Below are 144,179 nucleotides of genomic sequence, written 5' to 3' on the forward strand. Positions count from 1 at the left end.
GTAGAACCTCGCACAAATCCCAGACTGATCCTCAGTTTCTTCATACGTAAAATGGGATTCTTATTCTCCCACGGGGTGGTCGGGAAGATCTGATACAAGAATGCACGTGAGAATGTTCTGTGAAGGGTATTCCGTTAGGAAAGTTCTTTGTAGATGTCAGGGGGCTTCTGTTATTACACAAGACTTGGGGCATGGGGACCAGTCCTGGCTTCAGTTCAGATCACCATGGGAACGCCGCTGAAACGTCTCCTGCTGTGACACTGCCCTGGCCTCCTCCCTGGGGTTACAGGTGGGCCCAAGGAGGTGTGAGAAAGCACTTTGTCACTGGGGTTGTTTTATACCTGGAGCAAGGTCATACCTGATGACCTTGGAACGGGGCTTCCCAATTGTCTTCACATGGTGGCCGACATAGGTGACATCTGTCGGCACACTGGACGCCCATCCCCCTAGGTCCCCGCCACTGCAGCCAAGAGTCAACGGCCCTGCACACCTGCTACCCCTGGGGACTTACAGGATGCACAGCTCAGGAAAGCTCCACTTCGAATTATAAACTTCTTTAAAAAAGAGTGAGATTGGTTGGTGGAGGTGTGGGAGGTACAGATTGATAAACTTCACACTGAGAATCCTTATTCATAAGCTGTGTTCCGGTTCCTCCGTCCCCACCCCCATGCTTCCCCAGCAAGTCTGACCGAAGTCTCTGACTTTACTCTGAATGGAACCAGCACAGCCCTGTTCTCTTCACCCAAAGTGAACCCTCTGTGAAATCACTCCCGCAGCCTGGGACACACAGCGTCGTCTTATCTCCCCCGAGCTGTAGTGGTGGAGGCCAGGAGAGGGTTTCCAGTAAGAAGGGTGTTAGCGGAAAAGAGGCGGGGGAAGACGAAGGGAAGGAAAGGGGACTTGAGGCTGCAGCCGCTGGTCATTGTACGTCCTCTGCTGTCAAGCTCTTCTGTGACCTTCCCTTACCCGGGGTCCCCAGCGAAGGCATCTGCAGGGCTTTAGACCCTCTTTGTCCTGCAGCATAAGCTTTGTTCTGGCACCAAAGGAGAGAGAGCAGAGGCATGGATTCTGTGATATTACAGAAGCCCCTGTATTTCATTGGGGAATGTATAATGAGGGTTTTCTTTATATATTTGGGTTTCCTTTTGAGTACATCTATTATAATAGTGACCTATAATATTAAATTATAAAATAACACAGTCCTATGTATGATATTAAATATTAGATTAGAGGCATCTGTAGAATCTGTAAGTAAAAAACTAAATAATAAAGATCAGAGAGGAAATAAAGATTTAAAAAACAATAGAAAAAAATCAACAAAACCAAGAGCTGGTTCTTTGAAAGGATAAACAAGATTGACAAACCTCTGGCCAGGCTCACCAAGAAAAGAGAGAGAACCCAAATAAACAATATAAGAAATGAAAAAGGAGACATAACAACTGATACCACAGATATACAAAAAACCATAAGGGAATACTATGAACAATTATATGTCAATAAATTCGACAACCTAGAAGAAACGGACAAGTTTCTAGAAACATACAGCCCACCAAATTGAATCACGAAGAGATAGATAATTTGAACAGACGGATCACTGGAAGTGAAATAGAATCTGTAATGTAAAAAACTAAATAATACAGATCAGAAAGGAAATAAATAAAATAGAGAAATAAATAAAATAGAGATTAAAGGCGTCTGCCTTGCTTGAGCGGATCCCTCATCCACTGTGGACATTATAAGCAAGGCAGTCGGAGAGAAACAAGGCCACCAGCAGAGAATGTAAACACTTCCAGTCACTGTCTACAGGTGGGCAACTCCCAGGCGACCAGGTCAAGTGTAGCAGGTGATAAAGCAACAATGTGGGAGGGGGTTTGAGGACAAGACAGTGTGCAACCCTCAGAGAAACTCTCAGACTAAGACATCTGTGAGGGACTTCAGAGACTATTTCATTCACCATCCACCATCTCCCCAGTTTACAGATGGGGAAATAGGTCAGAGGGAGGACATGGTCCCTCAGTTTGCATGCACAGATTTCAAAAGAAACAGGTTCTCTTTGACGGGGAAGCTGATACACATGACGGGGGCGGGTAAGGGATCTGCTCGTGTCTTATCTAAAGGAACGAAAGGTAACTAGTGTACACAGGCAGATAGATGCTGTTCTGGTACATCTCATTTCTCTGACCCTGGAATGAATTGTTCCAGGTAGTGATTACATTTTTACACTGATTCAGGCAAACACCGTGGCTGAGTTTTTTGGGGTTTTTTGTTTGTTTGTTTATTTATTTTTACATCTTTATTGGAGTATAATTGCTTTACAATGGTGTGTTAGTTTCTGCTTTATAACAAAGTGAATCAGCTATACGTATACATGTATCCCCATATCCCCTCCTTCTTGCGTCTCCCTCCCTCCCACCCTCCCTATCCCACCCCTCCAGGCGGCTGAGTTTTGTTCTCATTCTTTTGAATATACGTTCTTTTTTAGAGCAGTTATAAGTTAACAAAAAACTTGAGCAACAGCAGGGAGTTCCCATATACCCCCTTTCCCACCCTACACACAGTTTCCTCTGCTACCAGCATCTTGCATTAAGAGGTACATTTGTCACAGTCGATGAAGCAATAGTGATGCATGATGATTAACGAAGGTCCAGAGTTTACGTGAGGGTCCACAGTGTGTCGTGAGTTCTGTGGGTTTTGACAAACGCACCACATTGCATTTCCGTCATCACGGTCTCCTACAGAACAATTTCACTGCCCTAAAATGCCCCTGCACTCCAGCTCTCGGCTCTGGGTGTCTTCCCACTACGCAGTTCCCCTCACTGTGTCAGACGGTGGCCAGGTACCTCCAGCCACAGACAACAGGGTGCAGCGCGTGCACGGTACACTTGCAGGGCTGGTCGTGCCACTAAAGCATTTGCTCCCAAGAGATGCTCTTGTCCTAGGAAGACCTCCATCTCCTGCTTCTCCTCACCTCCAGCCACTCCCCCTTCCACGTTCTCGCGACAGCTTCCTCTCGGTCACCGTCTAGCAGAGCCCCTCCCGCCAAGTTCATTTCTGTTATATTTGAGATTCCACATATAAGTGATATCATACGATATTTGTCTTTCTCCGTCTGACTTACTTCACTTAGTATGAGAATCTCTAGGTCCATCCATGTTGCTGCAAATGGCATTATTTCATTCTTTTCTGTGGCTGAGTAATATTCCATTATATATATGTACCACATCTTCTTTATCCATTCATTCAAATGTAGATGGACATTTGGGTTGCTTCCATGTCCTGGCTATTGTGAATAGTGCTGCTGTGAACATTGGGTTGCATGTATCTTTTTGAATTGTAGTTTTCTCTGGATATATGCCCAGGAGTGGGATTGCAGGATCATATGGTAGCTCTATTTTTAGTTTCTTGAGGAATCTCCATACTGTTCTCCATAGTGGCTGTATCAGTTTACATTCCCACCAACAGTGCAAGAGGGTTTGATTTTCTCCACACCCTCTCCAGCATTTATTATTTGTAGACTTTTTAATGATGGCCATTCTGACCAGTGTGAGGTGATACCTCATTGTAGTTTTGAGTAGTGAAGTTCTTGAAGTGACTTGCTAGCACTCCTCACAGGACTGTCAGAGCATCAGATGGGATGCTGGGTGTGTGTGTGCATCGTAGGTTGGGAAGAGCCAGACAGAAGCAAACGGTCTTCTGCCCAGGGCATCGCCAGCGCCTTGAAGAGCAGGACTGTGCTTTTTCATTCTTAGCCTTCCCTAAAGACTTTCTGCAAAACACTAGCCATAAAATAGGCTTTCCATAAACAGTTATGTGTGGGTTGATTGGAGGCATTAGAGGAAGAGAGAATAGGATTGGATATTAGGAATGGAGTTTTAATCGTCTGGAGAACAGGACACAGGGTGGCATTTTCAGGAAGGCTGTAGCTCTTCCCCTATGACCATTCATCCTGGAGGCTTAGACATCCATCTGCCTGACCCCAGGGATTGGATGGGCAAGATGCCAGGGAAACCACTGCTGAAATGGTGGAGCCAGAATCATGAAGAGGTGGGAATAGGGAGCAGAGACCTCCATCTGCAGACGGAGTCTTTAGACAGAGCCCAACAAAGCAAAGAAAATTGTGGCCCATCCTGAGACCACCGCTCCATTCCCTGGTCTTTCATTTACCAAGATTCCTCAAAATTTTTTTCATCATAGTTTAACAACAGTCAAAACAACATTTTTTTTTTTTGGAAAATTGTTGAAAACCTTCACATGGAGAGAATATGACCTTGGGAGAGAATTCTCTGCACCTTCTCAGAGAAGATTCTGAGAAAAAGTCAGGGGATGAGGGGAAGGAACGAACTTGTGGGAATACAGATGCATCTAGTCCCCAGGCCATATTCAGAGCCTCTATTCTATGACTGTACAGGCAGGGTCTGGACCGGAAGTCCTCCACAGAGCTCCCGGGGCAAATTCTCCCAACGCCAGGGCAGGTGTCCCCACATGCTGCATCCCAGGCAGCCACATGGGATCCACGGACAGGGATATCCAAAAACCACAAGCCACCGGTCTTGTCCTGAGCTTCCTGTCCCCATCTGGTACCAGGGTTTCACACCTAGCTCCCAAGGTCACACGCTCCCAGATCCTCCGACCTGTGTAGTGACAGCTGATGCCCTCCAGGGGCCAAGAAAAGGAGCACACTTACCCTGGGCTCTGTCATCCTCACCCTCGGAAGCTTCTGAGGAGATGCCACAACTACAAGGCTCAGAGCAGTGTACGGACTTAGCATTCAGTGCTAGGACTCCCCAGGAAAGCCCATGTACATCTTAGGCTGGAATCCTGGAAGGGGATGGACAGTGAGATGTGGCTCGGTCCCTGTGTATTGACTCCAGTGCACAGGAGGGGTGCAAAATCTGTTCCTTGATAAGAACTGTAGAGTCAGGCTTAGGGGTTACAATCTCTCAGGGAGCTTTGGAAACAAGTGCAAAGAGTCTCACCTTCATTTAGCAGGGTGAAGGATGGTCCTGGGGGAGTTATGGTTGTTCTCCCGGGCAGCCAGGTTGGGAGCCCCCAGCAGGAGTCTAGCCAGGAGCTGGAAGGTCTGCCATCTGTGCTATTGGGCAAATCCCTACCTCAAGCTCAATGTTTCCTTATCCCAGGTGGGAAGAATTACTCTGAGATGCTCGCACCTTCCTTCACTCTCACCAAGTGGGGGATACTTCCTCTCCCCGAAATCAGCCTACTCCCTTGGGCGGTCCTCTGCCTTCAGATCCACCTGCCAGGCATTCAGGGCTGGTGGGGAGTCTTCGGAAGTGACGTAGGCCGGCACATCAGTTCTCTCTCCTAACAGGACACGTGGAAGTGGCCAGGGAGGTTCCACCTCCAACCAGTCTGGGACCAGAGCGTATGACCACATCCTTCTCTCAAGACACCTGCCCTGTCCCCTGCAGCACCTTGGCAGCTGCTGGGAAACCCCTCTCTGACCCACCCTGCACGTCTCCCTCAAGCCCCTTTGCCCCCAAGTCCTCCTTGACCACGGTGTCCACCACCGAGGTCTGTCCGTCCTCTGGATGCTCTGGCATGTCACACCCGTCCTGGTCCTCCAACGTCTCTCACATGGTGCCTTGTATGGAGCAACGTCTTCTCTGCTCACTCGCATCGTGGGCCCCTTGAGGATAAGTTTGCTCTGCTTTGTATTCTGTGGTGAATACATGTACGAACCATTCTGTGACCGTTACTGAAGAAAGCTGTCTCACACATAGCATTGAAGTGTCCTAAATCTTCTCTCTAGCCTGGAGGGGCCAGCACCCTGTGTCTTAGAGACACATCCTGGGTCCAGGCGAGGAGCCCTGTGCCCCTTTGCTCCTGGACCTATCTCTCCTGCTCTTGTGGCTTCAGCCCCAACACGTGGAGGGCTCAGGACACCCAGATTCAAATTCAACCTCTCCCGGTATGAGCTGCACATCTTTGGGTGCGTTATTGAAACTGTCTACATCAGCCTCCTCATCTATACAGAGGAAGTACCTGTACCTCTCCAAAGGGTTATTAGGAAAAGTAAATGAGTTACTACAAGTAAAGGACATCATAAATTCAATAAGTGCAGGTGTCTCCGAGATCATTATCGGAGGAGCAGCCTAGGGAACCGGCAGACCCTGTCCCGGCTCTCCTGTTTATTTGCTTTGTGACTCTGGACATGTAAACCCCAAGAGTTCCATTTCTTCGTGTATAAACTTAAAATATGGATAACGCCTGGTGAGTCTACCTCACAGAGTGGCAGTGAGGTTCAGATGAGCTAATACACGTGAAAATGCTTTGTGAACTATAAAAACGTGTATGGGCAGGAAAACAAATGCCACTTCTTTGTGCCTGCGTCTGTGTGACCCCCCTTCCCACGGTGCCTTCTGCGATGGTTCCTGACTTTCCCCTGCCTTCTGTGGTAGCTGGGAGCTCCTGGGGCAGGGATCACATCCCTCTCCTCTTCCAGCAGCCCTGATCTCTAGCCTGCCGCCCGCACGTGGTCTGCACTCAGTAGAGGGGATGTGGGAAGAGCAACAGTCCCCTCGCATGTATGTTCTTCCAGAAGGCGTGCAGTGGCTTGCCCCCCAGGGGTGGCCCGTGATAGGACTGTCGCCCCACCTGAGAGGGCACATCGAGTCCCAGGAGCCAGGCCCCCCATAGACACTAAATGTGGGGACGCCTGGCCTGCAGCTCTGTTCCTGGGACCCTCCCGGGCTCCGGTCCCTGGGCTCAGCCAGCAGACTTGCCATCTTCATGAGGTTTCTGAATTCACCTCCACGCTATTGGAGAGACCACAATACCAGTGGAGTTGCCCTTGGCAGTTCAAGTCAGGGAAACCGAGCGATCAAACCTCAGCATTCCGTAAAGGGGCAGGGACTCTGAGGCCTTTCTTCTTTCTTCCCGTCTCGAAACCCTCCCAAGGTTGCATCTTTGCTTTTGTGCCTCTGCCTCGGGTCTCCCATATCTTCATGAAGAGGGGGTCTCAGAGGACGCCACTGCCTGGTACTGACCCAGATTCCTTCTGTATCCCTCAAAACACCCACTTAGGGCTGTGCATAGACAAAGCTCTGGGCGCTTAGCTCCTGATTGGAATTTAAAAGACTGAGAAAAACAAAATGAGTGGACTTGATGGGAGATTAATTGCACAGGCATCTGTTGACTGCATGACTGAAGCTGGATTTTTTCGGAACCACTGGCTGCCTTCGCATTTCCTGGTGGAAGTGGGGCAGGTCAGCAGACAACCCAGTGTCGTAGATAACTTTTGCCCACACATCATTCACTTTTGGGAGCGTTGGCTTGAAATTGAGGGGTGTGTATATGTGTGTGTGTGTGCGTGTGTGTGTCTGGAACCGACGTGCCTTCCGTGAGCCTCAGAGATCCCTGTATTCTCTTCAAATGGGCTGATTACAACACAGAGGATGTGGACGGTGGAGTTTTTCCTGTTTGATGTCACACTGCTACCCTTTAAAAGTCCGAGGGAAAAAAAGGAGGGAATGCAGCCTAGGAGCCTCAGGCCAGAAACCAGCAAGGAAGAGGAGAAACAGTCCAGGGAGGCCAGGCGCAGAGCCAGGGTCGGGTTTCAGACTCCACACCAGCCATTCAGAGAGCCGAGATGCTGGGGGCCTGCCTGGGCCTCTGGGTCTGCACCCTGGGCTGTGCGGTCCACGCCTATCCCAACACCTCCCCGCTGCTGGGCTCCAGCTGGGGCGGCCTGACCCACCTGTACACGGCCACGGCCAGGAACAGCTACCACCTGCAGATCCACAGGGACGGCCACGTGGATGGCTCACCCCAGCAGACCATCTACAGTAAGTTGGGGCTCCGTCTAGGCTGGGAAGATGGGGGACTGATCTGTGCCTCCACCTGAAGGGACTTGGGGAGGCCTTGGCTGGACCAGAGGGCTAATTCAGCCTCCTAGCTTCTCGCCCAGGATCCGTGAGTGTATGTGTGTGTGTGCGCGCGTTTAAACCTTGGGAGAAGATTCTGCCACCTCCCCAATTAGTGTGTATTGGTTTCTCCCAACAAGAATAATTTCCATCTTAACTAAAATCCATCTTCCCACAATAGCAGCCACTTTCTCTGTGCCCTGTCCAAAGAGTCAAAAAACGTACAAAAGACAGGCAAGGAGGCTGGGAGGAAAAGAAGTCAGATCGGTCAGTGGACACTGAGTTTTGGCTCATGAACTTTGGACTGGGTTAACGGTAGAGGTTGTGAAGATTTCTGTACCAGACCAAGGCTTGGAATAGATAAACCCAGAGGCTCTTTCCAACTCAGAGCTTCTAGTGTGCTGGCCTTATAAAAGTTCTCAGGGAAAATGTATTAAAGACTAGACTGTCCAGGAATCCTGTCTTGATGAGTCTGACCCAGTGCATCCATCCATCCATCCATGCACACTGGTCATTCAACAAGCTTACTAGGTGCCTCAGTGGAACCCAGGATTCTATGAGCTGGGGAGCCTTCTCTGTGGAGCTGAAAGGTCCACTTATTAGCAAATTAATCTGGTTGGGAACTCACTGAAAAACATGAGCCAACCAGAATATTTTTAAAGATTAGGTTTGTGGAAAGTTGGACCACAGTCCACGATAGTCAATCAATTAGCTGTGCTTCTGATGTCCCCAGAAGGAATAATGGGGTGGGAGGATGATAGATATTGAAAAAGACAAGGTCTTCTATTGTAGGAGAACCTGTAAAAATTAAGGATCCAGAAAAATGCCAACTGATTCAAAATAGATCCAATCAGAAGAAGGAAGGAGTAAGCACAGTCTCTGTTTAATTAAAGACAATTTCTTATAGGAATAATGACTTGCCTTTTATTGTTGCACTAAATTATTCTGTAATTTTGCTGTGGCCTTGCTATATGCAAGACATTCATTCTGCTAAGAGTCAAAGGACCTTAAACCTGGTAGTGAGAGAGATGCATGTGCAAAGCCAAGAGTTCAGACCTCTCCAGGTGCTCTGTGGATGGTGACAGGGGGTGAGAGAAAGGAGGAAGTTCTCCCCAAATACCAAACAGGTTCCAGAACTCAGGGGAACACAGTAGGATTCGGGAGTCAACATCTTGGAAGCCAAGTTTGAGTCCCATGGCAAAAAATCTGAAATAAATCTGGATATAGTTGATGCATCCAAAGTATCACTCGTTTTAGTCAATGGATATTTAGCAGAACCTACAACGTGTCTGACATCTTGAAAAGCTCTGTGGCTTCAAAAGAAGACCAGCCCTTCACGCACCTCCAGGTTTACAACCTTCGTGTCTCCCAGCTCATGATCAGCTTTGAGGAGACACAGTTTTGCCCTCTCGTGGAAGGCCGCCCTCACTTCAAGATAAGAGGTGATTTAAAACGCAGGACAGTAGATTATGGTAAATTATTTTGATTCCCCTACATGGAAAGGGCTGCAGATAATTAGAGAATGCTTATAAAATTTCTCTATAATCACAGAATCCTTTTGATGAAAGGAAGCCCCCAAAGACACGGCCTGGTGGGGGGAGGGGGAGGGCTGTGAGTGGTGCCCGGAGGGGTTAGGGCTCAGCCCACTGAGTTTGCAGCATGAATCGTAGAATTTTCCCTCTTACATCCACCGACCTCAGGCCCCGAGAAGACACAGAGCGCTAGTTGGAAGGAATTAAAATGACTGAGAGGAAGCAAAGTGAATTGCACTGATTTCAGATTTTTTTTTTTTTTACAGAAATGTGATTTTGTTTTGTCATATAAAGAATCTACTAAGCCTTGTGTCTCTGGCAGTTAAGGAACCTGGGAAGGGACTGAGTCAGGGGCGGGAGAGAGACACTTTTGCTAGTTTATATAACATTTACACTATTCAGATCAGTGATCATGAGCATTATATATAGATAGATAGATAGACAGAGAGATATACACACTAAGATAAAAAGTTACCCAAAAAAGGAAAGAAGAAACACTGATGCCTGTAGCTCCGTAGGACAACTAAGTAACAGGCTGGAGAAGGATTTGTAATGACCTCCCCAAGGAACGCAAAGCTGCGGTTTTACATTGATGGAAAAGTGTGGAGTGTTTTTCCCCTCCTAATTAATTACAGATTTCCAGTGACATGTGGTTCACTTGATTATTGTGCTTTACTAAATTCTTGATTAAGAGTTGAGTACTCAACCCAGCTTTGGTTTGTTGATCGTTGTGAAATCATCTGCCTACACGATTCTATATCCTCGTGACTTGTAGCTGGTGTCAGGGAGTGTGTCTCCAATGTCTGTCTCCTTCCTTCTGTGAACAAGGCTACCCTCCCACTCTCCGTGAGCCCCACTTTGTGGCAACAGCAGCAAAGAGATGCTTATTACTCCTGGTTAATATTATTCCCTGGCTCCTGGTCTTTTTTTTTTTTTAATCTAAATTTTATTTTCAACAAGGGATCTGAGTTTGGTAATTACATTTTTTTTTTTTTTTTTTTTTTTAGTTTCTGCCTTATAACAAAGTGAATCAGTCATACATATACATCTGTTCCCACATCCCTTCCCTCCTGGTCTTTTTACGTGCTCTGGCTTCCCCAATGTCACTTTCTTTACTTGAAGCTGAACTATCCTTGGGCTCTTTAACCCTTCGAAATGTTATCTTTCTTTTGGGGACCTCAAGGTCCTTTCCATCCATCATCTTAGTTATCATTTATTGACCATGAGACTAGAATAGGGCAGATAATTTTCTACTTTCATAGCAGAGATTGAGGCAAAGTGGTAATAGTAATAATCACCAGCATTTAGAAAGCGGGTTTATAGCAGATAAAAATATTATCTCCTTACACCCCAAAGACGACCAAATGAAGTAAATGATTCTACTCCATATGAGAAAACAGAGGTTCAAGGACTCAGATAACTGGCTTGTGGTCACATAGGCGGTAAATGACCTAGGGGAGACCTGGAGCCGGGTCCCCTGCTTCTTCTGTATCACGTGCACAGACACGGCATCACGAAAGGAAATGTCCTTTACACCTGCCGGGCTCCAACAGGTGTGGTCTCAGCGGCCAGCGGTTTGCGTCTTCTTTCTACCAAATGCTGCCCTTGGGTCGGTGCAGACCTGCCTCAGTCACCTGCACAGGGAGGGCAATCGGCTCTTCCATTTGCTGGACTTCTGCACCGGCTCCTGTGGGTTTGATTCAAGCCTGTGCGTCCTCACGGCAGCAGCTCCCGGTCCCCCTGAAGGCTGTCTTCTGTCCTCACTGGCCCTGGGGACAATGCACACCTCTCACAGGGACCCAGGCATCGGCTGGCAGCTGGCAGGGTGTGGGCTTATCGTCAGGGGCAGGCCAGCCATCCTCCACAGGGCCTTCTATCTGCTAAATGTTTTCAAGGCACTTTTTTAGAGCATCATCCCATTTGATCCTAGTTGCAACCCTGGGGAGCAGGCAGGACAGCTGTGATCCTTCTCTCTTCCCAGCTCAGGACACTGAGGCGAGAGCAGTGACTTGCCCAAGGCTACAGAGTTAGTATCGGGCATAACAGGGACCGGAATCTTAGCGCCCCAGTTCCTGGCTCCTGGCTCAGCACCTCTCCCCTGACCCTCTCGGGGGTACCGTGACCTGGCGGCCTCGTGGCCGTGTCCTGGATTTCGGCCCTTGATTTCATCTTCTGAGGCTTGTCGTGATGTCAGCTGGAGACGAGCTCCAGGGTTGTGGGCAGAAGATGTTAGCGTCACTGACCTGAGTTTCCTGAGTTTGAATCTTGCCTTGGTTTCCTCATGATTTAAATTGGGAGGCTGCTACGTCCAATATCAATACTGGTGACATTAACAACATAGCTGGTTTTGTGGGGGGTTTTTTTGGGGGGGGCGGATTCTTTTCTTATTTATTTATTTTTGGCCGCGACCCATGGCATGTGCGATCTTAGTTCCCCGACCAGGGATTGAACCTTCACCCCCTGCAGTGGAAGCGCAGAGTCTTAACCACTGGACCAACAGCGAAGTCCCACAGCAGCTATTTTGAGAGTTTAAAATGTGTCCAATACTCAGAGTGCAACATCTCAAAAACAGTTACGAAGTGTAATTTTTTTTCCCCCAAGTAGACTGAAAATTCATCAGGCTAGAAACAATTCCTTACATGTTCCTTATGTCTCTCTCAGGACTTCTCTCAACATTAACCATAGATCTGAGACTCACAGGCAGACCCCGTTATGGAGCATTTAATATCCTCCGCACCTCCCATTCCCCACCCCACTTCCAGAAGCTTCCCTCAAGCCTAATCCTTAGCCAGACTTGGAGACCAATGACCTCTCCTCTTTGGCCCTCTGCCTGGACTTGCTCCCAGCCTCATGGCCTCTGCCCCACATCATTCTGACTTCTCTGTGCTCAGCTAGTGTCTAGTATTGCCTGCCGCTCTCTTTGCAGGGCTCTGTACTGAGCCTACACGGGGTAGATCTGGGCTATAAGTCACCCCATGAGGCGCCATCACTTACTGGGCACAGATGCCTGGCGTTTCCACCCTCTCCAGGCTACATTTCTAGAAGACTCGACCCCCTGCCTGGGCTACCTCCCTGGGAACTGTGAGGCCAAATGAGATGTGTGGGGAAATTCTGTGGTCAGCAAAGGGAAGAGGCCCCAAGACCTAAAGAGATGATTCTAGTAGGAAATGTCAGGTAATTAAACAGCATCTGGGGAGGAAGTCTTGCTGACTTAGCACTCATATCACACCTTTTATGGTGTCATTGTACCCTTGCTACAAAACAGAAACTTTATTTAACTACTCACTGGTACTTGTTAGAATTGCACATCCCCATGGCAGGGGGGGGTCACACTTAAAACTGTTGTCAGTTCCTCAGGGTGTAGGTAGTGTGAATGGGTTTCAGGCCTTTGTCTAGGGCTAGTTTTTGAGAGGGGCTGCACCTGGGGGGCGCCACCAAGTGAGAAAAGGACCAAGAATAGCAATGAAGAAGCAAGAAGAAATTCCCTGCCTCCCAGGATCTACTCGACATGGAAAGATAAACCATCTGCTTCTAAGTGGCTCACCCTAGAGAGGGACTAGACATGTGAACTTACTAAAGCAGGTGAGGAGATACATGCTCTGAGAGAGGCGAGTCGGAGCGGCTGAGAAGAAAGAACAGGTCATTCTGATTAGGGAGATTAGGAAAGTCTCCATAAAAGAGGGACATCTGAGCCTGGCCTTGAAGCATGAGTGACCTTGATAAGCAGAGGGGGGAGGAGAAGATCCATCCGAATACAGCTCTTGACACATAAAGGGTGCTGACTGCTGTATCACTGACTCCTGCACGGCTCCCTGGGTGGAGGATCAAGCTGGATGCTTGAAAGACATCTGGGCATAGATTTAAAAATCACAAAAGCAGAAGGCTTGGGAGGACGTGACCACCACCACAAACATTAAGAAGTATGAATCAGGCAAAGGGGAAAATAAAGAGAGTCCAAGCAGAGAGAGAAACATGTTGGTACAGGTGGAAGCAAGCTGGGAGTTCAGGGTGCTCCTTACAGGCAGGAGGAGATGCAGGAGGCAAGGCGGGGGAAGGGGTGAGGGGGTGAGGGAGGGGAAGTCAGAGAAGAAAGAGGCTGAACAAGGACAAGAGGAGGCTTCTGTGAAATCATCACCACCCTTTAGATCAATCAAGGGAGGGTCCTTGGAGGTAGGGGCTGGATGTGAAGCCAGGTTTTGACCTGAATGATTTTCTCCATAGGTGCCCTGATGATCAGATCTGAGGATGCGGGCTTCGTGGTGATAACAGGGGTGGTGAGCCGGAGATATCTCTGCATGGACTTCAGAGGCAACATTTTTGGATCTGTGAGTTTCTTTTTGTGCTGGATAATTCTTTGCAAAGAATTATCTCATTGCTCTGGCAAAATGTAGAATTTTATAGCTTAAAGATTCCAGTTGCAGATTACCTTGGTGATGCTTTCACTGAGTACTTTTTTCCATCTAAGTATCAAATGCTCAGGTTTATACCGCTGAGGTCTGAACCTAGGCCATCTGGCTTTGGAGCATCTGGGCTCTCAGTCTCTAGTCCGACCTGCCCTTTGGTCCCCATTTTTTAACTAGCACAGCACCTTGTCTGCAGCCCAGGTCCTCAAGTCACATACGTTCATGTCGGAAAGTCCATTAGAAAGAAAGGGTGAGAAGCCACTGGGGTCTCATGATCTTGTTACTAGACATCCTTGACCTTGGGCAAGTCCCCTATTTCTCTCAACTTCAGTTTCCTCACCTGGAAAAAGTCAAGTGGGATGGACCATGTGCCCTGTGGGGCTCCCCCAAATCAAGATCTGTAGCGAACTCCCTCGGCCCCAGCTGTGATGGCTGGTCTTTCAGATTGGTGAGCAAGGGCTTTCCCAAAGTACAGGGCGCAGCATATTCCAAAGCACGGGGGGCATCGGACAGAAGCTCCTCCCACCAGAAGTCCCAAGAGAGCAATTACTTTCTGCTTTACTTACTGCTGTGTCCCAGCACCCACCATAGTATGTGGCCCAGAGTAGACAAATATCTGTTGAACAAATATAGACAAATACGTACATAAATACCTGTTGACCGCATATAGGCATATACAGAGTCCTCATCTGTAAAATCCTTACTTCGTGGACTTCTGAGGATTAAAGGACATCCTACGTAAAGGCCCTAGCGGGCACTCAGCAAAACGCAGCACCAGTTAGTGGCGGAGTGAGGGCTCACGCAGGTCACCTGGTGATGCAGTTCATGTCCCTAATTCCCAGACTCTGTTCTGCCTCCGAGCGGGAGTCTCCTTACTTATGTGTGGCCCTACAAACCCCAGCCCACCTTTGTCCAGGTGAGGAGACAGACCGAAGCCACCTCTGAGCCAAAAACAAAAGGCAGAGAGAGGGCAGGCCTCCGTCCAGAAAGCAGACACAGAGGCGCCGGCTCCGTCCGTCCAGCCCAGCCCCAGGCAGCCAAGTGCCGGCGGCGGGTCCCCAGGCGGGGCCGCGAGGTCCCCAACGCTGTCCCCACCTGCCCGTCGTAACCGCAGTTTGGAAATGAGTGGAAATCACTTTTGCTCAGCAGGGCACGACGGGGTTAAAGGCAAGGCCCGAGTAGAGTGGGTGGGAGGATTGGGGTCCCGGGGTGGAGCTGGTCCCATCCAGCTCCCCCGAGGGCTTCAGCCTCACCCGGTCGCCCCGCCCCGCTTTCAGCATCAGTTCAGCCCGGAGAGCTGCAGGTTCCGGCAGCGGACGCTGGAGAACGGCTACGACGTGTACCACTCGCCGCAGCACCGCTTCCTCGTCAGCCTGGGTCGAGCCAAGCGGGCCTTCCTGCCAGGCACCAACCCGCCCCCGTACGCGCAGTTCCTGTCGCGCAGGAACGAGATCCCGCTGCTGCACTTCGCCACCGCGCGGCCCCGGCGCCACACGCGCAGCGTGCACGACGGCGGGGACCCGCTGAGCGTGCTCAAGCCGCGCGCCCGCGCCACGCCCGCGCCCGCCTCCTGCTCGCAAGAGCGGCCCAGCGCCGAGGACAGCGGCCCTGCGGCCAGCGACCCGCTGGGGGTGCTCCGCGGCCACCGGCTGGACGCGCGCGCCGGGCCGGGGGGCGCCGAGCGCTGCCGGCCCTTCCCCAGCTTCGCTTAGGGCGGCCCAACTCGGAAAGCCAAACCGTCTGGGGCGCGGGCTGGAGGTGGGGCGAACCGGTTCCCCTTCCTCCCTTAGCGGGAGGTCCCCGGGGATTGCCCTTGGAGGCCGGTGGGGTGGGGCCCCTCGCCTTCCTCCTCCCACCTGGGCGCGCTCCCTTGGGAGAGAAGGGGTTCCCTCACCCCCAGCCCTTCCTCTTCCCTCTCCTCTCCTCTCCATCAGCCTAGCATTAAGAACTGGGGCTTAGCGAGTTGACCAGCCGGGAGGTGAAGCGGGGAGCCCAAGCCAGCGGCTTCTCCACCGCCCCCTGCTTTGTGCCATCTGCCTGGACCCTGTTGGCAGGGTTTGAGTGGGCAACCTTGACCTGGGGGATTAACAGCTCGACTGAGCAAAACCCATGAAAATCCTAACCTCAAGCCTTCGTTCTTCCTTAAGCATCTCTGGAGAAGGGCCGTCAACGAGACTGGGCGTAGGCTGGTCAAAACTTAGCCAGAATGACCGCCCGGAGGACGGAGGCAGGGATCAAGCTAGAGACACGAGCTCCTTACAGGATGGCCCCTTGCCCTGCTCTGTCCTTCTGTGCAGCCAATGCCCGGCCCACAGTGACCCTGCTCTTCCCACGTGGCCCCTGCCTCTTGGCCCCACCTTTGGCTTGAGTGAATTGGGCCTGAGGAGGAGTTTTGGTCTTGGCTCCCGAGAATCTACCCTGCTAGGATTTGTTTTTCAAAATGGAAATAAATTCAAACTCTCCCAAGAGGCCCTTAATTAAGCCTCTGCTTTCAGGTTGAGTGGTGATCCATTCTGGATGAATTAGACAAATGTTGCAAGGAGGGGCCTTGTGACAACGGGACTGCTCTGGGTTGGGTTTTTGTGCCGATTGTGTCTTTTTTTTTTTTTTTTTGGCGGTACGCGGGCCTCTCACTGTTGTGGCCTCTCCCGTTGCGGAGCCCAGGCTCCGGACGCGCAGGCTCACCGACCATGGCTCACGGGCCCAGCCACTCCGCGGCATGGCATGTGGGATCTTCCCGGACCGGGGCACGAACCCGCGTCCCCTGCATCAGCAGGTGGACTCTCAACCACTACGCCACCAGGGAAGCCCCAATTGTGTCCTTTTGTGAAGTGGCATCGGGGATTCCAGGGAAAGAAGTCCAACCACCAGGGATCACAGTGTAGGAGTCAGGAAAAGCCAGCACTGTCAGCTCTTCACCATGACGGCAACCCGCCTTGTAGCCGTGGCTAGAGGCTTAGCTAATAAAACACTCCTAGGCGGTCATGGCTGGGTCTTACTCCACTTGGACGTTCTGGGGGTACCACATGAAGACAGCTTTCAGTCCCAGGAGCCCCAGCACTACCCTGAGGAAAACCAACCCTCACTTACAGAACAGCTGAGCACCAGGCAGGGGGAGACTGATGCCTTAGTCATCCTCAGGGGCCCCGTTTCCTACCTCTACTTAAATGGCCACCTGAAGAGCAGGATACGAACGAGCAGAGTAGATGTGAACAGCAGCTCCCTCCCAGTCACCTTCTCCCCCTACCGCCATCACGCACCCAACCTTAGAAACTGATCCATTCTTTTACTTAGGAGAGAAACATTGGCCAACTGCTCTCACCTATGGTTTTAGGCTGATCTTGAAGGATGAGTTCCTATTTCAAAACACTCAGACTGTGTATAATAACTATATAGCAGTGCATGGCAACTATTTACTTCACAGTTTTCATTTTCCGTTCGAGATATTATAGTGTATAAAAGCTACTGGAAACCTAAATGGAAAGGACTTCGGCAGAAAACTGGTTCACTAGGGTTTTCTCTTTGGCAGAGCTGAGAGAGCCTCACAATGTCTTATGTCACTTAGCACGTGGCAATATTTATTTATTTATTTGGAAGATTTTTGCCTATCGCTCTATATTTATGGATATTTATAAAAATGTAACCCCACCTTTTTCCTTTCTTCTTTTAAAAAAATAAAACTGATCTCAGCTTCTCTTAGCTTTTCCTTTTTGTATTACTATACAAAAGTACATCGAAATATGAGAATAAAAGGAATAATGGGAGGAATTATGGGCGGGGAGCACTGGGAAAATCTAGAGAGAGCAAAGTTGAAAATTTTCAGAATTTTAAAATATTCAAGGTTTTTTCCATACACAAATGAACTCAGCAATTTTGCCTAATTCAGACAGAATTATTGAAAACAAGGCAAAAATTTTAATACTGGATTTCTGATCACTCTAGCTTGTGTTTCCTTTAAAGAGAGAAATTTTTTTTTTATTTGAAAAATACCAACAGACACAGCCACATCAAGATCCCAGTAAACTTCTCAAGAAAGATGACACATTTCAGGCTCTGGAAGAAATAAGGGGAAATGGCCCACAGTCAAGAGAAAATTCAATCACTAGAAACCAACCATTAGATGACCCAGATCTTGGAATTAGCAGCAGGAACTTTAAAGCAGCTATTAGAAATATATTTAAGGGTTTTAAAGGAAGGAATGGTAATAAGGAACAAATAGATCAGGAATCTCAAAAGAGAAAAGAAATAATAAAAAGAACCAAGTAGAAATCAAAAATTGAAAGATACAATATCAGAAATAATAAATTTATTAAATGAGCTTAATAGTAGATTGAGGATGAAAGAACAGTCATTGAAGATAATAAAGTTAACATGTAATCTAATCTGAAGAAAAAAATATGTTAAAAAAATAATGACCAGAGTCTCAGTGATCTGTGTGACAATATCAAACTGTCCAAAATATGTGTATATGGAGTCCCAAGAAAGGAGCAGAAGGAGTTGAGGAATAATATCTGAAGATACAATGGCTGAAATTTTCCCCAAATTGATGAAAAACTAATGTACTGATAAAAGAAGCTCAGCCAACCTCAAGAAGAATAAAAACAAAGAAAATCACAAACTGTGATTTGAGTATATCACAAACTTCTGAAAGCAAGGATAAAATCTTGAAAGCTGCTGAAGAAAAATGAAACTTTAGGTATACGTGAACAGCTGTGCACAGCTGATTTCTTTCTGTTTTTTAAAAATTAATTTATTTTTGCTGTGTTGGGTCTTCGTTTCTGTGTGAGGGCTTTCTCTAGTTGTGGCAAGCGGGGGCCACTCTTCATTGCGGTGCGCGGGCCTCTCACTATGGTGGCCTCTCTTGTTGCGGAGCACAGGCTCCAGGTGCGCAGGCTCAGTAGTTGTGGCTCAGGGCCTAGTTGCTCCGCGCCATGTGGGATCCTCCCAGACCAGGGCTCGAACCCGTGCCCCCTGCATTAGCAGGTGGATTCTCAACCACTGCGCCACCAAGGAAGCCCCCGCACAGCTGATTTCTCATCATAAACAAGGGAAGCCATAAGGCGTTGAAAAGGTTGCAAGAAAATAAAGCTACATACCCAGAATTACATATCCTGCAAGAACGTCCTTCAAAAGTGGGGAGGGGGAAATGAAGGTGAAGTTAAAAACTGAGAGAACTTGTTGCCAGGCTGAAAAGAAATAACACCATATAGAAAACAAAGAAGGGCATCAGAAATAGTAAAAATGTGGGTAAATTCAAACAACTACAAGTATGTGATATACTTTCTTCTCTTGGTTTCTTTAAAATACCACTTAAAGCAAGAATTACAACACTATACTGTGTGGCAGAATTTCCACACAGGATGGGAAGGGTAGATGAAAGGAGACGGTTGCAAGATTGTAACACTGTATGTGAAAGTCATACAACATGAATTCTAAGTAGACTGTGATAAGAATATATGCATATTATAATTCCTAAAGTACCTCCAATAATAAAAACAATCAAAGGGGTGTTGACAAAAGCCACTAAAAGTATTAAAAGAGAATACTAAAAAAATACTCAATTATCCCAAAAGGAGGCAGAAAAGGAAGAACAGTAGAAGAAAAATCAGAGGGGACCAACAGAAAAATGACAAGACTAAATCCAACCATATCAATAATTAGATCATATATAAATAAAACACTACAACTAAAGGCAGCAATGGTCAGACTGCATGAAATAACAACACCCATTTACATGTTGTCTATAAAAGATGGACTTGAAAGAAAAGAAGGGAAGGATATTATATTAGTTCGCTAGGGCTGCCATAACAAAATGCCACAGACTGGGTGGCTTAAACAACAGAAATTTATCTTCACAGAGCTCTGGAGGCCAGAAGTCCAAGGTCAAGGTGCCAGCAGGTTTCATTCCTTCCGAGGCCTCTCACCTTGGCTTAGAGGCACCAACCTTCTCACTGCGTCCTCACCTGGTCTTTCCTCCGTACTCAGGCATCCCTGGTGTCTCTCAGTGTGAACAAATTTACTCTGCTTTTTAGAACCCAAGCCAGACTGGAATAGTAGTTTCCTTATTGGCCCCATTTTAACTTAACTGCCTTTTTAAAGGCCCCCTCCCCAAACACATTCACATTCTGAGTTACTTGGGGCTAGGACTTCAACACATGAATTTGGGGGGACATAATCCAGTCCAGAACAGATATATACAGTGAAAACAGTAAGCGTAAGAAGTATGGGCTTGGGCTTCCCTGGTGGCGCAGTGGTTGAGAGTCCGCCTGCCGATGCAGAGGACACAGGTTCGTGCCCTGGTCCGGGAAGATCCCACATGCCGCGGAGCGGCTGGGCCCGTGAGCCATGGCCACTGAGCCTGCGCGTCCGGAGCCTGTGCTCCGCAACGGGAGAGGCCACAACAGAGAGAGGCCCACGTACCACAAAAAAAAAAAAAAAAAAAAAGAAGTATGGCCTTACTATATAAATAGCAAACAAAATAGGCTTCAAGTTAAGGAATACTGCCATAGGTAAAGAGGAACATTTTTTAATGACAAAAGGGCCAATTCATAAGGAAGACATGAAAATCACAAATGTTTATGTCTCTAAAAACAGAGTAACAAAACACATGGAGCAAAACTGACAAAACTGAAGGGAGGAAGAGACAAGTACTAATCTGAGTTGGAAATGTGAACACTCCTCTCTCAGTAACTGAGTAAGCAAACAGGCAAAAAATCAGAAAGGATTAGTGGTATCTAAGCAACACTATTAATGAACTTCATATAACTTACATTTATAGGGCATCAAACCCGACAACTACAGAAGATAGTCCTTCCGAATAGATGGAATGTCCATCAACATAGATCACATACAGGCCAACAAACAAGTCTCAATTAACTCAAAAGTTCAAAATCTTACAGAGCAAAATAAATGACTGAATAAATAAATAAATAGGGAGAAGAGTACAATCTCTCAGGCAGAATTCCGAGTAATGTATGTGGATACTGTGTCCTTAAGAAGGGAGCATAAACGCCACTGTGCACAGAGACTTCCTTCCAAAAGGTACAGTCAGAAAAGGGGGAAAGAGGAGCCTCTTTGCCGTGGAGAAACCTCACAAATGCTACCTCAGCCAGGTGATCAAGGTCAATACCAAAATCGACACCAACAATCAAATGAAATAAGTCATGTTGACAGTGTGTACTCCTGATATGATGTGATAAAAAATGGTACTTTGCTTCTGTGGTCTTCTCCCAGAAAACCATAACCCCACTCTAATCATGAGAAGAACACCAAATTTCAACAGATACACATCCTATAAAACATGATACTAGTCCTCCTCAAAACTGCCAAGGTCACCAAAACACAAGGAAAGTCTGAGAACCTGTCACAGCCAAGAGGAGCCTAAGGAGACAGAACCCTATGTAACACCATGTGGGATGGGGCTGGGAATCCTGGAACAGAAGGAGGACATCAGGTAAAAACCAAGGAAATTTGAATGGATTGTGGACCTTAGTTAATAATACTGATCCATTAGTTAACAGGGTACCATACTAATGTAAGATATCAGTAACAGAGGAAACTGAGCACAGGGTATATGGAACTCCTGGTACCATATTCTCAACGTTTCTGTAAACCTAAAACTATTCTAAAAAATAAAGTCTATTTTAAAATGTACATGGAGATAAAAAGGTCCTGTAACAGCAAAAGAAAATCAAGATAAGGAATTCAGAAATAGACCCACACTTATGTGATCAACTGATTTTTGACAAAGGAACCAAAGCAAGTCAAGGGAAAAGGAAAGTCTCTTCAACAAATGCTGTTGGAACAACCGGACATCCATGTGAAAAACCATGCACCTCAACCCCTCATCTCACACCATACACAAAAATTAATTCCAGAGGGATAAACTGGGAGATTGGGATTGACACATACATACCACTATATATAAAATAGATAACTAATAAGGACCTACTGTATAGCACAGGGAACTCTACTCAATACTCTGTAATGGCCTATATGGGAAAAAGAATCCAAAAAAGAGTGGATACATGTATATGTATAACTGAATCACTTTGCTGTACACCTGAAACTAACACAACATTGTAAATCAACTATACTCCAATAAAAAATTTTTTAAAATAAAAATAATAAAAATTTGTATCATGAAAAAAATAAAGTTGATAGTAAAAACAAAAACAAAACAAAACTAATTCCAGATAGATTAAGACCTAAACAAAAAAGGTAAAAGTATAAAACTTCTAGAGGAAAACAGAGTATCTCTATAGTTAGGGGGTGGGCAAAGATTTCTTAGAACACAGAAAGCAATAACCACAAAACAAACACAATGGTAAATCAGTCTTATGAAAATGAACAACTTCTCATAAAAAACACTATTAAGAAAATAAAGTTATATTTTATAACAAATATATAGGCTGGAATATTATAAATATATAAAAGCCTATGTGTGTATATATACACACAGACCTGGAGTAAAGGTCTGACAACTTTCTTGTATATTAAGCATATACCCACACCTACACTACAACCAGCCCAAGAGAAATGAAAACACATATCCAGAAAAAGACTTGTAAAAAAGAAGAATTTGTAGCAGCTTTTTCAAAATACTCCCAAACTGGAAATGGTCCACGTGTCACCAATAGAACAGATAAACTGTGGTATATTCATTCACACAATGGAGTTCAATGCAGTAATAACAAGGAAGACCTAGATTAGCAGTGAGCACATCCAACACCCAGACCTTGGTTTCTAAATACCATTTCCGCTGAAAGCAAATGGCTCCAGGGCTCTTTGGAGAAAAAGCTGATTCCCAGGACTGAGGCTGGGAAAGAATAAGATGATTCTGGAGCATCTTGTTCGTCAGAAAAGAAAGAAGTGCTTAAAGAATGATGGGAATATCCCAACAGAACACAAGACGCAGCTGCGAAGTGTTCCCACAGGACAAATTTGGGACAATCTGAGCATCAAATAATGATAGTACTGGAATTTAAGTCATTGAATAAGAATCCCTGAGTTCATAGTGATATAAATAAATAAGTAGGGGAGAAGGGAAAGTTCTTCCTTACGTATAATACCAACTAATACATACAGAAACAAAAATAGAGGTAGAAAATAAGCAATAGAGGCTAAAAGTGTGGGTGACAGTTTAATGAGGAACCAGATAAACAGTGATTTTATGGCAGATGGACTTGGTGATACCACTCATGCATCTCCTGACAAGACTCACCAAGGACACATCCTTCCTCGGGTGCTTCTGACAAAGAAGCATAACCTGAATCTAAGAATGAGAAGCATCAGAAAAACCTAATAACTAGCCGGTAGCCTGTAATTTTTCTTTTAACAACTGGGTCAAGAAAGACAAAGGCTAAGGAACAGTTCCAGACCAAAGAAGAATGAAGAGGCATGACAGTGAAATGCAGCACGTGGTCCTGGACTGGATGCTGGGTTGGGGGGTGAGGAAGAATTAGCCAGAAGGCACACCGACGGAATAACTGACAAAAGTTAAATATGGTCTGTTGCCCAGATAATAAATTCTATCAATATCAACCTTCCTGATTTTGATATTTATTCCGTGGCTGTATATAAGAACATCTTTGATCTTAAGATTAACACACATTGAAATTTTGCAGGGGAAAAAGGGCATGATGTCTCCAACTTACTCTCAAATGTTTCTGGGGGAAAAGACACACACGAGTGTGAACGACAAAGCAAATGGGGCAAAATGTAAGCAAGTGGTGAATCCGGGTAAAGAGATTAACCCAAGGAGTTTCTTGGATGACTCTTGCCATTTTTCTGTAGGTCTGACATATCAAAACCAAAAGGTTACCAAAACACACATACATAATTATAATTATTCTCCATTTAACATGAGGAAACAGCAGCTCGGGGATATTAAAAGAGACTTGCCTGGCCACAATACTAGAAGAACTTGAATGCAGGTTTTCTGACCACAAACCTTCCCTGTGTCACTGCCCAGTCCCACCAGACGTTAATCCATCAACAGACGACCCCTTGGCACAGGCCACAGAGCCATGCCTCCCTCCCGCATCCCCTCTGCTCTCTGCCCCCGTCTCCTGTTGCCTGCCCAGCGCCCCCCAAGCTCGGGTCCCACACGCAGAGCTCGACCCCTCCTCGGGCCCCTGCGCCCCCCATTCCATCTGGGTTGCTCTCCTCCCACAGATGAGCAGAGGCGCCTTGGGTCCTCCAAGCCCACCCAAGGAAGCCCTTCTGCACGTCCCCCAAAGAGAGCAGCACGCTTCCCTCCGCGCCCGATTCACTTCCTTCCATTGCATTGACCACAATGACACGTCATGTATTTATCCTCCCTGACGTAGTATAGGCTCCACAAGGATGGGGACTTGGTCTATTTTTTGTTCGTTGCTATATATTCGCAGTTCTTACAACAGTCTAATAGTTCTTATAATAGCCTGGCATGTGTGTACCATGCTCAAAATACATTTACCAAATGAATAAATAAATGAATAGAGGCATGTGATTCCAATTAAATGTGCAACAGAATTTTTCTGGAAATTGACCAGTTGGTTCTAACATGTGTATAGAATAGAGGTGCTCACCCTACAAGGTACTCAGCTGCAAAGCGACAGTAACTGAGGATGCCAGTGTGATGGGAACCCAGAGCTTGCACTAAAACAGAACAGAGTCCACACACTCCAGCAAATGTGGGTGAGTGGGGGTCTGACCGAGAATCACCGGCCACCTGGGAACAGAAAGACTCCTAATAATGATGCTGGGGTAACTGTTTCACCATACGGAAAAATAAAAAATTGAATTCTGACCTTATACCATACAAGAATAAATTCCAGATAATTTAAAGATTTAACATTTAAACAAAGCCTGGAACACTGTAAGGAAAAGCAGATTAGGATATGACCTCATGGTAGAGAAGGCTTCTTAAAGACACCCTCAACTCCCCCCAAACCATAAAGGACAAGGTATATCGGTTTGAGTTCAAAATAAAAAACATGTGAAAAAAATGGATGGTAACATATGCAAGAGATCGGTGAACTGGAGGATATTTGCAAGGTCTCCTGTAACTCACTAAGAAAATGCCCCACAGCCCAACAGAAAATCAGACCAAGAATGTACGGTGGTGACTCGCCAGGGAGGAAAGTCTCATTGTCAACGTGCACGTGAAAAAACTGCCCAGACTCCAGCAGTCACAGAAAAGCTCGTTGTAACAGTGACCTATTTTTCACTCATCAGATCAACAAAAGTTCATCAGACAAAATTTCCAAAGATGTGGAAACCAGGAACTTTCAAATACTTCTACTGAGACTGAAAAATAGCACAGCCCGCTTTAGAGAACCACTGGCTCTTGTCAAACTGGAGACGCACATTTTTTATGACACAGCACAAGGCTATTCCACGTAAGCATTGTTTCTATAAGAAAAGAGTGAATATACTGAAACATCCACTGATCTGAGAATAAAGAAATAAAAGGTACTACATTTATTTTGTACAATACAGTGGTTACAAGTAACCAGATCTATCTATACATACCAATATAGAGCCCCAAGATATATGTAATAAGTGAAAATACAGAATACAGACAGCTTGGTATTTTGTATATTTGAAAAAACACCAGAACAATACCATTGTTCCCTTAGGACACTAGGTGGCCACGTGAAGGATGGACGCTGGCTGTCTCTGTAGAGAACAGGAGGGAAAAGGACAGTGACAGCTGCTTAAAGGAACTTGGCTTACATCGCAATGTGTTATTTCTTTTTTAAAAAAAAGGGGGGCGGATATTACTTCTGGATGGCAGGGATGTGGACGTTTATTATCTGTCCTTTTTGGTTACTTTCCAACTTTTCGCCTGCAGTGGACTTCCTCTGCACTCAACCACATGCTCTTCTCCAGCACTGGCACGGACACTGGCAGCGCTGGACACGCTAAGGACAGTGTGATCCTGAACTTGAAATATGACTACACGTGACTTTAGCCTGAACTGACAGCCTCAGTCCTACCCTCTGTGAGCTGAGACTCACGGCATTCATCAACATGATAATTTAAAAGCAAACCGCATGGAAAACACGTTCTCCATTTACACGAGGGCCTCAGAGCGACCCATCTTCTGTACAGAATTCAGGTAACCAAACTCCCTTTTCTCCAGTGCCATCTGGTGGGAAAGAGAGGAAACCTCATCTGTACCTTCCACAAAAAACCACGGTTCTTTTCAGTGAAGCCCCTCTTTTATTCTGGGGCTACTGTGAAGCAACCGTTTACTTTCTTTAGCGTCATCTTCAAACTAAATTCTTCAGCCTACAGGTTAGATAAGAAAGATCTGCTCTTTTCTCTTCCTCTGCTCAGATTCCTTCTTTAAAAATTTTGTAATCAGATGATGCTTCTTCCTTACGAGACTATTCTGCAACCACAATCCACATACATCTGCATCTCAGACCCTCCAGAGTAAACAATTCCAACAGTTGATTTCTGTATTAAACATTTAGTGTCGTTTGCTTTTACATAAACTATGATGGCAAGCATTTCTCCTTTAAAGGACTTTTTGAATATAACATATTTTCACATAAATATGGAGTGCAAATTACAAATAGTTCCCTCTTCCAAGAACTGGATGAGACAGTAAAAAAGAAAACATACAGTATCTTACCAAGAGCCAATAAAATAGGCCAGATTTTTCAGACATTAAAGAAAAATACCAAAAAAAAACACAGGATATTAAAAAAGCAAAAAAACCATAGTAACAGGATTATTAATCCCCCAATTTGCAATACTGAGTTCCTTCATCCATTTACAATCCAGAGATGTCACTGAGCGGGGCGGTAAAATTACCCCGGAAAATTCCAACCGTACTCACAAAAAAGAAGTCAATTCTCGGTGGTTTTCCATTAGTGTTTCATGTGGCTCTGATTCCATTCGAGCTTTATAACCTGCTATAACGGACAGCTTTTTAACTGTTTCCAAGTCTGCATTAGCAGAGAGTGGAAATAAAGTCAAAGGCACTCCCTCAGAGGCTCACATTTGTTAGATTTCGATGCAGATTTAAATTTAGTGAGCTTTGGTCACCCCGGTCAGGTGGCCCTGTAGGTTCACACACACACACTGGGTGGTTGGTTTCACTTCTCCCTTCTCAAAGTTTATGATAAAGACACTCATCCCTGTATTGGGGCTGACTGATGTGAATTCGGACCTGCTCAGGGTCACCGGGAAGGAACACTTAAGGTCAGTCAGGAAATAATCCAACAGGCTTCTCATGTAGGCGCCGTGACTCACAACTAAGACACTGGCCACTAACCCTGGAGCGCCGCTGTCCGAATTAAACTTGGAGGCACAGTTTTTCCCTAAAGGAAATATCTCTGCCAAAGAACTTTCCAGACAGTCGCTCGGGGCTTCTTGGGAAAACTGTTCATTCTGACCTGCTTCTTTCAGGATCAGCTGACAAAGAAATTCAAAGAAGTCTTTTCCACGCATTTTCACCTACAAGGAAAGAAACAAAGAGGTGAAATAAAGTGACATTAATGACTGTTTTAAGACATAAACAGAACTGAGTTTTTCTACACGTCAGCGTCAGTGACTACAGAAGCAGATGAAATGCTGTTTCTATTCATTCGATCAGTATTTCCACAGACACTGGTATGTAAGCGCCCACCTTATTTCTGGACCCATGAAAGCATTTTGCGGACAAGGGTGAGTAAGATACAATGACTAATTCCTGACTTCAAAGCACTCGGAGTCTAGCTGGGGAAATCTACAAGCAAAGAGAAGCCCATAAAATAGCGGGAAACTAGGAATACCTAGGAAACTGCATCGGGCACTTCCGTTCAATTGGAACAACAAGGATAAAAAGCCTTCCCTCACTAAACTAATACAAAGTGTTTACAAGGAAATTATGAAAATTAAAAATGGGGCAGGGGGAATCACCAATAACACAACTCAAAAGCAGAAGACTCCAGAGCAACGCAAGCAGGGCTACAGTGTCACTTAGAGCTGCAGGCGCAGCAGAGGCCTGATGGTCTTGCCACCCAAGTTGTTGGGTTTTGCCCACCGTCCCGCTGACTAGCACCATGGCTGCTTCACCGACGCCACTGCCACTGCGAAGGCTACTGCTCCCTTTCCAAGGAGTTTTCTTAACAGACCCATCTAATAACCCATTTCCTCAAATCCATTATCGGTAATGACTTAATAAACGAGAAAGACAGGACAGCTTAAAAGGGGAAAAAATGGTACGATGCAGAGTTGTTTTGTGAACCAAACAACTTCCAAACTGCTTAGCTACAATTCAGAAACATCTTGCTTACGCGATGAGTCAAGATTGCAGCTGCTTTGACACTGGCACGCTCATGGACGCGGCGACTTTCCCCAGGGCTACGTACCTGGTCCAAGGTCTCTCCTCCGGGCGGTGTGAACACAGGGCACTCCTGCCCAGCTGCTTTGGCCATGGCCCTTAGCTCACTCAGCGGCCAGCCTTCTGCAACCCCGTATTTCTGCAATGATCCAACAGACACAAAGGCCTCAAAGGAATTTGCAATACAACAACTAAGTACATGTTTATGGCAAATTCAGAACAATCATTCTGGGGATGAGCTTAGATTTCTTTGGCTTACTTTATCCTGTCTCCTCGGAGAAAATGCAAACCCAGATCCATGTGACTTCAAAGCTCATTAGCTTTTTAGATTCATAAAAATTGAGTCTTAGCAAAGGACACGCAAGTCACAAAGGAAATGCAAATGGCCAGTAAACATGGGAAATCTACCTCACTAGGAATCCAGAGTGTGAAAACTAAAATGACACCTTTCATAAGTTACTAAATCAGAAGACCACAGAGATCGCTAATAGCCAGTGTTGCTGTGGGAAAAACTCTCTCCTAGATCATTCATGGCAGTATAAATTGGCACAGATTTTCTGGAAGGAAATGTAGCAATACATACAAAAGTCTTTTTAAAAAGGACACACTCAGCAATTCCATTTCTAGGAAATGTATGAGATATGTGTGTGAAGGATCAACTACAAAGATGTTTATATTTTAACATTATTTACATCAGCGGAAAACCTAGTCACAACCTAGATATCCTAAAATAGGTCAGTAGTAGCATGGTTAAACACATGATGCAATAGCAATATCTTAAGAATACAGAGTCATTAATTATGTGATCATACTGATGTGCATTTATGGGCACTGAAAAACACAGTACGTGAGACAAGCCAGTTAAAAAATAATGCATAGAGTAGGATTTCATTTCGAAAACCATATACACAAACAGATAGGCAGACAGATAAAAACAGACAAGAAGGAAAAAGTCAGGAGCACACATACCAAAATATTCAGTGTTTGTGTGTGGTAGAAATTTTAATTGTATTTTTTTCCAAAGTGTTCTTAGTTTTAATTCCTTACAATGACAATGGATTACTTGCATAAGAAAATACTGAAAGAGACAAATCGTCACTTACGGTTTGCACTGATGATGTCAAAAGATTCTAACACCACCATCAGATAAGAAATCCAATAGTGAAATATTACTTTTTCATAAGAATACATGCACACTTTACCAGCTGCTCTTCCAATCTTCAAGCCCAATTCCTTACACTCTTAATTATATCTGGAGCAACCTAACTATTACAAAGAGGGCCATTAAAAGACATCAGTTGCTTTGTTTTCACAGGAATGGAAGCATCCATTTGTTGAATACTCCAAACGCTTTGCTGGGGCAGTTGGGAGGATAGGACAGGCGGCTGCACGGCTCCCACCCTTGCTGAGACCGCGGGGCGGTGGGGATACCAAGCAACTGAAAGTGGAAAAGCGCCAAGATGGAGAGAGACTGACAGATACGGCAGGGATGTCTAATCTGGACTCGGGAAACCACCGCGGGCCAAAGCCTCTGGCGAGTGGAAGCTGGCCAGGCCTGGGAGCAAGCATTCCAGGCAGAGTGGAGGACAGATGCGGAGGCTCAGTGAGCACAGAGCACGGGGTATTCGGGAGACTCCGGGAAGAGACTGAGAAGCGTGTGACCAGCGGTCCAGAGCACGGACTCCAGGCCCAGAGGCCTCAAGGTGAATCTGAACTCTGCCACGAATGAGCTCTGGGACCCTGGGCCTGGATTTGACCTCCATGTGCCTCGGTTTCTGCTTCTGTAAAACGGGGGTTAAGAAATGAGGTTTTTACATCTTCCCGGCACCGGGGTTCTTGTGAAGATGAACAAACCCGCGGCTCTTGGAACAGCGGTGGGATGCGGTGAGCGCAGCGCCAATGCCCACTCACGTGACCGCTAAACCCAGGCACTGAGCACCCGGCAAGGGGCAGGAGGCAACAGATCAGACCCCGCAGCTCCCAAGAGCCAGGTCAGAGTTAGGACAACTCTTGAGGGTAGAAGAGAAGCAGCGAGCCCATTTATACAGGGGTGTGGTAACCAGACTTTGCAAAGATTACTCTGGCTGCAGCGTGCAGATCAGACTGGAAAAGCGGGGAGCAAGACAGAAAGCAGGAGAATCACTGTCCCAGTGACCCAGGCGATAGAGGATGCCGAGCGTGGCAGTAGGAGGGCAGCGGGGGGCTCGCAGAGGCATGAAGCATTCAGGAACTCCTCAGAGGCTGAGCGGACGAGACGAGGACGGGATGTGCGGCGCGAGAGACGGGGAAGAGCCGGCGGGAGGGTTTCAGCCACTGCGTGAAGCAGGGCCACGTGGAGAGGGGAGCGCGCATTCCACTGGCCGGATGCGGCCGCGGGGCAGCTGAGCCACAGGCAGCTCGGTGTGTGCGTGCAGCTCAGGGAAGAGCCATGGACTGCAATCACTGCAGAGGATGAAGTTACTCAGGAGAGAGCACGGATGGAGAAGGGACGGCCCAGCCGATGACAGCGCTTTCTCCTTCACGCGGTGACGGGCCCTGTGCAGCGTTCCACTGAACTCAGGACATTTTCTTCTTTTAATCTATTCGGATTTCATTTGGGGGATAGGTGTATTTTTCATTTTGTTTTGGCCGCGCTTTATTTTATTTTTTTGGCCACAAAGCACGGCTTGCGGGGTCTTAGTTCCCCAATCAGGAATTGCACCCACGCCCTCAGTGGTCAAAGTGTGGAGTCCTAACCACTGGACCGCCAGGGAGCTCCCAGGACATTTTTCTTTAACAACGTTCGAGCATTGGTCCCTGGGCACAGAGTGAGCCTTTCCAGGGAGCATTTATGCTGGAGCTCTAGTCTATATGCTGAACTGTAACAGTGAACACACGCAAGTTATGAAAAGCAGTTCTTTGAAGATGCCCTGGCCATTCTGTTACATTTCTCTCCAGGGGTAGAGGAAATCACAGGACTGGCAGGACAGCAACCAGCTTACATGTTAGTATTACAGAGTGCACTAAAAACACTGCTCGAGGAGGAGACTTGGGGCCAAATCTCAGATCTGAAATTGCCGTCTTTTAGCTAAATCACAGTTCCAGGAAGATTCATTTCTGGTAAAGTACATAAAGTTGGCATAAAGAAGTCTATTCATGCTTATAATTATGGGGTAGGATTAGGAGACTGGGAAGAGAACTTTTCACCTTTAACTTTAAACCCTTCTGTACTAAGTTCTCACAAGTATGCCTTGCTTTTATAATTTAAGATGCCTCTTTCCTATAATTTTAATGATCAAGTAAGACACTATTTATGAGAGTAAGTAACAGTAACTGCCACACGGTAGATTCTTCACGTAATAGCCGATATCACATCCCTAGCGGGTAGGCATTTAAATTCTAGCCATGGGATAAACTGAGTTGGTTTGCTGATAATTTATGGTAAAAGGACAACATGTAAGTTACTCACCCTTTCTCGAAGTCTCGAATCATACTTCACTGTCATATCTTTGCAAAATTTGCTCTTCTCCAAAATTCCATGCACAGTCTGCAAATCAAAAGACAACTATCTCTTTTCTCATAAAAATAATCATTCTTGGGGAATTCCCTGGCGGTCCAGTGGTTAGGACTTTGCACTTCCACTGTAGGGGGCCCGGGTTCGATCCCTGGCCGGGGAACTGAGATCCCACAAGCTGCACATGCAGCCAAAAAAAAATATCATTCTGGGAGTGTTCAGGATGGTAGCATAGGAAGACACGGAACTCGCCTCCTCCCAAGGACAAGGAACACCCCATAAGGCTAACAGCAGATTTTCCAGTAGAAATCTTACAGGCCAGAAGGGAGTGGCATACCATATTCAGAGTGCTGAGAATTCCAACTAAGAATCTTTTCTCTACCCAGCAAGGTTATTCAGAATCGAAGAAGAGATCAAGAGTTTCCCAGAAACAAAAGCTAAAGGAGTTCATCACCACTAAACCAACCCTAGAAAGAAGGAAGTATTAAGGGGGGAATGCCCTCACTATTAAGGTGTAATATGCTCTCTGTATCCAGCAAAGCCTCCACTTGCGCTGGTGGGAATTCTGACTCCGCACCCTGTGTGAGCCCCAGGAATTGAGTGCATGACCGCCACCCGCCACCCAAAGCCGTGTTTTCTGCCCTCGTGCAGTTTCAGCCACACGTGTGCAGATTAACCAACCGTCCAACAAAGAACCACGGGGATCCCTACACATGTCTATAGAGTTTTCTCTGTGCAGCTCTCTCTCCAGCACTCTTCCCCACGAATTTTAATTACTTAAACTCCCCAAATTCCAGGCTTTGTCCCCTCAATCACTGAGACCACTGTCCTCTATCTGACTTCTTCTGCCAGAGTCTGGGAATTGCTTCAGCTGGAAAACCAGGATGATCAAGGGCTCACCTGTTTTGTTTCACTTCATTCGGGGATCACAGCCCATGCTGCCTAGAGTCCAATGTCTGAAAACAGTTGCTTCACAGACTTCGTCCTGTTTTCTAGTTGTTTATGGGGGGAGGCTACACTCCAACCCTGTTATTCCCCCATGGTTGCCACAAAAGTCTCCTTCCACCGACCTTTTAGAAGTTGATTTGGTTCTTTCTTAAATCTCTGGGATCATTTTTATAGTAATCTGTTCCTTAAAGATATTTCATACATCTTTTATTTCTTTCGAGTAACATAGTTGTTTTTCAAACTGTATCTGGATTCTAAAATCTGACATCTCTGTGGTGTTTCCACTGGCTCTCTCTCACGACACCTTCTTTGCCTTTTTATAGGCCTTTTGTTAGACACTTTCCCCAAGCTACTCTAACTTAAAAATTACCACAATAAACCAAAGCACAAAAGTAAAATGAAGGGAAAAGAAGTAAGTTCTGTCAGGGAGAGGAGGGCTGGGGATGATGTCTTGTGTGAGTTAATTCCCTGCGGACTCTGGCAGCAAATGTTTCAAGGTTACAACTGCTGAGACTTTTGACTCATCAGCCTCAACCTTGACTCTAAGCTCACCTGCTTTGTCCTCATGAGGTCACTGGAGAAAATGTGAGTAAACTTCACGTTATTGAGAAATATACCAGCAGCAGCTGCTTGTTTAAATCCAGTTTCTGAAAGAGGCTCATCTATTCCTTGTCCTGTGGTATCAAGAGAAAGAACGGTAACATTCAAATATATATATATGGGATGCAATAAAAATCACACCTAAGAGAATATAAAGAGCATTTATCTATATTTTATTAAAAGATTTCCTTGGGTACTTTTCCACATAACTTTTCAGAGAACTGAAAGCAAGCAAAATTAAGCTAGAAGTAAAAGCTCTTCTGTGTTTCCCAGAAGAATGTTTGTCTGGCGAGAACTGGGTAATGAGGAGGCTGTCCCGAGCTCTCCCCCCCACATCGCCCATCACTTCACTACGTGTTTCATTAATGCTGCCCCAACCTTACGTTTTCAGCTCAGCTGCTGCATTTGGGTAGTCGGATCATCACCTAGAAAAGTTTTCCTTCTTTATCTCCATTGTTTGAATTCAGTAACGTTCAGTATTGCAAGTCATTCTCAATAAACGCTGACAAGTCTTCTACTAGTTTAGAGCAAATAACAGGTCAGCCAATGACTCAACACACAGGAAAATAATCTGTCATGAATGAGAGTTGGCAGAAACAACAAGTAACAGATTTGGAACCACTAATACGTCAGACATGTAAATCAGCAGAGACTATAAACAGAGTCACAAAAATAAGTGACAACAAGCGATCAAAAACCAGATAGCTTTCCAAAAGAACCAGACAGATCTTTTAACAATGAAAAATGGAATTGCTGAGGAGGGGAAAAAAAAATCCCTCAGTGGATAAAAGGAGATTCATGAAGCTGAGAAGCTTCATGAACCCAAAGGCAGGGCTGAAGCTGTCCCCTGGCACAGACACGAGGAGATGGAGCACATCACAGATGTGTTAGAGACATGGAGAAAGGACTAGGATTCCTAAGTACATCTAGTGGGAACTCCAGAAAGACAAGAGAGAAAATGGAGAACAGAAATGAGGGAAGACATAAAACTACAGATGAAGGAAACACAATGTACACCAAGAAGGAAAAGTTACTAAAAAAAAAAAAAGTACCTTCCTAGATTCAGTAAGAGGAACTGTAGAATACCAAAATAAAACACAAAGACTTTAAAAGCAGTTACAGAGAAAGACAGATACCCACGGTGGGACACCATTTGGATGAGAGAAGACTTCTGAAGCCAAAAAGCAGCAGATGAATAGCTCCCAAGAGCTAAGAGAACTGTGAGTCTAGAACTGTCTGGACTAAAAACGACTGAGGAGAATAAAAACAGAATTGTCTGGAATAGAATCAATTGAAACTATCTTTACCACAAATTGATTTACACAAGAGGACTTTTCAAAAAAGATGTTTCAGGAATGAAGGTCTGAGACGCAAAAGAAATGGTGAGGAGAGAAACTGGCAAATACAGATGTCAATCGAAACAAACACTAAGTAACAAATTAAATAATAATGCCTACACTGCATGGTTAAAAAGGACAGGACTGAGATACTAAACAGCAGCACACACTTTGTATTTTTTCAGGAGAGACGGTATTTCTCTTACACTTTGTTAGGCACAAATGGTAAAGATATAAAGGCAACCATCAAAAGGATAGAAGTGGCTTATGTTGAGGCCAGTAGGGAAAGTAAGAGTGGGTTGGATAAAGAAAAGAAAAAGAAAAGCAGGCACCTACGAAGTAAAGGTGAGTGAGGAGGAAAGGACTAGATAAAGAAGGGAGAAAAGAACCACAAAGGAAAAGTCCAAACACACCAGAAACCAGAGTCAATGTGGACAGACCACTCTCACCAGTTAACAGAAAGACCATATTTCTCTTTTTTTCAAAAAAAAAAAAAGAATCAGAATCTGCTGCCTACCATTTACAAGGTAACACTTAGGACATCAGTACACAGCAAGGTTGAACGGAAAGGGATAGGAAAATATATACCAGGCAAATCCCAACCCCAAACAGCCGGAGTTGCCATATCACTCTCAGAAATGCAGACTTTATGACAAAAGTCTTAGTAAGGTTTGTGAAGATCACTATAAACAATCAGTGTTCCCATTCACCACGAAGACAGAGCAATTTTAAAACTTGTATGTGCCTAATAAATTAGCCTCTAGCTGTATAAAAGCAGAACACATAAAGCATGAGTTGACAGAGCTTCAGGTATTAAAGGATGAGCTGGCCATCACAGTGGGAAATTCAACATATCTCACTCATAAATCGGCCCTTAGGTCATACAGGCAAATGAGTAAATTTACAAAATTAGTAAATATGGAAGATCTGAACAACAAAATCAAGGTTAAGTATTTGATATAGAACTCCACACCCAACAACTAGAAAACAGATTTTTTCTCAAACACACAGTAGTAGGTTTATAAAAACTGACCATGCTAACCAATTTCAAAGACGTATTATCAAATAAACCTGACAAACTGCTTTGTCAGAACACAAAGCAACTACACTGGAAGTCAATCACAAAAGATGAAGAACAAAACCAAAGAACAAAACCAAGAACAAAACCAAAAAGCCCACTCATTTGGAAATTTAAAAAACAGTTCTAAATAACTCATGGGTCAATGAAGAAATCATAACGGAAATTTAAGATACTTGGGGCTGAATACTTATCAGATTACTACAAATCAAAACTGCAGGTATGTGACCAAAAAATGGTACTTAGAAACATATAAGGCTTGAGGGTTTAAAAAAATAAATAAAAAGGAGGCTATAACTTAAAGAACTAAGCATCTAACTTACAAAGTTAGGAAAACACAAAATAGACCTAAAAAACAGGTGTGAACATGAAATTTTTATTCATGTTTTACTGTCAGCTTCGAGTGAAATGAGACAAAGGAGCAAGGCCCACGGACAAGGCGGTACTGTACGTGAGCCCAGAGGATGCTCTGGGTGGGGCCCAGGTCAATGGGAAATAGAGGTGCATTTAATTTTCAGACTGGTTTCCAGAAGAGGGAGGCAGGCACACGGGGTATGAAAATCAGCTTCTGCAAACCCCAGAGGTCCCTAACCCCAAAATATAAAACTAAATGCTTGTATAATCCAAGCAGAGAAACAGCATGTCTAGCTGAAAGATATTCTTTAAAAGCCAGACCAGCTGGATCACAGGGAGATTAAAAGATCTGAACCCAAATTAACAGAACAAGGCAGGGGGCAGGGGAGAGTCTATTCAGAATAAAGGAACAACCCCATGTGAGAACAGGAATTCTCTTTTTAAACCACTTCTTTGTTACTACTAAAAATAATATAAGTATCTTAGCAGAAAAATACCATTAACACCAGCCAGTAAATTTTTGTTTCCAAATATGAAATCATCTAAAATCCTGGCAGATATATTTTAAGACAACTAGACTCAATATAACTCCTTAATCAGCTTTGAAGCTGCCCACGAACAACTTGGAGCACTGTTCTTTACATCTAATTCACTCAAGAGACTTACTTCTCTTGGTTACCATCTGCTCTGATCACATTTCTGTGACCATGATGATTTAATTCCGTAATCCCAGTTCACAGTCCAGAGCGGCCCCCAGTCCAACCTACCCCACCGCATCTGATTAACCCATATTTCACATTAGCACTAACAGAGAGATCTAAAATAAGAGTCAGAGCATACCAACCTTGAAGGATTTTCTCCTTGTTAAGTCTTGTTTCTCCACTAAAACAGGGAGGGAAAAAAGCCTTTATTACCAAATTTGGTTATTTTTGAAATGCGAAAGAAAAAATCAGCAACAAAAGGTAATGATACTTGTAAAGACAGCATATTGTACATACGTCAGAATCTAACCTGTAAAGATAAAATTTATTCTAAACTACTATCTGCAATCATCTATTCTATGTACCTAATCGATAAGCTAAAAATTTCAAATTGCCCCAAATTAAAATGTATAGATCAACAATCTTAAGTGAACTAAAGGTAGAAAATGCTATTTTAAAAGTAGTGTATGTATGTATAAAACATTTGTGCTAAATAATCTTCTTAAATATGTTGATCAAAACTACGCCCACAGGCATCGGGACCAAAACACGACAGCTGGTCCATCCGTCCGTCCGCTGCGCTGAGTGGACAGGCGCGAGGGACCGAGAGCAGAGCGCAGACCTGCAGGCCCTGGCCCTGCCCCCTCAGTCCTGGAGCTGCTCAAGCTGCTCCACTTTGCAACACCGGGGAATTACGAAAGCAAACCCAACCCACTCTGAAGCAACCGGGAGAGCGATGGGGGGAAGTGGTGTCGCAAAGCAACTGGACTGAGGCTGGAGGGGGAAGGTGAGGGTGAGGGCACCTGGACCAGACCAGACGACAGGGTGCAGCCACAGTGAAAGCAGTCGTCAAATACACAGAAAGCTCTCCGGGACGACCCCGCAGACACTTCTCCGAGCTCTTTTTATGTGGTAACACTGAACCCAGAGATGCTCGAGACCAGCATCTCCTGGAGGTGGGAGCTGGCGTGTGCTGTGCGGACACCGGACAGAAAACTGGAAATGGTGGGGGGAAACACCCCACAGGCCTCTTCAGATCGAGTTATCGCCTCATCTGGAATCAACTGTCCCCACAGCCCACGTCCACACCCTTTCGTGTCGGTGAGAGGTGAAAATCCGTGAGGGGAAACCTCGCTGCCATCTATCGGGCCCAGGAACAAGACTGCTCTGGCGCTACACTCACCTGCTGGGTTAAGCTCAATGCCTCAGCTTCCTCATCTGTAAAATGGGGATAATAAATGGTCCCAACCTCACAAGATTCTCGGGACGACTGGGTGAACACAGGTAGAGCATCCAGAACGCTGCTTAGCTTTAGGAGGCACTCAGTAGTTGTATTTATAAGTCATTTTTGGACAGACTATACAGATATCAAAGACTTCATGCATTTTTAATCTTTTAAAAATTATGAAATAAATAGTAAATAACATGATAAAGCCAGCAGCCACATAACACCACCCAAGTTAACAGATCACTGCCAGCCTCCAGGACCCCGTCCCCATCCATCACGATGTCCTCCCTCCCCAGTGGATCCCCTGCCAGGACTTTTGCCTGCTCAAGTGCTCACCTTTCCTCTTCGCTTCCCTGCCCATGTGCAGCATAGATTAGTTTGCCTGTTGTTGAACTTTACAATGACTTGCTTCTTACTCTATGTGGTTTTCTGTGTTGCTTCTTTTGTTCAACATTTTGGGAGATACACCAGTGTTGCTGAGTGTGGCCATACTTGATTCTCATTTTTACTGTGTAAACTCCACTGTAAGGATTTACTACAATGTAGTACATGGTCCACTGTGATAGACACTTAGACTGTTTCCAGTTCCGGGCTACAATGTCATGAACATGTTTGTTCAGAGTGCAGCAGACTCTCTAGGGCAGTGGTTCTCAAAAGCATGGTCCCTGGACTTGCATCACTGGCATTGCCTGGAAACTCATTGGAAATGCAGTGTCTCAGGCCCCATCTGCCCCCAGACACACTGAATCAGGAACTCTGAGGTGGCGGCCCAGCAGTCTGTTTTAATAAACCCACCAAGTGATGCTGATGCATGCTCATGTTTGAGATCCACTCAAGGACTGGTAAACAAGTCTTTCTGTGAACCAAGTTTTGTTGGAATACAGTCATACCCATACGTTTATTTATTGTTTATGACTGTTTTCACACTCTAATGGTGGAAATGATCAGTTCAGACAGACCATGTGGCCGGCAAAGTCTAAACTATTCACTCTCAGGGATTTGTTGACCCCTGCCTAGTGACCTATGCCTAGCACTAGAACTGCGGGGCCATGGCGCATCCAGCTTTATTCGATAACGCCAAAGTGGTGATACCAATCGCTACCACTCTGCAGTGTTCCACATCCTCACTATCATGTGACAGCTTTCAGTCTGTGCCAAAATGGAACCTGAACAGTTTACCTCACCTTGACTTTAACTGGTATTTCCCTGATTACCATGAAGGCTCATCACTCCTGCTTTGTTTTTTACGTGAAGCACTAGTTTAAAAAGAAAAATATCTCACATGGGATTGATTCACTCAGATCCAGAAAGGAATGCCATCAGACCTTAGTCGGAATCACAAACTCAGGTCTCTGCTCCTTGTTTATACCTTGCCCCTCGTTTATAAAAACAGTTGCTTTTCAACCTCACCTAGAGCACAGGTTCTCAAACTTGAGTGTGTCTCAGAATCCCCTAGGTGTCTTATTAAAACAGAGACCGCTGGACCTGGCCAAAGTGTTCTCATTCTTCAAGACCCAACACAGCCAGATGACTCCTTGAAGTAGCTTTCCCTCCCCAGCACCATTCCCTACCGCCCCATTCCATTTAACTACCCCAACTCTGAGCTCCCATTTTTCCCGGCACTACTGTAGTTAGTTACCTTCTGTACTACGCTAGTTAACTTTTGTAGTCGTGCATCTATCCTGGCCCCAGTTCCTTAAAAGGCACGGCCAAAGGCTGCATCACCCTAACATGCCCGGTACCTGGAGAAAATCCTGGGAAATAACAGAACCTCAGTGTACATGCTCTTTGGATGGAGGGTCATCTGGAAATATCCACCAAAATGACAAGTCTGTTTACCCTTTGATCCAGCAGCCCTATTACTGGAAATGCTTGCATTCATCTAGATTTAAAAGAATATTTGCTACGGTATATTTCTAACAGCAAAAGATGGTAAATAACGTAAATTCCCTTTAGTAGGGAACCCGTTACTCTAACAAATAAACAGTGGGATATCTACCTGATGGAATTCGATGTGGCTGTGTCTGCTGGAGAGTGATTTATGTAAAGAGATGGAAAAATCACCAAGACATATTCAGCAGAAAAAGCAAGGTACAGAATAATATACAAAGACTGCTACCTTTTTAGAAAGGCAGGACAGGGACTTCCCTGGTGGGGCAGTGGTTAAGAATCCGCCTGTCAATGCAGGGGACACGGGTTCGAGTCCTGGTCCGGGAAGATCCCACATGCCGCGAAGCAACTAAGCCCCTGTGACGCAACTACTGAGCCTGTGCTCTAGGGCCCGCAAGCCACAACTACTGAGCCCTCGTGCCACAACTACTGAAGCCTGCATGCCTAGAGCCTGTGCTCCACAACAAGAGAAGCCACCGCAAGGAGAAGCCCGAGCACTGCAACGAAGACCCAACACAGCCAAAAATAATTTTTAAAAAAAGAAAGAAAGAAGGAAAGAAAGGCAGGACACAAGAGTAAACATTTGCATCTGCACGAGAGATGCCGGGAGGACACAGGGGCTGTGGTCACCTGCAGGGTGAGAGGACAGAAAACTCAGGAGAACTTTTCTGATTTCTAAACATGTGGATGTAGTGGCTTAAAAAATATACGACAAGTGAGTGAAATTACACAGCACTACTGGCCACTCACTTGCCAGTATTATCAGTCTTGAGGTGAGTATTAATAAAAGATGTCTTGTAGCATTCCAAAACCCATTCAGAATCGTATGAAATGGACATGAAAGAGATTAAGCTCTGCGGTTCAGATGAACAAAGCATCCAGGGAAGTGATGGGGAAGGCATTGTTTCTCATACAGAAAACAGTTCCCAAACACTGGATCCACTTCCTGTCTGTCTCAGCCTCACAGTCTTGCTGAGACCAAGAATAAAAGGGCTGTGCTTCACTTCTGTACGAGTGATGTCCTCTTTAGACAATGGCTTTGTAACCAATTCAATTACCAGCAAAATTCAAAGACCGCCTCCCTGGCCCCCAATCCCATATTTACTTTTATACGGGAACCTCAGAAGGTTTTGCCCACTTACTGTGGATCACAAGCTCTCTCGCTCATTGTACAAATTTAAAATCAAGGGTGAGAAGAAATTTAATAGTTACGCCGGACCAGGTCTTTACAAATCACACAAATGATTTGCCAAGATGATAACTTTTTGTATGCTTACTGAAAAGGTAGCTCAAGATTTTAACTTACTCTCAATAGCTGATTTGATCAAGGATTCTGAATAAAACATTATATCATCAAAATGTCACCCTATTAAAAAATAGAATCCCAGTACTTCGATAATTTGTAACAGTACTGCCCAGCATCTCACCAATTTCAGCAAAAGGAGAAAAACTAGCTATAATATAATAAAAGATTTCCTTTAGCTGTCAGTAGAGACTGCTGCAGACATTAGTGCATTATTAACAATCACTGGTGTTCTACTGGGCATTTTTTCGCTTTCAAATCACTTTATAAACATTATAGTGTAAGAATCTAGAAAGAGAATTTTTTTCCAAAAATGTGCACAAATATTTAGTTTTATCAGCTTTTTTGAGAGGTGTGTACAAATGCTTGAAGCAACTGTTTAGTTTGTTTGGGGAGTGGGAAAGAAAAGTGGGTGGCTAAAATAGGTTTACTATGAAGCTACTTCCCTAACCAAAGCTTGGCTTGTAGCAGTGGCAGGGAAGGCAGGGGGAGTGGAAGGGTCAGAGGAATATATTCTAAAGGAGTCAGGAGTAACAGCACTCATTCTCAAAACCTGCAACGTGATTCACTTCCAAGACAGACACCCGACGCTGCGAGAACGCGAACACTTAGGCCCAGAAGTCAAGTCTTATGACCGGCCATTTAAAGGCCTACAAATATGCACCATTTATTTTGTGGATTATCATGCTGCTCTTCCCTTAAAAAGACATGTTATTTTGTTGGTTCTGGTTTGTATTCTATAGCGTTTCTCTAGAAATCATATAGAAAGCTTAATTTCCCAATCACATCCTTTTTAATAATTCAAATTCCACAGACCAGTACTCGGTTTGCTGCAACAGAGACAAATCATGGGAAGTCAGTATATATTTGGGGCAAGTTTTCAAAATAGATATTCTTTGGTGTACACAGGAATGGAGTGTACTCACCTGATATTTAATCATGAATATACAGCTTTATCCTAATTCCTCCACACCAATTAATTCATTTGAAAATGGATTAATAATTTGAAAACACAGAAGATTTCAAGCGCTAGTAACATGGAGGGTTTCACCGGATGGTCTGGAGGCAAAAATGTAAAATACTCAATTCATGATATATTTTTGTCTGTATGTAGGCCTAGTTGCATAAGCTCTCCCAGTTAATCAACCCTACTCCCAGAAAACAAATATCACAGTAACATAACAATTACATGCATCTTGATAAAAGTTTACAGATGATCCAGTATTCATTTGGCCTGCGTTATTAACAAACAGAACAATGACTAGCATTCAAGAAGACTAAGTGCCGACAGAGGCAGAAAAACCAATCCGTTTTGCCGTCAAGACCTACACTGACTCATCACCTTTAAGTAGTTAAAAGTAAAGGAAATTTAGTTTGTAAAAATGTTTAAAGAGCTCGCTAAAAACGGAAGTGAAATGGGATGGTTCTGCAGGCAACCAACTGCAAACTCCTACAAAGAACCTTTCAAGAGAACTAGGGCCTTCGACGTGACGTGTGGGTGATGGCAGTGCCGACCTGCATATACTGGGGGTTTCAACCATGCTGCTCGAACGCCACCAGACGCTACAGCTCAATCAGATTAGTAGACTTGAAGTTTGAAAGGTGGGCTATTCTGTTCCAAAAATGATACAACTGGTGCTCTCCCTTTCAAGTATGATGATGAAGATCAACACACAGATGGTAACAGCACAGATTCATAAAGGATCTGGTTGAACTTAAAGAAACTGCATTTAAAAACTTTTCTTGCATTATCCAAAAGTTATCCAACTCTTAAACACACTGATCATGCTCTCAGTTTCAACGCCTTTGACAGAGTCAGGTAATAGAGAGCTCAAGGTAAATTCCCAATATTATGCTCAATGATTCAATCTTGCTGATTCCAGTAAGGGTCATTACATTGAACGCTGTTGATCAATCAAGTTTGAAATTGTTTCTTTTCCTGAAAGAATCATCAATTTTTAGCCTTGAGAACTCTGAAGGAGAAAACTAACCCTATCAATTATTTCAACACTTCCTTTGCACTTTCCCATGAATAAAACAGAGCAAAGTAAACTATTCTTATCACTCTTCATGGTTATATCACAGGAAATAAAAAGTAGCCTCTGAAATGGCTGATGATATTCAAGCAACCTACAAACACTAGGTTTTAACTCTGTAAAATAGGAGGCAGAAGGGCATAGAATATAGTTAAGAGGGTGGGCCGCAGTCCTGCTGCCTTGGTTTAAACGCCACAGCCCCAACTTGTCATGTGACTATAAGCAAGTCACATGCCCTCCGTGTCTGTTTCCTCACCGGCAAATTGAGAAGCCAGTCTTTACCTCACCAGATTGTTGTCAGAATTTAATTACAACAGTGCCTGGCACATACTAATTTATTAAGACTCATTTTTAAATTAATTCCTCATAGGAATTCTATGAGGAATCCATTTTAAAAATCAAGCCCTTTTTAAGAAGGGCTTGGGGAGGGAATAAAATCTGCACTCATGTAACTATTGTACTAAATAGGGATCATCTTGTTTTTCAAGGGGTGGTTTTGCCCAGATTTTCTACGACCTCTGAGCGGCAATTATATGCCAGGCACTGGGTCAAGGCATCCGGAAACTTTAGAGGAAAGGGCAATCAAGACGCTAATTCCTGTTCTGCTACTGACTAGCTGTATGACCTTAAGAAGGTCACATGATGGTCATAAAGCCTTCTATAAAATGGAGAGGGGTGGGGTGGAAAGAGAGGAGCTCGATTTCTAGCTCAGTCATTAAAATCCTGTGAATCCTAACAGAACAACTTCAGATGGTTGTCAAGATAATCTTCCTATAAAGTAAGAACAGAACAAAAAAAAGATAGCAGCTAAAGTCAGCTTGACAAGGTTAGACCATATTGTTGTTCTCCACAAGCTCCACGATGTCAAAAACGGCATCTTAGTCACCTGTAATCCTGTAACCCTTAGTTACCTGCTGACACACAGCACCCACTCAGAATGCTGGTCCCATTAACCATACACACAAATTGGAGGACTCACTGCATCTGTATCAGAGCTGTCCTTACAGAAACAAAAGTTAGTTCTCAGATATATTTCTCCCCCTCCACTGTGCTATACGCTTCACCTTTCTGACATTTCATTATCACACTAACCCAGTGAAGTGGGTCCTATCACTACCCCCATTTTATAAATCAGGAAACTGAGGTCGTAGAGATTAAGTCGGTAAAAGGAAGCCCAGGTTACAAGGCTCCTAGCTGGAGCCCAGATTCTAACCTACGTCGATCTTTCTCGAAAAATCAGTGCTCCTGACCTCCCTGAATTCCACCTCCCGTTAACACCGGGCTAAGAAGAGTCGAGAAGGAAAAAGGAAGAGAGGTAAAGACTTGTCAGCATTTAGCTCCCTGTAACGTTATATGATAAACATATTTATTCGGGGCGATGCAGGCGGCTGAGAGCAGGGCGAGGACCCCTCTCCTCCCCCAGCGACAGAAGGTCTACGGAGAAGAAGCGAATCTCAGACACAAGCCTGGGGGGCCGAGGGGACCGAGACGGAGCCGGCGCAGAGCCTGCAGCGGAAACGTCGGCCCCGGACCAGTCACTCTGCAGACCCTGGGGGACCGGCCGGGGGCAAACGCGGGGCCCGGGAAGTGCGGCGACAGGGCTGTCTTTTCCGCTTCAGCTGCCACCCGGAGGCGGGGGCCCTTGACACTCACTCCTCCCGACCTCCCTGTCCCTATCGAACGCGGGACCGCTGCCATCTGACACCTGGCTTCCCGCTCAGCGTCGCTGGGGCAGGAGGGCCGGTAGGGGGTAACTCGTGGGAAACACCTAGAAATCGCCAGGCCGAGCCTCGGAGGAGCAAATGGGACGGGCAGGGCAGGGCGGGGCGGGTGCAGATCTTCGGTCCCCCCGCCCAGCCCGCAACACTCCACGGAGGGGAAAGGGCAGCCCGCGCCGGCCATACTCACTGCCGGACCACTGTCAGAGCGAAGCGTGTCATCCCGCCGGCGCCGGGACAGAGCAAAGCAAAGGCCGCGCGCGCGCCACCCGAACCGTCACCCGCACTCCGCACAAGCCACCCGGCACTGCGCCCGCCGCACCCCGCCGCACCCCGCCACTTCCGCACCCCGCCACCGGCCGGCTCCGCTGCCATAGGCCGAGGCGGCCGTCACGTCACTCCCGGACGGCCAATCAGGGCGGCCGGGGGCCGGCAGGTCGCGGAGACTGATGCGCGGCGAGGCCCCGCCCAGGGCCGTGGCGCGTGCGCCCCTACGCGCCGGTCCGTGATTGGTGCGCGGCAGGTGCGGCGGGCCCGCCCCGGACCGGGAGGCGGGGCGTGCCCGGGGAAACCCTGTCCTGGAGGCTGCGAACGACCAAGGGGCTGCCGCTCCGGTTGGGGTTGGTCTGATTGGAAGCTGGAGTGCAGCCAGCAGTCCTGCTTCACGGGTGTACAGCGCCAGACACGTTCGGTCCTATGAGGTTTGCGTTAACCCCCGGCACTGGGGGGATGTAGGGTCAGCAGGGTCTGCGCGCTTAGACTCGCCCGGCTTGAGCCCCCAACTCCGCCTAGACTGACCCACTCCAGGAGCAAACTCTGGTCTGGTCCTTTGGAGCCCTCGTGTAGACTAGGCCTCGTGCTTGGCCTGCTGAGCCTGATTTTACCAAAGAATCCTGCGAAGCCACTCGATCGAGAATCCCCCCCACCCTTGGCATCTAATCAAGCTCCTCTTCCTCCACTCTCGATTTCTAATCACGTTCCTCGCCCCACCCGCCCCCCTACCCCCCAATATCTCACCAAGTTCGTCTTGGTCATTTTTTTCCGTTCTCTCCTTCACCCTGCCCCCTGGCTGCAAATCTCCGTTGGTCCCTGTTGTGTTCAGAGTTGCATTCAGTCTGTTTCCCCCATCGCAGTAGTCTGTAGTAAAGTCTTCCCCGCCGGTTTTTAAAGAGGATCTGGTGAATAATTTCTCTTTAACAGCCTTCAGGGCCTTGAGACAGTTACTTAACCTCTCTAACCCTCCATTACGTGATAGGTAACATGGGATAACGGTACTCAGCCATGACACAGGTAGAGTGTAATCATGTAAGCTTTACAATTGTCTTCCATGCGTTTTTACTTATATTCTCATATTTAATAATGCATTTGTTTCCTTAAATCCCCAATCGTGTAAGAGAAGATGAGACCCTCAGAACAACTCTGAGGTCCATAGGTTATCTTCACTTAAGAGATGAGAAATCTAGCCTAGAGAGAAACTAAGCAGTTTGTCCAGGTTCACAGCTGATTGTGGTGACTCAGGACTAGTTCAGAGATTCTCAAACCTACCTGCACATTGGAATCATCTAGGATTTTCTGAATGCCAGGCTGCACCCCCCAAAAATTAAAAAGGAATCTCTTTGCGAGGGACCCAGGCATCAGTAATTTTTTAAATCTCCAGCTGTTTCCAGTGTGCAGCCAGTTTTGAGCTAGAAGTTTAAGGCAGTGCTTCTCAGACTTGAACTGTGCACACAAATCACCTGGGGATTTTGTTAAAATGTAGGTTCTGATTCAGTAGATCTGGAGTGGGGGACAAATTCAGCACCTCTAACAAGGTCCCAGGGAAAGAGTCCATCTTCAGGATGAGGTTGGAGGGATCATTCAGAGGGTCCTAACAGGGGGTGGGGATTACCATGGGCGTCCACTGCCTGTCCTTAGTAGATACTCCACGTATGTGTTCTGAATGCCTGAATGAACAAATCGATCAGACAGATTCTTCTGGAAATTTGAACTGAAAAATTAAAGGTAGTTATCTGTGAGGGCGAAAGAAGAAAGAAAGCATGGAGATAGAGCCCAAGGGAGTGTGTAGACTGAAGCTATGAAGAAACGGAAACCACCAGCAATACAAGCTTGAAAGCAAAATTACAGAGTAGAAGATAAGAGCAAGCAAAGATAGTGGGGGAACTGAGTAGACAGACAGAAAGAAGACACAGTGAGCAGTGCAGAGACCACCTGGTCCCTACTTCCTCTCTCCAGCTGCCCGAGCACCAGGTACCTTGTAGATTCTGTTTTTTCCAATAAAACCCCTTTGTGTTAAGATGGTCTGAGTGCATTTCTAAATGTAACTAAAAATAGCCTTCCACGTTGTCTCATTTTATTACTGCAATACTTCTAGAGGGAATGAGTTACTATTTCCATTTTACAGATGAAGATATTAAGGCACATAGAGGTTAACTAATTTCCCATCTCTCAGGATCTCAGAACTGAGTTTGGCCGTAAGTAATGCTCCAGGTGGTATCAAAACCATAACTATGAGGGTAAGTACTGGATCTTTTCCTTATTTCCCTGGCTCCTATCAAAACGTTTAGAACAAAGTAGGGGCTCAATTAAAATTTGTGAAATGAATGAATGAGGAATCTCTTTTATCGTCAATTTGTCAAATGAATCAAACATCTAAAAAATTAGCTGATATAAGGGGAGAGAATTGTTTTTGGAGAAATTTAGAAAATTATAAAGCATCAATATTACTTTTTTAATTATCCAAGAACTATGTATAATAATGATGTTTTCATAAACCTTAACAATCAGGAAAAAACAGTTGAGAAATGAGGATCTTTGAAAGAATGGACGTAATCCTGCATTATTCACTCAACTGTTCAGAGATTACCCTTCAGCTTATAAAATGAACAAGGAGTTCATTTAAATGTTGTTTAGACAGAAGCTAGAAATAACCACTGCTATACTTTTGTTGAAAACACATCAAATCACATATGCTATCTTTTTTAATGAAAGAGGATGCTTTGTTGTGGCAGCTCATATGATGGAATTCTGAATTAGTCAGGATAGGCCAAGTTATGCTGAGGTAACAAATTCATCCAGAAATTTCCACATAAAAGTTTATTTCTCTCTCATTCTATGTGTGTGACATGGAGTTAATTTGTGAATTTACTCCGCAAATTCCCTCAGGGACTGGAGTTAACAATGACATTAGTACATGGATTCATGATAACTGTGGCAGGAAATGAGGACAATTGAGGGTCTTGAACCAGTTCTTAGGTGCTTCCTCCATTCACTGTCCAGAGCTACTCACACAACCCAGCTAACTGCAAAGGTGATGGGGAGTATGGGGGAACACATAAATGTTTAGTGTGCAGACAATGCTGTACAGACCATGCATGTCTGAGTCTCCCAGGTGACCTCACCCAGTGTATAGGTCTTGTTTGTGTCTCTGGTCTGCAACTTTCCCCTGATCTCCTCATTCATTTTTTCTTCTTCCAATTTTACTGACATGCAGCACTGTGTAAGTTTAAGGTGTATAACATAACGATTTGACTTACGTACATCATGAAGTGACTATCACAAGAAGTTTGGTGAACCTCCATCATCTCGCAGACACAAAATTAAAGAAAAAGAAAAAATTGTTTTTCTTGTGATGAGAACTCTTAGGATTTACTCTCTTAACTTTCATATATAACACAGCTGTGTTCATTATCTTCATCCTGTTGTACGCTACATCACTAGTATTTAATCTTATAACTGGAAGTTTGTACCTTTTGACTGCCTTCATCCAATTCTCCCTCACCAACCCCCCACCCCGCCTCTAGTAATCACAAATCTGATTTCCTTTTTCTATGAGTTTGTTGTTTGTTTTTGAAGTATAGTTGACCTAAAACTCTACGTTAGTTCCTGTTATGCAACATAGTGATTCAATATTTCTGTACATTTCAAAGTGATCACCAAGATAAGTGATTAAACATGTCACCTATATTCGCCACACCATACATTTAAAAAATATATTTATTTATTTGGTAGCACCAGTCTTAGTTGCAGCAGGTATGCTCCTTAGTTGTGGCATGCGAACTCTTAGTTGCAGCATGCATTTGGGATGTAGTTCCTTGACCAGGGATCGAGCCCCAGCCCCCTGCCTTGGGAACACAGAGTCTTATCCACTGGGCCACCAAGGAAGTCCCCCCTCACTGTACATTTTATACCCATGAATCATTTATTTTGCAACTGGAAGTTTATACCTCTTAATCTCTCTCACCTATGTCTTTCCTCCCAGCACCCCCTTCCCCACTGGTAACCACCAGTTTGTTCTCTGTATCTATAAATGTGTTTCTGTTTTGTTATGTTTGTTCATTGGTTTCCTTATATTCCAGATATAAGTGAAATCATACAGTATTTTTCTTTCTCTGACTTATTTCAGTTAGCATAATATCCTCTAGGTCCATCTATGTTGTTGCAAATGGGAAGATTTCATTCTTTTTTATGGCTGAGTAGTATTCCAATGTGTGTGTGTGTGTGTGTGTGTGTGTGTATGTTTATTAATTTTTTATCCATTCATTTTTGATAGACACTTGAGTTGCTTCCATATTTTGCCTATTGTAAACAGTGCTACTATGAACATTGGGGTGCATATATCTTTTCAAATTAGTGTTTTCATTTTCTTCAGATATATACCCAGCAGTGGAATTGCTGGATCATATATGGTGGTTTTATTTGTAGTCTTTTGAGGAACCTCCATACTGTTTTCCATAGTGGCTGCACCAATTTACATCACACCAACAGTGTAGGAGGTTCCCTCTTCTCCACATCCTCATCAACACTTGTCGTCTTTTTGATAATAGCCATTCTGACAGGTGTGAGGTGATATCTCATTGTGGTTTTGATTTGCAGTTCCCTGATTATTAGTGATGTTGAGCATCTTTTCATGGGACTGTATGTCTTCTTTGGAAAAAATGTCTATTCAGATACTCTGCACATTTTTTTTTTTCGGTACGCGGGCCTCTCACTGTTGTGGCCTCCCGTTGCGGAGCACAGGCTCCGCGGCCATGGCTCATGGGCCTAGCTGCTACGCGGCATGTGGGATCTTCCCGGAGCGGGGCACGAACCCATGTTCCCTGCATCGGCAGGCGGACTCTCAACCACTGCGCCACCAGGGAAGCCCTACTCTGCACATTTTAATCAGGTTGTTCGGGGGTTTTTTTTTGTTTTTTTTTTTTATGTTGAGTTGTATGAGTTCTTTCTGTATTTTGGACATTAACCCACTATCGGATATATCATTGTCATCCATAGAAATCATGTTCCTAAAGAATATCTAATGATACTGGTAAGTGGTTAAATGGAAAAAAAAAAGGAAAAAAGTAGGATAGAAAACTATTCACTATGAGCCTGGTTTTATAAGAAAAGACACAAACATTATAACAAGATAAGAAGAAACGTATAGGTTGTTTCAGGGGGTTGTCTAGGTGATATTTATAATGTTAAAAATGCTTCTGGGGGCTTCCCTGGTGGCGCAGTGGTTGAGGGTCCGCCTGCCGATGCAGGGGACATGGGTTCGTGCCCTGGTCCGGGAGGATCCCGCATGCCGCGGAGCGGCTGGGCCCGTGAGCCATGGCCGCTGAGCCTGTGCGTCCGGAGCCTGTGCTCCGCAACGGGAGAGGCCACAACAGTGAGAGGCCCGCGTACCGCAAAAAAAAAAAAAAAAGCTTCTGCTATTCTACTGTTAAAGAACTTTACAGCTGTATGCGTATAATTAAGATTTTTTCATAAAGAAAATTACCCAGAGAGTGGATAGGGGAGAACGAATATATTGTTGTATGTATGTGATCACGCGTATATACTGAGGCAGGCCAAAGTTCTAATGTAAAAGCACTTAATAGAGTAAAACTCTGAATATTCAAAAATAAATCTGAGTCGGTGGGTATGTGTGCTCCTGGTATTTGTTCTGTTTACTTATGATTGTTATGTTACGATTCTAACATGAAGCTCGTTAAGACTCATCAGAATAGAGACAAGAAGATTTTAAGACTAAAAATGGACAGACAAAACAGACATCAGGTATTAGTATAAACTAACAAGAGTCTTCAGGACCAACTGAGAATTGTGGTTTTGCAATTACCCAAGTTATTTCTAACCCCACGACTTTGCTTTTTCCTCTTATTGCTTTTAAGTTGGAAATTGTAGTGGTTTATGCAAATTTAATAAAAGAGAAGGTCTTGGACTTTTATTGGCAGGGATTTTCTTACACCACCCACTGTCATAATTGATTACATGCTGTACCCTGATGGAAGAACAGAATTTCTAGGCCAACAAAAAAATCACAAATACACGGTAAACCATCTGTTTGTCCAGCGACTGAGAAATAACAATGTGAGCAGTGATCCAAGCCGGAAGGGGCTGCCGGTCCAGCTGTGCCCGGTCCTCCATCAGCCTGATGGCTGAAGGTGGAGGGAGATTTCTTCTGGCAGCCGCTCTGTCAGCATCTGACATCTGTCACCCAGAGTTCCCCATGATTGCTGGTTCCAAAAAAATCATATCTGCCAGTCAGACAGCTTTTCTACTGATGGTCAGTCGAAGGAGGCCTTGTCAGCCTGCTTCTGGGGACCTCCCTTTTATCTGAATACATGTATCCAATAATCCCTTTTCACGCCTTGCCTTATAGCCTGTCACTTAGTGGGGAAAAGAACTTCCCCTAAGCCCAGGTTCATTGCTGTTCAGAAGAATGGCAGCAGAATGAAGGGGATACCGTGGAAGTTGTAAATGCTTATGAAACCATAAGCATTTACAACTTCCATAGTTGTAAATGCTTCATATTCTGTGGATGAGAGTGGTCTCCTCCATCAGGATCCACAGGAAAACACTGCCCCCCGCCACCCCTGCCTTTTTGGAAAATTAACATTTGCATTGATAACGCCTTTAAAAATAATTAACAAGGTACTTGATGTGTTTGCATATACAGTCAGTGTCTGCTGGGAATTGTTTCCAGGACCTTCCTTGGAGAACACAATCCGTGGATGTCCAAGTCCCTTATATACGGTGGCACAGTATTTGCATGTCACCTATGCACATCCTCCCGTATACTTTGAATCATCACTAGTTTACTTAGAATACCTAATACAACGTAAAGGCTATGGAAGTAGTTGCCAGCGCTCTACAGATTCAGGCTTTGCTTTTTGGAAATTTCTGGAATTTTTTCTCAAACATTTTCAATCTTCGGTTGCACCTGTGGACGTGGAAGGACTGTATTCAGATTCTTGTTGAAGCTTCCAATGTATTAGGCGCTGTACATAGACTACCTCATTTAATCTTTTTAATAAACCAGCAAGGTTTCCCACTTTACAGCTAACAAGCAGCAGCCCTGGGATTCAAACACAGATCTTCTTGCTTAAGTGAAATTCCCTCTTCACTGTGGCATCCTGACTTTCCCTGTCACCATATTTGTGACAATTTTTATGTAACAGATAAATGTACAATACTGTCAGTAGCACTCCAGACAGATAGCAAGCACTGGGGGGTATTGATTGGGAGGATCCCCCCCAGACACCTGACAGAGTGCTAAGGAAAACCCTGGAATCCTGTTCTCCTGGTCCTAGTATCTGGAAAGATGTAGGATGTGAGGCAGGTAAAGCCATAGGAAGTGCCCTATCGAAGCAAACCTTCTGTAGACTCTTCATTCTGATCTATAGGGATATATGGAAGACAGAAGTGAATGATCTGCTGTCGGAACATCTGAGGTGTCAAGACTTTCCAGGAAGGTACTGACCAAAGTATCCAGACTCATTAAGCCCAGCCACAAATGGAGAACTGCACGAGCCAAGAGCTCCCTCAGCACGTTAACACCTCCGTTGCTGGGCAACCCTTTGCTGAGAATAGCAGGGAGCCCTTGCAGGGTTCAGGTTATTGTATCCATGGTAGGATACATTTTTTGAAACAGTACCAGTGTATTTCCTCCAGCATTTTTCCCTTGCATTTTTGGCCCTTTATCCCGTGTCCCCTTTTCAGGGAAGGGAAGGTGACAGAGAGCCAGGGAAATGACCACCTGGAGGATAAAGAAAGTAATCTTGACATGAGCAAAGTTTTGAGAGACTGTGATGAGGTCTTCCCTGATCCCTGGACCAGAAAGTTTCTCTGGACTGTTGGGGGAGGGGAAATGATGAGAGCAGAGATTTTGGTGGGTCCCTGAGGAATAAGGACAAACTAAAGATGTGATTTTTATTATTATTTATTTATTTATTTTTGGCTGCATTGGGTCTTCTTTGCTGCACGCGGGCTCTCTCTAGTTGTGGCGAGCGGACGCTACTCTTCATTCCGGTGCATGGGCTTCTCAATGCGGTGGCTTCTCTTGTTGCGGAGCACAGGCTCTAGGCATGCGGGCTTCAGCAGTTGTGGAACGTGGGCTCAGTAGTTGGGGCTCGCGGGCTCTAGAGTGCAGCTCAGTAGTTGTGGCGCACAGGCTGAGTTGCTCCGTGACATGTGGGATCTTCCCGGACCAGGGCTCGAACCCGCGTCCCCTGCATTGGCAGGTGGATTCTTTTTTTTCTTTTTCTTTTTTTTCTTCTTTTTTTTTTTTTGGCAGGTGGATTCTTAACCACTGCGCCACCAGGGAAGTCCCAAGATACGATTTTTTTAAAATGACATATACGTTTGCGGGGTTGGTAGGAGAGCAGAACCCCTGCCCCTCCCCAGGCAGAGCGCCCCTGGAGGTGGCGAGACCCCACAGAAGCAGTGGCTTTGCAGAGCCTTAGACAGAGTCTGGGGTAATCTTTTGGCTCCAGGCCCCAGCATAGTGTGGGAACAGCAGAATGTTTCTTTTACATCCAGAAGAAAACCACAGTTACAGTGTTTGCAATTTTCTTTAAAATATTTTGGAATATGCAGCCCATGTGTGTTATTTCGGGAAGTTATAACCCAGATGCTACAACAATTCTGCCTTAGCCACCTGGCACTGCTGTAACAGAAGACCGCAGACCTGGGGGCTTCAACAGCCAACATCTATTTCTCACAGTTCTGGAGGCTGCAAGTCCGCGATCAGGGTGCCAGCACGGTCGGGTTCTAGTGAGAGCCCTCTCCTGGTTGCAGACTGCCAACTTCTCACTGTGTCCTCACACGGCAGAGAGAGAAGAGACAGCTAGGCTTCTGGCTGCTGCTTATAAGAGCACTCATCCCATTCATGGGGGCTCCACCCTCAGGACTTAATTATCCCCCAAAGGCCCCACCTCCAGATACCATCTCACTGGGAATTAGGTTCCAACATATGACTTTGGGGGGACACAAACATTCAGTCTGGAACACATTCTAATCAAGAATGGACAGTCTAGGGCTTCCCTGGTGGCACAGTGGTTGAGAGTCTGCCTGCCGATGCAGGGGACACGGGTTCGTGCCCCAGTCCGGGAAGAGCCTGTGCTCTGCAACAGGAGAGGCCACAACAGTAAGAGGCCCGCGTACTGCAAAAAAAAAAAAAAAAAAAAAGAATGGATGGTCTAAGGATGGTGCACTGGTGTCCTAATCAGGAGAACCACAGTCTACAGGAACTTCTATCTGTATTTCGATTGCAATGGATACTTAATTAGCATCCTGAATTTCAGAAAACAGATTTTGTTGGTGCAAATGGTAACGTGTGCAACACAAGTTAGACGGGGGCCTCGTTGAAATTGTGTGTATTGGCTGAGACGTTTTAGGGACATCCCCCCTCACCACCAAATGACCAGTAAAGGGTCTAGAGAGACTGGCCTCCATCCTCGGGGTGCTGCTGGCCAAGCCTCGCCTCTCTAACAGCCCTCCATCCGGCCGTGGGATTGGGAGGCCCTCTGGTTGCTCCTTGCTGACTGTAAAGGAAGAGAACCCTTCCTTTGGAACATTTGCCTGGAGGAGGGAAGCCTTCCTGCGAGGTGGCAGTGGAGGCAGAGCCACACAATGTGGTAGAAGATTCTGGGTCCCAGTCCTAGCCTGACCCTTGCTGCGAGCTGTGTGTCCCTTGAGTCACTCGGCTCCAAGACGAGGTGTCAGATTCATCGGGTCATGAGGGTCATGAGACGCTTGTGAAAGCTCTTTGAAGATTGCACTTAGGTGCTAAGAAGTCTCCCTCATCTCAGAGCTTAAGCCGGCGGTACTGAGTGGCTACACCATCAATACCTGTCTGGAAAATGAACTTTTGAAAAGACTGAATTAGGTGCCTCTCTCACACTCCGCTTTATTTATTTTTTTAAAACTTTTTATTTTATATTGGAGTATAGCCGATTAACAATGTTGTGACAGTTTCAGGTGCACAGCAAAGCGACTCAGCTGTACATATATATGTATCCATTCTCCCCCAGAATCCCCTCTCATCCAGGCTGCCACATAACATTGAGCAGAGTTCCCTGCGCTACACGGTAGGTCTTTGTTGGTTATCCTTTTTAAATATAGCCTTTTTAAATATATAGTGTGTACATGTCAGTCCCAAACTCCTTATCCCTTCCCTGCACCCTTCCCCCGCTGTTAACCATAAGTTCATTCTCTAAGTCTGTGAGTCCGTTTCTGTTTTGTAAATACGTTCATTTGTATCATTTCTTTTTAGAGTCCACATATAAGCGATATCACATGATATTTCTTTCTCTGTCTGACTTACTTCACTCAGTATGACAATCTCTAGGTCCATCCACGTCTCTACAAATGACCCAATTTCGTTCCTTTTTATGGCTGATAATATTCCACTGTATATATGTACCACATCTTTATCCATTCCTCTGTCGATGGAGATTTAGGTTGCTTCCATGTCTTGGCTCCTGTAAACAGCGCTGCAATGAACATTGGGGTGCATGTATCCTTTTGGACCATGTTTTTCTCCAGATATATGCCCAGGAGTGGGATTGCTGGGTCGTATGGTAGCTCTATTTTTAGGTTTTTAAGGAAACGCCGTACCATTCTTCATAGTGGCTACACCAATTTATCACACTCTGCTTCAGCCTTGACAATGGCTAGCATTTATCAAGCTCTGGCTCTGTGCCAGGCACTGTGAACGTGTTAAAATGAGTATCTCAGGAGGTACTGTGAGCATTGGACCCCATTTCAAAGATGAAGAAACCGAGTCGTGGAGGGGCTCAGTGGTGCCCGAGGTTACACAGCCAGTGGGTGGTCCATGGGTGGGAGGGGAAGGGGGGGAAGAGGAGATCCCAGAGCAGGCACTTGTGTTCTTTACCACTGCATGAAATAGCAGCCGTCCTGTGGCTCCTTGTCTGTTTCTGCAGGGAGTGCAAAGACACCGTACCTGGAAAACTAGGTGCCAGAGAAACATTTGTCGAATGGGGTGTTTGGTGCAGGATGCCCGGCCCATAACCGGCCCTCATTTATTGAATGAACAAGCAGTGCCCGAGAACCCCATGCATAAGAAGGGGTGGTGAGAAGTCATCATTGTTGATGGCTGGGATGATTGAAACAGCCTTGGGATTTGTACTTTTCAACAGATCCAAAAATTAATTAATTATAATTAATTCCGCCCCCCAGTTCAAGTTTACCTTTAAATCTTTTGGTGAACCTGCTATTTCAGATGACATTGGACATTTTAGTTCTATATTTTTGTGCCTCTTTTATTTTTGAGTAAAGAAAGTCAGAAGAACAAAAAAAAGGTTTATCTTCTTATGGGGTGATTATAGTAGTAGGAGAACTAAAAGTGGCTCCCCAAAGAAACAAGCAACAGAGAAAAAGCTGATCTTTAAGCTGGCCTACCTGCAGACCTCAGTGTGGGCTGACTCTGGGGTCTCAAAGGAAGTTCAAGAATCTGGCCCAGCTCCTGGTTATCTGATAACTAGTAGCCCATGAAGAGATAACAGAGCAGAGATGACAAAGCCTAATGAGGAATGCAGGTCTTTTTCATTTGGGGTAGAAAAGTAAAGGGAGGGTCCCAAGCCTGCTGTGCTACCCCTGGGGCTTATGGGGGTCCTGCTTCATAGCTGGAGGTGGGACAAGCTGCAGAGCTGCAGACTTCTTGGGGGACAAGCGGCTGACGTCAGTGAGGGAAGCAGGTTCCACGGGGGTGGGGGGCGGGGGGGGAGGGGAAAGGGTCAGGCTGTCTTCAGCAGCAGCCCTGACTGCCTTGCAGGCCTGTCTTTTGCCCGAAATGTATTTCCCAAGAGGAGTTAAAATCCTTACTTTTACGGGAAAGTTCTCATGTCATATTGGCCCGGAAGTCACGATGAGAGTCAAACTAAACACGCCCGCAGGCTGGATTTGGTTTACAGGCTGCCGTTTCTATCTCTGAATTAGACACTGAAAAGAATGGCAAGAAGTCACGAATAGCACCAGCCCCTCCCAGGTGGAGTCAGGATGTGACAGTGCTGACAGGTGCAGGGGAGGGAGCTGCCGTCCCGCTCACCTGCGGGAGGTAGGAGCCACCCTACACCGGGCTGCCCCCCTTCTCTCTGTAAGTTGCTCCCGCCTGTGGCATTAGTGCCACCTAGTGGACTTTCCAGGAAGTGCTCTATGTTGACACCCATCAAGGCCAGAGGGAGGAGATGGGGTTCCAGGGCCACCAGCCAGAGCCAAAGCAAGTCGCCAGCAATGAAATGGAAGCTGTGTTTTGGATAAGCATAAACGCCAAGCTCCCGTGGGATGCTGAGGCACAGTCCGAGGGAAATCAGCGGGGCTGTCTTGCTGTGTTCTCAGGCCACCCAGTTTTGCTTGCCCACCCGATAGGATCTGACCCTCCACGGCAGCAGGAGGCCTCCAAGCCCAAGCCATCAGCTCAGAACGGCCAGACGTATTTCTCAGGAGGAATTAGGTACATGGGAATCGACGTCTGTGGCCAAGTTCATCCCGTTTCACGAGGATAACCTCTGTGTTCATGGTGTTTAAAATCTGTTATATTATGCGTGCTCTTCAAGCTATGAATATTTTCCCTTCACTTTTAAAATTACTTCCCATCCCCTTACTTTTGGAAGAAAGTCAAACTCTGTTTCCAAACTCTCCTGCATCTTTCCACACGTGTTTTCCTAAAACTCATTTGCTTGAGGGAACCCATCCCATCTTGTCGGAAATTGCCCCCTGCCACCCAGGGCATCGGCGTTTGCTGTCAAGAGCTGTGTGCAGTCTTGGGGGCGTGTGTGTGTTGTGTCCCATGGAAAGCCTCTTAAACCAGGGGGCATGGGTTTTGTCTGTTCTGCTCTTCCTTGCCGGCCCAGTGTAGACCCTGCACACGCGCGTTGGCTGTGGCCAGTCAGCTCTTTGTGATGTGCTGAGCCTTCACGCCAGCATGTTTGTTGCCATTGCTGCTATAAGTGCAGAGCAGAAATGATCGGGTGTAATACCCAGCTCTGAATGTTCGCCTCATGGCAGCAGGTTGAGAACATCACTAAGGCAACTGGAACTTTCATTTTGGTGTGACCTCTGTGTCCTGACTTAAAAGTCCCAGATCTCTGCAAAGTCGTTAGAAAAGTTAGTCACTAGAGCAAAAATAAGAGACCTGGGATTTCGAAGTCTCCACCCCATCACTAACTTCCACTTGCAGAAAGGGCCCTTTTGTCTCAGGTTTGAGGTTTTCCACTTATAAGATGAAATGGATCTGAGAGTGTGTTGTGAAGGGGCCGTTGGACTGACCCAGAGCCAGCTGTGTGGGATGGAACGCTCGCTTCTTCAGCGTCCTTCCCACCTGCAACACCAGTAGCCCCGGATGGGAGAATCCAGTCTTGCTGGATGGAATTTGTTAAGGAGCGGTGTCGGAGTATTATTAATGGACACGGCACCGACACTGCAGGGCGAGCAGATGGGGAGGGGAGGGAGGGAGGGACCTGGCTGGACAGCAGGTCATGCAGAAGAGGATTCCAAGGATGGTTAAGAGCGGCAACCAGAGGCCTTGGAAACTCCCGAGAGGTCCAGTGGACTCCACTAGTCAGAAACCCAAGAAAAAAGGTATCCCTACTTTTCCCCAAGAGCACTGGAAGTCAGTGGGGGATGGAGCCAAAGGGGAATTTTGAAAGTCCTCGTAAGATGAAACATCCTATAAAGTGGAGCTCCTTGGGAGTAACAGGGGATGTTTTCATCTGGACTGTCACACCGTGACCAGTATTTATCTTCCCACTTGCAACTCAGGTCAGAATGAAACTGGAAAACAGCCTTCAGTGCCTTTTTTTTTCCCCTTAGGTACTAGGTTATTATTTTGTGTCTCTGTAGCTCTGTTTCCTTTAATATTTCATTGTTTAATTCTCACAGAAATTCACTTATTTTTTTACTTTTATTTTCACATTTTAAAAAATTTTATATTGGAGTACAGTTGATTTACAATGTTGTGTTCGTTTCAGGTGTACAGCAAAGTGATTCAGCTATACATATACACGTAACTATTCTTTTTTCAGATTCTTTTCCCATATAGGTTATTACAGAGTATTGAGTAGAGTTCCCTGTGCTCTACAGTAGGCCCTTGTTGATTATCTCTTTTATATAGTGTGTAAATGTTAATCCCAACCTCCTAATTTATCCCTCCCTACCACCTTTCCTCTTTGGTAACCATAAGTTTGTTTTCTAAGTCTGTGAGTTTCTGTTTCTGTTTTGTAGATAAATTCATTTGTATCATTTCTTTAGATTCCACATGTAAGTGTTATCATATGATATTTGTCTTTTTCTGTCTGACTTATTTCACTTAGTATGATAATCTCTAGGTCCATCCATGTTGCTGTAAATGGCATTATTTCATTCTTTTTTATGGCTGAGTAATATTCCATTGCATATATGTACCACATCTTCTTTATCCATTCAGTGACATTGAAGGAGACAGGGAACTACAGAGAAAATGAATTTTCATAGTAACATCAAAAGGGCATGACCCATCACTCTTGGGAAAGAGGCTGGTCTGAGTTGCTGAGGTCGGGGAGCAACGGGCAATTTGTTTAAGTGTGGACTTTCCCACCCCTTTCCCAGGCTCTACCTCACCACCCTTCCACCAAGGCAGTGGTAGTCCAGTCCTCACAGGAGGGATACAGAGAGGGAGGATCAGGAATCAGGTGGGAGCCGGGAAGAGCTGCAGGCAACCGGGAAAGCTGCGGAGGTTGGGTTCTCCAGAGACACGCCCTCCCCTCCCCTCCCCTCCCCGCCGAGTCTAGAGGTGGCACCTCGGAAGCCAGGAGATACTCATACCCAGGAGTGAGTAACTGGCAATTATCAGAAGATCAGCATCTGAGGTCTGGTCACCACAGCAGTGGCTGACCCACCTTCTGAAGGTGGCCCGAGGCTTCTGGCTTATAAGAGGGTTGTACGGGTGACCCAAAAGTTAAAAAAAAAAAAGGTCATCAATTGGTTGCACTGCAATGACACACATAGATGACCCTCCAGGTTAGGATTTACATTTTACCCCAGCACCAACGGCGGCCAACAGAGTCCTGACGCAAGAAAGTTGTGCTCCACGCTGAGGATTGCTGGTCAAGAAAGAAGTCAAAAGAGCCAGAGAATTTAGGTCAAGGTGAGTTTATTGTCCAAATAGCATAACCTAATTGCATCCAAAACCATTTTCAAATCCATCTTTAAGCTAGTCAGAAAAACAGGTTATTATTTTTAAAAATCACTTAACACTGAACAGATAGGACCTCTGAAAAGGCAGCTTGACTATACCATGTCACCATCATGGCCAATACAACATTTTTTTCCCATACTTCCTAAAAACTTTCTGTGTATACTGATCATGCTACTTTAGCACTTGCTCGCATGCCGACCAAATAAACACCCACACCTCTTACAGAGTACATGGTGAGAGAATAAAATTGACTGGATATGGCATCACACTCATTTTAAAGCAAAAAAAAAAAAAATTATAATAATAATAAAAGAAAGTCCAAGACAAGAAACTGTAACTGAGAGAGAGAGAGAGAGAGAGAGATCTGAGGTACATGGTAATGAACATAATGGAAAAAATCCAATGGCCTGGTGATCTGCCGGGGATTTCAGAGCTGGCCAGCAGTAAGAAATACAACCAATTAAAAAAAACAAAAGAAACCACGAGAACTTTTTTTTTTTTAAAGGATAGGCACCTGTCAAAATACACTGGCTACTGTAATGGCTACAGTCAGTAAGGCACTTTTTTCCCCAAAGTAGGCTGCAGGCAAAGGGATAAATGTGGCAGCTCCAGCATGCGTGTGTATGTTTGCCGATGGCTTCTGGAAACCTAAGCCAAGAATCGGGTCTGACAGCCCAGCCAAGTCTAAAAGCAGAGACACACGGATACAGAATGGTAGTTCTGGCTGAAGTGACGGTTCTGGGTCATTTAGAATCCAGAATCATGAAAAGCCAAGTGGGATGAGCAAGCCATACACGTCCTCTTGAATCTCCCGGCCCTATTTTGTACAAACAGGTGACAGGAACCGCCCCGAGCCCACTGTGCTCCGTAGCTACAGAGCGTCTGCTGGCTGAAGGGGACTTTACCGTCTCAGCACTAATTTCCCTTTTAAAGCTATTCTCAGGGTCGGACTGTCTCAAAGATAAACAAAGAGGAATCCTTTTGGCTTAGAAGTCAGCTGGCTTACTCAGATTCCCCCCCATTCTTACTTCCCATTTCCACTCTACCAATATTCTCTTCTTGAGCTAGACAATTATTTACATGAGATAAGGTGCGAGTCTATTTCTTCTCCCAGCCCTGCCCCCTGTGGCCCGTGGAGGGAAAATGCCCCTGCCCTCTTTGAGAAAGTCATCCAATCCTGCTACCGTCCTAACCCGGCAGTCCCAGGGCTCCCAGGGCAGTGTGGACATGGCCTTGGGGCCGGGCCGCAGCCCCTTCGGAAGGGAAGCCCCCGATGCCCGCAGCCGGGGTGGCGTCCCCTCGGAGCCACACGTGCCCGACTCGGGTGCTGAAGGAGGCCGAACCGGGCCTCCGCTACAGCACGCACACCAACAGGGACCTGGCTGGGGGACGCAGTGCGCTGCTCAGTGGGGTGGGGCAGTTCCAGAGGACAGCCTCCCCGGACAGAAGCCCCTTCTCTCAGCCTAGGGGGGCGCATTCTGCTGAAGCATGGGTCCCCTGCCCCCGCCTGCAGGCTTCTCGGCTGTTATGAACCCGCATGGAACTGAATTATGCTAAGCATATATTTTTGGCATACAAGGATTTTCCCCCGTAGGATTTGGCCAAAATAGGGGAAGGAACAAAATTTGGCAGGTTAGGGGAACAACTTAGCTCCCACTGATGGAGAAAAACATATAAACAAACAAACCAAAAAACAAACAAACAAACAAAAAAAAAACCATATAGAGGAGGAAGTAAAGAAGAGAAAGAAAGACAACAAGGTAGAAAAAGACCAGAATAGGTTTCGAACCCTCTTAGTGGGAGGAAAGAGAAAAAAATGCCTGGGGAGAAGTGAACTCCTCTGGGACGAAAACTCCTACCGAGGAAACCAAGATCCAAGGAGCGGGTACAAGCCAGTTCAACAAAGCCAGGGTCCCTTCTTTTGTGTTAAGGAGAGAGAAGGCAGAAAAGCTAAACTACCGAGCACCCTCCTCATCAGCAACCCTACACCTCCCATCACACTAGGCCCTGAGGATGGGAAGAAGAAAAAGCCAGAAGGCCCCAGTGGCCCCCTGGGGGCTCCAGGGAAAGTGGAAAGTGAAGGACTCTGGGGGAGTCTGTTGGCCTGTTTCCTTCCTTATTTGTCAGGTTCTCTCATTTGCTGCTTCCCTTTGAGCTTAGCGGCTGGTCACTGTTCAAGGGATCTGTACCTGGCTTTCTCTTTAGGTTCCAAGACTCCCAAGAACTCTAGGGCCCATGCATTCCTCCATCCTGTGGAACTCCTCAGGGCCCAGAAGAGTGGCCTGTGCAAAGTGTGCTCCCGATAAAACACAGGCTGCTCAGCCTTCCTCTCCAAACCCTCAGAATACAGCACCCACTGGCCCACCAGAAATCCCTAGAATGTCAGGGTCATGTAACTCACCAAGTCCTGAACCCTTCTAACAAGGGAGACTGACTCATCTGGAACTGCATCTCTGCAGAGAAGCAGCCTCCCTACCTCCCTTCGACCACCAATCCAATACTCATCTGACCCATTTTCCCAACCATGCCAATTCAACGCACGATCTAAAACCTGAAAACCATTCAGTGTCACTTAGCAAGGACCTGGCTGCGCTTGCCTGCCGCAGGCCAGACAGGTGGGAGCAGTTGCCGTGGCAACCCTACCTGCTGCAGGTTCAGACCTAGGAAACCCTCCGAGATCATCCTGAACGGGGGCTGCCCGTATCCGGGAAGGGGGCCAGAGAGAGGAGAAATGTTCCAGATGAAAGGACCCAAAGCAGATGAGAGCCCTGCTTTAGAAAGGCCTGCAAGATGAGACTCTCCAGATAGCCTGCTGGAATTCTCTAGTCTGTGTCCTGATTGCCGGTACCCAAGTGGTACCTAGTCCACTGCATCAACCTCTGTGCTGAGTGTCAGCCTTGCGGGGGAGGGGAAATCCCTTGGTTCAATTGCATTTTTTCCATCATGATGAGGATACCAGAGTCAGAATGGAAGCCTGATGACCTTCACCACGGAAGAGGTCCCTGGGCGTGAGACCCTGGGGCCAAATCCTCCACCTTCCACCTGGGAGGGGCTGCAGCCTCCTCCCCGCCATCTGCCTTCCCTGACTAATGGGCTCCCAAGCAGAAACTGTACGGTTGTGAGGTATTATGAGAACAAAAATGTGAACCATTTTCTTGTGTAGCTATTGAGTTTGTCCAGTAAACCTGAGGTAAAGAATACTCTGTCTTTGAAGGATGTGACCAGAGAGGAAAAAAAAAAAAATCCATGAATACGCTACCAGAAGAAAACAAACTATGTATGGAAGGGCTTTTCCAGTACGAAGAACTCCTATCTCAACCATCTACTTCAGGACTTGGAAATTTAAGCGGTAAAATAATATATTATAAAATTGTTTATAAAATAGCAGCACACTCGGTGAAACATTACAGCTAGGTACTGTTAATGTGGATAACAATGAATGATCTTAGCTTCTTAGCAGCGCAAAAAAAAAAATAATAAAAAACTGAACATAATAAAATGAAAAATAAGAGACCCTTAGATTTTTCTCCATCTTAAACCCTTATACTACGAAACAAGGCAGAATCTGTGTATAAAACAATTCTTCAAAGTAGCCCTGTTCTGAACTTTTTTTTATTTTTACTTAAAAAGGCAAATATTTTAATAGCTTCATTACCTGTCAATTATAATTGTGCAAAAAAAAAAAAAAGTTGGTGCTTCAACCTCTCTGCTAACTGAATGCCTCTAAGACGTGGAGAGGAAAAAAAATTCAAGTACGCTGAATGCAACCTTGCAATGAAATCAACAAAAAAACGGAAACGGGAACAAAATGCCACACTGATGACCCGCTGTCTGTCTTTGCACCAGCAATAACGTTTTTTTCCATGTCCAAAGGAGGAGTATAGAGGTGGGAATTAAGATCCTTCTGTGCCATCAAAATGGTAACAGAGCTTTGTTTTTAGGAATGTTGTGACGGGGATTTCAGCGGAAGAGGGTGTGTCTTGAGTTCCGGTGGGGATGCCAGAGAGTGTCAGATACAGGACAGCAACCCAACTGGGGGCAGGAGGGGTGGGGGCACAGGAGGAGAAGGGAGGCATCTACTCTGCATGATTTGCATAAACCATCCCATCTATCCCTCGGGAACAATTTTTCAAAGTGCTTTTCGAATGGAATGGTTTATACCAAAACGCTCACCTGTGGACCAGACACGCCAATCAGCACCAAAGAATTCGTTTGTTTCCTAATGAGGGATGCCAAGGTCACATTACTCTCTTGAACACATCAGGAGAAAAGTTTCCATTCCAGATCCCACCCTCGGGCTCCATCTGCCTCCATTTCATAGGAGTTTTGGGGATGGCCCGTAGCTAGATTGCCCCTTTTCGATAAAAATTGGGTGGTGTCTGCAACGAACCATGTTTGGAAGAAGAAGCAAGATGTAGAAAAACGTGAAACCCCAGGATCCAATCACCTGTGTCCAACGGGCAAAACATCATCTCTTTTAGGTAGCAGCTACTGTAGACAGCAAGAGTTGTCACCAGAGACCCAGCAACGCTCCTGACCTAGTAACAAACAGGTGGTCGGGAGAAAGGGCGCTTCTTCATCCAAAATGGTTCCATCGCACTGAGATTATTTTGTAACTCCCTCCCCATCCTGCCCCTCATTTCTAACTCCTTCTCGAGTTCATTGCTTTGCAATCTAATCCTGCCATAAATGGCATCCGCAATTCCTCGACATTATCCTACCAGGGGGTATATACATGCTAGTTCATAACAGGAAAAAAAAAAGTCTCTAATTTGTTCCCATAGTGCAGGCATACATTTTCGCTAGCTACTCTGCAGGTTTTCCTGTAAGCATTTTACTATGACTTTTAACATCATCAAAACAATAACTGTTCGCATATATACGGGATTCCCTTCTGTTGTACTTCAAATAGGCACCAAATGCTTTTAATGATTCCGTGTTTATAGGACCTTTATCTCTCACATCTAAAAGATCTTTCAATATGATCTAGGTGGGGGCAGATTTTTTTTTTTTTTTTTTAAGTTTCATCCTAAAACGTAAGAGAACAAAACACAACCAGAGAGAAGGAGAGAGCGGATTGGACGCTTCTCTCCCATTCGGCCTGCCCGACATCCTCACAGGTCAATATCCCGCACGTCTGTAGGGGTGCTGGCTTGGTCCAGCTCGTCCTCCGACTTGGATCCGTCGCCCTGGTCCTGACGGTACTGCTGCAGGCTGTTTAGCAGCACCACCTCAATCTGCTCCTGGCAGGCTTTGAGGCAATCCTAGGGGAAGAAGGGTCCAGACCAGAGCTGTTAGCAAGGGCAACAGTACGCAGAGCAACTGACGAAGAAAACACACACGCTTCAAGCCCCGCCTAAGTCTGCACTCGCTTTCCCGTAGAAAGAAAGTTGCAATGTACAGGACAGGCATCCTTCCGGTGCCGGAACCTCACCACTCCAAGTGGGGTCCATGGCCCGGCAGCATCAGCACCATCTGGGAGCTTGTTAGAAATGCAGAACCTGGGGCTTCCCTGGTGGTCCAGTGGTTAAGCATCCACCTTCCAATGCAGGGGACGCAGGTTTGAGCCCTGGTCGGGTAACTAAGATCCCACAGGGCGCGGGGCAGCTGAGCCCACGGTGCCACAACTACTGAGCCCGCGCGCTCCGGAACCCACACGCCAAAACCAGAGACAAGCCTGCGTGCCACGATGAAAGATCCCGAGTGCCATGACTAAGACCCAACGCAGCCTAATTAATTAAAAGAAGAAAAAAGAAATGCAGAACCTCATCCCTGTCCAGACCGGTCAGATCAGAATCCGCATTTTAGCAGAAGCCCAGGTGAACTGTATGCACAGGACCTGGGAAGCACTGGCCAAGATGAGCGGCCGTGTGTGGCCACACAGTGCCTGGTAATCCAAGGGCCAGCGAGACGCTTCCCACCTGGGGACACGGGGAGGTGAGAGGGAAATCGGAAGGCCAACCGTACAGACAGTGTGACCGCACGAGACTACCCAAGGGATAGATAAGAGAATGGACTGAACTACACTGACCCTCATAGCAACTGCGGAACCGCTTAAAAACAAGCAATCTGTTTTTCGCTTATTTATCGTTCCCTTAACTCTCATAAAAATACAACACAGAAATGTTTACAAAATTCTGGACACTTGAGCCGTCTAATTTGGGACTAGGCAAAAAATTGCTTTGATATTAGTCTATATTTGGTAGGGAAGATTCAGAATGTGTTGATCTCAGGCAGATGCTTCTGTTAGCTGGGTGGCATGGGTCACGGCGGCAATTCGTGGGTGTCACTAGGGAGGGATGGTGGTTGGTACTAGCAAATGGGAGGTGAGCTGAAGAAATTGCTCTTAGGAGCTATTTCCCAACATCTTTCCTTGGCAAGCCTGCTTTCCTGTGCTCTCATAAGCAGCACAGACACGTGGAAAATAGGTTAAATTCGCTCTGCCTGGGTCTTTCCACAGTTTAATGTATGTTTCCCTTGTGCTTGTTTCCCCGTGCAACTGCCCAGTGGTCACTGTTTGCTGAGCACCGAAGCGTTATCTCTATTTTCCAAAGATCTAAAAATAAAGTTGGGGTTCTCAGGAACACCGTTTCCATACGCCCACATTTTCCTTTCTTATCTCTCATCCATTTCAGCTTTTTATGAAAATCAAGATTGGGAGCAATGGCAGACCGAGCACCAAGGGCAGAGATGAAATTTCACCTGCAATGAATTAAAGAGTGACAAGAAGGCAGGGGTATTTGCTGTCGCCCCACCAGACTTGCAGGCAGCCGCTAAGTTATTTTCCTTCTCTGACCTCAGTTTCCCCACTTGTAAAATAAGGCTCAGGAAACGCTCACAGACGGAGGATCAACTGAGATCATGTGGACAAAGTGCTAAGTTCGACACACGACAATCATTTATGATGAATAGAAAGAAGTCCATCCTGGACTGTGAAAGAATTCCTGAGATTTCTTTGAAACGAGGTACGAACGAGCATTTGCTCAGGATAGGTGAGGCGGGCAGTGCAGCGGGCACAGTGGATGGAGCATCCGGCAGGGCAGACGTACCCCGGCCCAGAGCTCTCCGTCCCCAGTGAGAAAGAGCCAGGGACTGGCCACTGAGGACCCACCAACATTTCTCAGACTGGCCTGTGGCCTCGCCTGGTCATGTCCTCTAACATGCCTGACCCCCAACTGGTGAATTAGAAGCTGATGGGCCTCGCCCACGGCCTGCTCTGCCCGTCCAGCTCTCCTCCTCCAAGGCCCATCCTGCAGTGGCCGTGCTTCTGGTCACTCACCACTCACGAAGGTGCTCGGTGGTGAAGGCTAAAGGCAGGATGCTTCTAAGGGCACCTGCATTTCAGTGGAAGGCACTAGAGGACCCGAAAGCCTTATGATCTCAAACAATTAGTCTTTTTTTTTCTTTTTTTTGCGGTACGCGGGCCTCTCACTGTTGTGGCTTCTCCCATTGTGGAGCACAGGCTCCGGACGCGCAGGCTCAGTGGCCATGGCTCACGGACATAGCTGCTCCGCGGCATGTGGGATCTTCCCGGACTGGGGCACGAACCCGTGTCCCCTGCATCAGCAGGCGGACTTCAAACAATTAATCTTAAAGAACAAGGGTAACAACGTAAAAACTGGCGAGAGTCAAAACTCCTCTGGCTTGTCCCTGAGGAAGCTCCTGGCCAATCCTGTCCGACTTTCCTTCCTCCAAGGCTCTATTTCTGGGTCAGCACATCTGCCACCCCAATAATACGACAAACTCAGGATGCCGTGATCATCACTGCCTTAGCCACACCAGCAGCCGAAATGGATGGTCCTCCAAACAGGGAGACCAGGCTCTGCAGAGCTAAAGAACTTGATTTGGGGCCACGGACAGTCTCCCTTTGCGTCACCCATGTTCCTACTGTTCCCGGTATTTAGACTTCCCTCTCAGCAGCCTTAGACCCTAAAGGAACAGTTCTGAGAAAGGCCTACAGGGAGGGCTGGCACACTGGGCAGTGACTTCTACGGGACTTCAAGAGAACACAGGCGTCAAATGTCATATTTATGTAACTTCCAGCCAAAAACAGCTTTCCCGAATAAAATGAAGAAAGATTTCACATAAAACGTAAACTCTCCTTTCTTGATTTTGCCAGTCCCATTTTAATTTCAATCTAAAGCATTCCTGACTATGGCCAGCTCTTCCTCTTTGATACCTCTTACTGCAAAGGAAAAGGGACGACTATAGCAGTTCCCCCAGAAATGAGGGACCCTGAAGCCCATAGGCTCAGCTGCGACAGAGCAGGAAGCTAAAGCTCTTGGTGGGTCAGTGGTGTCCCTCATTCCTGGAAAGCGCTCTGGGGTCTCCGTCTAACCCTCCTCTGGTTCCACTGCTTCATGACTTGGCTGTCCTAATCTGAGTTTCAACTGCGGGGACCTCTCGCTCTCGGCTAGATGAAAACCTACGTAAGGGCAAGGGCTTGTCTTGAATAAAGGATGTTGCACATTCTACTCTGACAGCGGCAGGAAGGAAATCGGCGTCCCTCTTCCTGGAAACAGAGCTCACTCCCTGCATTTTAAACCTTCCTTTAGGGTTGCAGGAGCCCTTCTTGGGCGTCCCAAGAGCGTGTGGATTTCCTGTGAGCTGGTGGAAAGTGAGGTCCGAGGGAGGGTGGGCTGGTGCCCCTACCTCCGCAGACACGCCCCTCCACCCAGTCCACCCAGCCCCGGTCTTGCCGGAGGGGCTCCCAATCTCCAGAGTGGGTAGGAGAGCGTCGGGGGGACTGGGGTGGGAGGGGTGATCTGGAGGAAGGAGGCCAAGCCCAGAGAAGGAAGCGGAAGGGGGACAAGTCGCAGAGCCTGAAGGGAACCCAAAGCGAAGCTGGAGAAGAGGGATGGCCACGTGTCCACGGGCGGAGTTCGAAGGCGACACACACAGGTCCTAACAGGATCTGGGAACGGGGGGCTCTGGGGGGCTTTTGGAGATCGAACAGCCAGCGGCGCCCACTTCACAGCTGGGGGAACCGACCCGAAGCTGGCTCCTCCCCAATCACACCTAGTTAAAAATGAACCCTGGCCTTCAAAGGCCGAGACTCCAATTCCAGAGCTGTCTTCCCTGTGCGCCTCTCTGCCTCTTCCGGGCTCTAAGGAAAGACAGAGCACAGAATCTCCGAGAAAGGGAGACACAGCCCAAGTGGCCTGGAAAACCCCCGACAGCGCCTCCGATGAAAAGATGCTCCGTGCACGGCAAGTGCCGCGGCTCCCGGCCCTCTGCTTCTCGGCAGCCTCCAAAAGCACCAGCCATTGTGTCGAGATGCCCCAAATTAAGCTGATTAGAAGGAGAGCCATAATGCTCGTCTGTCAGCCTGGACAGGTGGCACTCCACAGTGCTGGGGGTCGGGCAGGCCTCCAGCACGATGATGCTAGGGCCCCGCCCCCCGGCCCGGAGCCCTGACAGCGGCGTTTGTGATGCCCGGCTCCTTCCCCGGCCCCACTTCCTCCGCGTGCTGGCTCCAGCCCCGCGCCCCGCACCCTCCTCGGCCCTGTGAATGGGCTGCGGAACTGCTACCATCAGCCTCCAGTGTCACTGCATCACGGCATTGTCACCACACACGCACTGCACTCAACAGGGGCACAAAGGGCTGAATGAGCCCCAGACCCGCGGCCAACTCAGGCACAGACAACTTAGGAAACTATCTCATTCTTCCTTTCTTCACAGCCTGTTGGGCTTATTTCCTTGAATACCAAATGAGGCCCGCGGCAAAAATCAAGCTCAAGCAGGAGCGGGAAGCATCAGCCTCCATTTCTGTTTCCTCTGCCGTCCCACCCCCGGCTTCCCTTCCAGCGACTCTTCTGGAGGCTTCTGACCACAGGCCCTGTTCAGGGCACAAAGGACAGTCTCAGGGACACAGCGGCCTCCAGGAGAAGGTGTGCTGTGAGGGCTCTGGGGACCAAGGCAAGGGTGGGGACCCTAGGATTCTGACATGCAGTCACAATCGAGTCTTCCCTGGCGCTGCGGATTGCTCACTGACAAACAGCATCCTAATACGGCCAGGATGACCCTAGGGGAGGGATGTCCTGGGATCTTCTTGGGCAATAGTTAAGAATTCAAGGGACTTCCCTGGCAGTCCAGTGGTTAAGACTTAGCCTTCCAATGCAGGGGATGTGGGTTCGGTCCCTCGTCAGGGAGGTAATAAGATCCCACAGGCCTCCTGGCCCAAAAACCAAAACATAAAACAGAAGCAATATTGTGACAAATTCAATAAAGACTTAAAAAAAAAAAAGAAGGCAACAGAGAGTTTTGGTGTAATCTAGGTAGAAAAGGATACATATAATGACAGGACGACTCACATCTCTACCTGGTCTGTTAAATATCTTCCAATAACTTCCCATCTTCATGGCCTGTGAGCCCCAATTCTACTTGTTCATTAGTGACTTAGGAAAATGGTGTCACGTGAAAACCAAGTGACTTGCTCTAAGATAAAGGCAGGTAAAACTCAGGGGACCCTGACATATTGTTACTGTTAAGACCTATCTAGCTTTTCCAAAAGACCTGGCGAGACCAAAGCACTAGAAACGCACTTGAAACCCACCTGCCCAGCCTTTGTGCCCCTTCCTTCCTCCCCCGCCCTCCCCACGTCATTCCCCAACGACTCTGCCAGGGGATCTGGAGAAAAGGCTGAGTCAAAGTTGGGTCTCGTTCAAAAGAGTCTATATACAAGTGAACAGGGAGATAAAGGCTGGCACCAAGCTCTAGCAGGATGCCGAGGGGACGGAAGAGGAACCCCGATTCTGCCAGGGAAGTGGCCCAGTCGGTCCCCCCCTTCGCAAGCGGACCCTTGGCAACGGAAGCCCCGGTAGACGTTCCCCCAAAGCCAGAATGGCCTCTCTGGCTGGTGTCTGTTTTTAGCAACACTTAGGAGTAGAAGGAAAGGGTACTTAAAATACACCACCCTCTGAGACTTTTATTCCCTGTAAAACTGTCAGGCTTCTCACTCAGCTTTCTCTTTGGAATGAAGCGTTCCGGTTTATTTTGGCAACCAGAGCCAACAACAGAGGGCAGCTTTCTCAGGGCCGCGTGGGTCCCTCCTATCAAAGCTCTCCGCCGCCGGCCAGAGAGCCAGAGAGATGGCTCTGGCTGTTTCAGGGGAGAAAGAGGGGATCCTCTTTCTACAGTCATATCGCTGACAATCCACGGAAAAAGGACACCGTCAGCTGGCCCAGGTCTCTAGGTGCAAGGTGCAAGGTGCACGGGGCTAGCACACAACTGTAGGGGCTCTGGGGTCAAAGGCCGGCACTTCCCGATCCTTATCTGCCCGTGCACCAGGGCCCATAGGGCAGAAGGTGGTCTGGGCACTGGGCTTCTCTGTGGGAGGGCTCAACGCAAACCCCTGGACACTTCAGTGAGGCCCAAGGACATTATATGTCTACGTGGGTATCTACAACTTTTTGTTGTGGCAATATATACACCACCCAGCCCTGAGCGTCTTCATCAGTTTTAAGTGTACAGTGTTAGCTTTGAGTACATTCACTGTGTCGTGAGACCACCACCCCCTCCAGGACTTTGCTTCCCCAACGGAAACTCCATCCCCATTACACAATCACTCCTCCACCCCGCCCCCCCGGCCCTGGGAACCTCTATTCCACTTTCGGTCTCTATGGATTTGACTACGTCTAGGGGCCTCGGGACCTCATATAAGTGGCATCACACAATATTTGTCTGTGTCTGGCTTATTTCACTTAACACGTCCAAGGCTCATTCATAATGTAGCATGTATCGGAATTTCATTTCTTTTTAAGGTTGAATAATGTCCTATGGCATGCACATACCACAGTTTCTTTCTCCATCCCAAGGACATTTTCAACCACCAAGTGATGGCTTCTACTCTGCATTTTACCTCAGGCCCGGAGAGCTCCTTCCCGAGGGCTGATTTCCTACTGCATGTCTAGTTCCAAAAACACCTGCTTAGCATCCATTCATTTGATCTTCATTTGCTGGGGTTTTACGTGCTTTACTGTGGGTTCACCATACAATCGCTACGTTCCTTGAGAACAGGAACCTCGTCTTTTATTTTCCGTGTGCCGCCCACCCCCCCAACTTCTTCCACACTGTCTGTGCCTTGCTTGTTCCTGGGCCTTGCTCACAAGGTGACAGCCTGCACCAAGAACTCTCCAGACAACACAGGCTGACGGGTGGGAGGACTGAGCGCCCGAAGTCCGGCACACACACAATAGCTGAGGCACCAGAGGACATTCCCAGGGAGAGTGGGAGTGAGGCTCTGGGGACCCGAGGTAAGCTGGGAACTTCCTGAGCTCTCCAACTGTTCTCTGAAAAAGTGGTACATGCATGCTTGGTTTTTCACATTAACATGTTTAACCCGGGGCCGACGGGTGAGAACGAGGCACATGTGCGCATGTCCATTCAACAGCTGCGATTTTTAGAAGGAACCTCTAAGCCAGCTTTGTATCTAGTTGACCCAGTCTGACAGCAGACTAGGATGGCCTGGCTACATAGTATCTGAAAGGGGCAAGCGGTATCTCCCGTATGAAACGAGAGACTGGTTTGCGGACTTGAAAAGCAAGGCACAGACCACGAGCTCCACGGGCACCCCAGGGGCGACCTCTGTCCATCTGAAGCCAGTAAGGGGTGACAGAGAGATGCGGGAGAACGCTGGAGACCCTGTGGGACAATCAGCCCATCAGGGCACATCTAGAAATATCCGAAGGGGGTTACAATGCTGGCGGGGGGTGGGGATCAAACACTTGTCACTGACATTTTTGTCCCTGGGGGTCGAGGAGGCGCTGGTCTTCAGCGGGTTGGGAGTCCTTTTGGCAAGGCAGCCTTAATAGGAGATATTCAGAAAAGGAAGGAAGCGTATCATTTCTATAAATGCTAAGTTCCGTCCAAGATTTGCCTCTAGAGGATTCGAAGAGCATTCTTCCCAGGAAGCGGCCCTGGAGGGTCTTGGATCTATATTTTGGAAACCATGCTTCAGAAGCCTGTTTGGAGCCAGCATTTGAAAAGCATCTCTAAGAACTGTTTCAGAGGAGAAGCCCTCCCTGTGCCATGTCCTTGAGATGGTAATGAAGGCCAAGGCAAAATCTGGGGGGGTCGGGGCGGGGAGGCCAGCCAACCGCTGTCTTAGGCGTGCTGACATTTACCCTTTTGCCCAGCAGCCCTGGTGGAGGCACCGGCCCCAGGCCTGTAAACCACATTATCCCTTATAAGTCAATATATGCCCACAGCAGGGCATTCAGAATCCCCCTGACCATCCAGAGGGGGTCATCACAAAGTTCCCCTGCATTCTTGAGCCTCTCCATGGTGACTTGAGAGGGGCCTCAGAGCTGACACCCCTCTCTCGAGTGGCTTTAAACCAAAGGCCTTTTTCAAACAAAAAGATCCCAGGAGCTGCAGCAAGGGAGGAATGCAGGGTTCCCAGGCTGGGCGTCAGAGCCTCCAGGTTCTGGTCCCAGGCCTGTGACCCCAGCTTCTCCCCCTCTCTGACCTCGCAGAATCAACCTTCTAAGGACCGCAATTTCCAGCTAGCTGAATCAGAGCCTCCCTGGACCCTGGGCTGTCCCCCAAACCTCTCTTCTTCTAAGGAGCTCCAAATGCTGGCAACCAGAGTTACAGCCTCTGCACTGTCCACAGGGCACCCAGAATGGAAAAATCTATAGCTAATAATAGTTCCTCGCATTTGTACGGCACTTAACTCTTTTTAAAGTGCTTTTTAATCCGTCATCACGTTGAACTAAAGGGGAAGTGAGAGGCAGGCGGGGTGGAGAGGTCTGTGGAGGTGGACGCCTCCTAACGGTGAGGGGCCCCTCCGTCTCCCAAGCCCTGAGGTGCAGGAGGGGCTCGCTCCGGCCCTGCCTGCCAGCCTCAGCGCCCGTAAGCAGGCGAGAAAGCTCCACGCTGGAGGAGAGGCAGGCTGCGGATTGTACATAAATGGAAACAAGCAACAGGCAACAAGTCAGACCCATGGGGAAGCCCGGGCCACACAGGAAACTGGTCAGCAGCTCTCCCTTCCCCCTTGTCTCTGCTTGCGGAGTTCTTTTCTCTATCTGATGGCACGTGAGGCCTCACCTGCTGAATTCTGTACGACCGCGCGTGCCGATCTTAGAAAACAGAAACCAACAGCAACAAAGAACCTCTGCCACCTCCCCGTCGAACCAACTGTCTCTTTCCCTGAGCTGAGGAAAGGGAGGCCTGGTCTCAGCCAAGAGGACGGATGGGGGCCACCTACCACGTCGGTGTTGGTGATCTTGGCCAGAAGGTCCACCAGGGCATCGCCCGTGAGCGAGCTCACGTCCTCGTCCTGCTGGAGCCCACAGATGGCGGCCCCCACGCTTCCAGTCGCGATCATGGACGGCGGGTACATGGCGAACTTGAAGTCTGCGAGGACGAGAGGTGGAAGGTCAGGAACGAGGCGGAGGCAGGTGCTCCCCAGCCTGAGACACTCGGCAGGAGGGTGGCACAAGTGGCCCCTGGTCCCCACGGACGCATCCTCTCCTGATGCCGTTCATTTGCCCATGACTGTGGCGGTGCCAGATTTAAAAGGAGGGGACTGAGCAGAGCAGGGGGGTCTGAGACCAGTACAGACAAGACGACCCACACGCTCCGTATGTGACACGAGCCAAGGGCTCCAGATGTTCGAAGGAGGGCGAAGTACGAGCAGGTAAATCTTAGGACGGAACGACAGCCCTGACGTGACCCTGCCGCACCCTCCGGACAGGCACCAAGGACTAAGATGGCTCAGAACAAAAGAGATGATTTGATTGAAAAAAAAAAGAAAAGGATGGGACTTCCCCGGTGGTCCAGTGGTTAAGACTCCATGCTTCCACTGCAGGGGGCCCGGGTTCGATCCCTGGTCGGGGAACGAAGATCCCACAGGCCATGCAAGGAAAGTGGGAGAAGCAGCCATGGGGTGGGGGTGCTGGGGGGCAAGTTTCACACAATTCCCCACTTCTGCCCAGCGTCAGGGCCCTCAGGACGTTAGGAGAGAGGACAGGAAGTCAATCGAACGCCCAGTATTAGCCGTCCTCATCAGAGGAACGACTTGGTTTAGATTTTATGGCTTTGAGGCCTGAAGATCCCATTTTCTTGGGAAAAAAAGAGTGGTTTGCTAGAGACAAGTGTAAAAACGATGATACACTGGATGGGCTCGAAGCCCCTCATTTTCCATTTCTCCAAGAGCAACTACAGAGGATGCTTTTATGTACCAGCCTGGGAGCCCAAACATCAGTTTCTTCTGGGGGGGGGGTCCCCCAGAAGGGCTGGCAACTGCTGTCCATGGCAGGGAGGTAAGGACACACACCCCTTAGACCTGCTCCTGCTGCTAAGGGCTCCCACCTGCCGACACGGCCAGGACCTGACTCGTTACAGCCTGTGTAATCCAGCCGTCAACCACGGAAGCTGTGTACAATCGGTACCTGAACGTTGTGGATGAGAAACCGAGCTTTCTGAGTGTCCACTGCCCTCACCCTGCCCTGTGCTGATAGGTGAGAGACGTGAGAGTTTGGTCCCTGATCCTGACTGCAGCCCCGGAGCAGAGAGCATCTTCCACAAAGGGCTCTCTCTAGTTTTGCCATCATCCCAGTGAATTCACTGCATGTCGAAGTGGAAAGTTGGAGGGAGGGGGACTGCTGTAGAGGGAAGACGTGGGTCACACTTCCATTCCCAGCATAAGCACTGCGTTTAACCTACAGAAACAGTTCAACCTACTATCTCCCCCTCTTGCTATTCTATCAACATAGTCCAAGGACGCACTTTTATCAGTGACTCCATTGTCCACATCAGGTCAGTGGCGTCCTCAGAAACTGCGCTGGGTTGCTCAACCAGGCACACACCCTTCCCCTCCTGGCCGAATCCCATGAACGCAGCAGGCCTGGCCGTCTGTCTGTCTTTCTCCATGGCCTTCTGTTCTTAGCCCACGCACCATCTCCACCTCTCGAGGGATGTATATATATTACGCCATTCCACCCAAAGCCTGCTGTGCTCTAACTCGTCCAGAGCCTTCTCTGTCCCCGGACAGTGACGAAGCCAGCCTCCCTGCCTCCCGCTCTGCTGTAGGTCTCTTCACATGGGGTCACAGGAGTGTTTCTCTGCCCAGTAACCTCGTTAGCTCCCCCCCGGGACATTCACAATGCAGAGGCAGCAGCCAGCCCGTGGCCCTGGGCCCACACAGGCCCTGGGTGGGAGCAGCTGGCAGGGAAGGGCAGGGCAGGAGGGGATCCCCGGCCCCCCTGCCCCAGGCCTCAGCCCAGGAAGCATAGCCCACACACGCCTATCTTTGCACCCCGCTGCCTGCAAACCCAACTCCCACTTCCAGCAAATGAATTAACTCTGGCAGTCAGGGCGTGTGGATGGACGATCCTGGGGTTGCCGAGAGGATCGTACCTCCCTTCTCGTTTTGTGGGAAAATGCCGAGGGACACTGTTCCCGGCCCTGCCCCCCAGAACTGGGGAGCAAGGGCTGCATGAACACGGCAGCCTCTGGGCAGCACCGACAGGGCCAGGGAAGCTAGGCTGGCCCTGCTGAGCAGCAGGGCAGTGACCCCCTCTAGGGCCCCGACAACTGCCCGGCTCTCCCGCAAAGCCAGGTCCAGCCCGTGGGACCCTGGGCGAGTCACTTCCTCCCTCCCAGCCCCCTTGGAGTCCCAGTTGTCTACGAGGAGGGTGGAGGTAGAGCAGCGAACTAACTGGTTTTTCTAACCTCCACCTGCAACTCAGTACAGGGTCATGAAATTCATTTGTAGGTGGTGACCAGCATTTTTTGTTGCTGTTGAGTTGAACAAAATGTTAGAATAGAAAGTATCAGGAAGTAATGCAAGTAGTGAGAGTCAATACTGTCTTAAGAAACATTTGTATCGATTTGACGTACACTGGCAGTTATCCTGAGTTGCCTTACAAAATGTATTTCTTCCTTTATGGTTTAGGTCAAAAAAGTTGGAAGATGGTAGGCTGGCTAATCTTCTCGGGGCCTTCCGGCTCTAACTGGCTTTTTACTTAAGGCTCTGGAGTAAAAACGACTCTCAAGGAAAAGAATAAGGAAGAGACAATAGAACACAGCACAGCTCCCCCCAGGCAGCAAAGTCACAAGACATCTCTCTCCATCGAGCAGTTCTGCATGGCCTCAGGGGCTGCCCCAAGACCACACCCAGGGACACCCCCTCTCTGCTGGTAGGGGAACCGGCAGAGAGAAAAACACCTGAATAAAACACCTGAAGGGTCGTGTCCTTGTGCTAGCTCTTGTTAGCTAACCTCCACACTCACCCATGGAAAGTTCCATCCAACCCATTCAGCCATTTCTGGAAACCTTAAACTTTTGGCTATGGAACTGGATGGAGATAGATTCACAATATTTACTTGAGGGGGCAAAAATAAGAACAGGCTTCATGAGGATGTGCTATGATCAAGATTGCAACTGTCCATAAATATATAAATAGAAATGCATCGACATGCATGCACCTGGGGAAATTAGGAGAATACAAAGATGTATGTACATTTCCCCACCATCCAGTGGGGGAAACATTAGTTATTCACAAAAATAAAATACAAAGTAACGATCTCTCCCAAATCTCTGAGTCTCTTGGTCAAGAATGCTGACAAGCTCTATGTTGGTGCTGAAGGTGTGCTCAGGGGTGAGGGCCTATCTCCATCCTCAGCTGCCCACCCGGAAAGCTGAAGTGTGTGTGACTTCCTAAGAACCCACCCCCCAGAGTGAGAGGCAATTAGCTGAGCAGGGACCCATTCTGATCGAGTTACGACGAGTTCCAGGCAGCACGATAATGATTCCCAAGACATGGGATGATGATTCCCCCAAGACACGGGACATATGAATAAAATACAGCATGGCGCGTTCTAAGTGGCTAAGTGACTTCTAAAGAAACGTCTCAAAGAAAGGAGGTGCCCACGTGGATAGGAGCATTAGAGACACACACTTCGGAGGATTCCCCAAAAGGAGGTGGGAAGGGTTTGGGCCAAGCAGCTCCAAGCACTGGAAGGTGGAGGCCACGGAGGCTGGTGACCTACCACCTACCAGCTGCGTGAAGGTGGGCAAGTTACCTGACCTCTCTGAGCCTCCATTTTTCCACCTACACGTAAGGATAATAATTATACTCTCATAGTGTAGTTCTGAGGATTCAACTAAGAGAACAGTGCCTGCTGCAGGGATGTGGGGAAACAGCAGGCCCTGCACAGCAAGGCCGGGAGAACGAGGGCTCTGCTCTGGCCGCCCTGAGGCTCTTTCACTCCCTGTGTGTGTGTGTGTGTGTGTGTGTGTGTGTGTGTGTGTGTGTGTGTGTGTCTCTCGCAGAACCGGCCTCATCGTGTCCCCACTGCCTCCTGCTGCTTTGTCAGCAGTGGGGGAAGCTGAGGCCTCACAGGGGGATGGAAAAGAGGGCACAAGCACACAAGGAATGAACGAGAAGTCGGACTATTCATTCCACTGGGGTCACCCAGAGCCAAGGAACGGGTCCCATACCCCAGCAGCCCTGACCTGACCTCCACCTTCTCGGTGAGGCCAGCAGCGGCCTCACGGGGAACCCCAGCTTCACCGACCAGCCCAGGCAGTGTTCCTACTGTTTGCTTACTTGGCAAGGAATTAGCAAAGAACAAGGTGAAATTCACCTACTTCAAGACACTCCCTTTTACGGGTGAATCCATGAAATCTTGAGAGGTTAAGTGACTTGTCTAATGTCTGATGCCGGGCCTGGGCTTAAGATGGAGAGAGGCATCTGCACGCTGCACCCAGCGCTCTGTGAGACTCACCAGCAGGTAAAGAGCTCTTCAGAGGCACCGCCCACGCCCCACTGGGAACACACGGCCATCTTTCCCATCAGAGGCCGGAGAAAAGCCCAAAGGAAGGAGCCCTGGCTCAGGAGTCCAGGAGATGGGAACCCCTCCCGTCTGTGGCCCCAGCCCACTGTGGGATCCTGCAGAGACGCTTCACCACCCAAGGACCTCCTGGGGCCCCGCGGGGCTCCTTAATCTGGGCAAGGGCAGGAGAGCTGCTCCACGTTCATCAACTTGGTTAAGATTTCACTGAAGGAAGCGTTCTGAGCTAAGCGGGTTTGAAACCACAGATTACATGGCCCTGGGGGTGGCTTTATCCCCATTGTTTTGACTATGGTGGCTGAGGCCTTGACCGGCAAGGGTGACCACCGTGCTTCTGTTCACCACTAGGGGGCGAGAGGCGCTCGCTCCGAGGGGAAGAGAACCAGGGATGCCCTCCTCTCCCTCTCCTCCAACCTGCCTCAGGTGGGCCTTTAAAAGGCCAGAGCCGGTGGGGGGCTGGACGAGGGCCCTCAGCCTGCCCCCCACCCACCTTACAGCCAGGCGGGAAGTGAGATGGGCCCTGTCAAGCTGCCCGTCCCCACGTACGGAAGAACTGAGACTCCCGGTTCAACAGTCCACTTCCCTGGGGCCCCGTGACCGCTCCTCGGTGGAGGGAACTCAGAGGGTCGCAGATGGAAAGGGCTTTCCATTCTTCCTTCCACCTTCCAACCACCCAGGCAGACCTCCCTTTCTGGATCAGGGGCCAAGTCGTGGACCCTCTCTGGGCCACCACTGTTCGGCTATAAACTAGGGATGAAGCGTCATGAGACACGTCTAGGTACGGCCAGGAGGATGGGGAAGCACTGGGGTATCACCATCCCTGGGGCCCAGGCCCGCTGGGCAGGGAGCCTGGATAGCTCAGGGCAGCACCTCGGGGTGGGGGGCTCCTAGGCACAGAGGGAGATGCGGGGTGCCGTGGGAAGGGAGGCTAAACACCTCCTCCCTCACCCCCACCCGCGCCAAGTTCAAACTCAATGCCCCTGGCTCTTCTAAACTAACTGGAATCATCTGTTCAGTATGATGTCATGCATCAGGAATCTCCCCCACGCCGGCGTGCGATCCTGAGTCATCCCAATGGTCTCTTTCCTCGTTGGCAGACTTGGGGGCTCTGCCATCAGGGCGGCAGCAGGGGGATGCTGAGGAACAGACGGCTGCCCAGCATCCAAAGCTCCAGGGAAGGTGGTTATGAAGGGCTCCCCCTCACCCCATGGCCTCCACTGACCAGCACCCGCCGAAGTCTCCGCCCCAGAGGCTGTTCAGGGCTGAGCAGGGGAGGGAAGGGGGCACCTCTCTCCGTCTCACCACCATGTGAAGCCTCAGCCCCGGGAAGGAGGACTGACAGCCCAGCCCTTCCCGCTCCTTCCCCTTTCACACACAGGCACTCTCCACGGACTGCGGGACCACCGCCAGCTCTTTCACAAGCAGCTTTCCCCCTCAACTAGCCACACAGCCCCAGGTCGCTGCCCCTGGCTGCCGGTGCTCCTGGAGCTCTAAGGCAGAACGTCCAGGATCCCTGGGGGGGTACGGAGCAGGACCTGGGCTGCTGTAACTCGCGCCTGCTACCTGCCGGCCTGTCCCAGGCACACGCCCATTGCTCACACCCTGGCCCCAGAACGAGGCATCTCATCTAGCCGGAAGGTGTTCCCCTCAAGAAAAGCAGCCCCTTGGCTTTTACTCCGTCAGGCCCACGGCTCTAAAACCCCAGGCAGCGGGATGCCACGTGACTCGGCCATGCAGACACACTCAAGGGCAGATCAGGGAAAGAAATGCCTCTCAGACAGGCTCATCCCCTCTAGACCCAGGAAACGTCTGAGACCCTCCCTGTGCTCTGAGCGGTCCACACGTGGCGCTCAGTACCCGGCTGGAGGTGTTCTTATTCCCATCCTTCCCTGCCCGGGCCCCACGCTAGCTCCTCTCTCAAAAGGCAGTCTTCCCGACCTCCTCTGCCTCCCCTCAGACCTCTGTCCCCTGTCCCTGAATCCCAGGCTCCCTCCTCGGGCCCCAAACGTGGCAGCTGCCCCAAGGACCTGGCCAAGAAGGCCAGGAGTGGCGGATGGGATCCCCCATTTTAGGGCGCGGGCCTTTAGGCAAGCCGGGGATCTGCTTTTGGCCTGGGTCACTCCACCCACCCTCCCGACCCGAGTCAGAGATCAGCAGGGAGGGGTGGGCAGGTGGACCCCAAAAGGTACGTCCGTCAAGAGACAAGGTCAGAGCAGAGCTCCGGCTAACGACAGCTGGGCGACGGAGGAGCGCAGGGTCGGGGTCAGCTGTCCTGAAGAGAAAAGGGCTGGTTGACCCCTTCTCCACAGTGAGTCGTGACAATGGAGAGGAAGGGACGGCGGGGCCTGGGAGACACAATGACAAGTCAATGAGGGGCTGACCTCTAGGGGCCACCAGGCCAGACAGCAGGAGGGGAGGACGCAGAAGGAGGGCGACGGTGCGCAGGGCAGCAAGAATCGCGGGCAAAGAATGGGCCCCCAGGGCTGCAGGAAGGGCGCGGGGCTGGGCTGGGCCTGGATCTGGGAAGCTCAGGGACGGGAAGCCTGCTCTGGGATCCACAGTGGGGGGCTGGACCCTGCATCTGAGCCTGCAAGGGCCGAGCACGGCGCCCTGCTAAACTCAGACGGGGGCAGCAGGGTTAGGGTTAGGAAGGTCACTGTATCCACTCAGTAAGAGAGTCAGAATCGGAGGCATGTTCACATTTAGTACCAGGGCACATCGCCTACACCTTGCCTGGTTGACAAAGGACCTCCTTGTACATCACCTCTCTTCTGAGGTCCGTATTCCTAACCACCTGAAAAGGCTGTAGGAGCGTCATGTGTCAATAGGCATATTTTGCAGATGAAGAGGCCTCCGAGAGGTCGCGGGGTGGTAAGTAGCAAAGCCCGACCTTGTGACTGTGACCAGGGCACGTACGCTATATTGCAGATAACGCGTTCAGCTTCGCAAGCTCCAGAGTAACACGTAACAAGATACTGAAAGAAGTCAAGCCCCAGGCCCACCTGTGCGACTCCAGTACATACCCCTGGCAACCGTGAACCCCGCCCTCTCACCCGGGGCAGGGGGGAAAGCTCCACCCAAGCAAGTTCTTTCCCTAACACTTCTGATTGTGAAAATATGAACTCCTGACGCTCTACCCTGGCCAACGATGGGTCCGGAGTTTCTCCCATGGCCACTACTGTTAGTGCGGGGGGGAAAAGATGGCGGAAAGTGGCCAAAGTTCAGTGTGATGAGACTGCATCAAACCACTGCCTTTAGTTTATCGGTTAATTGCAAAGCAAACGGGGCCAACAAGGACTATGTATCCATTGCGGGATCAACGGGGTGGGCGTAGAGCTCTTAACATGAAAAGGCGGTTGCAGTGTTAAAGGCTGCAATCAAAACCCCAACACGTGTTGGGAGGGCAGCAGAGCCCAGGCTCAGGCAGCAGTCCCTGCTGAAAACCCCCACATGTTCACCGGAACCCTGCAGAAGGAGCGGCCGGAAGGCAGTAAATGCCCTGCAGCCAAAAGAATTCCTCTGGCCTCCCTTACCACTTATCAGGGCAGGCGGTATTTATCTTGACAGCGTTCCTCAGACCTATATTTGCATCCCGCTCCCCTCCAAATTTCCTCCTGGGCTTATCTCCAAGCCATCCTTTTCCTCCAAAGATGAAAGATTGAAACACGACCAGAGGGCAGTATATATAATCTTCAAAGAGCACTTTAGACACCATAAAGAATATTTTAACAGGCACTATTTTTTTTTCCCCCTCACCACACCTGTCCTCATAAACCATTTATGAGTTTGGCAGAGAGAGAAAATATACCAGCTGAGATAAAGGAAGGAAGAAAACAGCCCAGGAATGAAACCTTGGACTCTAGATTACTTGGGACCCCTCTCCCCTCAACCCCCCAATCCCTGGAAGTTAGGGCTGCGGTCCTCCTCCCCTTGAATCCCGCCCCCCCCAAAGCCCTCCCCAGCACCCGGCCCCCACTGGGCTCCAGCAGCTCCTACCGGTGGCGCACAGAGCAATGAAGGTCTGAGCATGCTTGCGGATCAGAGACAGCTTCTCACTGGGCTGAGGCAGCTTGCGAAGGATGTGCTCGATGAAGTCATGGGGGGTGACGGCCGCCAGGTTCCACTTCAACTTGCCCAGCACCACCAGCTCCCACTCCTGGGGACGGAGGGAGGAAGGGAAGAGTATAAAACCCACAGGCTGACCTGGCATCCGGGACTGGGGGCTTGGCTTCCAGATTAGTCTTCATAAGGATTCTCATTAGGACACGCGGCTAGATTGGAAGGCGGGGCCATTTATCAGAGTGGCCCTAAAGCTTTGAAGTGGGTGACGGCTCTTCTTAGGCTTCAAAGGTCAGGCTCCACTGAAAATAATGAGACCCCAGGTAGCTGTTGCCAAGGTGGTACTTTCTTCTATTTCTCTGCCTCTCCGGCTCCCCGACCCACACCCAACCCTGACTTCCATTCCAGGAGATGCTTCTGACCGCCCACCCAGAAGGTTGAATCTACAGTAAGATACCGCCAAGGTCATTGTAGCCGTTTGGTAGCAATTTACTGTATATCTATCACCAGATTAATAGTCTTTTTAATCCTCTTGGAAAAATGATGTACACAGAATAAAGCTCAAAATTAGGTTTCTTGGCCCAAATCCTTGGCAACCAATTCGCTTGCTCGTAGTTGGTGCCAAAAAGTGCCATTTTTCTCGCTGCTGCTAAAACTTTCCCCTGGACACGTAATGCAGAAATCTTGGGAAACGATACTCAGACGCGGGGCATCCTTCCCCTTAAATGTTTCACAGGCCTTTGTTACCATGACTGAAGGACCGCATGGTCACTGGCAACCCCACTGTGCAGCTGGAGGTGATTCAGGGCAGGGTGAGGGTCCTTGTTCAAGGTCATAGAAGCCCGCAGCCCAAAGGTTGGCACCATGCAACCCTGTCTCTTGTGGGCCTCTCACCAGCAGCCCACCTACTGAAAAACCTTGTTTCTCTCCCTTATTGGGATACGTTGGGGGGAATTGTGCTCAAAGGGAAACAAGCCAAAGAGAAAGCCTTAAAACTATGTGCAGTCAGAGGAAAAACAGGCCTATCGATCTATCAGCAGCAGCAAAATGAGCGACCAGCTTACCAGTGTAGTCCGTTCCCCCATTCACCCCAAGTTACCGACTGTCTTCCGCCTGCTAAGCCGGCCACCAGAGCCCTATTCTGCCTGCGACCCACAGCACCGGCTGGCTGTGTGGTCTGGGCCAATTCCCTCCCCTTCCCTGGCCTCGGCTTTCTTGTTGGTAAAATAGGAGGACTCCTCCAGTTCTCAACTTCTGGGATAAAGAGACAGAGACTGGAAGAAGTCAGATTTGTCTGCAGCAATATAAATTAGCTTGGCAAGCCCCTGGAAAAAAACTGGGGTGCTCTGAAAAATGCCCGAGTCCCCCATCATGTTGAAACAGTGAAGCGGAAGGAAGATTCGTTTTCCTCGTCTCCCGTGAGAAATATAACTGGATCCCAATTTTAACCTTGCTCTCTTTACCTGCTTTCAAGTCTGCCTTGGCTTTTTACGGGAGGTTGGGGGTGAAAACCCAGATAGACTACTAAACAGTCAGTGTCTTCCAAGATGGCTTGAAATTCCAGCTCTCCTTCTCACGGGGGAATGTGAGTATAAACCACTCGACTTGTACGATTATTAAAAGAAGCAGATCTCCTAGAAGAAAGCACCTTTCTGGGCCTCTCGGACCAAACCAGAAGCAGCTGAAATCTGGCAACTGTTCAAAGGTGAGGTCATTCATGCCCCTCTGCATTCTCGGAGATTCCTCCCCATCCTTGCACATGTCTGCCGCTAGGTGGCAGCACAGCCTCAGGGAGGAAGGCCTCTCACAAAGAGCTCAGTTCAGGCAGCCAGTCCGGGGCCCTGTGGACTTAAGTGCAGGCCTGGCCAGCGGGGAGGGGGAGGGGGAGGGGGTGGGAAGAGGGGGCCCCTTTTCCAAACAGTTGGGAGACAGGCTGTGCAGATCACTGAAGGTGGGCCTCTGGAGCCACCCAACCAATGCCACGCTGCTGCCACATGGCCGTCTTAAGTATGAAGCTACAGGGGCAGAGTCCTATTGGGTGGGAAAAAGGTTTGCGGGCAGAAAACCAGAGTCCAGACAGGACCCCGTGTCTATGTAGAGGTAACAGCCCCACCGGAGACAGGAATCCAGGCCTCCCAACCCTCTGACAAAGGGCCCAATTTGACTCTGCTCAAAAGCCAATGAGCTGGTATTTAGTGAACAGCTACTATGTGCGGGTATCTTGAGACTCTTAAGAAGTGCCTAAGACCTACCTTTGAACTCCCGGTTCTTAGGAGACACGCCACATGTGTATTTGAGAATCATGTGAGAGGTTGATTTCTGTCTCGGAATTCAGCGATTGAAAATTTGGAATTTAATTAAAATATTTTATCACTGTGTTTCATGCCTCCTCTGCATACGCAAGCGGGCGCGTACACATTGCAGATGAACCTCACCAACACAAATCTCCCTGAGCGAGGATCTTATTCATGGGTGGAGTCTCGGTACTTCGCACAGAGCCCAGCACACAGTAGGAACGCAAGGAGCCTCGTGTTAAAAGAGTTCCCAGAAGTGTGAAAACTTCAGTGATGGGTAACTTGGGGTCCTAAGGATCTGTTCTGGGAGCAGCGGCATCAAAGTATATTATTAGGATAGGGGAGAGAAGAAAGGCAGGGGGGAAGGAGGCAGTCATTACCAGCAGCTCCTGAGGCTTGATGGAGTTGTCCGTGTAAATGCACAACTTCTCAGCGGTCAGCGGGATGGTCTCTTTGAGCTTGGAAGCCAGGAACATGCACACGGCCCCCAGAAGCTGCAGATGGGTCTTCGGAGTTGGGACTCCGGCCAAGAAGCGGTCCAGGTAATTGATGGCCAGAGGAAAGACCTCTTCTTCGCACTTCTGCTCCTCACAGACCTATGACACGAGTGGGACAGGGTCGGGGTGGGGGGACACCATAGTATCAGGAGAAGAGGAAAAAAGGGAAACCGCATAATCTAGGGAAACGACAAAAATATTGAATTTGTCCGGGGGGGGGGAGGGGGAGGGGAGTAGAATAAGCGATCAGAATGAAGGCGAGGAAATTGGGGTCAATCTGAATGGCCATCGGCGCTGGGGTCCTCCCCGGGAGCCTAAAATCTCACAGGAGAGGTGGGTTAAGGACCCCGAGGCCGAGGGCGCAGCAGCTCCGGCCCCGCCGCCCCCGTGGGCCGCTCACCGCTCCGCTCGCTCGCACTCACTCACTCTCTTTTTTGGATTTCGTCATCTTTTCAAAAAATCAATAAAAATATTCTGGAGGCTCCGGGGGTCTCGTTCTTGGTCTCATTCGGACCCCCAGACCCTGCTCTATCATTCCCGACAATTGAAAAAATTGTCGGGGGGAGTCCCCGCGGCCCAGGCGCCGCATTTGGGGGGGTGGGTGGGGAGAGGTGGGGAAGCGGGGGGAGGGCGGAGGGAGCCAGCGCCGCGCAGCCTGGGCGGCCGGAGTCGGGGCAGGGGAGACGGGTTCAAAAAATAATTAAAAATCGAGGAAATACCCCAGACAAGACCTTTCGCCGTGAAAACCCCACAGAGGACCCAGGCTACCCGCAGCGGAGGTTTGGGGTGCCGGGAAGGTCTGGACCGCGACCCCTGGGGCTTTGGATACCGAGGGGGAAACTTGCAGGGGTGAGCGCGGCGGCGGGAGTGTCCGGCCGCGGCCCACAAGGGCAGAGGCCGGGGACGGTGGCGAAGAGCTGGGGGACAGACGAGGACGGGGAGCCGCCGGAGAGAGGCGCGGGGGGCTCCGGCCTCTCCTTCGGGGGGGACCCGCTATCCCCCCTGCACACACCTCCTCCCCCCTCCCACCCCACCCAGCTCTCCGCACCCAGGAAACTGAAGACCGAAACGTAAGTAACCTTCGTGAGGGAGGGGGGGATCGGGGGCGAGGGCGCCATCAGAAGTGGGGGGCCGGGATAGTGGGGTGCGAGGGGGAGCGGGCGACGCGTTCCAGCCTCTCCACCCCGAGTTTACAAAGCAACATGGCGAAACCACGGCAGGTCCGGAGCCGTGCAGACGTGGGCACACGGCTCGCTCCGCAAGGGTTCGGAGCGAGGGGAAAGAAGTGGTTCTTTTGGGTTCCCCGAAAACACACGTTTCTTCAGTGTGACTTCCGGGGCTCCTGAATTCCCCGTTTCTCTTCTCCTCCCTCCGCCCTCCGCCCTCCCCCCTTAAGTGCCAACGCGGAGTCGCGACCACAGGCGGGGGGCGGGGGCGACCCGAGCCTAGGACGAATTTGCCCAGGCCTTTGGTGGGGGGGCTGATTTTTTAACTTTGGGGTCCCGGCTTCCCGCTCCTACTCCCTTCTTCAAGGCACCGAAAGCAGCCTCGGCTTCGCAAAAGACAGGTCGGGGTGGTTGGGGGCGGGGGGAGAGGAGGCAGCCACATGCAGGCACCCGCGCGCGGGATGCTCCCCCACCCCGGCCCCGGGACAGCCTCGCTGCTCCCAGATTTGCCTCCTCCCTCCTCCCCCTCCCCCCGTTAATCTTGCACCCCGCAAGGAACAGAAAGGAAGCCACGCGTCTCGCCGAGGGCACGGGGTAACCTCTCGCGCAGCAGCGGGGAGGCGGGCGCGGAGGCTGCCCTCTCGCAGGTTCAGGGTCCCCGCGTGGGGTCTGGGGTCCGGGCGGGGACGGACGGTGCGCCTGCCTGCAGACCTACCTCCAGCATCCAGGTGGCCACCATCCTGCGCATGTAGGGCTGGATGTCCTTCTGCACGCACTTGAAGTAGGAGCACTGGGGAAGGTAGCGCTCCTCGATGGTCAGCAAGTTCTGCAGCACGCGGTCGTCGTGAAGCAGGTTGGCGTCCGGCACGGCCCTGCGGACCGGGTCCACCTCTCCGCACAGCAGCTCCATGGCCAGCTGGGTGCCCACTCGCGCCCCTGCGATCTCCGGACTGGAAAATTGGGGGGGTTTTTGGAGGGGGGAGGGGAGAGGATTCCCCTTACCTCCTTCCTTTGGCTAAATAAGGGGTTTTCGGGGAAATAGCGAAGGGCAGAGAGGGAAGCTGGGGAAGAAGAGGGGAAAGGGATGGGCGGTGGGAGAGGAGCGCCCCGGGGGCTGCTGACTCTGCCTGCCCTCCCCTTCAAACTTGTCTGCGCTCCCCAGCTCGCTCTGCTCTCTGCTCTCCGAGGCAGTGACGCAAACTGGCTGGGCAGTTACTTCTCCTCCCTCTCGCCTCACCCCCCTCTCCGGTTCCTCCTCCCTTTCCCTCCCCTCCCGGTCCTCCCCTCCTCCTCTCAGTGTCTCCCTCCCTCCCTCCTTTCCCCTCTTGTTATTAAGGAGAACAGCAGCTGGCCCGACCAAACTTCAAACGCGGTCCCCCGCCCCCCGGCCCCCTCTCCTTAGCTCTCCGAGGCCCTCTCCCTCTATCCAGCCCCGCAAGCCAGGGGCCCCGGAGAGGGGAACCCACAAAAAAAAAAAAAAAAAACAACCCACCGATTCCTACTTATTTCCTCTAATTGCGCACATTCTGTAGGTGCATCCTGCCAAAATACGACCCTCCGACTCCGGCTGCTTCAAAACTGATCCTAATACTCCCGCCCATGTATTTTAAGATCCAGGAATGACGGGTGGATTACTTGAAGATGAGGTGGGCTCAGACAATTGAGAAATAGATCCCTTACGTGAGAAAGAGGGAGGGCGATTTGAGAAAACAGCAACTTCGCATACCCAGAGAAAAAGGTTATGTCCCTGAAATTTATGTTCCTGATCATGTTGAAGCTGTTTCCAAAACCCGATTAAAGGGACCAGAACTACGGCGCCCACTGCAACCCCCGCCCCCGCCCCCCCGCAGATGTGTTGGGGGGGAGGGGTGAGTGTCCGGAGGGAGGGGGCGCTTCTCCGACGTGATAGAATGTGACCCAGGAGCAGAAACCATCCCGTTCTTGGGGCGCCGCAGGCGCCACTGGGAGACGCGGGGAGGCGCCCCGAGCCGCCGCAGGCCGGGGGCAGGGCTACCAGCGGTTCCGCCGCGGCCAGCGGCCACGCAGGAAAAACCCGCTTCCTCGCCCTGCCTCTGCTGACAAGCCGCCCGAGGTGCCTGCGCCGAGCGTGGCCACACTGATACAGCTTTCTAGGAAATAGCCCGGGAGGAGGAGGGGAGAGGGGCGAAAGAGGGGTAGGTTTGGCTCCCCCTCTCTCCCCGGGCGCCAACGACACCACCCCTTCCTTTCCTCCGAGGCCCAAGAGTTCCACCCCGGGTCCCTCGCCTGCACCCTCGCGGACCCTCCGGGTTCACGTGTCGCTCGCGGCCAGGGCTTTCTCCCCGCGAGCGGAACTACGGTGGAGACGCAGCCAGCGCGGTCGGCTCTGACACGTGCTCCAATGCATCCTCGGGTCAAAGCCGCTTTTAGAGGGGATCTGGTGGCGTTTCCTCACCTCCTTCCTCCCGCCACCCCCCACCCTGCCCGTCTGTGCTATTTCACTCCGGGAAGAAAGGGAGTGGGCCCAAGGTCCGCGGCGCGCTGGCGGAGCTGGCACGTGCGCCGAGCGCGGCGTGGGTAGGGTCTCTGGAGAGACACCGAGGTTGGCCCAGGACCTCCCTCGCGGAGAAAGGGGGCCCGAACCGGGGCGCGAGGGCGAACGGGGGGAGGGGGCGGGCTGGGTGAGCTGTGAGCTCTGTTCCCTGAAAGGAGGGGGAGGTGGAATAAAGAGGGCGGGGAGCGCATAAACCAGAGGTGCGAGCGATTAACCCTAGCCCCGGGGCCAGCCCCTTTCCACGAGGGTGGGGCGGAAGGGGTGGGTGGGTGGGTGGAAGGGGGATATCGCTTTAAAAGGGTGAGTAAGAGTTTGGGGCGCCGTCTCCCCTCCCTCTATTTGCATAGCCAATAGCTCTGGGTCTCCTGCTACTGCGCGCTGATTGTTACCGGGCAGATTACTTTTTTTTTTTTTTTTTTTTTTTTTTTTTTTTTTTAGTAGGACGCGTTCCCCGCTACATCAAAAGGAAGCCAAGGAAGGGAGGGCGGAGGGAGAGCGGGGGCTGGGGCGGGCGAGGGCTGGGGAGAGGCCGGGGCGCGGGCGACCTTATCAATAGCCTCGGGAATTAGTATCCAATCGACTGTATGTAAAGAAAGGGGAGGGAAGGGGCGGGCGAGGAGAATGTCTAATTGCGGTGGAAGCCATTAGCTTTCTGGAAGAAAAAAAACTCGCTGAAAAACCCAAGTTGCAAACTCAAAATGAAACAGTCCCGCGCGGCGGATGACAGTCGGGGCTGAGTGCGGTGTTCCTCGGAAGACAGCGGGTTCCTAATAATCACCTACTGATTTCAGTCAACGTGGACTTGCCGACTCAGGCCTTGAGTCACTCCGGATAAATAAGTGAACTTAACATTTTAAGACCCCATAAAGGACTTACTCAAACTTCAGCTCAGCCACCTTTGAGCGGATCAAAGAAAGCTGTAGGGGTAGGGGGTGGGGGGCAGTGTGGGCCAGAGACGTATTTTTAAAGTATAAATCTGCCCCGACAGGCAAGGACAGAAGCCGGCGAGGGCTCCCAGCCTCTTGACATCACTTGGTAACTAACCCAGCATGGCCTTTTCTCCACCTCCCTGCAAGGAAAGCATCCCGAGCCCTGGGTCCCCTGAAGAGGGGCAGCGGGGGGCGGGGAAGAGGCGGGTGGTCGTCCTCCGGGCCTCGCCCACCCTGGGGAGAAAACCTGGGTGGTGAGGCCTCAAGTCTCGGGAGCGGCGAGCCGAGGGGCCCCTCTCCCCTTCCCTCCCCCCAACCCCAAACCCGTCTGGCTTTACTGAGAAATTCCGGCGGGGAGCGGGGCCCGGGGGCGGGGGACAGGCGGCTGTGAAGGGGAGGGGCGCGGGCGGATGCCCCTCTCCCCGCCGCCCTCTCCGTCCACCCAGACCCGCGGGTGCGGGCGCTCCCCGCGTGGCAGGCTCGCCCCTTCAAGTTCCCCATTGACTTCCCCTTCCGATTACGGACTGTTCCCGAACTGCAACCTCGCAGCGAATCCGTCCCCCAGTGGTTCAGGCTCCAAGGCTCGGGGTGGGGCGTGCGAGGGTGCGGAGGTTGGCAGGAATGTCTCCGCGAGGCTTGGACTGGAAACTGAGTTTTCCCTTTTGGTCGCCACTCCGACCATGTGTTAAAACTTTAATTTTGCTTGCTAAAAAGCACTTCTTCTCGCACGCGGGAAAAGGCACGTTGCCTTCTGGGCAAACCTGCGCATTTTCTTTTGAGTTTTAGAGAAAAAAACCAAACGTCTGTGCTCTGGCTTTTAAGTCAAAACTGGTCACTGTAGGGGAAAAAAACAAAACAAAATATTGGTTCTTCCTTATTCCTTTTAAACCCCTCAAGGGGAAAAAAAAATTCCTTCCCTTTGTAGGATCAATGACAACCTTTAGCGAACGTCAGTTTTACTGGACTTTTATTCCCTCCCTGGCCGGCTCACCACCCCTCGCGTTGTGGAGTTTCGGTTGGAAAGTGTACAAACTCCTGTAGGTGCAGGGTATTTATAGGCACATTTCTGCAGGAACCTGCAACGCTAAGCACACTTACGCCCCAGCTCACCTGGCGGATGCCGCCCAGCCAGGTGATCCCGCCGTCGGCTACAAGCTTCGTCCTCCTAGGGGCGCTCTGGCGGGGTGGGGGGAGGGGAGTGACTTCGGGCTCAGGCGCCCCCGCCACCCCTAACTCTACGCCCCCCACCAGAGCAGAGCGGTGTATTTCTCCATTTAGGGATGGACGGGCAGTCAAAACCGAAAACCCGACGGTCACTTGAAAGTAAATGGCCAAGGGTCCGAGTCTCGGCTCCAGGAGGCCGGAGTACCAGGAAGGAAGCCGAGGAGGTGCAGAAGGAGGCGATGGGAGGGAGTGGGAAGGGAGTCGAAGCAAATTAGAAAAATGTGCGAAAGGAAGAGGGACAGGTCGGGAACTGGAGCTCGCGGGGACAGAAGGTGGGTGGGGACGAGCCGCCGGGTGGCTCCCCGCGCCAGGCACTGGGACCCAGGTGTGAGAGCGCTTCCGGGACCCCGCACGGCCGCCCCCCGCCCGTGGCAGCCCCGGGGCGCCCAGACCCTGCGGGGATAGACACGGGCCGGCCTGCGCTCTCCAGCCGCCCTCCCTGGGTCCGAGCTTGAACCCGGGCTGCGTGTCTCGGGCGGCAGATGCGACAGGCGTGGGTCAGGAACGCCTGCCGTCCGTTCGCCCCCCTCGCGTCTTCCTCCGCTCCCTTGGAAAAAAAATAAAAAGTAAAGAGACCCGAACTTTCCCCCTCTTCCTGTCTGATTCAGCTGCCTCACGCGGCCGAAAATAGCCCTGGAAGTGCCTTCGCTTTATAAAAGTGACTTTTCCAGCAAGATCTGGGGCGGGGGGCATTTGCCCCCCGGCGTCGGCGGGGCCCGGCCTCCGGGAGGAAAGGGAACCGGCCGGCTCGCTCCTTCGCCCTCCCCCCGGCGCCCGGGAGGGGCCCGCTGGGCAACGGAATCGCGCCTCCGCCGGAGGAGCCACCACGCGGCTTTTTCGCGGAATTTTGACGTCACCCACACGTGGGGGGAAGGGGCTGGGAGAGCGAGAGGAAGCGGCGGGGGAGGGGGCGGGCGGCGAGGGAGGGGGCGGGCGGCGGCGGCGGCGGCGTGGCCCGCCCCTAGCGGAGGGCGCTCCGGCCTCGCGCCCCCGACCGCCCGGCTCGCCGGGACCGCCGCGCGCGCCCGCCCGGAGCCAAATGGCGACCCCCTCCCAGGCCGTCCCTGCCGCGCCCCCGCACCTTCCACCACGAGGAGCTGAGTTTTCTCCCTTTGAAATCGCGAGCTGCTCTCAGCTCCGGGAAAAGCTGATTCCTTTGCGTTGCCGTCCAGTTGCGCTCATTGGCGACGTCAGATTGAATATCGCGATTGCTGGTCGCGACGCGCCGCCACCTAGCTCTCCGCCGTCTCTCCAGCGGGGGAGACGTGGGTGTGCTTTCTGTTCCTCGGTAATGAGTTCTGCACTTACTTGGACGCCAGTTTTTTACGCGCGACTTATTCCTCCTTGGTCCCCCCGCCCCATCCACTATTTCGATACCAGCTGGGTTGGCTGACGCTGTGAAAATTACATGTGACAGTCCATCTCCCGAGGATGCATAGAAGCAGTTTTGGACGAATTGTACTGTGTTAGGAGCAAATCCGTCTAGAAATAACGCCCGTCAAAAGAGTTCCACAAATAAATGGGCAAGCGTTTAGGGCGACTCCCCTCCCACTCGCTGGATACCCCCAGGGTGTCCGTGCTGGTGGAGGACCATTTAGACCCCGGGAGCTAAACACTGCAGCTGCAGAGTGAGTCCGCGCACCTTCATTTCCCCTCCATGTGGGCAAAGTCTTTTTAATCTTTCAGTCGGGGGGGTGATACCAGAAGTGTGCCATTCTTAAAACCCACGGTGACAATGCTGAGTTTATACTGAAATTTACAAGGAGCTCTGTGGGACTATTTGGGAGAAAAATAGTCAATGTGAACTGGGTTTTACCTCGATGAGGTACAGAGAATGTTGCAAGAATCAGATGCAGAAAGCTAGGGGCTTCTTTGAAAATGTGCTTGTGAGGTGGAATTACTTGTTTCAAATATAAAGGAGAAGCTTTCTGTTTGAATCAGTTATGAAGTGTGGAACTGTTTCTTTTTGAAGATGACAGACTTTGGTTATGACCATTCTTCCCTCGTTTTAACACATTCCCTCTATTTTTAACTTATTATTTATTTCTTTTTCGTTTAATGATTGCTGTTCTGACCCAAGAGACTTTGTTTTGTTTCTTCTGGGGGGAAAAAAAGAGTTAAAATTAATGAAAATGTCAATACTTGCTGTAGAAGGTCAGTCTGAGTGAGCTATATTTAAGAGAGCTTGCTTTTTGGTGCCTGATTTGATGGACACTTGATTTGTATGTACAAAGGTAGAAAAACAGAATAAATTATTGAAGGGAAGAAAAAGGGAAGGAGCCAGAGAAGTGTTTGAAAAACCAAAAAGACAAATGTCTTTTAAATTTTACTCCTGCTTCATTTTAGACATTTAAGTTCGGGAAGGTCATATTAAACGTTTTGTAGATTTAAATCCTTAGTAAAATGTCAAGACTACCCCCTACCAGAAATGTTTCTGGAGCAATAGTCATTTTTATTTGTTTTATAAAACTTAAAAATGTTTTTATAAACATTTTGCCCAAGTTCAAACGTTCATTTGCCTTTAAAATGTTCACTTTCCTAGTGTGATTGAATATTCTCTCGATTTTGTGGCTTTATTCAGCTGTGTATTAGTTACAACCAAATCGAGGCAATGTAAACTATTTCTAACAAGTAGTCCTTATTTCATATTTTATTTTTCAGCCTTTAAACACAAGGATGGCCAGCATTTGTTAGTATAGTTTATAGCATAACTCTACAACACCCTGAATTCATATTCTCCAAACTTTAAAAAACTCATTAATAAAAACCGGAGACATAATTTTCTTGTTGAGGTTTTGGGTTGTTTTTGTTGTTGTTTGTGGCTTTTTTCCCTGGTGGCACAATTCAGGAGGGAGATTGAAAATTTTTCTAAAATTATTTTCTTGGTGGTCTTTTGTTGGCATTTTTCATTTGAAATGTGAAATAGATTGTTTTTAAAGTTTTATAATCTTTAAAATGTGCACCTCTGGAGAGAGATGTTCTTTCTATTTTAGGATTGACCTGAAAGCAAGCAGTTTGTATAAGTATGCTAGACAATCCAAGCTAGGATGGATTTAGACTCCTAGGAGGAATGCATTTCCTTTTTGCTCAGCCTGAAGTAAGGGCATCTGCTCTTACATGAACTTGAAACAAAGTCTGCGCCTATGCATTGTGTAAACAACTTAGAAAAGCACAAATTCAGAGGAGAGGGGTTTATGTGGAAGGTGAAGTTAGAACAGAAAATCCTAATTTATTTCTGCTGTTAGCCATCTCAAATCACACTTGCATTGTGGTCCCATCAGCTATAAACCAAATAATTTTTTCTTTATGATATATAGAGGTGTGTTCCTTCAAGCCCTATTTAATAATGATAATGATAATAGATAATAATAATTCCGCTGTCTCCTTCTCTTCCAATGAGTGTGTGTGAGCCTTCACTTTATGTTTCTTTAAAAATTGCGATCGAATTGTAAGGAAATGGATTCTGAAGTTAGGTTTTTGTCCTGGGAAACAACACCAAAAGGGCTCAATTTTGTGCTTTTGAAAATAAAAAGTCACCAAAATTTAGTAGACCTATTGCTTAAGGGAAGAAAACAAAATGCACAGGATTAAAAATGAACAGGAAAATTCCTTTGCCTAACTTACAAATCCTTACCTTCATCGTGCCCACATATGTTTCCATTTTTGAGAGCAGCCAGGCGGTCCGTCTAGCTAATGCAAACTCAGGACCTAAAGTCTTTCCTGGTGTCAAGGAAGATGTTCTAAAGCCAATGGTATGGGTTTACGTAAGGTTTTGGAGGAAATGTCTTACATCTGGCATCTCACAGTCACCAATTATTTCAGGATCATGAAATATCATTTTAAAGAAATATTTTGAGAGAGAGGGGAGTCTAGATCATGCATTACATCTGGACAGCCATTTTGTGTGTGAGGTCTTCCTGAAATCATTTAAACTCAGGAAATTTAGTTGTTTCAAGTAGCAGCCCATGAGCTCCCTTTTGTATAATTCCAATAAACTGGTGAATAGCAAGTTTTTCTACCCCCTACTTCTGAATATATATTCTTCTAATGTTTCTCTTTTTAAAAATAAAATGGTGTACCTAATTTAAAATTTCCCTAACATAATATAGACTAAGGCTCCAATTTACTTGCCTTTGTACAAGGAAATTATTCAGATAATTACTCTTTGTTAGTGTAATTACCCGCAATTTTATGTCATCTAGCAAATGAGTTAAGTAAGTTGGTAATCGAACTCCAGTGAAATTTGCTATACTTGGGATGAAAACCATACTTTACCTCGAGAAATCAAGGTCTGACCTTCCATTTAGACACTTAAGACTTTACCTAGGCTGCCTGTATGTTTCACTCAGTGGAACTCTTTTCAGATTTAGGGAAGCCTGGCTCTCTGTTATAGATTAGATGTAGTCTTGCTTGGAAACAGGGGAATGGGCTGTGGACCCTCATGACATTTTGGCCCGTCACAGAATATGCCTTCTGTGTCTGGGAGTCTGCAGTTGAAATTCTATATAGTATTCATCAAGGTATTCATGCTGAGCGATCACATATGTGCTAAACTGATAACATCACAGGTCTCTGCACAGATACATCAGAGCATGTCGGGGGGCACGCTTCAGATTTGTAAGGTAAAATTCAAATGGTTTTAATGAAGGAGTCAAATATGCGGAGGTTTCTGTGCTTTGGAGATTGCCTCTGGCTTTTGTGTTTTATTCTTTCATTTATTCGGTACAAGCTGAGTCCTTACCAGGTGCCAAACAGCGTGCTAGGCATCGGGCATGTTGTGGGTATGTAGTTAGACACTCAGTGAATGTTTTGTAAGGCTGGCAGGAAGGAAAAAGAGTTGAATAACACAGTCCCTGTCCCTAACAAGCCCGTTGTCTAGGGATCAAGCCTGGGAAAGAATTAACATCCTATACATGAATGCTTTAAGAAAATAATAAAACAGAGAACAAAAGGCATAGAATAAGATGCCATGTTTTACCCATCTTACACCACCTACCTTAACGCAGGGGCATGGAAATTTATCTTTTCTTTAAAATTCAGTCTAGGCAAGTAATTATTCCTTGGATTGCATAGTAGTTTTTAAAATTATTTTTCTTAAATTATTCTTGAATATTGTTCTTAATAAACTATTGGAACTTGTTGATTGGATGTCTGGGTTACATGTCTGGGGTTTGGTCAGTCCTTTTAAAGTAGCCAAACCCCTTCTTGGTCCATCAGACTGCGAGAAGTCCTTTCTTTGAGTAGCTGGTTTTCCCAGAGCAACTGTTTCTCCTCAGAATGAACCCTCCCTGAATCTGACAGACTATTGATTAGCATTTCACTCCTTTGGTTAGGGAAGTTGAGGTCAGAGTGGATCATTTACTTGTCCTGAATCACCCAGATGTTCACAGAGCAGAATGTAGACCTCTGATTATAAGCTCAGCCGTCTCCTAAAATAGATGCAGAAAACATTGTCCTTGTCATTGGCACCATGGTGGTGAAATGGCACCAGGCTAGGAGTCAGAATGCACACATTCTAGTTCCAGCACTGTGACCTGGGGATAGCTTCAATGTTTCCATTTCTTTTTTTTAAAATTAATTTTTATTGGAGTATAGTTGCTTTACAATGTTGTGTTAGTTTCTGCTGTACAGCAAAGTGAATCAGCTATACATATACATATATCCCCACTTTTTTGGATTTCCCTCCCATTTAAGTCACCACAGAGCATTGAGTATAGAGTTCCCTGTGCTATACAGTAGGTTCTCATTAGTTATCTGTTTTATACATAGTAGTGTATACATGTCAATCCCAACCTCCCGATTCATCCCACCCTCCTTCCCCCCTTGGTATCCATACGTTTGTTCTCTACATCTGTGTTTCTGTTTCTGCTTGGCAAATAAGTTCATCTGTATCATTTTTCTAGATTCCACATACAAGAGATATTATATGATATTTATTTTTCTCTTTCTGACTTAATTCACTCTGTATGACAGTTTCTGGGTCCATCCACATCTCTGCAGATTTCACAATTTCATTCCTTTTTATGGCTGAGTAATATTCCATTGTATATATGTACCACCTCTTCTTTATCCATTCCTATGTCGATGGACATTTAGGTTGCTTCCATGTCTTTGCTATTGTAAAAAGTACTGCTGTGAACATTGGGGTGCATGTATACTTTCAAATCAAGTTTTTCTCTGGATATATACCCAAGAGTGGGATTGCTGGTTCTATGGTAGCTTTATTTTTAGTTGGTTTTTTTTTTTTTGTAATTGTGGTATAGTTGCTTTACAATGTTGTGTTAGTTTCTGGTGTACAATGAAGTGAATCAGCTATATGTATACATATATCCCCTCCCTCTTGGACCTCCCCCCCATCCCACCCATCTAGGTCACCACAGAGCACTGAGCTGAGCTCCCTGTGCAATACAGCAGGTTCCCACTAGCTATGTGTTTTACACATGGTAGTGTATATATGTCAATCCCAATCTCCAAATTCATCCCACCCCCTGTCCCCCCACCGACCATGTCTACACGTCCATTCTCTACATCTGTGTCTCTATTCCTGCCCTGCAAATAGGTTCGTCTGTACCATTTTTCTAGATTCCACATATATGTGTTAATACATGATATTTGTTTTTCTCTTTCTGACTTACTTCACTCTGTATGACAGTTTCTGGGTTCATCCACATCTCTGCAGATGGCACAATTTCATTCCCTTATATGGCTGAATAATATTCCATTGTATATATGTGCCACCTCTTCTTTACCCACTCCTCTGTCGATGGACACTTAGGTTACTTCCATGTCCTGGCTACTGTGAACAGTGCTGCAGTGAACACTGGGTACATAATGTTTCCATTTCTGATGTTCCTGCCTCATCTACAAAATTAGCTAGCTGGAGTAAATGATCATTAAGTTCCCTTTCAGCCCTAAACTTCTAAAGTTCCTGTGTCTTTATCACCATCATTATCATCATCATCATCATCATCAAAATAGGAATCATATCTTACAGCATCTTTTATGTATTTTATTTTTATGTAAAAAATTCTTAAATTGTGGATTTAGGTATATGTATTCTCACTCCATAGGTATCTGGGAGATACTAACTCATCATGGATTGAAACCTTTTAAATTCACTTCCTTATATAGATGAGCATTTGCTGCATGTTGTCAGCTATGGAAAGACTTCTTTCCTTGTCCTAAGTCAATAGAATAGGATGGCAGCCTTCAAACTTCTTGAAATGTGAAAATATATGGAATATATAGCACTGTTCCAGGGGGCTTAAGACAATCTCAGCACAAAAGTTAAACTAACCTAGTGCTTATTCCTACAAGTCAAACACAACCCCCTTTACAGCACATATCGACATAGAGTTTTGGATGGACCCTAACTTGCAGATCCTTCTTTAGGTGGTCTGACTAAGTGACAGCTCAGAGACTGTGGGCCTCTTTCAATCAGGCTTACTCTGAGCTACATGGAACTCATGGAGCATCAGGTAGCTTGTTTGGTGAAAAGAGAACAAAGCAAATTTCCCAGCATTGCAGTCTTTAGGCAAGATATCCCTCCTTGCTTTCTGGCATGTCCTAATAGCTAGGAGTGAGCAAGGAAAGCCTTCTGCTCTGTCACACTTTTCTTCCTCACTTTTCATTACTTTGAACATGTGACAAATTTCATTCATTGGGGTTCTTTGTACTCCACCAAAATCCACTTAGATGTAAATTATTTGCTTTATAGAATTATATGTTTGTAGACATGTTTCCTTCTTAAAAGTGTGGCTACTGAGAAAGAGAAACTGGTAGTAATTAATAGGCAATTATGTCTGGGAGAGTTTCTGGACAGTGTTCTATATAATTTTTTTAAGCATATGGTATATAGGGTCATGGAGAAAGCACTAGACTTGGGGTTGGGAGGGGTGGGATCTAGTCCCCATTATGCCATAGGCTGTGTAACTTGGGGCAAGACCCTTATGGGATTCCCACATTTTAAGTTTGTCAGGGACACCATGGGTCTCCCAGTCCATACCCCCATCTGTCACAGAGGGACACCTATAGAGCATCCCTGACAGATAAAAGTGATGTCTTTCCTCAAATATTCTACTGATGAGGAACTCATGTCCTCTAAGTTATCCCCATTGTCTGTTCTAAGTTTATACGTTCTTTCTTATTGAGCAAGATGCTCCATCAGCATCACTGGTGTGTGTCTGCTTACTATTGATGGGCCTTGAGCTAGGTGCTTTGCCTTATAGGATCTTCCCAAGAACCATGTGCCATTAGGATCCTGAAGGACAGAGGGGTTTGATGACTTACTCAAAGTCATTGAAAGCTAGTCAGGGGCCCAAAACCGCCTGCTTCCAGGCAATTTCTTCCCACATATGTTGTCTCTGGCCACTGGGACAAGAGAGAACTAGCTATCTCCCTCATTTATACTGACAGTTGGTCAGATATTTGAGGGTGCCATCCCTTCATCCATTTCTCTTCAGCTCTTTTGTTGGGTGCTGGCCCCTCATTAGCGGGCTACCCTCCTCTGGATCCCGACTAGTTCACTGACATCCATCTCAAAGTGTGGTATATTTCTTAATGTGTCACTAATGAGAAGGAACAGCTTGGAACAACTTCAGAAACCTGCAGATCATCAAGGTGGTCACAGAAAAACACACGCAACCATGGACCACCCTTTCGCTTCTCTCACTCCACTTACCTGGTACCCTTGAGGCATCCCCCAGTACCACTGAGGACATACTAGTCTAGACAGGAAAGAGAAAATGGTTATCCCATCTTCTGGAGGCTGGTTTTGTTAATGAAACCCCAAATTGCACTCCATTTTCTCATCTGTAAGTTGGGTCACTTAAACTATGGGTGATCTTACCTTATCTATGTTCTGTGGCCTCAGGGAACACAATGAGTGATTCTGATAAAATGTTAGAAAGAGGCATATTTCTGCTCACTTAAAGAGCTTCTTCTGTAATCCATTGCAACATAGCAAGGGTTACCTTTAGTAATCAAATAAAGGACCTATAGTAGTAACTAATTAGGGATGTTACAAGGAGATGGATGAGTCACTTATTGACTCTCAGCCTAGATGTCCTCCTCTGTAACATTGGGATAATAATATCCATAGCAGAGTGGTTGTAAGGAATAAATGTTTGTAGTGTACTTAGCACAGTGCTTTGGCATGCTATGAAGCACTGAGATAAAGCTAGGTGGAGTTATTATTATTGTTAAACTCTACTCTCAGACTCGGTGCAGCTCTAGGAGTCCATGGAATTATTAATGTATTTCATACACTCTCTGCAAGTATGGACATTTCTGTACCAGATCATGGCTGTGGGGTGTCTCTACCCACTGTTTACACCACTATTGACCAGTTACTCAGTGGCTTCTGCCAACATGGTTTAATCTCAAACCAGTTAATTCTCAACTTCCTATTACCTCGTCCTCAGAGAGACATGTACTCAGAGGTAATCTTCCAACCTTAGTAATCTTCCAACCTATGCAAGGGACAAGGGAAAACGCATCTACACAGTCATAGAAGTGGAAAGAACCTTACACATCAAATCCATTATTTATCAGAGTGAGGTAGTTGTACATGGAGGAGCATTTGTATTTAAATGCTTTGAGGTTTATTTTAATGAGTATCAGAAAAAAACACAACCTATCAAACTCATAGTTTCACAAATATTATAATGGTATTTAAGTTTAAAAAAAGAATCCATTTAAAAAAAATTAAGTAAGTTGAAGAAGTGATATATAGATACGGGTTTTAAAAATCTGGAAGGTTGTATGAAATTATTAAAGCTTAGAAAGCAAACTCCAGTTCTTCCTTAGAAAACTGAGGAACAGCATCTCATTTACACCCATAATCATACAGCCTGTCAGTGGCAGTCTGGGACTAAAATAGCACCCCTCACTTCTGAAACTTTGTTAAGACTTTGCATGGATTATTTTCATGTAAACTATATCGTTACAATTTACCCATTTTTCTCGTTTCTTCTGTCAGTATTTTATTGTGACTCACAAATGGATTCTGTTTTCTGAATGGCTTTAGATACTTCTCACTGTTCATTGTTTCTGTTTTAATGATTTTCCCTACTTTGAACTTTTGGACTGGCTGCCTTGCTTTTTACCAGACCACCACTGCCTGTTACTTTTGCTTCTCCAAGTAGATTTTCCTTCTGTCCTATCACCTTTCCAAACTTCTCTGCCTTTTTAAGGGTAGAGAAATGTCATTATTTGACTTATCTATCAGTTCTCTGGAAAAGTTTCTTTCTCAAGCTTGTCATTATTTGACCTGACTCAGAGGTTACTCTCTGTGAGCAGCCTTATCCCCAGTGTGTTTGCCCAAAACAATCAGCGGCAATGGTTTAGCATTTCAACTACCTGAGGTGGTGATATCCATTGGGCTAACAAGAAGCGACTAAGAAAAGTAAAAGGAAACACTGGGAAATGTGCTGTCCATATGGGCTTTGAACAGCTCTGGCATATTCTTGGGAATCTAGAAGGTCACATGCATGGACATGGATTTGCATGTACACAGGAAAGACCTGAGAAAGCCCTAATTACTCACCACCAGTGGACCTTGAGCCTCTGTGCAGACAGAAAGTGATAGTTAAAAGTTTTAAACTGTCTGCCACTTGCTGAAGACATGCCCCCACCCCCAACACACACACACACACACACACACACACTGGATCTCTTGGCAAAGGCTAGGAGACATACTGGTTCAAGGCATTTAAGGAAATCTCTATGTAATCATTAGCTGACCGTGAAGCAAACGAAACAAAGACTTCAGTGGTTATACATGATCAAGAATACAGACTTTATGGAATTAGTTCATGAAAGGCACTAAGTAAACAAACAACAGCAATAAAAACAACAAACCTGCTCTGTGTGTGTTTGTGTGAATCTGATTTGCAGGGTTGCCACCTTATATTATTTAAAACATCTAGTTTTCAATAAAAAATTATGAGACACACAGAAAAACAGAAAAGTATGGCCTAAACACAGGGAAGAAAAGCAGTGAATAGAAATCATCCCTGAGGCAGCCCAGATCTTATACTTACTACACAAACACTTTAAATCTGTTATTTAAATACAAATATGTTCAAAGCAGTAAAGGAAACCATCTCTGAATAATTAAAGTATAAGAAATAGAGAATATTGGGACTTCCCTGGCAGTCCAGTGGTTAAGACTCCACGCTTCCACTGCAGGGGGCACGGGTTTGATCCCTGGTTGGGGAATTAAGATCCTGCATGCTGTGTGGAATGGCCAAAAAAAAAAAGAAAGAAAGAAACAGAGACTATCAATAAAGAGACAAATTATTAAAAAGGATAAAACATAAATTGTGGATTTGAAAAATATAATGACTAAATGAAAATTTCACTGGCAGGGGACTCAACAGCAGATATGAACTAGCAGAAGAAAGGATCAGCTAATTTGAAGATAAACCAATGGAGATTATCCAGTCTGAGAAAGAGAAAGGAAAACAATGATGAAAAATGAACAGTCTCAGAGACCTGTGGACACCATCAAGCATACCAACATACATGTAACAAGAGTTCCAGAAGGAGATGGGAGAGAGAAAGAGATAGAAGAATATTTGAAGAAATAATGGCTGAAAACTCCCCAAATTTATTTTAAAATGGTGCTCTACACATTAAAAGCTCAAATTCTAATTAGAGTAAACTCAAGGATAGTCACATTTATACACATATTAGTCAAACTTTCAAAAGACAGAGAGAATCTTGAAAATAGCAAGAAAAGAGCAACTCATCACATCCAAGGATTCTCAATAATTTTAACAACTGACTTCTCATCAGAAACCATATAGCCCAGAAGGCAGTAGGATGACATGTTCAAAGTGCTGAAAGCAAAAGACTGTCAACCAGGAATTCTGTATCTGATAAAATTATCCTTCAAAAATGAAGGAGCAATTAAGATGTTTTCAAATAAGCAAAAACTGAGAGTTTGTTGCTAACAGACTTTCTTTACAAGAAACACTAAAGGGAGTTCTTGTGATTTAAGTGAAAGGACACTAGATAGTAAGTCAAATCCACACAGATAAAAAGCACAAAATAAAAAGTAAATGTAACTACATAGGTAAATGTAAAAGACAATATAGATGTAGTTTCTTTTTTGGTAACAGTTTTCTTCCCCTAGCCAATTTAAAAACCAATTGCAGTAAGCAATAATTATAAAACTTTGTCGATAAGCTTATAGTGTTTAAAGATGTAATTTGTATGACATAATAGCACAAAGGAGTGAGAGGGAACAGTGCTGTACTGGAGTAAAATTTTTGCATATTAAGATGTTAACTGTTATCCCAGGACACCCACCAAGAAAATAATTTTTTTAAAAAAGGAAATGAAACAATAAGAGAATTTAAATGACACACTTGATAATACTCTTCAACACAAAAGAATCCGTCAATGGAAAACAGAAGAACAAAAATGGCATAATAGATATAAAAAACAAAGAGCAAAATGGCAGGTGTCAGTTCTACCTTACAGTAATTTCATTAAATGTAAATGAACTAAACAGTTCAATCAAAAGGAACTGTTTGGCAGAGTAAAGAAAACATGATCCAACTATATGCTCTCTACAAGAGACAAACTTTAGATTCAAAGACATAAATAAATTTAAAGTAAAAAGATGAAAAAATATTTATCATGCAAACACTAACCAAAAGAGAGCTAAAGTGGCTATACTAACACCAGACAAAATAGACTTTAAGACAAAAATTGCTACTAGAGACAAAAAGAACAACCGATAAAAGGGTTAATTCATCTGGAAGACCTAACAATTATAAACATTATATGCCCCTAATAAATGAGCCCCCAAAATACATGAGAAAAGATCTGTTTTATATTGAGCAGGAAACTGCCTCTCTTGCTTTTACTCCATGTACTTATTTCTGCCCTCTGGAGCCTCACGAAGTAAGTCTCACCCCTTTGTGACTAGAGAGTGCTCCAAATATTTGAAGCTAACTCTCATCTTTTCTCACTTTCAATTTGTATGTGGCTTTGCCTTATAAAAATTTCCCTAGAACTCAATTATATTCACTTATAAAGAAATCTACTGCAGTGTAGAACAACTGCAAGAGCAGAACCTACTTTCATAGAATTTCAGGGTTGGAAGGAAACTGAGATTATTTTTTTCCAAATCTCTAATTTTATAGATGAGTAAGCTGGGGCTCAAGCTGGTTATATCACTGAGCTGGTTAATGGCAGACTAACATCCATAATCTTGGTTTACAAACCCCTTGCCTAGTGCTTATTCCAACATTTTCCTTCCATGATAGTTTCCCCCACTTTGGAATGAGGAGGGTTGCTGGCTTTGGGCGAGAGAGAGGCTAAATAACTCTTCTTTCTTCCCCCTTCTTTTAGCAGTACCTGGCATCCTTCATCTTGAATTTGCCATAGAAGAAGAAAGCTAAGAGTAATGGAAGGAACTGTACTGGGTATTAAAAGATATGGATTCTCATCTTTTTTGGTCACTAACCAATTTCTGATACGTTGGATAAGTCACTTCAAAAAATAATAAGAAATACTGTCTATTGAGCACCTACCGTTCACCAGGCCCTGTGCTAGGCACTTTATCTACAAGCCTCATATATGTGTTCAGATGGGTTCCTTTCTTATCTGTAAAATAATCAGGTTATACCATATGTTGTCTGTTGTCCCGTCAAGCTCCAGAGTTGCGTGATTGTGAGGAGCTATTAGGGTGTTCTTATGTAATAGTTCCTGAGGGTTCGTCTTGATCCGCCTCCTTCCTGTTTCCTAGCTGGCAGTGGTAGGGTTACTGTAGACTTCTCTCTACAGTGAGTCCATGAGTTGTGATGTCCTAGTCTAGCCTCCCAAGAGGCTTTCCATTTTCCATAGGATTTGGCTGGACTCTTACTGGTCCCTTTCAGGGTTTCCAGGACTGTATTCTCTGCCCTCTTCTCTCTGTAGATTCTCCTCATGGACCTTTATTTTTTTTTAATTTTTTTTATTTTTTGCAGTATGTGGGCCTCTCACTGTTGTGGCCTCTCCCGTTGCGGAGCACAGGCTCCGGATGAGCAGGTTCAGCGGCCATGGCTCACGGGCCCAGCCGCTCCGCGGCATGTGGGATCTTCCCAGACCGGGGCACGAACCCGTGTCCCTTGCATCGGCAGGCGGACTCTCAACCACTGCGCCACCAGGGAAGCCCTAGACCTTTGATTCACTCTGGTGGCTTCTTATTTTACCTGTGGGCTTGGAGAAGTCGAATAATTTAGAAAAGGTCACTCAACTTGTATGTAAATGGCAGACTTGGCAGCTGTCTGACCCCCCTGCCTTTGTTATCCCTGGTATAACATGATTCCTGTCTCTGACAGTTTACTTTATCTAATTTTCCCACCTTTGCTTAATACCTTGCTCAAGCCCTGCCTTCTCCACCAACTCAGCCTGGCCAGCTGCTCATTCCTCTCAATTTACCCAGCAAGTGTTGTCTGAAGTACACATCAGGCACCACCTTGGGACTTATGCCTTGGGAGACTCTATGGCTTAGTGGTTATGAATGCGGGGTCTGGAGTCAGAGGGCCAAAATAGTAATCCCAACGCTACTACTTATAAGCTGTGCAACCTTGGGAAAATTACTTAACCTCTGTGGGCCTCGGTTTCCTCAATTACAAACTAGAGATGCTAGTAGCACTTACTTCCTGGGGTTGTTATGAGGATAAATGTGAATTGATTCCATCACCAGCTCTAGGGGTAAGCCCTGATTGGCCCAAGCTGATAGACATAATCGCATCCATCTTGCCAGAGTGATTGAGTTAGACTTGGGTACACGAAGTTGACTAGGCCAGAGCGACCTTCAGGACTGAAGTTTGACAATGTGGTCTCAAATGTGAGGCCTGGAGTTGCTAGAGCCGTTATGTTTTACTAGCAGGAAGCCAGCCTGAGAACAAAGCTGACACAGAGAGTGAAGCAGAGCTGAGAAAAATCAAAGAGAACTAGAGCTACAGGCCTGATTAAGTATCTCCTGAAGTCCCTCCGACCTCTGGAATTTTCCATTGCTTGAGCCAATTAAAAAATTTAGTATTTCAGCTACTTTGCTAGGTTTATTTTATCATTTGCAACTGAAAATATCCTAACCGATACTTATTATTATTACCTTCCCGTGTATATACAACACTTTGTCATTAGACTGTCATGTCCTTTGGAGCAGAGACTAACTTCCCTAAGCTCTGTGTTGCCGTGCTACCTGGCACGGTTCTGTCATATCATCTGTGCTTCATACCACAATCCGCATTCCCCCCGGTAACTATGCATTTTGAGTATCTTTTTTTTTTTTTTTTCCTTTCTGATCTTCAGTATTCTCACTTTTTTTTCACATTTTTATTGGAGTATAATTGCTTTACAATGTTGTGTTAGTTTCTGCTGTACAACAAAGTGAATCAGCTATACGTATACATATATCCCCATATCTCCTCCCTCTTGCGTCTCCCTCCCACCCTCCCTATCCCACCCCTCTAGGTGGTCACAAAGCACGGAGCTGATGTCCCTGTGCTATGCGGCTGCTTCCCACTAGCTATCTGTTTTATATTTGGTAGTGTATATAAGTCCATGCCACTCTCTCACTTCGTCCCAGCTTACCCTTCCCCCTCCCCGTGTCCTCAAGTCCGTTCTCTACATCTGCGTCTTTATTCCTGACCTGCCACTAGGTTCATCAGTATCTTTGAGGCAGAACGAGAAGGTGGCCGGACTCCCAAGTAGGGTGGTCCCCTGCTGCTGCTTCATCAGCTTACTTTGCTAAGATAACACGAAAGTAAAATGCTTCATAGATCAGCTAAACCTTATTAAGCACAAGGCGTTGAACACAGAATCATCTTTTTTCTTCGCGGTTACCTATGGTTACTATTACCGTGCCCTGTGTTACAAATGAGAAACGGAGGCTTACAGAGCTTCTTCAACTTGTGTAGGACATGCAGCTTCTACGTACCATAATTTAGGGACCTGCACTCAAATGACTGCATCCGTGTCTTTAAGTTCTCATTCCACTTTACAGAAAATGAAACTAGCAATCATAGACAGTGCTTTATGGGTGTGGCTTGCCCAGGAAAGATGAGGGAGAACTCCATCATCAGACCCATGCTAAAACATCGGCTTTGGGGCTTCCCTGGTGGCGCAGTAGTTGAGAGTCCGCCTGCCGATGCAGGGGACACGGGTTCGTGCCCCGGTCCGGGAAGATTCCACATGCCGCGGAGCGGCTGGGCCCGTGAGCCACAGCTGCTGAGCCTGCATGTCCAGAGCCTGTGCTCCGCAACGGGAGAGGCCACAACAGTGAGAGGCCCGCGTACTGAAAAAAAAAGACTTTGAACTGACATCAAGAGATTTGTAAATAAAGGTACATTCACTTCAAATAAATGTTTAGGTATGTATAATTCATCTTTTAATGATTTCTCACTTTCCTAACATTTTTAGATAACCCACCACCTTCCCAGTCACATCAGAGAGATCTTTACTTTTTGGTTTTCTTTTTTTGAGCATCAGAATTGAAAAATCTAAATAGGATCGTGACAAACATATTGTTCTGTAACTTGATTTTTTTCATTGAACAGTGATCTCTTGGAGTCTTTCTATGCCAGTTGTTATAGATCTGCTTCATTCATTGTAAGTACAGAATGATTTTAATAGTTACAATGTATCATAATTTAACCACTTCCTACAATTAATGGGCATTTGGGCATCCTCCCTCACCACTTTTTTTGCTTTTATAAATAATGTGCCAGGGCTTCCCTGGTGGCGCAGTGGTTGAGAGTCTGCCTGCCAATGCAGGGGACACAGGTTTGTGCCCCGGTCCGGGAAGATTCCACATGCCGCGGAGCGGCTGGGCCCGTGAGCCATGGCCGCTGAGCCTGCGCGTCCGGAGTCTGTGCTCCGCAACGGGAGAGGCCACAGCAGTGAGAGGCTCGCGTACCGAAAAAAAAAAGAATAATGTGCCATTAAGCATCATCGTATTTTGCTTCTTCGTGCATTCAGGTGTCCATGGGAGGAGAAAAATATTGAGGTCTTGATTTTGTGACCTCAAAGGTGGTCTAAGATACTGAATATGACCTCACAGTCTATAGGGGAGCAGACATGTACACACATAGCTGTCCCTTTAATATAAGAGTGAGGCAGATAGGAATCCCCTCAGTGTTACGGAAGTGCAGGAAGAGGGAGACTGAGGGGCTCAGTTGAGTGGATGACTGGGAAGGCTGCCTGGAGGAGGCGGCACTTGAGTCCAGCCGTGGAGGATGGGAAGACTCTGCTGCTTGGTCTGCCCATCTTCCTATCCTGGTCTTGAAATGTGCCTACCATTTGGTTGGATTCTTCATTAGGCCATTTGGTTGGATGAATAACGGTGGGGATGGAGGGGAAGGATGCTTTGAGCAAAGGAGACATAGCCCAGGAACTAAAGTGACGAAGTGCCCGGTTTCTCAGAGGGCCAAGAACTGGCTGCTGTGGCCGGAGCACACGAGCCCAGGCCACCTCCAGGCAGCACAGGGATAGAAGGATGTCACAGAAATGGACTAAAAGGCACCCAGGAGGGATTTCAGTTTGCCGGAGAAGGAGTTTTGTTCAAGATGCAAGCTGAAGGTTGGGCAGAGAGTGTAAGGACAGAGCAGACAGCTCTCTGATGGGATGATGGGAACCAGACAGATGGGTCCACATTCTTTCTAAGTGACCCCGCAGCCCCAGTTTTAGTGAATCTGTTACTGCGGCATCTCTCTGCTTCACTTTGGGGGGTTGTCTCTGCTTTGAATTCAAGTGAAATAGCCACGTGGAAGACAAACTACAAAGTTGTTGGTTTTTTAAAATTATTTATTTATTTATTTGGTTGCACCGGGTCTTAGTTGTGGCTCGCCGGCTCCTTAGTTGTGGCTCGCCGGCTCCTTTGTTGTGGCATGCGAACTCTTAGTTGCGGCATGCATGTGGGATCTAGTTCTCTGACCAGGGATCAAACCCGGGCCCCCTGCACTGGGAGCACGGAGTCTTATCCACTGTGCCACCAGGGAAGTCCTGAAACTACAAAGTTTTAGGGAAAAAAAAAAAACCACCTACTTTTAGCTGCTGCTGGGTCTGCATCCGTAAAAATTCTCTCCATGCCCCATGAATTTCAACAGGCAGTTTATCTCCTTTGTTCCATAAAACATTAGATGTGACTTTAATGGCCTACGCCCCAAAAGATAACCTGACAGCCATCAAACATTCAGCAGCATTCCAAATAACCTTCTGCTGGAGCCTGCCTTCTACGGGGCCATGTGGATGTCAGACACACACAGCTGGAGTCACGCTGACATAGCTGGCATGCCTGGACCGCAGTGGAATCTCGGGGGTACCAATCACAGGCCAGAGAGAAGCCATCGGCCAGAAGAAACAACGTCAGCGTGCTCACATCTCTGCAGAAGGAGCTGTGTTGATAGTGATGGAAATGACAGTTGCAGCCAGAGGGGGACCGTGACCCTGAAGCAGAATGGGCACACACGTCAGTGATGCTGGCACTGTACAGAAGCATTCCGGGGGTTAGGGCCATGGCCACACACTTCTTCTCCTGACCCCCAACCAGAAAAATTAAGAAGAGAGCAGATTTTTCCCTAAAAATACTTCCTGAATGGAATGCCCTGCCATCTTCAGGGGTTTGAGAAATCCAGAGTGGATAATAATGGCCCGAAATTCATTAAGCACTTAACATCTACCAGACAGTGTGCTGGGCATCTTAGGAAAAATTCATTTACTTCTCGCTGCTCCATGGTGAGGTACTTTTCATAATTCCCACTTTAGGAAGGTGGAAACTGAGGCTAGAAAGGAGTAAGAAATGTACCCAAATTCCATAACCAGTAACTGACAGAATCATGGACTTGAACCACAGTCTTTCAAAAGCAAAGACTGGGGCTTCCCTGGTGGCGCACTGGTTGGGGGTCCGCCTGCCGATGCGGGGGACACGGGTTCGTGCCCCGGTCCAGGAGGATCCCACATGCCGCGGAGCGACTGGGCCCCTGAGCCATGGCCGCTGAGCCTGCGCGTCCGGAGCCTGTGCTCCGCAACGGGAGAGGCCACAACAGTGAGAGGCCCACGTACCGCAAAAAAAACCAACAACAACAACAACAACAAAGCCCGGGTTCCTGACCACGGTACTCAAAGCCACGTGGCGGGTCCACACACTCTGCGGCACCCACAGCAGCCACTGTCTCAGATGGAGGAGGTGTGTGTGTTGACCAGGTAGAGGAAAATCCTTCGAAGGATTCTTTTTACTCCCCTGGTTTCCTGGGCGTTGGGCAGGCATGCTTAAACGTGCTGTTCATTGAACCCTGGTTTTACTTCAAGACCCCTGGCTCAGCCCAGGGAGGGGATGTAAGGATGCTGGGGATGAGGCCACTCCCTTGGGGGAGAAGGGGGGCTGAGTTGCAGGCATTTTTTACATCTCTCTTGAGTTTGGTCATTACTTTTCTAGCCAGGGTTGATCATCCTTTCTTTTTTTCTTTCCTTCAAGATTCTTCTTCTTCTTGTTTTTATGCTACAAACCTTTATCTGACTTACTACATGTCAATTATGGTGCTAAATCACTAACATAAAACCATTAGCGGGCAGCATCTCTTTGGTCCTCCAACAGTCAAGTGAAGTAGGTGCTTTTAAGAAGATAAAGAGGGCTTCCCTGGTGGTGCAGTGATTGAGAGTCCGCCTGCCGATGCAGGGGACACGGGTTCGTGCCCCGGTCTGGGAAGATCCCACATGCGGTGGAGCGGCTGGGCCCGTGAGCCACGGCCGCTGAGCCTGCGCCTCCAGAGCCTGTGCTCCGCGACGGGAGATGCCACAGCAGTGAGAGGCCCGCATACCGCAAAAAAAAAAAAAAAAAAAGATGAAGAAACGGGGGCTCAGAAAGGTTATGTGATGTCTCCAGGGATGCCTGATTCAATTCTCTGCTCTCTTAACCCCACGGTCACAACCAGACTGTATACTAATAGGGCCTTCACTCTGCACAAGACACTGTTCAAATACTTCTTTTATAGTAACTTGTTCAGTCCTCACAACAACACCGTGCAGGGGCGCTATTATCCCTGTTTAACAGATGGGGAAACTGAGGCACAGAACGGGTATGTCATTTGCCCAATCTCACCCTGCTGGTAAGTGGCAGAGCTGAGATTATGCTTCACTGCTTATATTTTGTGATGAAAGAGGAAGACATTCCTCAGTTTGGGTTTTGTTTTTCCCTTGAAATCTTCCGCGAGGGCCGGGGGTGGGATGCCAGGGTTCTGAGAATAGAGTCTCTGAGCTGCACTGCGAAGGGGTGCCAGGGATGGCCAAGCCCCTGCAGCTCTGGAGATGGAGGGCGGTGGGGAGGGTGATGAGACAGCAGCCACAAGCCTGGGGTTTTGCCAGGGAAGACCTCAAAGCCCACTGGCGGGTTGGCACCCCTGAGCTGGGCAGCGCACCAGAACGAGTCGTGGCTTCGAGGAGACCAGCAGAACGTGGTCCCCGGGAGAAGAGAAAGCCTGGGGGAAGGGCTGGCACAACCTCAGCCTTCTGATCTGAGAAGGGCTGTTCTGTGGACGAGGGGACGTAGGGAGCAGCTCTCCCAAGAGCCAGGCAAGAAAAAGTAGGTTTCTGTTTGGGCAGCACCAGTGGGATTTCAGGGAGAAAGAGGAATTCAGCCTGGCAACCCTGGCAGAGGGTGGCCACAGGATCTTGCCCAGAGGAGGGGCCTCTAGAGAGAGGACATGGGCCACCCTGAAGCTGACCTCTTCATTGTCTCTGCCTTTTGAAACCCTACCCATCTTTGAAGCCTTGGTTCCACGGGCACCTCCTCCATGAAACCCTTCCTGACCAACCATCCCCTGCACACCCATAGAATTCACAGTTCTGTTCCAGGGTTATAAAGCCTAGGTGCTGTGAGGTCCAGGCCAGTCCATGTTCATTCAGATCAGGGGTCCCCAGTGGGCTGAGGTTCAGACCAGACGTTCCAGTGATAAAAGCCTCAGAAACTCTGGAAGCCAGCCTAGTCAGTCCTGGGACCTCTCTCCCTCGAAACCCCATTCTTACAGCAAACATACCCTCCCTACCATCCAGCTGGCCTTGGGCACTGATGTCCTGCTGCCTCTCTGGTACAGTGTCTCCTGGCCATAGCAGCTTCTTGCACGAATGCATCTCTCAGACGCTCACAAGACAGTTAACGGAGCAGCTAGCATGTACCAGGCACTATGTCCAGGGATTATCTCATTTCATCCTCCCAACAACCCTACGAGTTGGTGTTATTATTGCCTTATTACAGAGGGAGAACCCGAGGCCCCAGTCCTTGGCAGCTAAGGAGCCAGCTGCTCCTGGACCACAGTGTTGAAACCCCAGTCAGTCATGAGAGTCTGGGCTTTGCGTCCGACTTGTCCTCAACAAGACCACGTCAAGGACCTTCTTGGTACCGCCTACAGCTCCTAGTGAGTGCCTCTGCAGAGTAGTTGCTCAAGAAACGTTGGCTAATTGATTGTTCAAAGACGTTTCTAGTCTGCTTTTTTGGTAATCCGTGAGTTCGGATGCTTCTGAGAGGAGAAAATAGTGTTGAGCCCTGGCTAGACAAAAACCAGGTACTTCTTGGGAGAAGTGAGAGGTTTGCAGGCAGAGTCCTAGAAAATTTTATTCCAAGTCTTCAGGATAACCGTGACACAATGAAAATATATATATTTGGTCTTTGTCCCTGATTTCTGACACAGAGCTCCTAACTCCCTTGGAATTTCCGGAGTGATAAGAGTGTCTTCTGTTCTAATGAGGCCACTCTTGGTGGGTCCCTCGAGAGCTTCAGGATGGAGGCTGGTCACCAAGAAGACCAAGGCCTGGTTAGAGGGTTGGAACTTTGGGTCCCATTCCCCTACCTCCTGGGAGGGGCGGGGGCTGGAGACTGAGCTCATCACCAATGGCCGATGATGTGATTAATCACGCCTGGGAAGGTGGTGCATCTCAGCTCCAAGGGGACAGAAGGGGCTGTGCCTGGGATCCTTCCAGACCTCACCCTCTGTACCTCTTCTTCTGGCTGTCCATTTGTATCCTTTACCATATCCTTTATAATAAACCGGTAATAGCAAGTAAACTGTTCCTGAGTTCTGTGAGCTGTTCTGGCAATGATCAAACCCGAGGAGGGGGTCGTGGGAACCCCTGAATTGATGGCCGATTGGTCAGGAGTCCCAGTGGCAACCTGGGCCTTGTGACTGGCATCTGAGGTGGGGAAGTCTTGTTGGCTGAGCCCTTCACCTTCGGGGTGTGCGCTAAGTCTAGGTGGTCACAGTCAGAGTCGTATCGAACTGTCAGACACCCAGCTGGTGTCCAGAGAGTTGGAGAGTTGGTTGGTTGGGGGATAAAACCCACGGATTTGGCATCAGAAGTGCTGCGGGTGAACAGTCTATAGTAGCAAAGAGAAACGTGAGGCTTTCAGGAAGACAGCTCACGTCCGTTGATTGATTGACGCAGCCAATCCAAAACATTTTATTAACTGCTGTCCTCCACTTGTAGGAGGACATATGACAAAACTGGCTCCTACAGGATTGATGTTGAAAATTCACCTTCCAGAAGATGCCCAGGCAACCGTGTAGACTGGACTTGGTCTCTACCCTCTCTGTCCTGGGCAGTCAGATCTGGTGCCTGGTGGTAACCTCAAGCCAGAAGAAGCCTCTCGCCAAGATCACCAAGAAGGTGGCATCTGTTTCTCCGTGCTGGCTAAGCTAGGAAAGCCTGGCTTTGAGAGGTTTTTTGTAACAAGAATTGAAACCTAAAGGATTTTTTTTTCAAATTATCCTTCAGCTGCCAGAAATGGAGTTTGGAAGAACTTCTCCAAACTCTGTAGGCTTTGGCCAATGGACCTTTTACTGTAACAAGTACATCAGAAGCCAGAAATAAATTGGGGAAGAAGGTACACACTTTACCAAAAGATTTCTTGCTGAGCTAGACGCTCTCCCACCATGCATCTTTAAACTGAGAGCAATTCGTACACATTTTAAATGGCTTCATTCACTTGAAAGTGAGAGCTGTCTGTTGCATTCAGAAAATCTGGTGAAGTGTACTTGATTTTGAAATCCTCAAAAATCATACCACGTTCAAGCTAAAAAGGGCATTTGAGTCTTATCTCCTCCATTTAAAGGAGATGACACAGCGACCTGGAGAAATTAAGTGACTTGGTGGCACCTCAAGGCTTTGTCTGCGGCAGGTCATCCAGTTTCCAGCTTTCTCCCGTTACTGGTGCCTTCTTTGCATCCCAACTACCCGACCATCCCTGGTTAGGACTCTCTACCTGGTCCTCAGCTGCTGTCATGGATGCTTAATCATTGATTCCTTTCTGGATTTTTTTGGTATTGCTTTTTCCTGTTTTCATGGAAAATTTACAAACATAAAGGTAGAGAATATAATATAAATAACTCCCATGTGCTCTCACCCAGCTTCTACAATTATTAACATATGGCCAATCTTCTTTTATCTATACCTAGCCCCAGATTCCCTTGCTGCACAGATGATTTTAAAGCAAATCCAAATATCACGCAATTTCATCTGTAAACACTCCAAATGTACTCATGGAAGAATCCTCTCATACATACATATATATCTACAATACAGTGATCACAAATTAAAAAAATGAACGATAATTCCTTAATATCCAATTTCCCTGATTGTCTGTCTGTCACTCTGTTGCAATTGATTTGTTAGAATAAAAGTCCAGTGGAAGGTTGGGTTGCAGGTATCAGGTAGAATGATTAGCTGCTCATTCAAAGTTCTTGCATGAGGATGTTTGCTGAATGAGAGGGAATAAATTACATAAGAAAAATACTTTATGATAATTATAGATCACAGTTATCTATGCCTTTATACTTCCTAAGCTTCTTTGACCCATGACCTTCATGTCTGGAGATGTTATGGGATCCAATTAGTGGTCGAGCAGAGACCACCTGTTTCCTGAAAACAGCAAAGCACCATGATAACCTCCAACTCATTAAAATTCTAGCCTCTCTTTTTAAAAGGAGAGGCTCAAGAGATTCTCACCCTCTTCGAGACACTTGTTTTTTAGAGAAGCTCCTGTAACCTTCACAGGAACCCTGTGAAGTAGGTGCCTTCATTCTCATTCCACTGAGGAATCCCAGGCACAGAGAGGCTGAGACATTTCCTCAAGGTCACCCAGCACCAGCATTTAAACTCAACTCTGTAGTATACTAATCTATTACACCACCTGTAATATACTAGTATCGATTACAGCATTTAAACTCAACTCTGTAGTATACTAATCTATTACACCACCTGTAATATACTAGTATCGATTACAGCATTTAAACTCAACTCTGTAGTATACTAATCTATTACACCACCTGTAATATACTAGTATCGATTACAGCATTTAAACTCAACTCTGTAGTATACTAATATATTACACCACCTGTAATATACTAGTATCGATTACAGCATTTAAACTCAACTCTGTAGTATACTAATCTATTACACCACCTGTAATATACTAGTATCGATTACAGCATTTAAACTCAACTCTGTAGTATACTAATCTATTATACTACCTGTAATATACTAGTATCGATTACAGCATTTAAACTCAACTCTGTAGTATACTAATCTATTACACCACCTGTAATATACTAGTATCGATTACAAGGCAACTGTAATTTTCAGTGTTGAAAGGTCACCTCAATTGACTTTATCATTTTTCCCTTTTAGAATATGGCTTTGATTTATGAAATAAAATGCCGTTTAAGGCAATTTCGACTCTTCAGACATTTCATCAGTGCGGATGTGATTTTTCTTTTATCCGAATTTGTGAAGTTTTATACGACTTCCGACTAAATCATTAAGAGCTGAAAATAAATCTTAGACTGTGGACCTGTCCCATCTCCCCCCCGGCCAATGGCTAAGGTCACAGCGTCCCCCCCTTGGCCTGGTCCTGCTTACTCTGTCTTGGGCTTTCAGGAGCAATCAAAGCCCTTTTTAGAAAATATTTCCTGGTTGTCTGTGGCCTTGGACGGACAGAGTTTTCCACTAGGCTTTTTTTTTTTTTTTTTTTCCCAGCCACACTGGCCCTTAAGAAGATGTTACTCAAGACTCCACACCTACTTCAAACATTTTTAGGGGCCCTGGCTGGGGCCTTGGGTGCGACTGCCAGGAACCCTATGGGAGGTGGAGCCCTGACTTGGGACCTGGCCTCTGTCTCAGTGCTGAGAGCCCGGGGGCCCACTGTCGCTGGGGGCGACTTCTCAAAGGTCCCCCCCCCACAGTGTATCTCGTCAGGCAGCCGCTGCTCCAGCTGCTTCTCCCATGTTACTGTCCCTGATGGGATAACCCCCCCTTCTTTTTTTTTTTAAGGGTTTTCTCCCCAAGTCTGTCTGTCACGGAACAGCTGTGCTCTGATATTAGATAGAGTGTTTTCTGTGCTCACCACGAGCTTAGGAACAAAAGGGTTTTAAGAACCCTGATAAATGAACAAGGTCCTTGGAAAGATGAAATGTTACCAGCATTGCAGACAATCACAATCCTTGTGCATCTCAAAGGCTTTGGCCTTTGCGAAGCAGAGGGCCGGGTGGGTATTTGGTGGTGGAGCCTTGGAGACTGGGATTTTTTTTCAGCCTCCGTCTCGACCCGACATGGGAAAGTTGGTTGGAAGGTGGCCTTTCCGCTGTCATCAAAGCCCTGAGCTGCGCCCCGTTGAAGGGGGTGGGTTTTGGGTATTCTGTCTGCACAGAGGCCGTGGCTGGGGTTTCTGGTTTCTATGATCTTCCAGGTGGAGGTGTTGAGGTTCTATCCTCTCCCAAAGCGTGCCCAGCATCCTTGCTTACGCACTGCCTGCCTGCAGGTGCCAGGCTGAGCGCCGGACGGTGGCCTGTTCCATCTGCCAGTGATGTCTGAGTCCCCACCCCTGACTTTCAAATGAGGAAAATGAACCTTGGGGAAGTTAACGGACTGGCCCAAGGTCCTAGCAAGCAAGGGGTGGAGCCAGCATTTAAACCCAGATTTGGGGGAGCCCAAAGCCTTGGCTTCTTTGGTAAAGGTGGCTTCCCTGGGTGTCTGGCCAGGGGCTCCTAGGCTGTTCCGTGGTCCCACTTCTACGGAGGACCTCCTTCTCACCAGAGCCTCTCTCCTTTCTGTAAGCCCTTCTCCTCACCCCACCCTCCTCCATCCACAGCCCTGAAGGATGTGCTCTGGTCCTTAATGCACCCTTTCAAGATCATCCGACCCCAGCTTACTTGCTTTGGTTCACTTACTGCCCAGTCCGCGGCCCAACCCAGACATTCACTCCCCAGCCCAAGCTTCTTCCTGGTACCGCCCTGCATGGGAACAGAAAGGTCAGGGCGTGAAGTAAGATGACAGATGGAAAAAAAAGCCTCTCTCAGCCCGCAAGCTCTGTGAAATCCTTCATTATGGGATATCCCTTGTCAGGGCTGCAAGGAGAAGCCCGAAGGCTCACAGCAAAAATCTATAACACATAAAGGAACTGTCCACACAGGCACCGCTCATCACAGTGGAAACATATGACAAGCAGCCCCCAGGGTGAGGGTAGTGGGGGATGAGCAAGGAGGAGGGGAATGGAGAGGAAAGAAAAGAGGGAAATGACCAGCCTCATGATTTCATTTCCTGCCTGTTGGCACCCTGCCTGCTCTCTCCTCTGCAGAGATCCGAAGGTCTTTTAAAAATGCAGCAGGAAGGATTTAGGTTAGACTCTAAGTAGCGCCTAGAGACCTGGGAATTGATCAAGGTACCTCCTTCTCTGGAAACTTGTAAGAGCAGGGTCCAGACTCACCACTGGGGGAGTTTAGGGATGGGCTAGACCCACGACTTTGGTCCTGTGGATTCAGGCATGAGCCTCTTGCCTTTGGAGGGTTCTCTTCTCAAGGCAGGCGGGGTCAAGTTAATAAGTCCACCACACGAGAAACTGCCAGGAGGTGGGCACATATGGAGTGAACCCCAGAAACCCCTGTCTCCAGCCACACGCGTGCACAGCTCTTCCTCCTCTACCCTCCTCCTTCCCAAATTTTCGAGTTTCCTTTACTCTCTGAAGCTTACATTACTCCTGTGGAAAAACACAGACAAAGCATCCTTCTTTGGGGCTTTTCGTGTCGACCAAAAGATTTGCCCAGGATACAGAACTGATCACAAAGCACATGTCTCCAGCAAGTTGGGGAGAGAAGGGAGGGTGGGTTCTGGTGCCCAGACGCGGTGGGGCTGCCCAAGAGTGACGTCTGTTCCCACCACTGCCCCGCGAGAGCTCCCTCCGCCTCCAGGTTCTTTTATGCAAAAGGGAGGCTGCGAAAAGTGCAAAGACATTTTCACCGTGACCTCTGGGAGTATGTCGTGTCACCTGGAAAGGGTGTGGCAGTGACAACGTGGCCTGGGGAAGCCTCCATGGCTTCCATGCCAGCGAACCAGCCGTGCGATCTTGGGCAAGTCATTTCACCCCGCTCTGGTCTCTGCTTCTCCTTTGGCCAAAAGGGGTTAATCTGAATTATCCTGCTTACCTCCTGGGGAACTCATGGGGATCAAGTGGAATAAAATTTAGAAAGTCCTTTCAAAGGTTGAAAGTGACCCTGAAGTGTGATGACTTGCTATTCTGGGTTTCAGAGAGCCACGAGGAATAGGAGCAAACAATAGGCCACCCACCCTCTCCTGCCAGGATTTGCCAGGGCCCTGTCGTGGCAGTGCCCATGCCCTGCCAGAAGCCGTGGGAGGAGAGGGGTCCTGAAGCCAGCAGCATTTGGAACCGTGGCTAGTGAAAACACCCACCTCCCTCCTTGCCGGGCTGCTTCAAACCCCAGGAAAGGCAGAGTTTCTGTGGAAACTTAAGCTGTGCCTGCTGGACCAGACTGGGGTGGGAGTTGGCCGCACCTGCCAAATGGTGGGCTTGGAGGGGGAGCGACAGCTGGAGGGTAGAGAGCTGGGTGGGGCGGGGTCGGAGCCCTTCCTGTGCCAGCCCTGCCAGGCCCGGGCACTGCCGCCTGCTCCCAGCACAGCCAAATGGTGGTGGTGGGTGGGGGGCGCTCTGAGTGGGGGCAGGGTGGGGCTTGGGGAGCCTGTGTGTGGGATGCTGGAGAGGTCTGGGTACTCTCCAGGTGTGCACTGCCCATCGAGACCAGATGGGGGATTGAGTCCAGCCTGCCCGTCTTGGCTGCGTGTTCCTCCAGTGGAAGATGATGCTTGTTGCTTGGCTAGAATCTCCTGAAAGACCACGGACTCACGTGCTTCTCCTGGTGTACAAAGATCCCCCCCAGGACCCATGCCCCCAATCCTACTTCCCCTTCCTCAACACACATCATAAGGTGACTCCTTATGAGACCTGGCCACAAACAAGTCTCAAGACAGACGACCCACGTGGAAATGTCTGAGCGGCTGCTCTCCAAGAAATCTTTTAAAAATCACAGGAATTGAGGAGAGTCTGAGTGCTGTGTGTGTTCAGTATTTTCTCTGCTTTGAAAACAAAACCAGAATCATAAATGAGCCAGGCTGGGAGGGTTCTTGAGACCACTGACTCTCAGCCCCATCTGCGTGGATGAGGAAGCCGGAACCCACAGGGTAGGTAGGGCCACCTTAGCAGGACAGCCCGTCTCCTCTTCCTCGTTAAAGCTTTGATTCATGTGCCCTTTTACCTAGAAACCAAGCCACTCACTGCTCTCCCCTCAGCCCACAGCAGCTCAGCTCCACACTCAGATTTCTGCCCGGTTGCTATTTTTGTGTACCTGCTGGGTGTGTCCTTTTTGTATGTGTCACTATGTACATTTTAATGACTTATTTCCCCTTTGAGTCCTTTGGGTTTCTTCTTGTAAACTCCACACTAATGCCTCATTACCTAGTGACCTTGGACTAAACGGGCCCTCGGCACCCATCTCAGGGGTCCTCCGACCCCCAAAACCAGGGTTCAAATCCTGACTCTGCTACTTCCCAGCCATGTGACCTTGGGCACATGGCTGATTCCCTCCAGAAGTGGCACCCAGGGAGGGCGTCAGTCCTCACCATCGCCATACCCACCCCCAAACACACAATGTGTAAAGTGAAAACAACGTATGGTGAAACCCAGCCTCAGGACGGATCCCCCGGTGCCCCTGCAACCATAAATTTAAACGATTAGAATCTAGCAGCTGCCCCCGCTCCCTCACTTTCCATTTCCTCATCTGTAAAAGGGAGAAGATGATATCTTCTAGGGTCATTGGGAAAGTTCAGTAAGACAGTCCATGTAAAGCACTTAGCACTTGGAAAACTGTTCAGTATGTGTGAGCTCATGTACTCACTGGGGCTAGGGGTCCAATGACAAACAAAACGGGGTCCCCACCCTCAAATGCTCACAGAGGCAGAGAGGAGGCTGACAGGTGGTTCAATGACGGCTGTGTGGGGCTTCCCCGGAGGTCCAGTGGTTAAGACTCCACGTTTCCAATGCAGGAGGCGCAGGTTCGATCCCTGGTCGGGGAACTAAGATCCCACATGCCACGCGGAATGGACAAAAAAAATTTTTTTTTTTTGCGGTATGTGGGCCTCTCACTGCTGTGGCCTCTCCCGTTGCGGAGCACAGGCTCAGCGGCCATGGCTCACGGGCCCAGCCGCTCCGCGGCATGTGGGATCTTCCCGGACCGGGGCACGAACCTGTGTCCCCTGCATCGGCAGGCGGACTCTCAACCACTGCGCCACCAGGGAAGCCCTACCACACATTTTAACGTTCAATAGATTCAGGAAAATCAGCTGCAAGAAAAGAATCATCTAGTTCACCAAAGCCCAACAGAATGGGTTTGAGATTCTTCATGACTTTGTATTATTGGAGCCAATTCTTCCTTAGGCTAGTGGGGATGCTCTAGGGCTTTGATCTGACAGATGAGAGGTGATAGAAGGAAAGCTGCTGTGGTGCACAGGCAGTGAGCTGGCCCTTCTCAGGGAAGCAGGGAGAGTCTAATCCCAGGCTGTTTCCTTGCTCTTGGCCGAGCGTTGCTTGGTGGGTGGGCGCTGGGTAGCCCGGGTGCTTCACAGAAGCCCGTCCACCCCACCCCCCTTGGAAGGATGAGAGGAAGGTGAATTTGATGATTCTGGTTCCAAGTCCAAGGGTCATGGCTGCATCGGGTGAACATCACCAGCGCTCAGGAGATGAGGGGAGTAGCAGCTGCTCAGGGAACCCATGGAGCAGCAAAGAACCTTCCATGTGAGGCTCCCACGGCGTGTGTGGTGGGGAGGCACAGAGGAAATGAGGGAGGGGGTGGCATGAAGGATGCTGGGATAAAGCCACTTCTGGGAGCTATAGCTGTGCCGATGCTCTGAGCCCCGTGGCTTTCTGGGGGCCACGGGGTGCTTCTCGGGACAGCTTCTGAGGAGGGAAGAGGTAGACGGCGGGGAGGGGAGGTGGTGCCCCAAACCCTGCCTGACGGAACTGCTGACATAACAAGAATCCTCATGACCTGCTGTGGGCAGACCCTTCCACAGGGGAAGCAGTTTTAAACATTCATTTGAACAAACCATGTGTTTGTGCCGAGTGGACATGTTTACAAAGGATGCTAACTCTCTATGCTTTGTTCCAGGTTAAAAATAACATTTCGGGTGGGAAATTTGGAGCCCATCTTCACAAGGGTATTGGAGGAGATTCCAGAAAGGGGAGACCCTCTTGCTCAAGGTCTCTTCCTTAGGCTGTCAGTCCTGCCCATCTCTAGTGGCCAAGAGGGCAGAGCCATGGGATAGGAAGAGGGGCTGGGTGGGTTTACAATGATCTCTGGCCTGGCTTCCGCTCTTCCTCTGGGTCCATTGAGCCTCCTGGGAAACCGTAACTCCATCCTGCTGCCCAGTTGGCAATATGGGTGATCCTTCCCAAGGGTGGGACTGGCCACTTTCTCTAGCCGGGTTCCAAGCAGGCTTCTCCTCCTGGGTCTGATCCTCCGGCCATGGGTCAGGATAATTCACATCATCCCTGCTTGATCTCATGGTCCCCAAGATCCAACGTCGCCTCCTGCACACAGTAATGGCCTCACCTAGCTTAAAGGGGAGACGGCCCGTTTGTGATGGTCTGATTCAGAGTGTGGACAAGTAAGGAAGCTCTGCCTTTCCAACACAGAGAGGAGTCTGCTGGCCACTCTCCCCCACCCTCAGCGTAGGATGTACCAAGAGCATCTCCTGGGTTCGGTGTAGAGATGAGGGTGAAAGAGACAGGAAACAGAGGTCCCAGCGTCCATACTCCCCACAGCTCAGAGTCTCTGGCTGGACACACATATAAAACTAACTGTAGCACTGGGGGATGAATGGGGCCCTGGGAATGTAGAGGATGGGGAGACTCCCCATCCCAGCAGGCAGGCAGGGAATCGGGAAAGCTGAGAGGGGGAGGGATTTGATTCAGAATTTGGGGGACAGTGGGATTTTGGTAGGGAGAGATGGGGGTGGCACTCCCAGACACAGCAGGATTTGAGCCACGGTCTGGGGACAAGAAACGCTGAGTGTAAGGAATGGCAAATATTAAATGACTGAGCCATGGATGTTCGGGGAGGTGGTTGATTAGAGTGAGGATTAGAGTGGAGTGTGGAAGTCGGTATTGTAGAGACGGGGGTTCCATAAAAACTATAGAGGACAGTAATTCTACCCTGAAGATTTTGGCTTTTATCCTCCGGGCACTATAGCCCCACTGAGTGTTAAGGGCTTGAGCAACACTGTCTGTCCCCGTGTGCACCTTCCTTTCTCTAAGAAGGCTGCTAGAGCCAGGGGCTCAGCCTGGTTGAAGCTAACCAGCTGGGTGTGCAACGGCCCTGTGGCCACAGTGCTGTCTATGAGCTCTGGAAGCACATCGGCCCGGGTGAACCACCAGAGGAGCAGTTGGTTGCAGGGGTGTAGGAGCACAGCAGCTGGCAGAACCAAAATGCAGCCAGACCGAGGTCCAGAGCGATTCGGTAACTTGGTGCGGTGAAAAGAATAACAGGACCCAAAGCTCAGGCTACCCAAGCCCCTGCTGGTTCTGTTGTGACCAAGATTAGTGTGTTTGCATGGACAACTCATTCAGCACACGCATTGCACATAGGGCCCTGAGCTGGACGTGGAAATGCAGAAGGAAGGACCCAGTCCCATCCTCAGGCATGCGCACAGGCTGGACAGAGAAAGAAGTCGTTTCAATACCATATGGTGTGTCCTACGTTCCTTCCACCTGTGACTGTCTGTGACCTTGTTCTCTTCCTGTTTCTATAACCCAGGCCTAGCTGATGGCCAGGGTGCTGGGCCACCGGGCACAAGTCCATGGGCTCATTTCTCTCCAGATGCAGGAGAGCCCAGGATCCCTGCTTCCTGACCTCCCCCAGTCCACAGGCCTCTTCCCTGCACAGTCACAGAAAGCCTGGGAATCGGAATTTGAACAGAAGCCATCAGTAAGGGGTATGTAGCGTATGCCGTGGGTACATTCCTTATATATGTGCCAGAAAAGGCCTTGATTCTGCCGATAGCTCTTATCTCATGGCCTGTCCTGAAAAGGGGGGTTTTGCTGTGATTTTTCTCCAAGATTGTGGCCGCCCTCCAGATGCATGGACTCCCAAGTGTCAAGGAAAACCCCACTGTCTCAATGGGGAACCAGGACACACAGAGTTCAGCAGAACAGACAGAGCCTTGAGTTCAAAAAACTACAGACAGGCTCTTGGAGAAGGAAAGTACCCGAGACCCAGGGCAGGAGTCCATCACCCACCTCCCTGACTCAGCCCAGCTCTGCACTGCTTCCCAGGCCACGTTCCTTAGGCAAACCAGATTCGACCTCGCTACCACCCCCTCTGCCTCTGCTCCTGCCACCCCTGGGGTCAGTCTGCACAGGGGCTGGTCTCTGCTTTGGAAATGCCAGACCCTGCTCTCTCTCAGTCCCTGTCACCCCCGCCAAACCCAACTTCCAAGACGCTTTCTGGACTGAGCCTTCGTGCCACTGATAACTCCATGTTTTCAGCATGTGCTCAGTACTCACACTCTTGGCCGCCCTCCACCTGGTGTCCCCTCTCAGGGCCTTATTCCTGAGCTATGTGACTAGTGAGGGGATTCAGAGAGGATGACCTAAACAATGGTCCCCCTCCTGGGGCACCCAGACACAGGGGCTGTGCCAGAGGTGTGGGTTAGGAAGAAAATGGTAAACTTCTATTTATTTTAAAAAATACCATTGTGGGACTTCCCTGGTGGTCCAGTGGTTAGGACTCCACCCTTCCACTGCAGGGGTAGGGGGTTCAATCCCTGGTCAGGGAACTAAGATTCCACATGCTACATGGTGTAACCAATGACAACAACAAAAAATACCCTTGTAAAGCAAGGGCTTTAAAGTAATCATGTATCAGTATTTGTTCATAAATTCCGTTACTATGGAAGATGTTAGTAATAGGGGAAACTAACTAATAGGGGTATATGGGAACTCTGTGAACTATCTTTACAAATTTTCTGTAAGTCTAAACTTTTTCTAACATAAAAAGTTAGGGACTTTCCTGGTGGCGCAGTGGTTGAGAATCCTCCTGCCAGTGCAGGAGACTCGGGTTCAAGCCCTGGTGCGGGAAGATGCCACATGGCCCTTGTGCCACAACTTCTGAGCCTGTGCTCTAGAACCCGTGAGCCACAACTACTGAGCCCACGTGCCACAACTACTGAAGCCTGCGCGCCTAGAGCCTGTGCTCTGCAACAAGAGAAGCCACTGCAATGAGAAGCCCACGCACAGCAACGAAGACCCAAAGCAGCCAATAATAATAATAATAAATAAAAATAAATTAAAAGTTAGTCAAAATTATCATCCTTCTCATAGTCTATATTTGTGTACGTAAAATGAGGTACACAACGCTATTATAAAAGGACAACATAGTAGGTTCAGGTGCATGACAGCAGGACTCGGGTTAAGTGGAAGTGTCCAGAGGCAGATGGCTCAGGCTGGTAAGAGGTCTGTGCTGCATCAGGCTGTCCAGAGATCCAGGCTCCTCCTCTGTGGCCTCACCTTTGCTAGATCTTATCCCTCTTCTCCACAAAGTCCAAGATGGCTTGTTACCAAGTCCATGCTCCGGGGGCAGCCTGTGGGAAGTCAGGGGGAGGGGGCAGGGTCCTGAATTTAGCCGTCCCCTCCCCTCCAGTTCCATCGGCCAGAACTTCATCCAAATGGCTAAGCCTAACTTCTCGGGCATGGAAAATACTGTCTTCATTTTGGATGGTTATGTGTCCAGCTAAAATTTAGAGGTTTCAATACCGTAGAAGAATGGAAAATGGTTAATGGGAGACCACTAGCATTCTTTGCCACAGCTGACTATTTCATTTAATGTAGGACTTAGAAGTAGGTAGATATGCATATATTGAAGGCACTGCTCAATTTTAAAAACTGACGGGGGCACGTAATCAAAACTGTTTAGGCCACTGTTTAAGACGCTAACGAGGCCACAGTTTGCATTTCTGGCCCCGGCTTCCGGGACTCTGACCAGTGATTTTACTCCAAGGTCCAATCAGGTCTGATGAACACGTGTAAGTTTCTGCCAGTTGGTTTCAGACCCCAAAGCCTCATGTCCTCTGGGTCTGTTTCCCAGGTCCTCTGGTGTGCCAGGAGCCGATCTGCTCTCCTTGAAGGATCTTCCCTTCAGTCTGGGAGGCCGAGGGAGTGAGGAGGAGGGGTGAGGAAGGACAAGGCCAGCGTCCGACAGAGGTGGGCAGACAGAGAGAGAAACAATGCCAGATAAAGGAGGAGGAAGATAAAGAGAAAGAGAGTGGCTAGACGTTGGGCCTGGAGCCCAGCAGAGAAGGCGGCTGAGGAGGAGAGAGGCCAAGCAGCGGGGAGGGCCACCGAGTGAGATGGCCCCAAAGAAAGTGGACATTTATCTGGGGTGCGGGTGAGGTCACTTACCCTATGTAGGTGGGGAAGGCGAGGGGTGCACATCCTGCTTTGCCAAGGTCGTTCTGCCCTGGAGGTCATCTGGGAAGGGAACGGGGAGGGGCGATTCTGTAGGTGGGTGGAGGGGGTGGGTCACTTCTGCACCTGCTGCACCCACCCTCTGCTCACACATGGAACAGACTGTGTGCAGACCTTGCCTTTATTTGTACACGTGAATTTCCTTCTGGGTCTGTGTTCTTGTCTCCTAGGAGACCACAGATGTCCCCAAATACTTCCCCCCTGGAGCTTGGAAGGATAGAGGTTCAAGCCAAGTGCAATGGGAACATTTAAGTGCCAGAGATAACTTCCACCTGGGGGAAAGGGGGAGGGCTTCCTGGAGGAGGTGGCAGTCTTGAAGGACAGGAAGACACGCTTTAACAAGTAGAGATGGGATGGGCAGCACGGACACCATGGTAGAGGGACCCCTGTGATCAAAGGCAGCAAGCACAGGAGCCAAGGAGGAAGGGAGAAGCGGGGAGGGAGGAAGGCACCGGGGAGCTGCCTGCGTGGTAACAAGAAAGCAACAAAGTGACTTCCCTGGAGTTACAGCTGATAGGCACAGCTCTGTGTATCCTGTCCTGCCTACAGAAGAGAGGTCAGGACCAGGTGTCAGGGCCCCGGTCTGACAATGGACAGCATTCTGTAAAGCCTCTGTCCTGGAGGCCCTGGACGTGTGGCTTCCATATCTGCAGAGGGACGCTTCTTTCTCATCTTGAGGGTCAAAGCTTCCCAAGTCTTGGACACTGGGGTCATCCCGGCCACCATGGGGTAGCTGTCAATCACACAGGTAGACAGTCAACCAACAAAGAGTGATTCCCTCCCACTCTTCCCATCGCCTTCTGCCTTCTTCTACTGTCATTGATTTCTGTATGCATTTCATTCCACTTCTGTGTATTTTTTCTGGAATCTTCCATCCCGTGAACTTGCAAGACACAGGGGCTCTAATGCTCTCCCGCCCCCAACAGTGCCCTTCCTCTGTCTCCTTGCTCTTACTTTCCCTCTCTTACTCCTTAACCATTGGCCTCCCCTTTGCTTTTTTCCTCCCTGTACAATTTGTTGGCTTTATTGTCGCCTTTGTCATGTAGCTATTTCTCTGCATAGATGGTGCATTGGTTGAAATACTTAGCACAACAAGGAACGGAGACCTTGACTCAAGGGGCTTCAGTAAAGAGGACATTTATCATCACACAGCGAGGGGTCCTGCGCTTGTTTCTGGAGTTGGATAATTTTTTTTTTTTTTTTTGCAGTACGGGGGCCTCTCACTGTTGTGGCCTCTCCCGTTGCGGAGCACAGGCTCCGGACGCACAGGCTCAGCGGCCGTGGCTCACGGGCCCAGCCACTCCGCGGCATGTGGGATCTTCCCAGACCGGGCCACGAACCCTCGTCCCCTGCATCGGCAGGCGGACTCTCAAACACTGCGCCACCAGGGAAGCCCTGGAGTTGGATAATTTGCTGGCTCAGTATCATCCGAGACCCCCTTTCTTTCCATCATTCTGCTCTGCCATCCTTAGCACATTGATTTTTGCCCTTAGGCTTTTCCCCTCATGGTCACAAAATGGCTGCAGAGCTTCAGGCCGTGGCTCCTCACAGAGCCACATCTAGAGGCAGACGAAGGGAAGATTCTCTTTGCTCTCTTTTTGAAAAAAGAGATGACTCCTAGAATCTTCCAGAATCCTCCTTGCAGACATCCCCTTGCATTTCATTGTCCAGAATCATACTACATTCCCACGCTGAAACACAGATCAGGGGAATGGAATTCCCTAGGATTGTATTGGGCTAATCCAGATTCACCCACGGTGCTGGGGTCCAGCCTCCTCTGCAAGCATGACCGCTCCACATGTGAACAAAAGTGGGGTGCAGTTAGCTAAAAGGAAGGGGGGAAATTGTTGTTGGATAATCAACAGCGTCTGCTGCAGATGGTGACCAGATCTTTGTCTCCAACTCAGATGTTCCTCCTAAATCCAACTGTGTGTCTTCAACTTCCTTCTGATAGTTCCATTTAGGTATCTTAAGACGGCTAAGATTTAACATGCTTCCAGTTGAGCACCTGCCTCAGGACAACTCCCTCCCCTGATCCCTCTGTTCTCACGGTCTCCAAGGCTGGCCTCTTCCTGCTGGTCTTTGCCCTCTTCCCTTTCCTTGTCCTGATACCTGTCACTACTAAGAATACCAATGCCGTTGATTAAAGGGGAGATTTGGTCTTTGGGGTTGCCCAAGTCAACCAGAGATGGGAAATTGTTTTTACCTTGCATACCTCCTTCAATTAGGAGCAGTTGCCTGGAGCCCTGTGTGAGACAGATTCTCAGGTGAGTCTGGGCTCTGGGAGAAAGTGGATTGATGGGTTAGCAAGTCTGTCTTGGACACTGGAGGATAAATTAGTGAGATGCTTGCCATGTATTTGCCATCCCTGTGCTGGGGCTGGATTAGGGAAGGTGGAAGGATCAACACTGGAGGAAAAATAACAGCCATAATAAGATTAGTACTGGTTAACATGGATGGAGCACAAACTATATACCAGGTGCTGTGATGAGACCTTTATGTGGATTGTCTCACTTGATAATGCCAACAACCCCGAGAGGTAAGGACCATCATTACTCCCATCGGAATAGCTGACACTTAATTAAGTAACTGGCTAAAATGCTGCAGCTAGCAAGTGGAAGAGGCAGGATACAGTCTGGCCCTTGCTAACTAAGTAACCGGATTGCTGGACCAACATCCTCCTTTCACCTCATTAAGATGCGTCTCTAAAACCTGAAACGTGCACGCAAACCACCCATGGCCCTTGTTAAAATGCACATTCTGATTGAGTATTAATATATACGGGTTGGGGTCTGAGATTCTTCATTTCTGTTGTTGGTGTTTTTTTTTTTTTTGGGAATTAGCATTTAAAAAAATTAAAGTACATTTGATTTGCAATATCCTATTAGTTTCAGGTGTGGAGATTCTGCATTTCTATATTGCCAGGAAATGCTGATGCTCGTGGTTCATGGACCACACTTTGAGAAGTGAGGCCTTAGAAGGTGAGCCCCATCAGAGCAGGGTCTTTGTCTGCTTCCCGTAGCTCCTGGGAACACGGCTCATCTATTTCCCAGTCTACCTGGTGGTGAGATGTTTGTGCTGAATGCATCAGAGTGACATATACCACTTACAGACCTGGTCCATAGATGCACCCCATGAATCCTCACTCCATCTTCTCTTCCCCTGTCTGGCAGCTGCGTGTCGATAGCCAGGCGTCCTTGGAAGCCATGTTGAGCCAACCTGGGTCCCTGAATGATGTTGTGGAGTTGCTCCCCACCCCCAGTTCCAGGTGGACTTTAAGTGAACGTGAAACTTCTCTTGTCTTAAGGAACTGAGAGTTGGTGCTATAGTAGCTAGCATTATCTTAACTAATACCATTCCCCATTTTTCAGATGAGGAAGCTGAGGTCAAGAATAGTATAGAGGGGGCTTCCCTGGTGGCGTAGTGGTTGAGAGTCCGCCTGCCGATGCAGGGGACACGGGTTCATGCCCCGGTCCGGGAGGATCCCACATGCCGCGGAGCGGCTGGGCCCGTGAGCCATGGCCGCTGAGCCTGTGCGTCCGGAGCCTGTGCTCCGCAACGGGAGAGGCCACAACAGTGACAGGCCCGTGTACCGGGAAAAAAAAAAAAAAGAACAGTATAGAGATTTTTCTAGGAACACTAACTAAAGAAAGAGCCAGAACCAGAATCGACGTCTTCTAACTTCTGCCGCTGGCCTTCTCCTGGACCGCAGCGGGGACTCACCTCACATCCTCTGAAGGCTTTCTCACCCTGCCTATTCCCTGCTCTTCCCCTTGGCCTTCTAGCTCTGAGTCTGGAGCAAACAGAGGGTCAGCAGGACAGAGGCAGGCAGAGTGGGGAGACCCAGCTGTAAGAAGAAGCAGCCCTGAGAACACTGACGAAGGGGGCCAGGCTGCTGCCAGGCAAGGGTTCCTGTGATGGTCTTCTCTGTAGCTGCCAGGACTGGACTCTACAACGGGATTTTCTGGCATTCAGATCCATGCTATGTCTTTCTCAGAAACAGGGCTAGTATCCCAGGAGCTTTTCAGCTCTGTTCTTAGGAGATCCTTGGAGCTCCCTCTCTCTCCTCAGGTTGAAGACCCCACACAAAACTCCTGCTGCTGTAGCCACCACTGCTCAGCACAGGGGTTGGGGACGGGGGCGTTTACCATCAACTCTTCATTGTCCTTGGGACAGAAAGGGGAACTCCACCAAAATTTAAAAATTTGAAAGTGAAAAGACAACCCACAGAATGGGAGCAAGTATTTGCCAATCATATATCTGATAAGGGGTTAATATACAAATATATAAAGAACTCCTGAAATTCAACAACAAAATACCCCAAACAACCCAATTTAAAATTGGGCAAAGGGTTTGAACAGACATCTCTCTAAAGAAGTTATACAAATGGCCAATAAACACATCAAGAGAGGCTCAATGTCATTAGTCGTTAGGGAAATGCAAATGAAAACCACCATGAGATACTACTTCCTACCCATTAGGGTGGCTATTATAAAAAAAAAAAAGGAAACTAGCAAATGATGGAGAGGATATGGAGGTACTGGAACACTTGTGCATTTTGCTGGCATCATGTGCACGTGTCTAGCTGCTATGGAAAACAATTTAGTGGTCCCTCAAAGAGCTAAACATAAAGTTACCATGGGATCCAGCAATTCTACTCCTAGGTATATATATACCCAAAGGAACTGAAAGCAAGGACTCATACAGATACGGAGAGCAGCGTTATTCACAATAGCCAAAGAGGAAACAATTCAAGTCTACCTCAAGAGAGAATGGATAAACAACATGTGTTTTATCCATAGAATTGGCTATTATTCAGCCATAAAAAACAGTGTAAATCAACTACACTTCAATAAAAAAAAAAGAATGAAGTTATGACACGTGCTACAACGTGGATGGGTTTTGAACGCATCATGCTAAAGTAAATTAAGACAGACAGAAAAGGACAAACACTGCATGATTTCACTTATATGAAGTACCTAGAGCAGTCAGATTCATAACGACGGAAAGTAGATTAGAGGTAACCAGGGGGCTAGGAGGGGTGGGGGGAGATTCACTGTCTGTTTGTGAATTTCTTATGGGGATTTGTTGTTTAATGGGTAGAGTTTCCATTTGAGGTAATGAAAAAGTTTTGGAGCTGGATAGTGGTGATGGTTATTCAACATGGTGAATGTAATTAATGCCATTGGACTATACACTTCAAATGGTTAAAATGGGGACTTCCCTGGTGGTCCAGTGGTTAGGACTCTGCAATTCCACTGCAGGGGGCATGGGCTCGATCCCTGGTTGGGGAACTAAGATCCTGCATGCTGCGTGGCACAGCCAAAAAAAAAATTTTTTTTTAATGGTTAAAATGTATATTTTACCACAATAGGAAAACATATGGAGGTGGGGGGAGAGAGAGAGAGATTGATTCAGTTATCAGTGATGAACGGCTAGAGGATCCCTGACTCAGTGCCACTTCTTCCTTCATCCAGGCTTGCTTGGAGCAGCCTACCCTCAGACGACTGGAGAGATGTTCTCTGGCCATGATACCTGTGGGCAATAGGGAAGGAGGGAGAAAGAAAGATCTCAGCCGACATCTGACTCTGGCTGGCCCCTGCTCAGAGACGGGTCTGTGGTTTGGATATAGGAGCCCCTAAGGGATGGATTTTTGTCTTTCAACTCTGGGACATTAATCCTTCAGCTTCTGGGGTTGCCCACTTAGCCGTCTCTGCTCCTTCCACAAAGAAAGTGTGAAATGAGGGGCTCAGACCAGACTTAAAGAAGCCCCATAAGTTCTCAAGACCACCCCATCCCTGGCAGCCCCTCTGTCCGTGCATCACTAAGTGAATCCACATCCTCTGGTCTTTTTTGCCTTAATATCCAAATAATACAGATTGAGCATCTATTCCAGGACAATGGGAAGCCCAGAGCCCTCCCCAGTATTTCCCAGGATTCTGCTTGGGGATTTATATTCTCATGGTCATATTTGCCTTCTAATTCTTACCCTTATGAAATTCTTGATTCTCACTTATCTTTTGTTCCCCTTTACCCACCCCTGTGCTGGGGCAGCTGTTCTTCCTCATTCCTCTCTTGTCTAAAGTTCAGGCTACAGCCCATTCTCCTTCCCCCAAAGCAACATTAAAACAAAGCTATTGTGCTTAACAAACTTTCCCAAGGGTCGGGAATAGCTGGCTGGGTGGCACAGGGCAGGTAAAAACTACGTATGGAAAGTCAGACACCGCTGTTTCTAGAAACTTCTTGGCCCTTCCCGAGAAGGAATATTTTTCACTGGCCATGCCCCTACTTAGTTCCATGTTCCATCCAGGTGGCTGGGGATCCCTTCTCTGCATCCATCTCCTCTCTTCCTGCGTCCCAATCCTGCATAACTTCAAAATGTCTGTTTATCAGCTCACAAAGCAATTTTGCATTTAACCTCGACATCACAGTAAGCTCTGAGATCTCCTTTGAACATCTGAAAATCCCTTTGAGGAGTTTCCCTAAGCCCCAGATATTCCACTGTTAGGTACCCAAAGAACCAAAAGAAACTCTGAAATTACAGTGTCTTTAATTTAGGCTGGATCAAATGTTAGGTAGCAGGACCCACCCATCCACAAAGCAGAGGCTGTGGAGTCTTCCTCTTCTCATCACACTTGTTTCCCTGGGTTTTAGCAAAGCTGGAGATGGGGGCTCTGCCTAGCTGGGATACCGTGAGGAGTTCCACAGGTGACAGGGGTTTTTGTGGTTGTCTAGATAGAGTTCACTGTAGGGTGAGCCAGACAAGAGTGCCCAGGAGTGATGCCCTGTGAGATCAAGGTCTTGACCTACCAACTCCTTCTGTGGATAGAGGGTCTTCTGGTGTGGCGAGTCTTAGACTGTGGCTGAGTAGATTAGGGAGAAAAGGAAATTTGTCTGGACTGGAAGGTTCTAGAGAGAGATGCAGTCTTTGACAACATTAGGAAAGGCAGAGCCAGGAGAGGCCAATCTCACACTGCTTGAGTAATTGACATTGCGGTGGTACCACAAGGGTAGACACATTGACTCGTGGGATAGAATAGAGAACATAGACATAGACTCTGCATCTTTGGGACTTTGACTGTGACAGAGGCAGTGTTGTTGATTGAGGGGAAAGGAGGAACTCTTCAGTAATTGAAGCTGAAAAAATGTTTATCCATGTGGGAAAAGAGGAAATTTGATCCTTATCTCACACCACATGAAAAGAACAACTCCAGATTGACTTAACTGTCAAAAAGAAAACAAATGTTTTAAAGTTTAAAATTTAAATTTAGTAGAAAATATAGGTGAATATCTGTTAGGCTTTAGAGCAGGGAAAGTTTCCTCAACACACAGAATGTGCTAACCTCAGAGAGATTAAAGCAAAGAGCATCAAAAGATAACTTAAAGAAGCTGAAAAGACAAGTTACCATTACTCAGCCATAAGAAGGAATGAAACTGTGCTATTTGCAGAGACGTGGATGGAACTAGAGACTGTCATACAGAGTGAAGTAAGTCAGAAAGAGAAAAACAAATATCGTATATTAATGCACATACGTGGAATCTAGAAGAATGGTACAGATGACCCTATTTGCAAAGCAGAAATACAGACACAGATGTAGGGAAAAACATATGGAAGTATGGGGAAAGGGAAGGGGTGGGATGAAATGGGAGATTGGGATTGACATATATGCACTACTATGTATAAAAAAGATAACTAATGAGAAACTACTGTATAGCAGAGGGAACTCAACTCAGTGGTATGTGGTGACCTAAATGGGAAAGAAATCCAAAAAGGAGGGGAAATGTGTATACGTACTGCTGATTCACTTTGCTGTACAGCAGAAACTAACACAACATTGTAAAGCAACTATACTCCGATAAAAAAATTTAAAATAAAACAAGTTACCAAAAGATTTGCTTAAAGAATATATCAAGAAGTTCTGCAAGTCAGTAAGAAAAGCATAAACAACCCAGTGGAAAAATGGGCAAGAGGCATGAACAGGCATTCAAAGAAGAGGAAGCACATACGGCCTGTAAACAAAGAGATAACCCAACCTCATCAGTGATCAGAGAAATGCAGACATTCAACTGGCAAATGAAAAAGTCTAACCAAATGTTGGTGAGGATGTAGGTCCACACAGCTCTCATTGCTCATGGGTGTGTCAATTGTTATGACCGCTTTGGAAAACCTTCACATGCTCTACGACACAGTGATTCCATTCCTAGTTACATAAACTTTTCACACACATCAAAAAACATTTCATGGCAGCATTGCTCATGGTAGCAGAGATAAGAGAATAGATTAAAGCACGAACCTTTCACACAATGGGATATTATACAATGTTCCAAATGAATGAACCTCTGTGACACACAACATGGATGGAGCTTAGCGGCATCATTTTTACTGCAAATGTAAATCCCAAAATACACCTACAACAATTATGCCCTTTTATAACAATAAAAAGGATTTTAAAAAATAACCACTTAGGGATACATCCGAATAAAATGAAATTATATAAAAAGGAAAGCTAGGAAATGATACATTCAGAATTTAGTATTTCGTTTGTATTATGTGGGGGAGGCAGGAGGAAGAGCCATATGTTGGGTAGTGTGTTTCTGGGAGTTTGTTACATTATTAAACATAATAATGAAACAAATAGGATTATGCATGAAACAATGTTAAGGGTGCTTCATGAAATAAGTATCGTGATTAATACAGTTCAATGCACCTGAAACCCATCTGAGAAAATAAAAGAGAGTGGGACAAATAGGGCATGATTGTACTGGAAAAGTCCAGGGATTTGGAATCAGAAGATCCCTGCATGTAACTGTGGGAATGTTATTTAATCACGCGGAGGCTCGATTTGCTGCTCTAAACAGTGGGTGAAAATACAAAGAGCCACATCAAGCAGGTTTGTTGCGGGGACTGAACAAAAACGTGTGTGTAAAAAGCATTTTGCACACACTGTCCAGCTTTGCATACACTTCCCCCCACCACTCTAAATTCTTGTGTCCAAGTGACAGCCCTAGTGGTGATGTCCATCAGAAAATACCTTGTTTTATACCTTAGGTTTTAGAGTAAGCTGAGCCTGGTGGAATACACATGAGCTCTTGGAGCAGATTCTAGGGCTTTCCCGTAGCTGCTCTGTTTCCTGGACAGAGAAGTCAGGGTGGGTGACTCACTCATGGAACCTCTGATCAGAGGATCTCCAGGCCTCACTGTAAAGCTCCTGCACACCCTCCAGTCCTGTCTTCTTCAGACAGGGGAATATGGAGTTTGCATGCTGGGGTGTCAGAAACACAAGATGGAAAGAGACAGGGCTGCTGAGTTGCCTTGAGGAGGGAGACAACCCAGGAGAAAAACTGAGATCTGCAGCAGCTCTTGCCTGGATGAGAAATAGACATTTGTTATGTGTATTATACAGTAGGTGCTGACATGGCAGGGTTTGTTTGTTACACAGCAGAGTTTAGCCTAACCTGACTAATACAGCTTTTTTCAGATTGTCTTGCATTCGAACAACGATTCCATCATTTATTGGCTGTAGGACCTGGAACAAGGCTGAATAAATCCCCTATCAAATCTGATGCTTAGTTCTTTGTCTTTAAGATGGTAACAATATTTAATTGCATGATTCTTATCAAGATAAAATAAGCTAATGCATTGTCTGGAACAGAGCAGGTACTTGTAACGTGTTTCTGTTCTTATTACTACTACTTGCTAGGCTCTAGGCTAGGCAGAGTAGGAATAAGATAAAGTAGAAGATACATTCTCCCTTCCTTAATGCAAATAGAATTTATTTGGGAAAATAACCCACACACTGAGGAGAATTTAACAAAATCTTACAGGACATTGTTGAAAGTGCTGAGCACACAGTTAGGGCTGTTACACCATGGAGGAGGGAGTGCCCCGAGGAGGCCAGGAAGAGGTAGGGAGCCTGACACACCCTGGGTCCTCTGAGCAGCAGGTAGCACATGTGAGCTGCCAAGTCACCAGCTGAAGGTTCTAGCTGGCACAGGATGGTGAGAACCTTTGGCTCTGCCTGGTGGATCTGATTCAAAGATTCACAAGGACTGCCCAGATGTGGACCCAAAAAAATGAGTGGCCAGAGAGGCTTGGGAACCCTGGGTGTGACTAACCCAGAGGCAGGGGGTGAATCTAAGGACTTACAAAGCTCTTCCAGCTTTAAGAGGCTAAACCCTAAACCAGAGCTATAGAGAAGCCAGAGGTCTCTGTGGTCCTTTGCTGAGTTGAGAAAACCTTTCCTTCAGAGCCTGGAGGGCATGTGTAGGGTAGACTGGGCGAGAAAGGAGCCAGGATGAGCTGCTAGGTCATTAGGGATCCGGTTCCTGTTTTCATTAAGGGTCTGACGGGTAAAGCTCCGAAGCTGGGACCAGGGTCAGGTGGCAGGGCTGAGCAGGGTTTGCTGGGTTGACGTTCAGAAGTTGAGATGCTGTCAGTGCCTTTACTGGTGATGGTAATTGCACACCTGTTAAGTATGCATTACCGCATGGGAGGAGAAGGGCAGGTTTTCCTCACCTCGGGCAAAGGAAACAGAAGGCAAATTCTAGTCACATGGATTTGTCCCGAGGCTCAGCGACAGAGCATTTGCAACTTTGGGGCATTGAACCTTGGCTTTCAGATCACAGCTTGGTCAGGTCTCATCTGCCCAAATCTCAGTCATCAGAGTAATTTTCTTTATGGTCAACTCTTCCAAAACCAGAGACTGTTCCCAAGCCATGGTCCTGCAGAAGAGCTTCTTAAAGGGGCGGGTCTTGGCTCTGGCAAGTACATTAACTTCCCTGAGTCTCAGTTTCATCATCTTTAAACTGGGATGATGTTGCTGCTTTCCCAGGATACTGTGGGGCTCCAGGGAGGTTACCCCAGAAGGAAGTCTCCAGCTCAGAGCCTAGAGCATGGCAGTAGGTCTTCAAGACAAACGGAATCTGAAATCTGAATTCGCAGGAAGGGGGCAGGACCACCCACCGGGATGTCTCATCCCCATGGCCACAGCTCTGTTTTGCCAGGTTAGTACCCACCCCCTTCCTCCTTCGCCAGCTCCTTCCTTCACCAGCGGCCCGGCCTCCAGGCTCCCTGTGTCTCCCCCGCATCGTGGACTTTCTGGTTTCGTGTTTGGGAAGAGATGTTTCTTGGTCCTTTAGAAAGGATTTGGGGGTCAAAGTAACAAAACCTCTCCCTTGAACTTAAAGTGAGTCTAGAGCATGAGTGTGGCGGGTTGGGGAGAGTTCAAGGGCAGGCTGAGGGGCCTTTGCAGCTCTAAAGGCCACACTGACAACCAGCTTGGGAAGCTCCCTCTCCATTTCTTTTCCCTCTTCATCTAGACAATCTCTTACGACCCTTTGGGCCAACCTGTTGTGCTCGTTTAAAGCAGGATAATAAGTTGAGTGGAACCACGCAGGGCCATTCCTCCCCATCAGCGACTCTTCTCCTAGTTCTCTCCGCACTTGCAAAAGGCGGATCACTGGACCCATCTGGCAGGTCTTTGTGAGGACTTGACATAAAGTATGGTGGATGACACACACTCAGCCCTTGGTAACAGATTTTCATGACGTTTGTGTGCCAGGCGCCCTATGTAATACCGGGCATTCTACGTATTGTGGCTGTCCTCTCTCCTCATTTTTAGACCTCCCGTATGGGTGACAGCACATGTGTCCTCACTTGCACATGGCAACTCTTTACTATGGAAAGACAACCATTGGGGTCCCCCAGAGATGTCTTTTCTCCAGCTCTTCAGACCTGGCTCCTCAGTTGTTCCCCATGTGATCTAGTCCTCTCCCTGTGCTGTCCGTACACCTTTGGGACCAGCCCAAATCTGTCAGCATCCCTTTTAAAATGGGACACCAGGAACTCAACTCAGTGTTTCATGAGAAAGATCACCAGAGGAGCCACCATGCTTGATTATAGACCCAAAGGAGGTTGATACCAGTCACACCAAATGACCTATTCCAGAGATGTGCAGTAAGATTTCTGGAGATGGGGACCAAAGAAACAAACAAAAAAATACACATCCTCACAGGAGGTAGAGACTTCTGGAATTCTAGACCGTTCCTTGATCTAAGTGATGGTTGCATGAGTTATTCATTTTGTAATAATTCACTGAGCTGAACATTTTTTTTTTATTTTTATTTTTTTCGGTACACGGGCCTCTCACTGTTGTGGCCTCTCCTGTTGCGGAGCACAGGCTCCGGACGCGCAGGCTCAGCGGCCATGGCTCACGGGCCCAGCCGCTCCGCGGCATGTGGGATCTTCCCAGACTGGGGCACGAACCCGTGTCCCCTGCATCGACAGGCGGACTCCCAACCACTGCACCACCAGGGAAGCCCCTCCCCACATCTTTTTGCAGCTCGAGTTGGGAGTGGTTTGTCACCAATCTGGGAGGACTCTGCCAGGTCTCTGGGCCTCAGTACACAGCGACTTGGGAGGAGATGAACTGCCCCAGTGTTCTCCGTGCTCTGATTCCTGAATGAGTTCAGGTGATTGGTCGTCACCATCACGGCCATCATCATCACCATCCTCATCATGACCATCTTTCCCAGCATCAGACAGCATTCTTAAAATGCCAAATTCTCTTCAATGCTAGATTGGACTATACTATAAGGAAAAGGAGAGATACTAGTTTGCCTTGTCTTCTAGAAACTCTTTATATTCAGGGCCATCCCCTGCTAAGCCAAACAGAGAATAAATACAGTGAACTTCTGGGCTTTCCCATCTTGGGCTTCCGAGTTCCCCTCTCTAAAATGGGAATTACTAGGACTGCCTCCCTCCCAGCCCTCAAGGATGAGAGAGACTTCAGTGAAATAATGGAGGTGAAAGCCTTTGAGCACCTCATTCCAGAGTTATCAGAGCATCTTTTGCCTCAAGCTCTTGAAACCTCTTAAAACACCACCACATTCTCATCACATAAAAACTGCTCAGAAGAGATCTCCTCATTCCCAGTACTCGATGGGAATCTGGCATTCATCCTCACATTCCCCTATGATCACAGAGGCTGGCTGGTCCAAAGAGCCCACAAAGGGCATCTTTCTGCTGGTTTATCTGCAGAGCAGCCTGCGGCACAAGGCGAAAGTACCGGAGTATCTTGCTTGTCTCCTCCCCTCTGCAGGGGCCCAGGCACTGGTTCACAAGTATAGTCCTCAGCACCCCTTTGGCATGCTTGCTCTGTTTGCCAAGCTAACTTTTATTTCATTCTACTTCCTACTGCAGACCCACTAAGAGAATTTTGCCCACTCTTGATGTCCTTGTGACTTGTATGTTTTGCGGACACAGCATGTCCAAGGGACTATGGGTACAGGGGAGTCAGGAGAAGCCAGTGAAAGCAGGAAGGGACCACTTTTCATGTCCTCATTGACAGGTGAGGCAGACACGATGAGCAGGTACCCAGCCAGGGCAGACAATTGATAGAAGCATCCTGGTTCTGGCTTTTGAGATGTAGTGTGAGCTGGAAAGAACTGGGTTTTAGGGCTAATTGGATCTGGTTCTGCCACTTCCTGTCTGACCCCGGGCAAGCAACTTCCCTCTAAGAGCCTCGGTTTTCTCAGCTATAAATTTGAGATAATAATTCCCACTGGATCATAATAGACACTCCATACATGGTCATTATTATAATTATTAAACTTGCTGCTATAAATTCAACGAGTAGCTGTTGAACATGTGCTCTTTATTCCTTCATCTGTTCAAATATCCATTCATTCATAAAATATTTGTGAACTCAGGATGGTGTCGGGTTCGATGGAAGATCCTGCCAAGAAATAGAAAGCTTGGATCTATGAGGTCAAGAAACTCGGACTTAAGTTGAAAGCAATGAACAAGAAGTGTTGAATTATAAAATGGAAACGTCACACCTTCTTGACTGTGTTGTGAACATTTAGTGGGCTAAGCCTCCAAGCTCAGCCTCTGGTCCAAGGCAGACTCACCAAAGGGTAGCCAGACGGGAGCTGTATCTTACCTGGGTACAGCCCACCAAGAGGTTACGCAGCGTGAGCTTTAGTGCCCCTCACTTACGTGGACTCCTTCCAAGGCTCTGTAATTTTATTTTTCTTTCCTAGAGAGGATTCCCCAAACTACACAAGCTTCAAGGCAGATGAATGTTGGCTTATCCTTCATGGGGGATTGTTTTATTTTTTGGTTTTGGCCACACCACCTGGCACGTGGGATCTTAGTTCCCCGACCAGGGATTGAACCCGCGCCCCCTGCCTTGGAAGTGCGGAGTCTTGACCACTGGACTGCCAGGGAAGTCTGGATTGGGTTTTAATGTCAGATGATAAAATAGAAATCTACAAGTGCACGCCTCACATCTCGTGCTCTCCGAGTGTCAGGAGCATGTAGGAGAGGTAAAGAATCAGGATACCTTAGATCTGAATGGAAGGTACTGATCAAGGAAGGCTTAACAGTGGAGCAAGGATTTGAAAATTAGAAGCTGCGTGGACTGAGAGGAAAGATGCACGGGGCAGGTGGTGAGGGATATGAGGGTGGGAAGTATACTTTAAGCAAAATACTCATACAATTTTCACTTTGCACAAGAATAATGAATAATGTATACTTGGGGAATGGGTGTCTGGAGCCACATCCATCTGGGTTCTTCTACTTACTTGAGTACCGTGACTTTGGACAGGTCAAGTAGCACCTCAAAATTTCAGTTTCATTTGTAAATGATAACAGCAACACCTACTGCACAAAATTAGGGAGATGTTTTTGTGAAAGTGCCTTGTAAAGAGCTCTGCTTATCAATATTGGTTCCAATTCATTTTCCTCATACTGCAGAAAGGATTTTCTTGTTCACTAGCACAAGAATAGTGAAAAGCACCCCAAGAGGAAAACAAACAAACCCAGAACTCCTAGTAAAAGCTCCAGCTTATTACATGAACTTCAGCAATCCCTTCACTTCTCTAAACCCCAGTTTCTCCACGTAAAGCTTTGCCCTTGGTGCAGTTTTTAAACACCAGTGAAGTAACATTTTGATCACTGATCTTTCAATTCCTTGGGAGGAAATAAATGAAAACGTTCCAATTCCCTCTCCTCATTCTGACCTTTACTACAATATGGAAAGGTGAGTTTCCTCAGACTTTGAAAAGCAGGGAAGAGCACTGAGAGCCACAGCCCCACGTGGGCTGGACTGTAATGAGGACAGTGACAGAAGATGTCACGGGGGGGGCCCAGAAGTGTAGTTTCCTTTAATTAAGTACAGTGTCCGCTAGCTTTTACCAGAGTTTGCCTCAGTCTCATAATGGACCTGCAGGCTTAATGTTAAGGTTTACACTCTCCAGATGAGGAAAATGGGGCTCAGAATATTCGAGTAACTTCTCAAGGGTCCCACCTCTAGGAAATGGAGGAGCTGAACTTCAATCCCCGGTCAGTGCTGGAGCCTGCTTTCCTGGGGTCCACAGCTGCTTTTCAGGACCAGGAGGACCGCATCTATGATCAACAGGAAGTTGAGAGACCTAGTCCACGTGAGACTGCGCGTGGGTGAGCCTGTCTCAGACTCCAGCATGTGGTGAAATAGCTAGTCATTATTTTTACACCAGGGAGAATATTTCCACCCTTGCTGTCACAAGGACGGAGTTGGCTTCAACGTCTCATGGTTTTTGCCACCCTTGCATGTCTAGGTAACAGCATCCAAAATAAGAGGTTCTATCTTCCGTATACGTTATGGCTGTTTCTGTTAACCCATCTCTTTAAGGGTCTAATGAATGAGGCCACCGTGGCACCTGCATGTCACAGAACACACTTGGGCTTACATCTCCATAATGCCAAGGACTGGTTTCAAAAGCTGAGACAACAGTCAATTTTGGAGTCTTTTCTGCCTGTGATGTTTGACAGCCTCCAGACGGTGACTGAGGAACTGATGGGACCACCTTCTGAGCATCATACTGCCGAGCAATGACACAGATGGGAGGACACTCCCTGCACCCCGACTTGCCGCCCTTAAGGCAGCATCTTCCCCATCCCACGCTCACACTGGTTGGTTCACCATTAGATGAGTAATAAGCCTGCCTTTCCGGCCAATCCCAGAGAAAAAGTAACATGTTCAAACACCCTATTATTACCAATGATAATAAGAGGACTAACGAGCAAGAATTGCTTTTATTAAATAAATCAGGAAAATGCACTTTACAACATGTTCCCAGGGCACGTCAAGAGGCTCCTAAGAGCTGGGATGCTGTTACAGCTTGCACTGGTCTCCGTCAGGAGAGAGGTCCTCTCCAATTACTTGTCTCTCCACGGCAGGTCAGAACTCATCTTAAACATATAATAGCATAAATGGACTTTCTGTTTATCAACTACATTATAAGTGTGTGTCTCCCTCCTATAAACCTGCCTTTTTAATAGGTGCATTTTGGGAATTGTACCATAATTGTAGCCATTTAAAGACCAAGATATTTAATCTTCATCTCCGGCTATTTTTCTCAATTTTGGAATTAATAGGGAAATCTTAGTTTCCTCAGCCTTACAACCTTCTCCAGGGTTAAGTGCAGTGCTCTGAACATACCAAAGTCACAATAAAAGTGCCCAATAAATGTTTTGTGAAAGAATGGATCAGGGCAGAGTTCTCATAGGGGATCTCCATCACCCCCTTGCTTCCCAGGGGCTGAAGCTATCCTAAAAGGGTAGCAATAGTAACATAGAAGGACACATAGCTTGAGAGCAAAATATGTTCTTCTTTGAAGTGCAGTATTTGGTTGAACGATACACACTCTTTGGTGTCCTTAGTGTATTTGACTCCTGGAATAGATTGTATTTTTTACACTTCCTCGTTTTATTCCTCAAAATTATTTTCCATAGTCATCATGTAATAATCACAATTTTCTTGATTTGTTCTTTAGTTTTAAAGTAACAATGAAAAAGATAGACAATAATGTTAAAGACATTATCCAAATGTAGTAAAATGCTTCATGCACGAACCAAAATGAACCACTGACAAACAAAACATTACACTTTGCAGTTCACCCACTGTCCCACTGTTTTAGATTCTAAACACAAATAAAGTCCTCACATAAAACGGCAGAATTGAAGGAACCCAAATTCTGCTTCTTTGCCTTTACAATCTCTGTGCTGTGATTGTCCCCAATCCGTGTTTTTCTAACACCACCGAGCAATTCTCGGACTCACCGACCAGCTGTCCCACAAATTTAACTCAGTTCAACACTATCTACAAGGATGCAGCATCAGATCCCATAGATTAAGGGCTCAGCCCCACAAGACTGTCCCCCATCCCAGAATCCAGTGGAACATCCAGGTGGTTACTTGTGCTTCCCACTAACTGGCTATAAATCAGAGGTTCCTATGACCCTCTTCTTGGGATCAGTTGATTTGCTAGAACTACCCACAGAACTTGGGAAACAGTTTACTTACTAAATTCCCGGATTACTACAAAAGATATTAAAGGATACGGATGAACAGCCAGATAAAGAGATGATTTGTGTGGGTGAGGTCCCACGCACAGGAACTTCTGTCCCCATGGAGTTTGGCACGTGCCATCTTCCGGGGACATGGATACATTCTGGTTCTCCACCTTGGAGGCTCTTGGCACCTCCTCCTTTTGGGTT

At 47.7% G+C, this 144,179-nt stretch overlaps 3 protein-coding genes across 3 annotated transcripts; 1 reads left to right on the forward strand and 2 right to left on the reverse strand.

Annotated features, from left to right (window-relative positions):
- Nucleotides 1-7,609: 7,609 nt before the first annotated feature.
- On the forward strand, nucleotides 7,610-15,530 carry FGF23 (fibroblast growth factor 23; the record flags this gene model as incomplete). The annotated part of the gene is made up of 3 exons (XM_079715340.1): nucleotides 7,610-7,805; nucleotides 13,637-13,740; nucleotides 15,096-15,530. The coding sequence occupies 3 exons, from the start codon at nucleotides 7,610-7,612 to the stop codon at nucleotides 15,528-15,530; spliced, it is 735 nt and encodes a 244-aa protein (XP_079571466.1).
- An 11,314-nt stretch (nucleotides 15,531-26,844) lies between these two features.
- Nucleotides 26,845-45,049, reverse strand: TIGAR (TP53 induced glycolysis regulatory phosphatase; the record flags this gene model as incomplete). Its single annotated transcript, XM_079715456.1, has 6 exons — nucleotides 26,845-27,273; nucleotides 28,170-28,280; nucleotides 31,590-31,667; nucleotides 33,135-33,256; nucleotides 36,796-36,833; nucleotides 45,018-45,049. 6 exons carry the CDS (start codon nucleotides 45,047-45,049, stop codon nucleotides 26,845-26,847), a joined length of 810 nt encoding a protein of 269 aa, XP_079571582.1.
- A 19,793-nt stretch (nucleotides 45,050-64,842) lies between these two features.
- On the reverse strand, nucleotides 64,843-88,055 carry CCND2 (cyclin D2). The gene is made up of 5 exons (XM_079715329.1): nucleotides 87,813-88,055; nucleotides 85,815-86,030; nucleotides 83,078-83,237; nucleotides 74,491-74,639; nucleotides 64,843-65,545 (listed from the first exon to the last, which is right to left on the reverse strand). Exons 1-5 carry the CDS (start codon nucleotides 88,005-88,007, stop codon nucleotides 65,396-65,398), a joined length of 870 nt encoding a protein of 289 aa, XP_079571455.1. The 5' UTR covers nucleotides 88,008-88,055; the 3' UTR covers nucleotides 64,843-65,395.
- Nucleotides 88,056-144,179: the final 56,124 nt, after the last annotated feature.

The sequence above is a fragment of the Hyperoodon ampullatus genome (assembly GCF_949752795.1).
Source record: "Hyperoodon ampullatus genome assembly, chromosome: 11".
NCBI classification, from domain to species: domain Eukaryota; kingdom Metazoa; phylum Chordata; class Mammalia; order Artiodactyla; family Ziphiidae; genus Hyperoodon; species Hyperoodon ampullatus.

Excerpts from the sequence above, each read along its gene's own strand:
- CCND2 (XM_079715329.1), bottom strand. The coding sequence starts at position 88,007 with ATGGAGCTGCTGTGCGGAGAGGTGGACCCGGTCCGCAGGGCCGTGCCG. Across the intron at positions 83,238-85,814 it reads TCAAGCCTCAGGAGCTGCTG|GAGTGGGAGCTGGTGGTGCT; the intron begins GTAATGACTGCC and ends CTCCGTCCCCAG. Across the intron at positions 74,640-83,077 it reads CATTGCTCTGTGCGCCACCG|ACTTCAAGTTCGCCATGTAC; the intron begins GTAGGAGCTGCT and ends TCGTCCTCGCAG.